Here is a 144,179-nt window from a genome sequence, read left to right on the forward strand (position 1 = left end):
CCGATGCCCATAGCTTACTATTGGGCATGCGCCGGATCTCTATTGGGCATGCGCCGGATCTCGGAACGTCGGGGACAGCAGAAGCCGCCCAGCGAAGTCAATATTGATGAGCTGGGCGGCGCTTCAAAACGGCGGTTGGGGGGCGGCTGGCTGGGCAGAAGTTAAGCTGAGACGCCGCCCCTTGGGCAGAAAGACAAGCGATTTCTTCAGGTTATATAACATCATTTTGCAGTATTCATAAGGTGGACAGGGGTTAGACTTATATGATTTTAATACTCAATGGAAGACCTGTGCATGCATATATACAGCTAAGTATGCTTAATCGGCCTGTCAGTGTCCCTTTAAGTTTGATTTGGGTTGGCATTGCATCATAGAACAGCTGCTTAAACTCTTCAGATTCCCAATTTGGGGACCTATATGCTAACCCATAGGCATTTTTAAGGACAGAGAGGAATTCATGGGGACTCTGATTGGGCCTACATGTAAGCTTATATATCTCACGTTTTGCAGCAGTAATGGTTCAGTAAGGTCTGAATTCTAGTTTAATTTCATGCACAACATCCTGCCAATTTTGAATTCCTCTATCCCTAAAGGAAATAAAATAATGACGGTACCTATCATCAAATGCCCATGGTAGGAATCTGATCCTGTCAACATCAGAGTACAACTTTAAAGAATCCATAGTGGACTCATAGAGTTCTAAGTGGTTTGCTATTTGAGGAGAACCTTTCTTAGAGAACTTGGGCACAGTGGCATTCAGAAACTTCACGATGCTTGAGGAACTCTGATCCTTTTCTGAATATTTTCTTCCTAGAGACCACTTCAGCATACGTTGGTCGCCTGGGACCCTGATCTTTTTATGGGCAAACTCATGCCTGCGTGGTAGGGAATAAGATACACATTTTCCCGCATCACTGTCAGAATCACATGCACTTTAATCACTTCCATGAGACACATATGGAGCAGGGGATTTAACCCTTACATCTCTCTCCAGGGGAATGTGGGGAGAGACACTTCTAGGGGCTTCTGTGTTGCTGGCACCTAGTAAGGTGGTTACAGTTTGGAATGCCCGACTTAATTGGGTTAATGCCTCCTGTGTAATCATGCCATCACTTCTGGGTGGCTTGTGGTCTGGAATGGAGTCTGCTTTAAGAGCATGTGATGACATGTCTAGATGTTGGGGCGTAAGATTTGGGGGGTCTGGAAATCCCTCAGTATCAGATGGATCTTGATCAATATCAATTATAGTATGGCTTGATTTGCCTGTCTGCTGAATTTTGGAATGCCGGAGATGTAACTCCTCTAAGTCACTTTTTGTCCTTTGATATGCATCATGGCTGTGATCAAGGTTGTATTTTAAGTCCTTAATCTCGGCCTGTGCGACTCTGAGATCTGCTTCTAGCTGGGCTATATACAGTACAGACCAAAAGTTTGGACACACCTTCTCATTCAAAGAGTTTTCTTTATTTTCATGAGTATGAAAATTGTAGATTCACACTGAAGGCATCAAAACTATGAATTAACACATGTGGAATTATATACATAACAAACAAGTGTGAAACAACTGAAAATATGTCATATTCTAGGTTCTTCAAAGTAGCCACCTTTTGCTTTGATTACTGCTTTGCACACTCTTGGCATTCTCTTGATGAGCTTCAAGAGGTAGTCCCCTGAAATGGTTTTCACTTCACAGGTGTGCCCTGTCAGGTTTAATAAGTGGGATTTCTTGCCTTATAAATGGGGTTGGGACCATCAGTGGCGTTGAGGAGAAGTCAGGTGGATACACAGCTGATAGTCCTACTGAATAGACTGTTAGAATTTGTATTATGGCAAGAAAAAAGCAGCTAAGTAAAGAAAAACGAGTGGCCATCATTACTTTAAGAAATTAAGGTCAGTCAGTCAAGCGAAAAATTGGGAAAACTTTGAAAGTAAGGGCTATTTGACCATGAGGGAGAGTGATGGGGTGCTGCACCAGATGACCTGGCCTCCACAGTCACCGGACCTGAACCCAATCGAGATGGTTTGGGGTGAGCTGGACCGCAGAGTAAAGGCAAAAGGGCCAACAAGTGCTAAGCATCTCTGGGAACTCCTTCAAGACTGTTGGAAGACCATTTCAGGGGACTACCTCTTGAAGCTCATCAAGAGAATGCCAAGAGTGTGCAAAGCAGTAATCAAAGCAAAAGGTGGCTACTTTGAAGAAGCCAACTCCAACAAGTCCAGGATATAGGTAATTAAAAGTGTCAGGAAAAGACCTTCCTCAATGATGTATGTTAAAAGGTCAAGGAGGTCATGTTGAACGTATTACTAGATATTTAGTTTTAATGCTTAAAAGTTGTAATGTTCATCTGCAGTACCGCAGTGCTATCTGGAGGAAGATGGACAATATTATATTATTTCATTATTTGTTCTATACCATATTAGGAGTTAATATGACATCATGGTGTTATTAGCATGCGAATACACCCACCTTACCTGATTGGGAATCCCTAATCTAAAGGGGATGATTCTTAGATAAGGGGGGGAATAATTACTTGTGTGCAGAGCAGCAAGGGAGATCCATATAGATCCAGGGATCCATATTAAGCCATAGATCCATCCATCCATCCATCCATTCATTCAATCAAAAAGAAAACTTTACCAGAAGAAACTTGGATTATTTTTTTGGATTACTAGGAAAGTTCTTCAGAACTGGTCCCATCTGAACTTTGTCTACCTTTGACCCGGTAACGTATATTTTGTTTACTACTCGTGATATTAATAAGATATTTCTCTCGGTATATAGCCAAGAGTTTCCATACTGTGGGAATATATAGTGTTAGGCACCTCCATAATGCTGATTATTCTCTTAGCAAAGATGCATATTGTTAATGGAAGATCTGACATTATTTGAAAAGAGGACTAAACCCTTTGAAAGTTATTTTCCATAGTCTGATTGCCGAGCTGAATATTTTATCATATTAATATCATATATTTTTGATTGGTCATAGGAAAACAGAGTCAAGGGATAACAGTTATTTTCCTTTATAATCCGTGTTTTATTGCTATAGCCTGTTTGATTAACAGAAGATCCTAAGTTTCTCTTGGTCTATGAGTCTGTTTGTTAAAAGTATGACACTGGTTGTCATAAATCACTAAATCATACTGTGCTGATCAGATAGGGGTGTGTTAACACCACCGTGTGGTACATTTTGGGTATTATTATGTAACTTTATAATTTGTTTTGCAATTATATTGATTTTATATTCTTTGTTTTTAAATAAACGATTATATATTTTTGCATATACAATTGTCCCTTTGTTTCACTGCTTGCACAAATCAAACTAAGATACTTGCTAAAAAAAACTTAAAGGCGATTATGTCCGCCTGAAGGATAATATAATTTTATGTTTTTTTTTTATCCTCTCTTTTAAATGAAGATTCTTTTTATATAGAAGATATATGACAATTCAACAATATGGGAGTCCACGCGCAAAGACTCATTGACTATATCTTTGACTATATACTGACTTGTCCTTTGGTTACTGTTTAGTTCCTAAACTGCTCTCCTGGTGATGACCCTTGGCTACGTTTGTGACTACTTCCTGCTGACTTCACTCCTGTCTTGTCCTTTGGTTACCACGTTTAGCCCTTCATTCTCCACCTCCTGTGGAGTGCTACCCACTTTCAGATTGAGTCTTCACATTGATGACCATCTGACTATGCTGTGACCTCCATACTGTGTGACTGGGCACTGCTCCAGGTATTTCCTATTTCTGACCAAAGCCTATTCCTGGTTGCTGCTCCTGGTACCACCAGAAATCCGCAACTAACTGTAATTCCTGGTCTCCTGGGCAGGGCAGTTTCTAGGGAAATTTGCCAACAGGGCGAACATCAAAAAAGCCCCCCCCTCATTGTGGGCGGATCTCTGCCGTGCCCCATTGTAGTTGATGGGGGCGGCGGGCATTCAGTCTGCAGTGCCGGATCCAGAGTATTCCGTCAGGCTGTTCTCAGCTGGAACAGCCTGCCAGAATCACTAACCCAGTTGTGAAAGTAGCCTAATACAGCCCCACATACCTCTTACATCCAGTGACGTCTCCTTTGATGTAGATGTTTTCTTTCTTTATCTTCTCCATTCAGACCAGACCGCCATGATGATTTCTGGAACACAATGCTCTAAAAAATAACAGTTATTTTCAAATGGTCACTAAGACCAATAGTTGTCTCTAGGTTGACACGTGTGATAATTTCAAGCTAAAACGTAACATTTATTATTTTATATAAATAAAACACTACACTGAACTAACATTTAAAATTATCAGCTATGCCTGCATGTGAATCGTAAGTATTATTGAGACATGTGGAGCCCTTGGATAGGTATGGAGGTGCTACTGATCGCTCTGCTCCCCTATTCTGCTAGGCTGCTTTATATTTAGCAGCCAATGCAGGTTGATTCTATTGCCAACTCTGTTACTGCACAGTGCTGGGTCTCACACGGTAACTGATGAGCACTCGCTCCACACGGTCTGCCTATCTAGCTGCCGCTGTCTTAAAAGTTATAAGTTGTGAAACGGAAGCATACACTGTCTAAAAACCACATGCTCTACAGCACTCTGCCCCCGACATGTTTCGCCAACTAACTTGGCGTCTTCAGGGGTATGGGCAGTCTGCTGGCGAAACATGTCGGGGGGCAGAGTGCTGTAGAGCATGTGGTTTATAGACAGTGTATGCTTGCGTTTCACAACTTATAACTGTTAAGACAGCGGCAGCTAGATAGGCAGACCGTGTGGAGTGAGTGCTCATCAGTTACCGTGTGAGACCCAGCACTGTGCAGTAACAGAGTTGGCAATAGAATCAACCTGCATTGGCTGCTAAATATAAAGCAGCCTAGCAGAATAGGGGAGCAGATCAATCAGTAGCACCTCCATACCTATCCAAGGGCTCCACAAGTCTCAATAATACTTACGATTCACATGCAGGCATAGCTGATAATTTCAAATGTTAGTTCAGTGTAGTGTTTTATTTATATAAAATAATAAATGTTACGTTTTAGCTTGAAATTATCACACGTGTCAACCTAGAGACAACTATTGGTCTTAGTGACCATTTGAAAATAATAATTAAATTGTGTCTCAACACGTTGTGAAGGGTCACCCAAAATAGCTAAAAAATAACTGCACCCAGCAAATAGTGTCCCTGACACTAATAGTGTAACCATAATGTTCCCCAAAAATAACTGTGCTAAGCTGATACTGTGCCATGGTGCCCCCACAGTAATAGTGCTCCCAAAAATCCCAACAAAAGTGATAATTCTGTGCCAGAGTGCACTTAGTAGCTCCTACAGTGCCCCCAACAGTAATTGTGTCCCAGAAGTACGGTAATAATGCTCCCATAGTCCCCCAGTTGTAATAAAGCCCACCATAATGCCCCTGGTAGTAATAATTATATTTATAGTGTGTGCCAGTGCAAAAAATGCCCCGTTGTGTGTCAGTAAAAAAAAAAAAATCTCTTAGTGCCCCCAGTAGAGCCAATATCCCCAGAATGCCCTCATGTGTTCCAATGACCAGTACTGTGTGCCACTAGAAAAAAAACTTTGTGTCCCCAGTTGAGCTTAGGTGCCCATAGTGCCCCCATAATTTGTGACAGTATAAAATACTCCTATATAGTGCCCCCAGAAGATGCCCTATAGTGCTCCTCCCCCGTCCCCATAGTGTCCTCCATAATGTGCCAGTATAAAATGCCCCTATAGACTGCCCCACATAGATGCCCCCATAATGCTCCTCTCCCCCTTCCCCATAGTGGCACCAAAATGGTTGCCAGTATTAAATGCCCCTATATAATGCCCCCATAGTGCTATTCTCCCCCACTTCTCCATAGTGCCCCCCATAATGCGTGCCAGTAAATAGGGCCCCCAGTAAATGCCCCCATAGTGCTCCTTTACCCCCCACTTATCCATAGAGCCCCCCATGAGTGCCAGTATATAGGGTCCCCATAGTGCCCCCCATATTGTGCCAGTATATAGTGCCCCCATAGTGCTTCCCCTCTTCTCCATAGTGGCCCCCCATATTGTGCCAGTATATAGGGCCCCCCCATAGTGCCCCCCCTTATTTGTGCCAGTATATAGAACCCCCATAGTGCTTCCCCCTCTTCTCCATAGTGCCCCCATATTTTGGCAGTATATAGGGCCCCCATAGTGCCCCCTCCATATTGTGCCAGTATATAGAGCCCCCATAGTGCTTCCCCTCTCCTCCGTAGTGCCCCTCCATATTGTGCCAGTATATAGGGCCCCCTCCCCCCTTCTTGTCACATTATACTATAAAAAATAAAAACAATAAACACATATGTGGCAAAACCAACCTCGCCACTGGGTTTTGGAGGGGCCTGTTTACCAGCCTCTTGCCCCAGGATTATGGGCCCTCTCATCAGCCAGGCCTCATTTGTTCACAAAGGAATTGGACTAACTTGAAACCCTGGTCTAATTCGTGCCATTTTGGGATGTTAAATGTCTGTGTGTATTGAAAAGGGTGGGACATTGTATACGTTGAGTAGGGAGGTCTGTTCCATTGTCTCTCTGTGTGTATTGGCGATGCCCTTTGTCCTGAGAGATAATTGAATTATGTCTCGGTTGTCTCCAGGACAGAGGATTTTGTGTATTCGCCTGCCTGTGATGATTGCATCAACCCAGTGTGAGGTAATTCTATCACGGGCAGAGGGGAGGATTTTGGGTGGGAGTGTCTGAGTGTATTGTACGTGGTTATTGGCTGTTTTTACAAAACCCTGTGGGTGGTAACCTTGTTGGAAGATGTGTATAAAATGCTTGTTTGTTAAAAATAAAGAGTTCCTGTTTTTATACCTTCATGAAGTTTTGGCTCATGTTTGGGGAATGGGATAACTACACTCTTGGGGATTGCTATATCATAATACTCCCCTGAGTATAAGCTCTTGTAAGAGCTTGTTCCTGTCTCTGCATTTAGGAGAGGTTCACCCACTGGAGCCTGGAGCCTTGTCGTAGGTCCAGGGTGGGTAGGAGACGGCGAGACCTCCACCAAGCTTCGGCGGTTCGTGGGGTCTGCAGTGCTGACGGTGTCAAGTGGAGTGCTTGGAGTCCTCTGGAAGCACTAGGAGCATCTATCTATCGACGGAGGTACCCGGTCGGGGTGCTAGGTGTTCCGTTACAACATATACTTACCTTATGCTGCTGTAAGCGATGCAATGCAGGCCTCTTCCGGCCTGTGTCCCACTCTGTACGGCTCAGGCGGCGCGATGATGTCATCGCGCCACCTGCACCGGCCTCTGATAGGCTACAGGCACTGTAGCCTATCAGAGGAAGGGGCAAAGGAGATGCCTCTTCCTTGCTCCTCCGCACTGTTCATCTGTATCGCTGTCCTGAGGACGGCGATACAGATGAATTTGGAGATGAGCACTTCCAAAATGCGCTCATCTCCACTCCTGCTGCCTCCGGACAGAAAGGGCCCCCCTCCGGCGCTGGGCCCTGCTGACGGTGCCCCCCCCCCCCCCGCTTCTGTCCTGAGGGATGCGCCCCGTGCGGTCGCACCCCTCGCCTGCCTCTAGAAACGGCCCTGCTCCTGGGCGTTGTGTCCCTATATTCTGGACTCCGCTCCCCACTTCACCATTCAGCTCAGCTGCCAGTACTCCCCAGCAGCAGCACAATATGCTGTCACACATCGCACTGCTGGAGTGTATAGGAGGAGCATGCCGGCCGGGAATCAGCCTCTGCTGCTCTCATACAACAGCACGATGTGTAATAGTATCCTGATGCTGCTGTGGGGAGCTGTGAGCATTGGAGGAACCAATTACCATAATTACTGTGAGGGGCACAATGTGGGAATTACTAATGTAAAGGGGGGCACATATAGGCATTACTACTGTAAAGGGGGAACAGTGTGGGGAAGCAGTGTGAAGCGAGGAACCCCCCCTCCCCCCGAACCTGTCCCAGTGACATTCTAGGATGAGTTGCTGGAGTGAGGTACAGTAGATAATCATTTTTTACTTACTTGCTTTATCAATGTGGCTAAAATATGATGCACCAAATTTTGGTGCAAATCCTGCTAGAATTTAGATGTAGCCACAGTAATAAATGTGGGCCATTGTGTTTATGAAATAAAACAAATTACAGCTAAGGCTACTTTCACATTGGCGTTTCTGGGTCCGCTTCTGAGATCCGTTTCAAGGCTCTCACAAGTGGCCCAAAACGGATCAGTTCAGCCCCAATGCATTCTGAATGGATAAGGATCTGTTCAGAATGCATCAGTTTGGCTGCGTTTGGTCTCTGCAGCTTGCAGCGTCTTGGGTGACCGTCTGACTATGCGGAGCCAAACGGATCCGCCCTGACTTACAATGTAAGTCAATGGGGATGGATCAGTTTTTCACTGACACAATATGGTGCAATTGAAAACGGATCCGTCCCCCATTGACTTTCAATGTAAGTCAGGACGGATCTTTTTTTTAAAAATGAATAATGCAAACGGATCTGTTATGAACGGATATAAGCGTTTGCATTATCGGTGCGGATACGTCTGTGCAGATACAAGACGGATCCGCACTGAACGCCAGTGTGAAAGTAGCCTGAGGGCTGGGGATTGCTTAGATAAAAGGGTTTTTCCAGTAATAATGATTTTCTTTAGCAAGTGCCCACAGCCTGCTCCCTGCTGCTCCGGTTCTCCTCTGTCTCCATCTTCTGGCAGTGCATGGGCTGAAGCCAGTAGCTATGACAATGCCTATGAACCATTGTGTGGGGACCGGAAGATGGAGGCAGCACAAAGGACTGGAGCAGCAGGTAAGTATCAATCTTCTGTTTCAGGGGGCAAGCTGCGGGCACTTAAAAATCATTACCAGAAAACCCCAGTACCTGGACCACTTTACCTCCCCACATTGCAATAGCCATAACCTTTTTGATTTTCCATTCATATAGCTAATGAGGGCTTTTGTATTTTTTAAGGGCATCATTTAATTTACCATGTCTGTGGTTAAATGGAAAAAACAGACACAATTCCGCCAAGGTTTTTGGAGTCTGACATCAGTTTTCACTATTCTGTGGATCAATGCATTAAATGATGGGGTTCGGCGGGATGGCCGCTCCCCACCATTGCGGCTGGGTACCCGCTGTGTATGGAGTGGGCTCACTGCAGCAGCCCTCTCATACATTCCCTCAACCACAGTGAGGTACGAGTACACCACGATGGTCTAAGGGGTTTGCCAGTTTACACTACTAGCGGCATATTTGCTGGGAACAGCATATGCACCCAGCTACTGACAAGTATTATTACTCAATTGGCGCTGATGTCCTATGGTTTAATAAGACTCATTTGTATTTACATGCAGGTCCGCTTACCTTCTTTGCTCTGACCATGGCTGCTGATGGAGGGTCCTGCCCATCAGCACATTCCATTCACTTACACTGGGGACTGACTGCCCATTCACATGGGAAAATTGGCAGTCTGTCTTCCTTAGGCCTCTTTCACACTACCGTTTTTTTTTTCCGTTTTGCGGGCCGTTTTTTGCGTTCCGTATACGGAACCATTCATTTCAATGGTTCCGCAAAAAAAAGTAATGTACTCCGTATGCATTCCGTTTCCGTATTTCCGTTCCGTTGAAAGATAGAACATGTCCTATATTTGGCCGCAAATCACATTCCGTGGCTCCATTAAAGTCAATGGGTCCGCAAAAAAAACGGAATGCATACGGAAATGCATCCGTATGTCTTCCGTATCCATTCCGTTTTTTGCGGAACCATCTATTGAAAATGTTATGCCCAGCCCAATTTTCTCTATGTAATTACTGTATACTGTATATGCCATACGGAAAAACGGAACCGAAACGGAAACACAAAACGGAACAACGGATCCGTGAAAAACAGAACGCAAAACACTGAAATCGACATACTGTAGTGTGAAAGAGGCCTTAGGGTACGTGCAACACAGTGCAGATTTACTTGCAGAAAATCTGATTGTAATCTGCACCAAAACTGCACATAAATCCACACTACATGTTGCGGTTTTTGGTGCAGATTTTCCGCAGCTCTCACCCTTCCATTGAAAAGGGTGAAATCCACACAAGAAAAATGCAACAATTGAGATTTTGACAGATTTCAAAATCTACACAGGTCAATTTACTAAGAAAACATTTTGTCTAATCTCGTACACTTTGCTGGTGCTGTATTAAACTGCGGTTTTTCCACATGAAATTTGCACTGAAAGTTTTTTTACAAAGTTGCAGATTTTTTTTGGGGTGAATTAACGTGCACATTTCCTGTATCAGAATCTCTTCATTCAATTCAACAGGAAACTGATTATGCAGTGGAAAACTCTGCATAAAAAGTCTGTAACAAAATCCAGACCTAGTAATTAGTTGGATCTCCCTCTGGTGTTTTTTTTTGTACTAAGACTGACGTGTGAAACACTGGTTTTAGTAACTTGCCCCCAATGTGGTTGTTCTCTTCTGTCAAATCCCAGCATTATAGCTTATGTCATTGTGAAACCCTCTGCTGTTCTGTAACTCTCACTTGTTTTTCTGGAAGCTGTTGAACATTTTGTTTGCAAGCCAAAGAAGGAAACAAACTGCTTCCGGTCTTGCATCAGATGTAGTGTGATCTTTCCTATTGGTGATGTTAAATTCATAGCTGATGCAGCACTGACAGCTTCTAAGGCAAAAAAGACATAAAGCAGATTTTTCTTATTTAACATTACATGATTAGAATTTCACATGCTTCAGCCGCTTTCACATGGTCATTTTCACCAGTATTTGTAAGGGTACCTTCACACTAGCGGCAGGGGACTCCGGCGGGTGAACAGCCGGTCGGCTCCGTCCTGCAGCTAGTTCACGTGTGCCCCCGGACTGCCGCTCCGTCCCCATTGACTATAATGGGGGTGGGGACAGAGTTCCGACAGCAGCGCACGCCAAGAGGCGGCCGGACTAAAAGTACAGCATGCGACACAGGAAAATGTACAGGGGCTCATGCACATGGCCGTAACTGTTTTTATGGTCTGCAAAACACGGATACCGGCCGAGAGCCTGCAGCCATTTTCTTTTCACTCCTTCACAAATGTCCTATCCTTATCCGCAAAACAGACAATAGGACATGTTCTATTTTTTTGTGGGGCCGCAGAACGGACTTACAGATGAGCGAATTTCATATTTTGAAATTCGTTTGTGCTTTGTTTGGTGGTAAAAGCAAAATTGCATTATGGATTCCGTTACCACGGACCATAACGGAATGCATAACAGAATGCCTTTAGAGGCATTCAGTCATAATAGAAATCTATGGCCTGCATAACGGATCCGTCCAGTTAACGTTATGCTGGAGTCCTCTGCTGCATAACGTAAACCGGACGGATCTGTTATGCAGGCCATAGACTTCTATTATGACGGAATGCCAATAAAAGCTTTCCGTTATAGAATTGCATTATGGTCCATGGTAACGGAATCCATAACGCAATTCTGCTTTTACCACCAAACGAAGTGCAAACGAATTTCATAACATGAAATTCGCTCATCCCTAGTGCACATCTTTTGCGGCCCCACTGAAGTGAATGGGTCAACAAAATGTGGATCAGATACGGACAAAAAATATGTTCGTGTGCATGAGCCCTAAGGAAAAGATTTGAGCCCCTTCTCCATTTTGGGCGCTCTCTTCTTTTTGGCATACAAATACTGATGCAAAATGATAAGGGGGTCACTTATTAAGACCAGCGTTTTAGACGGCGGTCTTAATATCCCCTATAGCTGGCGGTGGATCTGCCGGAGATATGTTGAGGCGCCGCCCCCCCTACATAACTTTGGCAGATCCACCGCCACTTCTAAATGTAAGACAGCAAGGAAGCTGTCTTACATTTAGACTATTTTTTTTATGCCTAAACCAGGCATAGAAAATGGTGAGACAGGCCCGCAAGCCCGTCCCCTTCCCCCACCATGCCCACTTTTTCAGACCTGGCTTAAGCGGAGAAAAGTCGCAGATTGCAATCTGCGCCAGAAATACTCCTACTGTAGGTGTATTTCTGATTAGAAATGACCCCCTAAGTTAGTGGTCTAAGGATGGGTTCAAAAGAAGGTTTTTGCAGAAATTTGTCTGCACCTTTGCATTTTAGTAGTTTTTTTTTTTTTTGCACATGGTTTTTCGTGCTTTTTGCACCAAAGACACCAGCTCCAGATGTTAGCTGAAGATCTATAATCCTGGATTCAAATCTAAACAGCAACACAGAGTTATGTGCACCCTTACACTGGGTTCAGACCTGAGCGTATTTGATATGCGCGTATAACGCGCGTTTTTGTCCATAGTCAACGCGCGTATGTGTGATTGACAGCAGTGTCCTATGGCCGCAAACGCGCGACAAAACGCCCCAAAGAAGCTCAAGAACTTGTTTATGCGTCGGGCGTTTTTCAGCGCGTTCGAACGCGCTGTAAAACGCGAAAATGTGAACCAGTCCCATAGGGAAGCATTGGTTTGCATCGGTTATGCGTTTTACAGCGCGTTTGAACGCGCTGTAAAACTCGCAAGTGTGAACTTAGGGTTATGCTTGTGTGGGTCACACAAACACAATAAGAGGTCAGTTGACCTTGTATACAGTTGTATTCTATCTACAGAGTAAGCAAAATTAGACAGTGAGCTCTTGCGGGCACAGAGTTGATCTGTTGTATGTACAGTGCTGGAGAGGATGATACAGAAATATCAGGAAACAGTAACAAGACAGTACTTTTATTGTGTACATATAGAATACATTTCCTCCTGGATATCCTAGATCTACAAGCAGTGGAACAAAACTTGTGACTGATTGATCCCAGTTAGTGTATGCGAAGTACATTCATTGAAGAAAAAAAAACATACAGGTTCTGTATGGTATTCTGCCGCTTACTCACCCACAGATGTTGCACCTGGACCTGTAGATCCTGCACACCTGTAGGTTGCTGAAGCTGGTGTCCCTGCTGGTCTCCTTTTTGCTTGATTGGTGATAAATCTGGTGACCTGGTAGGCCAAGGAAGTGTAGTATGGCAGAGTCAATCCTGGGAAACCCTTGCTATGTGTGGGCAAGCATTATCCTGCTGAAAAATGCAAGCTGGAAGCCTTGCCAGGATAGGCAACATTTGGCTGCAGGACATCCCTCATATCACATGCATTTTCTTTTTACTCACTTACAGTCAGGTCCATAAATATTGGGACATCAACACAATTCTAACATTTTGGGCTCTATACACCACCACAATGGATTTAATGAAAGTAACAAGATGTGCTTTAACTGCAGACTGTCAGCTTTAATTTGAGGGTATTTACATCCAAATCAGGTGAACGGTGTAGGAATTACTACAGTTTGCATATGTGCCTCCCACTTGTTAAGGGACCAAAAGTAATGGGACAATTGGCTTCTCAGCTGTGTGTTATTCCCTCATTATCCCAATTACAATGAGCAGATAAAAGGTCCAGAGTTCATTTCAAGTGTGCTATTTGCATTTGGAATCTGTTGCTGTCAACTCTCAAGATGAGCTCCAAAGAGCTGTTACTATCAGTGAAGCAAGCCATCATTAGGCTGTAAAAACAAAACAAACCCATCAGAGAGATAGCAAAAACAACTGTTTGGAACATTCTTAAAAAGAAGGAACGCACCAGTGAGCTCAGCAACACCAAAAGACCCGGAAGATCACGGAAAACAACTGTGGTGGATGACCAAAGAATTCTTTCCCTGGTGAAGAAAACACCCTTCACAACAGTTGGCCAGATCAAGAACACTCTCCAGGAGGTAGGTGTATGTGTGTCAAAGTCAACAATCAAGAGAAGACTTCACCAGAGTGAATACAGAGGGTTCACCACAAGATGTAAACCATTGGTGAGCCTCAAAAATGCCAAATGACATCTAAAAAAGCCTTCACAGTTCTGGAACAACATCCTATGGACAGATGAGACCAAGATCAACTTGTACCAGAGTGATGGGAAGAGAAGAGTATGGAGAAGGAAAGGATCTGCTCATGATCCTAAGCATACCACCTCATCAGTGAAGCATGGTGGTGGTAGTGTCAAGGCGTGGGCATGTATGGCTGCCAATGGAACTGGTTCTCTTGTATTTATTGATGATGTGACTGCTGACAAAAGCAGCAGGATGAATTCTGAAGTGTTTCGGGCAATATTATCTGCTCATATTCAGCCAAATGCTTCAGAACTCATTGGACAGCACTTCACAGTGCAGATGGACAATGACCCAAAGCATACTGCAAAAGCAACCAAAGAGTTTTTTTAAGGGAAAGAAGTGGAATGTTATGCAATGGCCAAGTCAATCACCTGACCTGAATCCAATTGAGCATGCATTTCACTTGCCGAGAATAAAACTGAAGGGAAAATGCCCCAAGAACAAGCAGGAACTGAAGACAGTTGCAGTAGAGGCCTCGCAGAGCATCACCAGGGATGAAACCCAGTGTCTGGTGAGGTCTATGCATTCCAGACTTCAGGCTGTAATTGACTGCAAAGGATTTGCAACCAAGTATCAAAAAGTGAACGTTTGATTTATGATTATTCTTCTGTCCCATTACTTTTGGTCTCGTAACAAGTGGGAGGCACATATGCAAACTGTAGTAATTCCTACACCGTTCACCTGATTTGGATGTAAATATCCTGAAATTAAAGCCGACAGTCTGCAGTTAAAGCACATCTTGTTTGTTTCATTTCTAATCCATTGTGGTGGTGTATAGAGCCAAAAATGTTAGAATTGTGTCAATGTCCCAATATTTATGGACCTGACTGTATATAGCAGATATATTCAACAGCACCTTACAGATGTTATCACTTGCTGTCCCCCAGTGGCGCTTACAATCTAGGTTCCCTATCAGTATGTCTTTGTGGGTGGTATGTGGGAGGAAACTGGAGTACTTGGAGGACACACACACAAACATGGGGAGAACCTACAAACTCCATGCAGATGTTGTCCTCAGATGGCTTCTCAGATCATCACACTAGCAGATGGGCAGTGTGTCGCTACACAGCAAAGGCAGGATTGAAGCGCTCACTACAAGGCCTCCATACTCGAACCTGACCATCGTGGGATCCCAAACAGAACTTTGATTTGTTGCTAGAGACTACATAGCAGGCCAAGTTTCTCATTCACTGCAAACAAAGTGGCTGGCTGTCAATGGCAGGACACAAAGGGTGCCATGGCACCAAATTTTCTCTGCCACACGCCTAATAGTCTGAACAGAAACAGGGGTGGGTAATGAAAGTGGCACCTGTGTCTGGAAGGAGGAGAACAAAACCATGGGAGGTGCTTGTCAGCGGATCAACTGATCCTTTCTACTGGTGGCCTGTCTGCTCCTTCTAGAGCCTGCTTGCCATCTGTGTGTGCCCACACATAACCACTGCTCCCAACACCTAGCTCAGAATGGCCTAGATGGCAGGCAGTTTGTTGAAATTATCATCCAGATTCTCTCAGTCCAATGATGTCTTCGAGTGCGTCATAGAAGCATGTCTAGCAGTCAATGATCTCTCACCAAGAGGTACACTACCCAAAAGTAGCCTCTGAGAACCTTTTTACAGGGCAGCGTAGTAAGCATTTTCACACCCTCTTATAGCAAGACTAAGTGTCTAATCACTTACATATCTGCCGGAGACATACTGTAACTGCATGCCGAATTTTGCAGCAATCCAACATGTCCGAGTGCTTTTTTTTGGTCAGTGAGTGTATAATCCAATTTACTACTTATAGTGAATGGATGTAGTTATTCCTCCAGATCAGTCTGTTGCACATTGTTCCCGTATGTTAGTTCTCTCTAGAAACAGCAGTACTTGGCTTGTCTATGGTCTGACAGGTGGAACAATGTATTTTTTTTTTTTTCAGCGGCAGTAGTGAACATGAGACCCGGAGCACCTGCTGTGTACTTGTATATAATAAAATAAAAAAAATAAAAAAAGGACTTTGCTTGCACCCCCCTCTCAGAGCCTCTGTTACCAGCCCCAGATACCAGAGCTAGATTTGCATTTAAAAGAGAACGGTGGAGAGCGCTTACAGTAAAGCAGCTGGCTGTACCACTACAATAGGACTTCAATACTGTATGAACAATGAGGACAATAATAGTGCACCGTCATATGTATATTAGGGAATCTGAATAACCAGGACAGTTTTTAGATTTTGCTCACAGTAACGTTAGACACCCTCTTTTTGAAAGCAGCGGAGAATGACAGGTTTTTCACCGCTTATTTTTTTTATTAGTTTAAAAAAAAAAAACACAAACACAACCATGAACAGATTGAATAATGTAGTAAAAACAACAAACACAGACAAGCATTAGTGTACACAGAAACTGATGAAAAAAATAATATGAATCGCATTTAGTCACCTGCTTTTTATATGTGTACCAGATTCTTCAGGATGATAAACCCAAGAACACACACACAATGTCAATACAGACCGGTAATTCTAGCACCAAGCAGACATTCACGTCAGCCCCAAGGCTGGAAGGAACTCTCAGAAATACCCACAGAACATAAGCAAAGGCAATCGTATTTGAAGCATACACCCAGTTTTAAAATAAACATTTTATTAAAGAAAGTTGACACAGTAATTGTACATAATACGAGGTGGAGACATCATCAGGATATAAAAAGTCCATAAATGTACAATTTCATCAATAAACATAGTTCCAAATGTTTAGTCCTTAAACTGCACACAGAAAGCATTCTGGGAAATCAGAAAAGGAGCGGTTAGGGCAGCCCGAATGGGAGGCACTTGATGTATAATCTATCCATCTTAAGTAATTAAAATAAACATTTTATATGTAATATGTATTTTTGAAAGGAATGCTAGTTAGGCCTCATGCACACAACCGTTCCTATTTTGCGGTCCGCAAAAAAGACGGAAGCCGCCCGTGTGCTTTCCGCAATTTGCGGAACGGGCGGCCCATTGTAGAAATGCCTATTCTTGTCCGTAAAACAGACAAGAATAGGACATGTTCTATTTTTTTTGCAGGGGCCACGGAACGGAGCAACGGATGCAAACAGCACACGGAGTGTTGTCCGCATCTTTTGCGGCCCAATTATAGTGAATGGGTCCGCACCGGATGCGCAAAAACTGCGGCTCTGATGCGGACCACAACAACGGTCGTGTGCATGAGGCCTAACACTAGTGAAGGACCATGATACATATCATATATTAATGTGTCCGTTTACTTTACGCTGCAAATCATGGCAATATCAGCAGTTAACTGTGTTATCTGGGCCTGTGGTTGATGAATTGAAAAAAAAATAAAAAATCTCCTTTAGGGTGCATTCACACAACCATAAGCGTATTGCCGATCCGCAAAACACGGATACCGGCCGTGTGCGTTCTGAATTTTGCAGACCACACATGGCCAGCGCTATATAGAGAATGCCCATTCTTGTCCATATTTTTTGCAGGGCCGCAGAACGGAACAGCGGCTGCGGACAGCACACTGTGTGCTGTCCGTATCTTTTGCGGCCCCATTGAAATGAATGGGTCCGCACCCGTTCCGCAAAAATTGCGGAACAGATGCAAATTCATTTATACTGTCGTGTGAATGCACAGTTACATCTAGAGTCTGAAAGCCACATGGACCAAACCCTTCTCACAGATGAGACTTTCCTACAACGCAGTCAAGTCATTGGTCTGTTAGCTAAGGCTAGTTTCACATCTGCAGAGGAACAGCCTGCACATCTGCAGACGAATTTCACCGTATCCAGGATACTGCCAAGCACTGCTGGATCCCCATTGAGCATAACTGGATCTGGCGGGCGGTTCCTCTGCCGGATGTGAAAGTAGCCCAAACTAACTGGACTCCAGGCTGATAACTTGCCCTCGGAAATATGCTGATCCATTACAAACCCTGAGGGTTTACGGGGAATTAGGTTAGTGATACAACGATACAACCTGTGTGCAACACTGCAGAATTTATATGGTACAAACACATGGCACAATCATGTTATAGTTGCGATGCGGGTACGCTGTGGTCAAGTACTGCGCAGCCATACGAACCATAGCAGGCTCTAGTTAAATTAACTGGGATTCAACTGTTTAGTTGATCTGCAGTGTTAATGGCTGAACATCTCCCCCCCCCCCCCCCCCCCCCCGCAAGAGACCATGTCTTGTAGAAATATCCTAGCCTTGCCTGCAAAACAGACAAGGATAGGGTCCACACAACGGACAGCACACTTTTGCACCCCCTTTGAGATGAATGGTTCTGCATCCGACCTGCAAAAAAATGCCTTATGATGCAGTGAGTAGGGAATTTCAAGCTATTATTGCAATATGCATGCAATTAAAATAAACACGAAAAAGCATTTTCCTCAGTGGGGTCATCCCCTGCAGTTTATGTGCTCAAATTCTGGTCCACCTTAGTGTTCCATACATGCTCTCTTCCTCCCCTCAGTGCCTGTACAGTGATCTCACGATGAAGCAGCCAGACACCTTTGTTTCACCTTTACTTCTTAACTCAAATATATAGCAAGCTCTTCCTCTCTCTAGACAGTAGAGCAGGAAACTGCATATCATCGTGCCATTTATTCCTGAGATCTCTGGTGTTGTGTTTGAGGGACTATTTTTTAAGCAGGGGAAGAAGGGGTTAACAAGAACTGATTGTAATGCACTTCTGGGGTTGCAGATGTTTGATGAACTACTAACCACCCACAGAAAAGGAAGCGAGAAAGGCCACCAGATAATGCCAAGTTCACATCTGCATAGGAACCTACGTTAAACATCCCATCAAAAAGACCGGTAAAAAAAAATAAACAGGATTCCAAATGGAAAATGAGCGGACTTCATTTTAGTCAATGGAGTCTGCTGAACTCTGGGTCAGTTATATGACCGTCTGGCCCTTGCGTTATTTATGTTCTGGAAATATAAAACTGTGGTGCAGAAGGCGGCGTAACGTAGAATGAAAAAAAATAAAAAAATAAAACAGAAGCCGAAAATTAAAGGAAATGTGTCACCATAAATGTTATCTGCCAGTAACACTCTGACATCCCTGCCGATCAGCAGTTTGAAACAAGTGAATGGAGCGAGTGCTTGTAATTAGTGATGAGCGAACTTGTATTTCAAGTTCGGTGTACAAGGTTTGGGTTATCTAAGAATTCGGTTATGGATTCCGCTACCCCGAACCATAACTTATGATCCATGGTGGCGGAATCCCTAACAGAATTCTTAGTACACCGAACTTGAAATAAAAGTTTGCTCATCCCTACTTGTAATTGTACTACACCACTGCTCCACTGAAGACGAGGCCTAGTGTCAAGACCTCGTCTCACAGCTGATCGGTGGGGTTACTGGACCCCCACCGATCAGATAGTAAAGACCTATCCTGAGGACAGGTGTTTAATATTAACGGCTGGACAACCCCTTTAGTATCTGTATACTTTTTAATAGGGATCGACCGATTATCGGTTTGGCCGATATTATCGGCCGATATTGAGGATTTTGAACGTTATCGGTATCGGCATCTATTTTGCCGATATACCGATAACGTATGGGGAACACTGATCGCGCTGCTCTCAGCGCTCTCTGTGTTCCCTCCGCAGCACAGGGGAGAAGGAAGCAGTGTCTCCTCCCCCTGTGCTGCTGCTGCCGCTGCCGCCAATGAGGGGATAGAACATAAGAGGAGGGGAGGGGCTGTGGCCGCTGCGCCACCAATGAAGATAAGCCTTTCATTCATTCATATACAGGAGGCGGGAGCTGGCTGCAGAATCACATAGCCGGCTCCCGACCTCTATGAGCAATAGCTGCGGTCCGCGGTAGTTAACTCCTCAGGTGCCGCGGATCGCAGCTACTGCTGATAGAGGTCGGGAGCCGGCTATGTGATTCTGCAGCCAGCTCCCGCCTCCTGTATATGAATGATCGAGAGACTTATCTTCATTGGTGGCGCAGTGCGCCCCCCCAAGTCCCCCAGTATTAATCATTGGTGGCGCAGTGCGCCCCCCACCCCCATCCCAATCCCGGCCAATAGTAAAAACATTGGTGGCGCAGTGCGCCCCCCCCCCACCCAGTATTAATCATTGGTGGCAGTGGCCACAGGATCCCCTCTCCCCTGCTCCTCCGATCGGAGCCCTAGCTGTGTAAGCCTGGGGCTCCGATCGGTTACCATGGCAGCCAGGACGCTATTGAAGCCCTGGCTGCCATAGTCAGTAACCTTGCTGCTGTGTGCACAAAGCACAGAGCAGCAGGGACAGTGTGAGATCCTATTCACCCTGATAGAGATCTATCAGGGGGAATAGGACAAGGGTTCTAGTCCCTAAGGGGGCTAAAAGTTAGTAAAAAAAAAAAAACACAAAAATATTAAGTATAAATGAAAAAGATTTATAAAAAAAAAAAAAATACACATTAACAATAAACAAAAAAAATACACATTAACAATAAACATATTAATTTTCAGCAGATTTGTGTAGGAATTTTTTTTCTTCTCAAAAATGAAAATTCCCAGAATATCGGTATAAATTATCGGCTATCGGCCTGAAAGTTCACAAATTATCGGTATCGGCCCTAAAAAATCAATATCGGTCGATCCCTACTTTTTAAGTCTTACTAACACACAGCATGTTCCATCTGTGTCCATACTTGCTTTCATAGCCATTAACATACATAATTGTTACTGCAATACTAAATATGGTGAAATGCTGGAGGCAGAATACAACGCAGACAGATCTGGATACAAATATCTATCCATCTTGTGTTTCTGGATTGGTATACAAGTTTTAGCTTTATTGCTTAACCCCTTAAGTACCTGCGCATACATGTACGGCGCTGGTGGACATGACCTAAGGACCAACGCCGTACATGTATGCCCGCCCAATCAGCGGCACTAACCCAGCAGTCACTGACAGCCGGCCCCTGCTGCATAAGTTAACCCCCTTGTATGCTGCGGTCAAACCTGAGGGTTTGTGGAGGTACGGGTACCCTCCGCTTCACCGTGCTGCAGTGGCGGGGACCCGATGGCAGAGAAGGCAAGCCCGATGCCTTCCATAGGCACCGGAACTTGCCTTCTACGGAAGCCTGTGAGATCCAGCCCTTAGGCTAGGTCTCGCGAGCAGGCTGTCAGCATAAAAGCTGACATGCAATGCATTACAATACAGGTTGTATTGTAATGCACTGCAGAGGGGATCAGACCCCAGAAGTTGAAGTCCCAGAGTGGGACAAAAATATAAAGTAGAAAAGAAAAAAAAAAAAAAAAAAAAAAAAAAAAAAAAAAAAAAAAAGAGAAAACCAGACATTAGGTATTGCCGCGTCCCTAACAAAAATATCACATTATCCACCCCCTCACCTGAATGCTGTAGAAAAAAATTAAATAAAAACTGTGCTAAAACAATCATTGTTTTGTCACCTTACATCACAAAAGTTGTCATACCAAGCGATCAAAAAAAGTCGTACACACCCCAAAATTGTACCAGTCATCTCCTCACGCAAAAAATGAGACCTTACCTAAGACAATTGCCCAAAAAAATAAAAATAAACTATGGCTCTCAGAATATGGATCACTGAATATGAATGGACGACTTAAAATGAAAACAAAACTTTATTAGCTTACCAAACTTATCCCCTTATAAATGTAAAAAAAGGCTACTTGGCGTAAGTAACGTGGGGGTGAATCTGACATCGTCACTCCCCACCTGTGCTGCGGACCTATATTTCAATAGTGTCAGTGGTATACAATGAACACCATGTGGTCCACAGAACAGTAGTACCACCCCAGTTGTGATGCAAATGAAAGGACTGGGATTCTGGTATTGTATAATCCAAGTACCTTCACCACAACCAGATTAGTGTGGGGTCCCTATCCACAAATGGGCTAATCTATGGTGTCTAGATCTCCCAAGACCCCCCTTCTGCTAGACTGCGATCTCATATAGTACAACTGGCCCTGCTCGACGCGTTTCTAAACTATCTGTAGCAAGTTTGTCATCAGGAGCATATACGGGCATAGATACAGAGGCGCCTAACATGCAGAGAGCATTGGCGTTTACTGCACGTGGATCGCAAAGCAGCACCGGCACTAGTATGGCCGTCTCCACGGCAAATATTTGGTAAATTTAGTATTTTTTTTTATAAATAAAAATGAAATATTTTGACTCAAATGAAGTACAATATGTGATGAGAAAACAATCTCAGAAAGGCTTGGATAAGTGTAAGGCTCCATTCACACGTCCGTGGTGTGTTGTGGACCCGCAAATTGCGGATCTGCCACACACCCGCCCGGCACCCCTATAGAAATGCCTATTCTTATCCGCAAGTTGCGGACAAGAATAGGACATGTTCTATCTTTTGCGGAGCTGCGGACTTGAAGATCGGGGCTGCGCTTCGCAATTGCGGCTGCAGAGAGCACACTGTGTGCTGTCCGCATCCATTCCGTCCCCATAGAGAATGAATGGGTCCGCACCCGTTCCGCAAAATTGCGGAACGGATGCGGCCCCATTTTGCGGACGTGTGAATGGAGCCTAAAAGCGTTTTAAAGTTATCACCACATAAAGTGACATGTCAGATTAGCAAAAAATGGCCTGGTCCTTAAGGTGAAAAATGTTAAGGTCCTGAAGGAGTTAAAGGGGTTTTCCAGTTTCACACTTCATGCTCCTTACTAATTCCTCTGTTTACCTGCAGACATGCAGAGGCTAAAACCCTGTACCTGGCCAGTCCTGCTCCGAGCCGAGAGGTGGACACAGTTGTCCCCAGTCAAGGGAACGTTCTGTCAGCTAAACACAGCAGCAGCTCCACAAATCTCATTGATGACAGCGTTTCCTTCTGCAGTCAAATCGTGACGATGTCAACTATCAAAGGTTTAGTATAAACCATAAGACAAACACCAACAAATAGGAATTAAAGTACCTTTCAGTGCAAATCACCATAAAACCAGGAGGGTTTACACCAAATGCCTTATAAAAAACAGAATGTGTCCAGGCACAGAAGAATCAAAGGTGTACTAGCAAAAATATTACGAGGGTCGTGAGCAGTACATGAAAGTATATAGTGACAATACCTAAATGACCATCACAAGGCAAACTGGCACAACTCCCGCCCTCCTTTTTATGGTGGTTTGTCTTCTGCTTTATATTAAAGATTGATATTTGTTGACCTACAGGAAAGTACTTGACCACACCATGTAAGTATTGTACTTTGTTGGGGCATTTAGGACATTAAAGGGGTTGTTCCATCACAACAATGTATCGCCTACTCACAGGATAGGAGATAAGTGTGTGTGGGGCCCTACCCCAATCACTAGAACAGGGGCCTGGCAGACATGTCCAACCCCCCAATCAGCACTATGGGACTGTCAGAGAGCGCTCCAGTCAAACAAGGGAACTCCGCTCTAGTAATCGGTGGGGGCCCCAGCTGTCGGACCCCCTGCCAATCAGGCACATATACCCTATCCCTGTGGACATCCCCTTTAAAGGGTTCCATGGAGGACTATTTTCAGGTCATATTGGAAAGATGTATAACATTTGTCATTTAAAGTGTAACAGTTTCAGATAACTTTCAGGATAAACTACAGTGTAAAAGAGGAATAACCATGTCTGCCATTAATTAAAAGCTGTCTAAAATAATAAAAGAAATCTCAGACAAGCCAGCTTTAAAAAACAAAACAAAACTCTTTTCACCCATTTCCCGAGACACCACAAACTGCAGCGGTGCAACCCTATTCAGTTCAGTGACTGCGCCGCTACAGCGATCGGCGGTCAGGAATTGGGCCAAGATTGGCAGCATCAGCCTAATACCTTATTCACACGTCAGTGATTTCCATCAGTAGTTTTGAGCCAAAACCAGGTGCAGTCTGTGGAGGATCCACTCCTGGTTTTGGCTCACAATCACGGATGGAAATCACTGACCAAACACTGACGTGTGAATGAGGCATAAGGGTGGGGTCACACACAGCTTTTTGTGTCAGTTTTTGAGCCAAATCCAGAAGTGGGTCAGGAAGGAATGAGAAATATGAAGAAATTCTTCCTGCTGGATTCACCCAAAAAAACAAAAAACAGTATCAAAAACTGACAAAGTGCTGTCTGAACCAACCCTAGGGCTAGTGTCACACATGCAGTTTTTGATGCAGTTTTCTGAGCCAAAGCCAGAAGTGAATCCACAAAGAAAAAAAAAAAAAAAAAAAAAAAAAAATTTTATATATATATATATATATATATATATATATATATATATATATATATATATATATATATATATATATATATATATATATATATATATATATCTCTATATCTATCATCAAGGGCTCATGCACACGGCTGTTCCGTGCATTGGAGACCACAGTTTGCGATCCTAAATGCACGGGCAACATTCGTGTGGATTCCACAGACGTAGCCAGACCTCGTTCAAGTTGTGATCCGTCTGCACCGCAAAACATGTTCTATTTTTTGCGGTGTGGAGGCACGGACAGAAACTACACTAAAGCACTCAGTAGTGCTTCCGTGCCTCCATTCTGCACGACCTTCCAGATAGCGGACCCATTCAAGTGAATAGGTCCGCATCTGTGATGCGGAGTGAACATGGCCGATGCATGAGCCCTAAGACTAAGGCCCCTTTCACATGCAAGAGTTTTCCGCGCGGGTGCAATGCGCGAGGTGAACGCATTGCACCCGCACTGAATCCGCACCCATTCATTTCTATGGGGCTGTGCACATGAGCGGTGATTTTCACGCATCACTTGTGCGTTGCGTGAAAATCACAGCATGCTCTATGTTGTGCGTTTTTCTCGCAACGCAGGCCCCATAGAAGTGAATGGGGCTGCGTGAAAAATCGCAAGTGCGGATGCGGTGCGAATTTCACTCATGGTTGCTATGTGACAATCGGGATGGGGACCCGATCTTTATTATTTTCTCTTATAACATGGTTATAAGGGAAAATAATAGCATTCTTAATACAGAATGCTAAGTAAATTAGGGATGAAGGGATTAAAAAAATAATAATAATTAAACTCACCTGATCAACTTGTTCGCGCAGCCTGGCTTCTCGTCTTTGAGGACCTGGTAGAAAAGGACCTTTGGTGACGTCACTGCGCTCATCACATGATCCATCACCATGGGGATGGACCATGTGATTAGCGCAGTGACGTCAAAGGTCCTTTTCTCCCAGGTCCTCAAAGAAGAAGAAAGAAGAGAAGTCGGGCGGCGCGAACAAGTGGATGAGGTGAGTTTAAATTTTATTTTTTTAACCCCTTTACCCCTATTATTACTTCGCATTCTGTATTAAGAATGCCATTTTCTCTTATAACCAGGTCATAAGGGAAAATAATAAAATTTACACAACAATGATCCCAAACTTCTGTGAAGAAGTTCGGGTCTGGGTACCAAACATGCCGATTTTTTACTCGCACGGAAAAATCGTGCATTTTCCCACGACACACCCACATCCTATCCGGCCCTCACACACGACGCCCGTGTGAAAGAGGCCTAAGACTTCTCTGCTCTGATATATACTCCTATATATGGCTCAAAAAACAGCATGTGCTATTCCAGCCCTATAAAAGTTTATGAAGTGAAGATGAAAGTTATTGTTTTACTTGTACGTTGTATCACATGCTCAATCTTAACAGTAAGCTAGGTCTAACTGCACTACATTACAGTAATATGATAGCCCATGCATTCTGAACTCTTCAGACAACTATAAAAGCATATTCTAATAAAGTCCAACTATGCCTGATTAACTGTCAGAATTCTTGTAACAGGGTATTAATGGGGCGGCCGAATGGATCTTTCCATGGTTGCATAGAAGAGAATGAAGATAGCTGGCATACGTGTGGTCACCTCTCTATTCATTCCCCACATCAGCTGTCTCACCAGCAGGACAAGGGTCAGGAGACATTCTGGAGATCTTTTAGATAAGCCAGGAACATCTCTCTCAGATTGGAATACCCCTAACAGCAGGAAGGACTGTATTTAACATGTATAGGAGGGGGAAGGGGGGGGGGAATTTATCAAAACCAGTACAAGGATGATGTAAAAAGAGTTGCCCATAGCAAACCATAAGTTTCCAGATTTGATTTTTTACAAGTCCTTACAAAAATGAAAAAAATAAAAAAAATTTAAAAAAGTGATTGTTGTGGGCAATTCATCCAGTTTACCTTTACACCAGTAATCATAAATGTTCCCCACGGCACTTTAATAGAAGTACATTTTACAATATAAGTCCATCTAAGTTTCTAAAATATGCAATGACTATTCTGTAATTATCATCCATATTATATATTCATATAGGTTACTGTTAATACTAAGTTGTTACCTTGCCACCTTAGCCGCCATAGTAGGCCAGTCTGGCTCTGCCGCTGTGGGCATCAGCCTGAGGTTATGGACTTGTCCATTCATGGTGGTACACTGCTGAAGAACCATGGAGTAAGAGCAGGGAAGAAGAAACACAGCTTTCCGGTTCTACCAGTCTGTCGTTTTCTGTCACCTGCAGTGACCCCCCCCCCCCCCCCCCCCCCCCCCCCCCCCCCGATCCTTCTCCAGCTATGCTGTGACACACGCTCCGCCTGCACCGCCGGATAGTAAATGACTCATTGCTCTGGTTTCATAACATCACAAATCCAGAGCAGGAAGGACAAAACAGAAAAATACACAGCGGCCGTGCTCTTATCCCAAAACAGCTCAAGCTTCAGCCCCAAACTAAGACAGGGTTCCCAGATCCCAGCAAGACACCAAGAAATCATACCACAGCAGTATTTTGTCCGGCAGAAACCGTAATGGAAACCTAAAGGCCTATTATAGTCAACGCCGGGGTCTGTCGGTTGCAGCTTCTGTGGTATATGCCAGATCCAGCCCTTCAGTTTTTACACTGGAACAGAATGACCCCACCTCACCCACAGATCATTTAATAATGGCAGCCGAACGTAATAACTTCTTGCCACAAGAGGTAAGTAGCGCTGTCACCAACAGCCACAGGCTCCAGTGTGCAGGATATTTCCAATGATGCCCTAAAAAAAAAAAACAACCTTGGTGACATCACAACCAGGGTTTCCTCCAAGACGACACAATCTCCTTCCTACTGAAAACAGCAACAATGCAAACAACTTAGCTAAACACATGGCATGTGGCCATACGATGTGAGCCCGACTTATACTATTTATTGTAACATACAACCACGTTAAAGCAAACCTTGGTCTGGAGCAGAGAATGTAAAGTCACAGTATGGTTCTTGTGTGGCCTACAGAAAAACTAAAAATACCCAAGAAAGAAAAGACTTGGTGCAGTCATACAGGACAAACCGGCAGAGGCCTTTAAGGGTTAACATCCACTGCTGTCATGTCAGCCGCCTGATAACTACTATCATTATAAAATGCAGGCAGATAAAGCCTAGGACTGCCATGTCACAAGGATTTCTAGGATGGTTAGGTCAGCGAAGAATTACCTTAACGTAAAGGGGTTGCCCGGACTTCCATATTTAGCACCACAAGAACTGAGCTGTACAATGCTCTTATGGCCATATCTGTTAGCCCACATTCACACAAGTATTTTGTTACACCAAAAGCAGGAACGGGTCCACAAAACAGAAAAGATGCAGATCTGGTCTTGTCAAGATCTTGGATTAAAGCAAAATACTAACCAAAATAAGCAAATGTTAACGTGGCCCTAAAACGTATTCAAACACAGATCCATCTGCTGCACCCAGGTATCGAGAAGAATCCTTCATTGGGCACACACTAAACTAGTAATTCCGTTCTAGCCAGAATCTTTCTACTGCTTTGTTGGCTTTACTCCCCTTTATGACAAGACTCATACGCAGCCCGTGCAGTACTGTCCTTGAGGCAGTAAACGGCTTAATCTGGGCAGGCACAGCTGGTGAACTAATCTTCTAGTGCCTTCCACGCCCTGGCATAACATGCGGGCTAATGCCATTAACTCTGCTACATGTAAAGCCATTCACAACTAATGACGCAGGCGAAGAGCGAGGTGTATAGGACTGTACGTGTGCTGGAAAGAACCATATGGGTTAACGAGCCGTGTCCAGCATACGATCTGTCTAGCAAGCACAATACTCGCCTCCCTTTGTCAGCAGCATGGCCTAGCTCTGACTCAGCAAGCCAGGCGCTCACAACCTACAGTATCAGTACACAATGCTGCCCACAACATGGCCTGCTACATTGTAACGCTGCAAACCGTTCTCACCCACAAGTCGCCGCTGCCAGGGGTGGGATGCCACGGCAGAGGGAAACTGGATACAGGCAAGAATCTAGACCACTACACCACGGATGAAACTCAACACGAATGCATCGGGGACCGTGGAGTGGATCTATTCTAGGCACAGAGAGTGTCGATAGGGACTGTGAACACTGCCAGTGCTTACTCCATGGGGCCACTCCCTTCTCCTACTGAAGGACAAAAGCATGTACTTACCCGAAAACCCAAGCCTGGTGTCCTTATGTCTTACACCAGTTCTAGCTCTTACAAGAACCTCACGACCCCCCAAAAATAGAAAGACAACCAGGAAAAAAGGGGAATTTTCCAAGTGTAATGAATTGCCTCCTGAAAGCAGTATCTAGAAGTCACTGCCGACCAAGAAAGCATTACATTCTCTGGTCCCATCATTAAAATCAAACGTAACCACTGGATAAGGCACACATATCAGGTTTGGATAGAGATGAGATATGGAAGTATTGCACAATACAATCAAATGTAACCTGATTGTAAGGCGAGCTATAGATACACGTATATGGAAGTATAGCACAATACAATCAAATGTAACGATTGTAAGGCGAGCTATAGATACATATATATATGGAAGTATAGCACAATACAATCAAATGTAACCACCGATTGTAAGGCGAGCTATAGATACATATATATGGAAGTATAGCACAATACAATCAAATGTAACCTGATTGTAAGGCGAGCTATAGATACATATATATGGAAGTATAGCACAATACAATCAAATGTAACCGATTGTAAGGCGAGCTATAGATACACGTATATGGAAGTATAGCACAATACAATCAAATGTAACCACCGATTGTAAGGCGAGCTATAGATACATATATATGGAAGTATAGCACAATACAATCAAATGTAACCACCGATTGTAGGGCGAGCTATAGATACATATATATGGAAGTATAGCACAATACAATCAAATGTAACTACCGATTGTAAGGCGAGCTATAGATACATATATATGGAAGTATAGCACAATACAATCAAATGTAACTACCGATTGTAAGGCGAGCTATAGATACATATATATGGAAGTATAGCACAATACAAATGTAACCACCGATTGTAAGGCGAGCTATAGATACATATATATGGAAGTATAGCACAATACAATCAAATGTAACGATTGTAAGGCGAGCTATAGATACACGTATATGGAAGTATAGCACAATACAATCAAATATAACCACCGATTGTAAGGCGAGCTATAGATACATATATATGGAAGTATAGCACAATACAATCAAATGTAACTACCGATTGTAAGGCGAGCTATAGATACATATATATGGAAGTATAGCACAATACAATCAAATGTAACCACCGATTGTAGGGCGAGCTATAGATACATATATATGGAAGTATAGCACAATACAATCAAATGTAACCACCGATTGTAGGGCGAGCTATAGATACATATATATGGAAGTATAGCACAATACAATCAAATGTAACCACCGATTGTAGGGCGAGCTATAGATACATATATATGGAAGTATAGCACAATACAATCAAATGTAACCTGATTGTAAGGCGAGCTATAGATACACGTATATCAGCTGTGGATAGAGATGACATATATGTAAGTATAGCATAAAAGCAAACTACACATAGCAACTGGAATGCTTTTACACTGGCAAAAACAAGGATGGTTGCAGATTACCTTACCAGTTGGCACCTAGAGATGAATATAAAGCTACTGTTCACAAATCATCTGAAAATTAGAAAAAAATTAAAAAGTAAATTGCTAATTTATTGTTCATCAGCAGAGACAGCAGGCAGTCTCCAAATCTAAAAAAAAAGGAAGGCATTGCTTTACTGAATTCAGACTTAGGGTGTGCCATGACCTAGATGTGACCAAGATGGATTCCATGTCACAGGGAGATAATCCAGACATGCTGTGCTATTTCTACATTTAGTCCTCCTTCTTCATACAGAATCCTGTACAGTGGGGAACATAGAGAAACACACACACACAGCTGAGTCCAGAGCCTGCACACACAAGCTGGCCATGTCACTCCCTGGCAGGATAATGGCCGCCGCTCTGTTGGCCTCTCCTCGCTTGTCTGAGGGAGGATGGCGTGTGGGGCGCTGTAATCACTCACAGGCAGCCGCGCGCTGATTGGCTGCCGCCTCAGGAGAGTCTCTCCGCCAGCCCGTGACGTCACTGTGGCCCGGCTCCAAGCGGGGGACACCCTGCTCTCCCCCCTCCTCCTCCTCCTCCTCGTCGTCTTCTAATGGACGAAGCGTTTACCTATACGATAATGAAGCGCTGTGCTGCTGGCGCACAGGAACGTGACTGTGGTGTAGCGGGAGACCCATTTACCTCACACACGGCGACATTGTGTGAATGAGCGGCCAGTGAGGGACGCGTGCCGGCCGCCTTTCGTTAACGTACAAAATGGAAGCCGCTTTGTGACTGGCGGAAAAAAAGCGAAAACCTCAGTAACAACATGGGAGGGACATGGATATCGCCATATCTCCGTCACAAGAGCCATTAGCACGGTACACACCAGCGTCCCCGTGTTGTCACCCTTCCCCCCACAAGAGCAGAGCCCCAACCAGGTCCATCTTGTCTGGCGACTGTTTAGAACCGCCATGTAAATCTAGCGCGCAGATTCCACACACATTTATCTCCTCCTCCCTAACACACAACCATTAGCCTCTTATAACGAGACTCGACGACGTCCCGAACGGTTTACCCTTTGTAGTCTGACGAATAAAATCCTGGCTAACTAAGCGAGAGAACGGTGGCCGGTTATAGAGCTAGAATTAATATAGGCATTTCTACAATGCACGGGCCGCGTTCCCCATGCCCGTGTTTATGAATAATAGGAAATTTAACCCTTGGGGTCGGCCTTGTGGCGAAAGTGCGGGCGGGAAGAGGCAGGCGGCTGCGAGCACTACTGGCTGGCTGGGGACAGAGAAGGGAGGCGGAGGATAGGGAGGCCGCGGTGCATTGTGGGCTGCCCCAGAGCGAGCTGAAGCTGCTCACACACACAATATGTGTTGGCTCGCCAAAAAGGAGCAGGCAGGGTGCCCTCCACAGCATGTCATGTAACCGAGGAAGGGGCCTGTGAAGCGGCTTGGCCTTTGCTGCGGGGCGAGGAGACGACCCTGTGTGCAGGGGAGCAGGGCTTTTGGGGGGGTGGGGGTGGGAAAGGCGGGCAGGCATGTCTTTCAAGGAGGCCAAGCCTGGGGAGAGAAGCAGAAATCCCGAAGACCATGTCAGAAAGCAGACTGCAAGTGAGACGGGAGCCTTTGATTGTTTGGATCGGGCATGCTGGCTCGGAGGGGCTGTGGATGCCTCGTCTGCGCCGCTTCCCCCCACACCACTCCACTCATGTCTTCTTCTTGTTTCTGGCTTACAGGCTGCATCAACGGCATGGAGGCGGGCAACCCAGCCGGCCCCTCTGGCGAGAAGAAGAGTCACCACTGGAAGAGTTACAAGCTGATCATCGACCCTGCCCTGAGGAAGGGGCAACACAAGCTGTACCGCTACGATGGACTGCACTTCAGCATGCCTGTATGTGCCCGCTGTCATGTGTGGTCCTCAGTGCATGCCATCCCTGGCTCCATCATCATCATCCTCCTAAACTTCTTGCCTTTTGTGTTTGCAGAACCCAGGTGTCCCCCCAGTGGACTGCGTCCGAGACCCCCGGATCGGCAGGATATGGACCAAAAACAAGGAGGTCGATCTGCCTGTGCCCAAGCTGAAGGTACTGCGGCTATAGATAGATGTGTGTGGTGTAGTGGGCAGTAAAGTTGCCGGTCGCTGCTGCATGTATTGATTGCGACTTCTGCCTGATCTGACGATCTCTCGCCTGCAGATCGACGAGTTCTACGTCGGCCCCGTGCCTCCCAAGCAAGTGACTTTTGCGAAACTGAACGACAATATTCGGGAGAACTTTCTTGGCGACATGTGCAAGAAGTACGGGGAGGTGGAGGAAGTGGAGATCCTGTACAACCCCAAGAACAAGAAGCACCTGGGCATTGCCAAAGTTATATTTGCCACTGTGACAGGCGCCAGGGATGCGGTGAAGCATCTGCACAACACCACCGTCATGGGCAACCTGATCCACGTGGAGCTGGACACTAAAGGTAAGTGCTTCCCTGCCGGGGGATCGTCCTATCCCACTGACAGTTGTGTCCCCTGCGAGTCACGTGTGCCAGTGTTGTCTGTTGCTAGGAGACTGCAGTGCCGGCTGTCTGTCAGCACGCTCTGCTCTCTTACTGAAGTTTTACTGTACAGCCCGGCATGGTGTGTGTGCTGCAGGGAGATCTCACCCCTTGGTGCTTGTGGCTTTGCATACAGACATTTATAAATTAGTGACAGGCTAGAAAATGCAAATACAGGCTGGATGTTGTTACAGTGCAGAATCATGGCCATAGTAATACCGCCTGACAGCTATCATACATCTGCTACACCAGATCACCAGCCAAGTAGCATACTGCTGACTTATTTAAAAAAATAAATGTATTTAATGTTTTTCTTTTGATTTCCGTTATTACATTTCCATATAGCAGCCGTCCCATACATGATCATCATGCCTCTGGGACAGGGGTCAGCCCCCCCCCCTAGCTGTTGTGAAACTACAACCCCTAGCGTGCACATTTGCTTGGCTCTTTTCAGAACTCCCACAGAAGTGAATGGAGCATGCTGAGAGCTGTAGTTTCACAACCGCTGAGGAGGCTGACCCCTGATCTCTGCAGCGGATTAGGATTCATGTTTTATGTTTTCCATAGGATGACTATGAAATTCTTCTAAGTGTTCCGATTGTGTTTTCACTGCAGAGACGTGTATTTTAGGCTAGGCCCCGGCGTGGATGTAGTTGTGCAGTCCTTTCTGCATTGCTTGTCACACCGCAGTGTTATGTCTTACTGTTGTCAGAGGTAATATATAGTCCATGATGTTAGGCCTGTTTCACACTTCTGTTGTTTTTTTCCGTTATTGAGATCCGGCAGCGAATCTCAATACTGGAAAAATGTTTAGTCCTCATGCATTCTGAATGGAAAGAGATCCGTTCAGGATGTCTTCCGTTCCGTCAGCATTCCGTTTTGTGTCCGGTCATAAAAACGGGAAAAAAAACCTGCATCTGGCACTGAAAACAATGTAAGGCAATGGTGACAGATCCGTCACCTGTTGACTTTGTGTATTTAGTGACAGATCCGTATTTTTTTCCGCCTTGATTTCACACAACAACATCCTAACGGAACAGATGCATCCTGATGTGCAAAATCAAAACGGATCCTTTTAATTCCGATATTGAGATCCTCTGCCGGATCTCAAAACCCGAATTAACAACGCAAGTGTGAAACAGGCCTTACACGGGTACAAAACTCCATTAGGCTTAAAGGGAACCTGTCTGCCCCAAAATGGATCATAAACCGCCAGCAGTACCTTAAAGCTGTTAACATCCGGCTTCTAATGATGTTCTTGTGTAAGATGTCTGAGACGCATGATCGCTGTAAAACAACTTTTATTCCCCCACAGGTCGTATGCAAATGAGGCTTCCTTACTTCGAGTCTAGTTAAGCATGCCCCCTAACCGTCCCCTCTTTTGTTAGATTGACAGCCTGCAGCGCGCCCCCGGGATGGCACAAGTCTCGCGCATGCGCAGTGCGCTGCTGAAACCCAGCTAACAGCGGCAGCCAGAGACAGGATCGCGCCTTACCAAGGAGCGCACCGCGCATGCGCGAAACCTATGCGATCCCGGCCACACTGCAGGCTGTCAATCTAACAAAAGAGGGGACGGTTAGGGGGCGTGCTTACCTAGACTCGAAGTAAGGAAGCCTCATTTGCATACGACCTGTGGGGGAATAAAAGTTGTTTTGCAGCGATCATGGGGGTGTGCTTACCTTAACTCGAAGCAAGGAAGCTCACGCTTCTCTGGTCAAGCATGTAAGATATGACTCTTTTCTGTTAATTAGCATAAAAGGTGGGAAAGCGTTATAGGGCGATAAAATAGGACAAGTTAGTCCTGAGAAGATTATGGATCGATCGCTGGGAACTATCAGGGTAAACAAGCATTAGGCCTCTTTCACACGGGCGTCCCGGATTTGCTCCGGATGCGTCGCGTGTGCATTGCGGGAAAACCGTGTGAGTAAGCACGCAATTGCAATCAGTTTTGACTGCGATTGCGTTCCGATGTTAAGTTTTTTTCTGCGCAAGTGCAATGCGTTTTGCACACGCGTGAAAAAAAACTGAATGTGTTACCCAGACCCGAATCCAGACTTCTTCACTGAAGTTCAGGTTTGGGTTAGGTGTTCTATTCATTTTATTATTTTCCCTTATAACATGGTTATAAGGGAAAATAATAGCATTCTTTAATACAGAATGTTTACTAAAATGTGGCTTGAGGGGTTAAAAAATAAAAAAAATTAACTCGCCTCATCCAATTGATTGCGCAGCCGGCATCGTCTTCTTGCTTCTTCTTTCAGGACCTGCAAAAGGACCTTTGATGACGTAATCGCGCTCACCACGTGGTGAGCACAGTGACGTCAGCGCAGGTCCTGCTGAATGAAGATAGAAGATTACGTCAATCTTCATTCAGCAGGACCTGCGCTGACGTCACTGTGCTCACCACGTGGTGAGCGCGATTACGTCATCAAAGGTCCTTTTGCAGGTTTTGAAAGAAGAAGAAAGAAGACTATGCCGGCTGCACGTACAAGTGGATAAGGTGAGTTAATTTATTTTTTAACCCCTCAATCCACATTTTACTTAGCATTCTGTATTAAGAATGCTATTATTTTCCCTTATAACCATGTTATAAGGGAAAATAATACAGTGAATAAACTTTAATGGGGTCCGGGGTCGCTCATCCCTATCATCTCCTAGCAACCATGCGTGAAAATCGCACTGCATCCGCACTTGCTTGCGGATGCTTGCGATTTTCACGCAGCCCCATTCATTTCTATGGGGCCTGCGTTGCGTGAAAAACGCAGAATATAGAACATGCTGCGATTTTCACGCAAAGCACAAGTGATGCATGAATATCACTGCTCATCTGCACAGCTCCATTGAAGTGAATGGGTCTGGATTCAGTGCGGTTGCAATGTGTTCACCTCACGCATTGCACCCACGTGGAATTCTCGCCTTAAGGTACATTTGGTTTTATATGTCAGAACATGGTGACAGGTTCCCTTTATTCTGTCAAAATGATCGAGCAATCACATTGAGGCGAGTGCTAGCTAATTTTCTAAGGGAAATCGTGTGACCTTATTTTTAGAGGATTCCTGAAGGTTTTTGAGTAAAAACTAGAAAATCTAGGTCTGAGCCCATTTTTGCAGAGTAAGGGCTCATGCACCGGCCATTTGTGCACTGCATCACGGATGCGGACCCATTCACTTGAATGGGTCCGCAATCTGGACGGTGCGGAACGGAGGCACTACTTTTTTGCAGTGTGGACCATCTGATGCGGATCGCGGACCCCTTTCAAGTGAATGGGTCCAGCCTCCACATCCGACGGCCCTACGGTCAGTGCCTGTGCATTGCATTCGTATGCATGAGCCCTAAGGCTGCATTTGCATGTAGTTTTTTTTTTTTGGGTGTTTCGCACTTTTACATTTCTTGCGGTTAGAACACCAGCTCCAGATGTTAGATGACGGTCTATGGCACTGATCATCAACCCAGGTGTTCTTCATTCACTTCCATGGGAGCTAGAAGAACAGCCAAGCATGTTTGCACGCTGGGTGTTGTAGTTTCACAGCAGCTGGAGGGCCGAAGGTTGCTGACCCCTGGTCTATGGGAAATCTGAAACACAGGACACATAAGGTTTTTTGTTTTTTTCCTACTGGTGTTTTTCTTCTTTTTAAAAGCTCAGCAAGCTCTTGCCATTTTTCTAGGCGTTTTAGCATCTCTCTATAGGGGAAAAATGCTTTTAAGAAATCTAACTGTAAGACACATTGGGGGTCATTTACAAAGACCACCTTTTATGCTGGTCTTAGATTCCCCCCTATGCTGCTGTAAGCTTAGGCTAATTTATGATGAGGTGTGCACTTCATGATAAATTAGGCACATCTATAGAAGTCTGTGCGCCTAGCGTAAAAATTACTACAACCCCTGGCTGGCATAGTTTTTAGCCAACATTTACGCCTGTTAAATTTTAGTAAATTTCCCGGGGGCCCCGATTACACCTCCGTTCAACTGTCAAACAAGGCATAAATACCAGTGCTAAAATCTGAACCACATATTCCACATTGGCTGTAACTACCAATCCCTTGTAACATATAGGCCCTGATTTATCAAGAGTGGCCTCTACTACACCAATCTTGATGGGCCCTGTGCTGCCGGGGCAGGCATTTCATTTTATAATGAGGCATAGGCCTCGTCATAAGGGCTCATGCACACGAACGTATTTTCTTTCCGTGTCCGTTCCATATTTTTTTTGCGCACCGTATACAGAACCATTCATTTCAATGGGTCCGCTTTGTGTGCATTCCGTTCCACAAAAAATTGAACATGTCCCATTATTGTCCGCATTACGGACAAGGATAGTACTGTTCTGTTAGGGGCCAGCTGTTCCCTAAAACACGGAATGCACACAGACGTCATCCGTATTTTTTGCGGCCCGCAAAATACATATGGTTGTGTGCATGAGTCCTAAGTTAAATGCCTCCTCCGGCAGTCCGTGCTCCAGACTGAAACCTACTCCAGCTACCAGTGGTGGCAGCTGCCACATATTTGTCTCTGCCTCTCCTACCAGATATGACTTGAGGAGTTATATACCAAAACATCGTCTTATGTTATGTTAATGTCCAGGCTGGAAGGACTATACTTTTTCTACAGCTATATTCCCATTGCCTTCTCTTTGCAATTTGATTAAAAATCCACTGCCTACGACAGTGCGCCCTGGAATTTCTATGTGACTACTTTGGGTTGAAGAACTATTGTGGGTGGCACCTCCAGAATATATCAAGGAGTGTCATTCCACTAATCTCTACAGTGGCGTGGTTTTCAGTCATCATTTATGCTGTCCAGTCCACACCCCCTTTTCGGAAACTGGCCAGGGTGGCGTAAAACTTGTGGTGCGTTTTTCATTCGTTGTGCTGTATCTTTACATGCACTGGTTCAAGGGTACTTACACACAAGTGCAGATTTCAAAGCAGAAAATCTGCACAGATTTCTTTGCCTTTCCGCCCCCAAAACTGCATGGATTACTTGCTTTTTTTTTGGTGCATATTTGATGTGGTTTGGCCGCAGATCTCACCCTTCCATTGAAAAGGGTAAAATCCACATGTCGGCTCAATTTCCGTATGGAAGAAAGAAGCAAAGTTTGCTGGCACTGTATTAGGGTCTATTCACACGTCCGCAAAATGGGTCCGCATCCGTTCTGCAATTTTGCAGAACGGGTGCAGACCCATTCATTTTCAATGGGGCTGGAATGTGCTGTCCGCATCCGCATTTGCGGATCTGCACTCCCGCATCCGTGCTTCCGTTTCCGCAAAAAAATAGAACATGTCCTATTCTTGTCCGCAATTGCCGACAAGATTAGGCATTTTCTATTATAGTGCCGGCCATGTGCGGTCTGCAAATTGCAGAATGCACATTGCCAGTGTCTGTGTGTTTTGCGGATCCGCAGAACACTTACGGACGCGTGAATGGACCCTTACACTGCACGTAAATGCGCAAAGAAAAACCATGCGTAATCTGCATCGTGTGCAGGTACCTCAAATGCTGCACGTTATTTTGTGAGCAGAATGAACGTCGATTTTCATTCTGGCTTACAGCCAGTGATTCCCAGCAATAGTTAGGACTGTCCATAGAAGCTTTAGATGGCCTGGTATCTTAGTGCATTGTTTATTATGCTCGGTGTACCATATCTAGATACCAGTGCTCCTTTGATACTCAGCCACAGCTTTTCCAGACGTACAGCAGCTAATAGCAGTCAGTTTGAGTTAGAGCTACATGCAGGCTTTTGCACGTGTTATTTGGCAGGGCAGTATTTTGCCAACAATGAGCTCGCATTTATGCTCCGTTCACACAGGCATCAAGACTTTATTTTTTAAAGAATGGTCATGATCTGTCGCTTACCTCAAGTATCATGGATCTGCTAAATTCCAGTGCTTTTTTTATTTTATTTTATTTCATGGATAGTCTAGTGCAGACGTGCAGCAAATTGCACCATTTTAGCCAGCAAGAGGCAATGGAACCCTAATGTTTGTCAGTACTGTATATAATGCTACAAACTAGTGTTTTTATCGTAAGCGTATACCCCTTACGGTGCATTCACACAGCCGCGTCCATTTCGCGGAGCGCAAACTGTCGATCTACCGAACACGGACACCGGCCATGTGCACCCAGCATCTGTGTGGACCCATTGACTTCAATGGGGCTGCAATCCGCATTTTGTGGCCAAAGATAGAAACATGCAGATTGTGGACCCATTGATGTCAATGGGTCTACAAAAAATGCAAATTCAAAAACGGACTATATTTGCAATTTGTGGATCGCAAAATACGTACGGCTGTGTGCTTGATGCCTTTGCAAGTACTTTTATACCCCTCAGGGTACTTTCACACTAGCGTTTTTCTTTTCCGGCATTGAGTTCCGTCCTAGGGGCTCAATACCGGAAAATAACTAATCAGTTTTATCCTAATGCATTCTGAATGGAGAGCAATACGTTCAGGATGTCTTCAGTTCAGTCTTTTAGATTTTTCAGGACCGAGATAATACCGCAGCATGCTGCGGTTTTATCTCCGTCCAAAATTCCGGAAATTTCCCATTGAAATGCAATAATGCCGGATCCGGCCCCGAGTGTTCCCGGCAAAACGGATCCGGCATTGTGGTCTGTGCATGCTCAGACCGCAAAAAATGTGAAAAAAATAAATGCCGGATCCGTTTTTCCGGATGACACCGGAGAGAGACGGATCCGGCATTTCAATGCATTTGTTGTACGGATCAGGATCCTGATCCGTCTGACAAATGCCATCAGTTTGCATATGTTTTGACGCATCTGGCAGGCAGTACCGGGGACGTAACTGCCTGCCGGAATCCTCTGACGCAAGTGTAAAAGTACCCTTAGAGCAGGGGTAGGCAACCTCCGGCACTCCAAATGTTGTAAAACTACAACTCCCAGCATGCATACTTCCTCTGCTCTTCTCAGAACTCTCACAGAAATGAATGGAGCATGCTGGGAATTGTAGTTTTGCAACAGCTGGAGCGCCGGAGGTTGCTGACCCCTGCCTTAGAGTAACAATTCTGTAGCATCTTTTCTTAGAAGGCTGTGTTGTACCATTCCTCTATTATATTATTATTATTTTCCTCACATTTTAAAAGACTTGTTTGACTTAAATAAAAACTTAGACAGCCTCTGTACATGGGCTAAGCTAGCAAAAGATTCGGAAGTTGCCCCTGCCACTACCAGTGATGTGCTCCAGTCCTCCCGCCACTGACTTGCTCTTCCTGGCTGCAGCGGTGATCTTCTGTGCACACAGTGTTCAGAAGTTTCTTTTGCGCGACAGTTGCATATTTCTCCAATTATAAGGAATGAGATGTGTTTATAATTTTTTTTAAGATTCTCTAGGTACTGGTACAGTGCCAAGTGATTGGCACAAAGCAAATGTGGTGCCCATATTCAAAAAAGGATCTAGGGATTATATACAGGAGTATGTGACTGTAAATAATATAAGTGATAACCAGCATGGGTTTACCAAGGACAGAAGTTATCAGACACAGGCCTCATTCACACTTGCGTTGTCCGGATCCGTCGTGTACTCCATTTGCCGGAAGTGCCCGCCGGATCCGTAACACCACAAGTGAACTGAAAGCATTTGAAGACTGATCCGTCTTCAAAATGCGTTCAGTGTTACTATGGCAGCCAGGACGCTATTAAAGTCCTGGTTGCCATAGTAGTAGTGGGGAGCGGGGGAGCAGTATACTTACCGTCCGTGCGGCTCCCGGGGCGCTCCAGAGTGACGTCAGAGCTCCCCATGCGCATGGATGACGTGATCCATGCGATCACGTCATCCATGCGCGTGGGGCGCCCTGACGTCACTCAGAAGCGCCCCGGGAGCCGCACGGACGGTAAGTATACTGCTCCCCGGCTCCCCACTACACTTTACCATGGCAAACAGGACTTTAGCGTCCTGGCAGCCATGGTAACCATTCAGAAAAAGCTAAACGTCGGATCCGGTAATGCGCCGAAATGACGTTTCGCTTAAGCCCGGATCCGGATTAATGTCTTTCAATGGGCATTAATTCCGGATCCGGCCTTGCGGCAAGTGTTCAGGATTTTTGACCGGAGCAAAAAGCGCAGCATGCTGCGGTATTTTCTCCGGCCAAAAAACGTTCCGGTCCGGAACTGAAGACATCCTGATGCATCCTGAACGGATTTCTCTCCATTCAGAATGCATGGGGATAATCCTGATCAGGATTCTTCCGGCATAGAGCCCCGACGACGGAACTCTATGCCGGAAGAAAAGAACGCAGGTGTGAAAGAGCCCTAACCTGATTTGTTTTTATGAGGCGGTGAGTAGTAGCCTGGACAGAGGGGCGGCTGTGGACGTAGTGTTTCTGGATTTTGCAAAGGCTTTTGATACTGTCCCTCATAGATGTTTAATAGGTAAAGTAAGGTCTATAGGCTTGGAAAGTATAGTTTGTAATTGGATTGAAAACTGGCTGAAGGACCGTGTCCAGAGTTGTGGTCAATGATTCCTATTCAGAATGGTTCCGGGTTAGAAGTGGTGTACCCCAAGATTCAGTGCTGGGCCCTCTATTTATTTAATGTATTTATTAATGATATCGAGGAGGGGATTAATAGCACAATTTCTATTTTTGCAGATGACACTAAGGCTACTTTCACACTAGCGTTTTTACTGGATCCGGCAGGGCTCAGCAAAAACGCTTCAGTTACTGATAATACAACCATCTGCATCCGTTATGAACAGATCCGGTTGAATTATCTTTAACATAGCCAAGATAGATCAGTCATGAACTCCATTGAAAGTCAATGGGGGACGGATCCGTTTTCTATTGGGCCAGAGAAAACTGATCCGTCCCCATTGACTTGCATTGGGGGTCCTTTAAAAAAGGATTTTATAGATATGTAAATTAGTCTTGAATGTGTCCAAGGGGCTGTACTAACCTTACTTGTGCCCAGCCGTGCCCACCTGTGAAGGAGCCCAGCACCGCCTATGTCCTCCGAATCTCCTCCTTTCATCAACTATAGATTGCCGTAATCTCGCGATGCGCAGTGCCGGTATAGTGTTCTCTCCCTGTGCTGGCATCAGCATCGGGGAAAGAACTGCGCATGCAGGCAATCTATAGTTGATGAAAGGAGGAGATTCGGAGGACATAGGCGGTGCTGGGCTCCTTCACAGGCGGGCACGGCTGGGCACAAGTAAGGCTAGTACAGCCCCTTGGACACATTCAAGACTAATTTACATATCTATAAAATCCTTTTTTAAAGAAATTAAAACCACACAGCCCTATAGGACAGATATATTGCGGACATGCTAGCGGCGATCTAGCCGTGCATGTCTGCAGCTCTATAGCCCAAAACCTTGTGACAGAATCCCTTTAACCTATACATATATATAAATGGGCCATACAAAAAATACGCTGAAAAACTGTTTCATGTCAAATGCCCTCAAAAGACAAGGGGGCACTGTCTCCGACTGGAGAAGAAAAAGTTCAGTCTCCAGAAGCGTCAAAGCTCCTTTACTGTAAGAACTGTGAATCTGTGGAATAGACTTCCTCAGGACGTTGTCACAGCAGGAACAGTTTTAAAAAGGGTTTAGATGAATTCTTAAAAGTAAATGACATTAATGCTTCTGAAAACGTGTAGAAATCGTGTAGAGTCTCACTTCCTTCTGGGATTCGCATCCCCACCTATCCCTTGGTTGAACTTGATAGACTTATGTCTTTTCTGTCTTTGTTTTTTTTGGGGGTTTTTTCAACCGTATTAACTATGTGACTGTTGCACAACTGAGTCTTTCCTATGATCAAAAGTTTGAGACAAGAGATAACACGAATGGGGTTTTGCGTGGTCCAATCACAGCGGAGAGCGTCACAGACAGGGAGAAGGTGAGTGTTTGTTTTTGTGACGCTCTCCTCTGTGGTTGGATTGCGGCACATCCAGGGAGAAGGAGACGCCCATTGAGAAACAGAGCAGTCTCCTCCTCCCTGTACTGATGCTATCATTAGCATATCAGGCGGGAAAAGTAAAAGGGGGGCACAGCGGGAGAACGGAGCCCCGGACAGATAAGCTAGTAAGTGATCTTGCATGCCTGTACTATGCCCTACACAACCCCCTACTTATTTCATAGTGTCTGGACCAATGAAAGGTCCTCTTTAAATCTGACTAGGCTTCACTACTGGTTTTGGTTCACTATAACTGATGGAAATCACTGACCACTGACTTAACTGTAGTGTGAATTTGGCCTCATCTGGTCATTTGTTCTACCAAAAGCTTCAGAGTATAGGTCTTAGACGCCATTACAGGCAAAGTCTTGTGTGTATTTTGTGTGTGACTTTCTCTGATCCGGAGTGCTGTGTTTGTTCAGGCTGTACAGTGTGCCGCCTGCACCATTACTCCTGGCACGGAGGGAAGGAACTGAATGGAGTTCCCAGGCTGTGAAAATGCAGCGCCCCGGATCATCACAGAAGCCAGGCTCCTGCTGTAAGGAGATGCCATTTCTCCTACTGTGGGCTTCTTCTCCCCGGGCTCTGGGCTCCTGGTCTGTAATGTCCTCCATCATTCCTCCGTGACAGCAGCCTGGTCTTCTAGTAACAGGAGGCAGCGGCTCAGGTAGTCGCTGGGTGTGCAGTCTTGGCTGAAGGATGCGGCCCCTGTGTCGGTTGCACCGCGTGGGGCCCCAGTAGCATCCTGCCTATTGGTAGCCAGTGAGAAACGTCAGAGGAGAGCACTCTGGTGTCACTGTTTGGGGGTGGGGGGGACTGGTTGTCACTGTTTTTGGGGGCCTTGCTGTCTGTTGGCAGCAGTCTTGCTGTCACTGTTGGAGGGAAACTGGCTGTCACTGTTGAGCATACTAGTTGTCACTATTTGGGGGCGCTGCTGTCTGTTGGGCGGCACTCTTGCTGTCACTGTTAAGCATACTAGTTGTCACTATTTGGGGGCACTGCTGTCTGTTGGGCAGCAGTCTTGCTGTCACTGTTAAGCATACTAGTTGTCACTATTTGGGGGCACTGCTGTCTGTTGGGCGGCACTCTTGCTGTCACGGTTGGGGAGACGCTGGTGGGAGGCACTCAACCCTTTGGTTGTCAATGTTTGTGGTGTTTTGTAATTGTTGGGGTGCTCTGCGATCACTGTTGGAGGGCACCCTGACTGTCACTGTTGGGGGTCACTGACTGAAGCCGGGCTCCCACTGTAATTCTGATGCCGGACATTTAACTCCCTAGATGATGTTAACAATAGCGACCGCAGCATCTAGGCAGTCAAAAGGAGAGGGCTTCCGCTGCCACAATCAGCCATTGTAGCTGGGGACCTAACAAAGGCCCCCAGGACTTCCATGACTGTATGTCTATTAGACTGTGCAGCAGAAAGATATACCACTGCTTTCTGAAAGCAATGCTTCCTAGTGAAAATGTAACGTTTATAAAAAAAATAAAAAATAAATAATAATTTTATTTTGTAAATGTGGTAAAAAAGACACCTGTTGCACAGTGTTTGCTAAAACCCATATAATAAAGATAACATGATATTTACACTGCTCCGAGAACAACATAATAAATGCAAAAAATGTCAACTTTTTATTTTTTTTTACTAATCACCCTCAGCCCTTTAAATTAATGTTGCTCAATAATTCTGATGTACCCAAAAAATTGATAACAAAAAACATCATTGTAGTTACAACAGTGCAAAAATGAATGGCTCTTGGAATGCAGCGACATAACAAGACACGCTATTATGCAAAAGTAAAAAAAAAACACGTAAAACCAATATGCTAGTTTGCTGCACAATGAACGTCATAAAGTGCAAGAAAAAAAACAATGGCGGAACTGGTTATTCCCCCCCCCCCAAATGTTTATAACTAAAAATACAATTCGCCCTACAAAAAAACAAGCCCTTATGTGGATACATCAACAGAAAAATAAAATGGGGCAAAAAATAAAAAGAGTCCACCCATTTCTCCTTTGCTAAGGTTTCTATCACCCCAAAGAGTTTGAAAGCTTCTCAGTGCGGTCATGTGGGTGGGGAGAGACAGAGGATCCATTCTAGCAATCGGTGAGGGATCAGTCAGTGGAGCCCCAGTGATCAAAAATGTACGGTATTCCTTATTTTGTAAATGGGTGATAAATGTATTTGGAGGTAAAAACCCTTTAAGGCTGGTTTCACATGCATTTTTTGGGGGTGGTTCCCCCCCCCCCTACCTTTTTCTTACTGCTTTTTTAATTTTTACTGGAGTTTTTTTAGTTAAATAAAAGCTGGTGACCTTACTGCTACAGAATTATACTGTTTTATAATGCTGTGTGTCTTTGCATGACCTTACTGCTACAGAACTATACTGTTTTATAATGCTGTGTGTCTCTGCATGACCTTGCATCTACTGAATTACACAGGTATAATGCTGTGTGTCTCTGCATGACCTTACTGCTACAGAATTATACTGTTTTATAATGCTGTGTGTCTCTGCATGACCTTGCATCTACTGAATTGCACAGGCATAATGCTGTCAGTATGATCCTGTAGAAATAAGGTCACGCAGAGACAGATTGAATTATAGATCAGTATAATGCCGTGCGCTCCTGCAAAACGAGTAGTGTCCACAACGGGAAATAGTGCTTACACATGGAGCGTGATTTCCACACAAGACATGCTCGTCTGAAAGAGCCCTCATAGTGGCAGTGAACATGCTCGTCTTAGACTTCTGAAGAACTGCCTGAGAGCCACTCGAGGTACTTGGTCTGCATTTTTTATTTTATTTTTTTTTTTGCACTTTTCAGTTCACGTTACACATTTATGGACATTCTCCATCCTATAAAACTGTAGTGGTGGTCTCTGGCATTGATCTCAGGTTGTTAGTGCATCCTGACCTCTCACCAGTGAACGTTAATTATAACCTCCAGGTTGATGTGGCTACATCAAAATGTAGCTTAAAAATACATAAGATGTTTTATTTCTCTATAGTAGGAATGGCTCTGTGTTCTTCTCAAATTGATTGAAAGACGATCTGACTTCTGGAGATGTGTTCTGTAATGTAAATAATGTGATTTACCTCTGTGCAGGAGAGACACGTATGCGGTTCTATGAACTGTTAGTAAATGGTCTCTACACACCTCAGACTCTTCCCGTTGGATCTGACTTGGATGCTTCACCAAACGTGAATGAAACGCCGCAGGTAAGCAGCATATTGACACAGCCTTATAAATTGCTGTGAAAATAGTATGTTCCTCCCTTTCATATTTGTTCTAGTATTGCATATTTTCATAACTGAATTGTTTCTAGTCTTTGAAACAAAGTGTAATACTGGACAGTAAGGACCAGATTATGGTGTTAGAATCACTGCAGGTTCCCTAATCAGGTTTGTCGGAGACCCTAACTGAGAAATATTGTATTTGTATACCATGCCTGACTTTCAGATGAATAGCTGACAATATTATGCACAGCACTGCGTGGGCAGCTGCACCAGCTCTGTAGTCTGGCTCAAAGAAGGGCTCATAAGTGGGGGATTCCCTTCTGTAGAATTATGATTTAACCACCTTTAGGGAACAGAGTTATCCAACACCCGCATCACCCTTGTGAAATATGGATAACTGCCTTCTTAGGGTACTTTCACACTAGCGTTAAAGTTTTCCGGTATTGAGTTCCGTCCTAGGGGCTTAATACCGGAAATAAAACTCTTCAGTTTTATCCCAATGCTTTCTGAAAGGAAAGCAATCCGTTCAGTATGCATCAGGATGTCTTCCGTTCTGTCCCTTTTTTACGGTATTTCGCCGGAGAAAATTCCGGAACACTTGTCGGAATAACGGATTCGGCATTAATTTCCACTGAAATGTATTAATGCCGGATCCGGTAACAGGTGTTCAGGAAATTGCCGCATTGACGGATCCGGTTTTCCGGTTTGTGCATGTGCAGACCTTTAAAAATGTGAAAAAAATAAATACCGGATCCATTTTCCGGATGACTCTGGAGAGACGGATCCGGTATTTCAATGCATTTGTCAGACTGATCCGGAAACAAATGATTTCCGCTTGCACACGGATTTCCGGATCCGGCAGGCAGTTCCAGCAACGGAACTGCCTGCCGGAATCCAACAACGCTAGTGTGAAAGTACCCTTAAAGGAGTATGTCATCAGGAAAATCACTTGTAAACCAGGCAATGCTTGGTAGGGCTTACTCACTATAATCTAATCTTATCTTATATTCTCTGTTCTGATGCTGAATTGATCTGAAGCAACTGTGTGCACCGTAGCTTCACTGCTTTACTCTGCCAGCCTTTACCTCTCATGGTTGACAGGGACACACAAGATGACAGAGCAGAGGAAAGTGGTGGAGCTAGGGTGCACCTAGTGGCTCGGACCTGCCCTAAGTGCACTTAACAGCTCAGCATATGGATGAAAAGTAGTTTTCTCGTACTTTTTTCCATAGGGGGACACAGACCATGGGTATAGCTTAGAGGTATTAGTAGGAGGGACACTATGCAAATATAAGAGCTCTTCCTCCTCGGGCTATACCCCCAGGCTCCACCAGGAGGAACTCAGTCTTTGCTTAGTGTCTGGTGAAGGAGGTTGACACTTACTGATTCTACTCCTTTTTGTTATTTTCATTCTAGATGGGGACACAGGTCGGCATGGCGCCTTCCTGGTCCCCCGTGGAGTGCCCGCCGCTGTCTTTTGGACGCTGCCTGGCTGCCTCCATTTTTTCCCCCCAAGAAGATAAGTGGATCCGGGCTCGACCTGTTACCTCCGGCATCCCACCAGCCTCTGGGTCACCTGCTGCTGCCCTCCATCCAGAGCACTGTACTCAGGGAGTCAGATGTCTGAAGAGGTGGGCCCTGCTGGTACTGAACAGAGGGAGAAGACTTCAGGAGCAGATAAGTATACTGCAATCGCTCTCTGCTCCCTCTCCTCCCCCCCCCCCCCGCCTTATATCTAGGGCCGCCTGGGTGAACTAGGGAGTGGGTGTTATCTCTGTCCGGGGGTTCTAGGGTATGGAGGCACTATACTGGGTATTATCTCCTTGCTGGCACTCTCAGGCTCCCGATTCTGCTATCCCGCAGCAGCACCCACCAGCGGCGGGTCAGATGGGACCGCACGCTTAATCGGAGGCCTCAGACAGCAACTGTAGGGATGTCGTACCTTTATTAACCCCCGCTACGCCGCGTTCTGCACCGGGGGACATTTTTTTCATGTAGCACAGGTGGAGCGCGCAATTTTTTTCGCGCTTCTATGACGCGTCCGGGGGGCGGAGCCTAGCACTTCGCTCCGGCATTTTCCTCCACCTGCTAAAAAGATTCTCACGCTCTTGACTGCTCCCCTGCTTCTCTCTGATACAGCTGTCATAGCTGTGTGGGCAAATGCCTTGCTTCTGATGTGAACGATCGTGCGTTCGAATCCCAGGAGTCACTTTTAAGGTTTTCTTTCTCTAACTGCAACTGTAGATTTTTGTATAGTTGTTATCATGCCTAAGTCTAAGTCTGCCAAGACACCTTCTCAGGCCCCAATGGGGCCCTGTATGGAGTGTTTCCTACCATTTTAGACCACTGGTGTTTGTGCCTCCTACCCTGCCCCTGGACAGGATTTCCTTCTTGCCCAACCCAGTTCCTTCTGTCCCTGCGGAGCCTGCGGTACCCGCTTGGGCATCTGCCATGTCCAGCGCGGCCGCTGATTTGGCCTGAGTCGCCAAGGCAGCCATGTCCTTTATGGACCGTATGGCAGTTGCCAAGCCAGTGGCCCCAACCACTCTGTCTCCTCGCAGTGGTTCACGCAAGAGGTCGCCTGACTAATAAGAGGCAGCGTGAGCGGTAGCATCCATCCTTGGATGACTCAGTTTTTCTCCCTCGTCTAGAGGTGCGTTCAGACGACTCCCCCCCCCCCCAGGGAGCGCAGGTCTGAACGGCGATTGTCCGACTCGGACGAGGTCATGAAGCGGGACCCTCCGCCTAAGCTCTCCACATGTGGCGGACTTAGTAGCGGCTGTCCGTGACACCTGTAATCTCCAAGGTGGGAGTTCCCCCTTTTTTCCGTCCACGAAGCCGTAGGTTGCCGCGTTTCCTATCCATGAGGAATTTTCCGCGGTCATACTCAGAGCCTGGGACAGGATCATCCTTTTACGGCTGACAGTGTGGAGGGGTGGTCTTCTCCCCTAGGGTGGATCCCCCGGTGGAGAGGTTATCTGAGATCACGGCCCTCCCTGTCCTTAACGGCTCCTCTCTGCAGGACGCTGTGGACAGGCGCCTAGATTCTCTCTCCAAAGCCATTTTATCGCTGGCGGGCACGTCACTCGACTTGCCTTTGCCTCGGCATGGACGGCCTGTGCTCTCTCGCGTGGTTGCAGCGCCACCACCAGAACCTGGCAGAACATGATGCGTCTACTGACACACTGGATTTGGTTCTTCAGATGTCTCAGACTTCCAAATTCTTTTGCAAGGCTTTCATAAACATTGGTTCCCTCCTTGCCCGCATTGCAGCCCTCTCGGTCATTCAGCACAGAAAGTTCTGGTTGAAGGTGTGGGACGCCGACGCTTCTTCCAAGTGTTCCCTTACTAACCTCCCCTTGAGGGTTTCAGGTTTTTTGGGGCTCAGCTGGACGAGTTCTTCTCTGCCGCTACAGGGGGCAAGAACACTCATATTCCACACCTAGGTCCAAGCGTCTTTTTCGGACCAGGTCTTCCGTTTCCGGTACTAGTCCTTTCGCCGCTCCTCCGCTGGGGGGCTACAGGACTCCCGCAAGAAGCCCCCCTTCAAGCCCCAGCCTTCATGGTGCCCAAGGGCGCAGTCAGCCTCCCTGCTGCTTCCAAGCAGTCTTCCGCATGATGGGTCGCCCCCACCCCTCGTGATGGGGGGCCGTCTGCTCTCGTATCAGCAGGTTTGGAGGGCTCATGTTCGGAATGCCTGGGCTCTAAAAATTGTAACGGCGAGTTACAAGAGAGAATTTACATTCACCGTTCTGGGGGATCCGTTCCGCGCCTCGGATCTCTTGATGGCAGTTTCTTCCCTTCTGGACCGGGGTGTTATTACCCTAGTTACCCCAGAGGAACAGGGCACAGGTTTCTATTCAGACCTGTTCATCGTTCCAAAGAAGGAGGGGTCGGTGAGTCCGATCCTGTATCCGAAGGCGCTCAACATTTTTCTGCGGGTACGGAGGTTTCAAATGGTATCCCTCCGCTCCGTTATAGTTCCTCGCGTCCGTAGACATCCAGGATGCCTATCCGCATGTCCCGATCGCAGAATCTCACCAACGATTCCTGCGCTTTGCCATTGGTGGCCGACGCTATCAGTTCGTCTCTCTCCCTTTCGGGTTAGCGACCGCCCCTTGGGTCTTTACCAAGATCCTAGCGCCTTTCTTGGCTCTTCTTCACACCAAGGGCATTTCTTTGCGGCCTTACCTGGAACAGCGACCGGATCACTGTACAAACTCTGGAACAGCTCGGATGGCTGATCAACTTCCACAATCCTTCTACTCCCGTCCCAGAAGCTCTCCTTCTGGGCATGGTTTTGGATGCCTCGACCGCCAGAGTGTTTGTTTTCTTTCAGACTTCAAGTCCTCCTGGATCCAAGGGGCGGTGTCGCACCTGCTGCGCTCCCAGTGTCTCTCCATTCGGGAGTACATGCGGGTCCTGGGTCTTATGGTAGCCGCTTTCGAGGCTGTACCATATGCCCAGTTTTTTCACACTTGTTCGCTGCAACAGGAGTTCTTTCCCTCTGGGACAAGACCTCTCGGGGTCTGGACGCTTACATCCGCATGTTTTTTTTCTGCGGGTTCAGGCAGCTCTTTTTTTTGTGGCTGTCCCCTATGAATCTGACGGCGGGAAGATCTTTAGTCCCGTTTTTTTTCCTGGACAATCGTCTTCGCCGATGCCTGCCTCTGGGCTGGGGCAGCGTTCTCTGGTCCCACACGGTTCGGGGGGTTTAGTCGGCGACGGAATCTCGTCTCCCGATCGACATCCTTGAGCTGAGAGCGATTTTCCACTCTCTCTCCATTGGACTCCTCTACTTGCCGACCGCCCGGTGAGGATTCAGCTGGACATTGCCACGGCGGTGACTTACATCAGCCATCAAGGTGGACCGCAGCCGGACAGTGTTGCAGGACGTGAGGAAAATTCTGCTGTGGGCAGAGTTGCACGTTCCGGTGTTGTCAGCGGAATTCCTTCCAGGAATAGACATCTGGACTGCGGACTTTCTAGGTTGTAACAAGATGGATCCAGGCGAGGTTCTCTGCGTCCGGATGTATGCGAAGACGTGAGCTGCAGGTGGGGCCGTCCGGATGTTGACCTGATGGCGTCATGGGTTCAACAACAAGCTTCCAGTGTTCCTGGCTCGCGCCTGGGGTCCGAAGGCATATGGGTTGGATGCGCTGGTGTCTCCGGGGCAAGACTTCAGCCTCCTCTATGTCTTCTCTCCACTTTCTCTGCTGTCGAAAGATCTACTCAAGATCGAGGCGGAAGGGATTTCGACTGTTCTCATCGCCCCAGATTGGTCTCGCCACGCATGTTTCTCGGACGTGGCTCGGATGCTGGCGGACGCCCCATGGCCTCTTCCCGACAGAGAGGATCTACTGTCTCAGGGTCTGCTCTTCCACCGGAATTTACAGTCTCTTCGTTTAACGGCGTGGCTGTTGAAACAGCCATCCTGAAGAAGAAAGGGTTCTCGGTTTTGGTGGTTAGGACCATGATCAGAGCGAGAAAGCCAGCTTCCTCCCGAATTTACTATCGTACCTGGAAGGCCTTCCTGACTTTTTGTGAGAACTCTGGATTCTCTCCCCTTCATTTTTCCATCCCTATGGTGCTCTCGTTTCTTCAGTCCGGGCTTGAGATGGGACCTTCGCTGAGCTCCCTGAAAGGTCAGGTTTCGGCTCTGGCCGTCTTTATTCAGAAGTCCCTTGCTCTTATGGGTCTTGGGATGACTTTTCTTCAGGGGGTGGCACATTCGGTTCCCCCGTATGTTCCCGCTTTGCCTCCTTGAGGTCTCAATTTGGTCCTGCGTGCTCTGCAGGCGCCCCCTTTGAGCCGCTGAGAGAGGTCTCCCTGATTTTTCTCACCTGGAAAGTGGTCTTCCTTGTGGCCATAACTTCCATTGGGCGGGTGTCGGAGCTTGGCCGCACTTTCCTGCCAGGAGCCTTTTCTGGTTTTTCACCAGCATAAGGTGGTGCTCCGTCCGGTTCCCTCCTTTTTGCCCAAGGTAGTCTCTCCCTTCCACCTTAACGGGGATCTTGTTCTGCCTTCCTTTTGTCCTTCTCCGGCAGACCCCAAGGAACGGGCTCTCCATTCCCTGGATGTCGTCCGGGCCCTGAGAGTGTATCTGACGGCTACCGCCTCCGTCCGCCGTTCAGACTCGCTCTTTGTGATTCCCGAGGGACCTCGTAAGGGTCTGGCGGCCTCCAAGGTCACTGTGGCGCGATAAATCCGCTCGGCTATCTCCGCGGCTTATCGCGCTCGTGGTAAGGTTCCCCCGGCTCGGATTACCGCTCACTCCACTAGGGCGGTGGGAGCTTCCTGGGCAAGGCGCAATCGTGCCTCTGCGTCTCAGCTGTGTAAGGCGGCCACCTGGTTGTCCTTACATACCTTTACAAGGTTTTATCAGTTGGACGTTCCTCCTGGCGGTGCTGATATTTTTTTCCCACCCCATGGACTGCTTTAGGACGTCCCATGGTCTGTGTCCCCCAATGGAAAAAAGTACGAGAAAATGAGATTTTTTGTGAAACTCACCTGTAAAATCTTTTTCTCTTGTTTTCCATTGGGGGACACAGCTCCCACCCATTTTGCCTGTGGCAGGAGTGGTGTTCAGTTCTGTTATGGTTGGCCCTCATGGGCTTGGTCTGATGGCTTCCATTATTTTTTCTCGTCTCCTCCTACTGCTTTTGCAACGCCTAAGTTCCTCCTGGTGGAGCCTCGGGGTATAGCCCGAGGAGGAGGAGCTCTTTTATATTTGCATAGTTTCCCTCCTACTAATACCTCTAAGCTATACCCATGGTCTGTGTCCCCCAATGGAAAAGACGAGAAAAAGATTTTACAGGTGAGTTTCACAAAAAATCTCCTTTTACGCGACAGGGTACCACTGTATCAGGAAATAAAAGGTATGACAATGCTGCAGTGAGCAGCCCCTACAAGGCTTTGTGCAGGTTTTACAACTGGTTTTCTTGAGGAGACTCCCTTTTAAACCCTCATTCACACAGTCGCTGATTTGGTCAGTGATTTCCATCAATGATTGTGAGCCAAAACCAGGATTAAAGCCTCCATAGAGATAAGTTATAAGGGAAAGATCTGCACCAAAACACTGACGTGTGAATGAGGCATAAAGAGAACCTGTCTCCGCGAAATGCAATCTGCAGACACAGGTTATAGAGCTGGAATGGCTGGAAAAAAATAATTATATATTGTGTGTGTTTTTAATTAGAAGGTACGGCGACACTGGTTGTGGCCGGGATCACAGTGTGGCGCTGATCCCATAGAAATGAATAGGATCCCTGCGCTAGTTGCAAGAAATTCAGCAGTGTTGGTTTCCTTGCCACTGGTGCGGCAATCCCATTAATTTCTGAGAACACCAGTACTCTGCGATGCTGGCCGTGAGAGCTGCCGTGCGACCAGTGTCTCTGTGTAGCCATACCCTTAAAGGGGTTGTCTAACTTCAGTAAATGGCATTTATCATGTATAGAAAGTTAATACAAGCCACTTACTAATGAATTGTTATTGTCCATATTACCTCCTTTGCTGACTGGATAAATTTTCCATCACATTATACACTGCTTGTTTCCAGAGGTTACGACCACCCTGCAATCCAGCAGCTGTGGTTGTGCTTCCACACTGTACAAAAAGGTGCAGGCCTCTCTGGTGGCTGGGACCGTGGCAGTACGCATAGCCCGACACTTTTTCATTATAGTGTGGAAGCACGACTACTACTGATGGATTACAGGGTGGTCGTAATCCCTGAAAAGAAGCAGTGTACAATGAGATGGAAAAGTGAATCAAGCCAGCAAATGAGGCAATATGGACAATTACAATATATTAGTAAATGCATTATATTAACTTTCTCCACATGATAAATACCGTTTGCTTTAAGAAGGTTTGTCAGACCATATGGCGAGGTGAGCTTATGACATCTGTTCACATTGTTGGTTCTGCATGGTGGCTGTTGTAATGGCGTACCCGTGGGTTGGTGGGGCCCAGTGCCATGAGGCCTTAACATTATAACAGGGGTGTTGTTAGTTAGGTTCCTTGGTCTCGTCACCTTTTAGGTACGGTGTTGTGGCAACGAGCCAAATTAGAGTAAAGGCTTGCTCAATAGAGGTTACCTTGACGTGGTGAGTGGGCCTATGCATTTTGATCACAACGTATAAGTAGTACCTCAATAAAGATGTTTATAACTTGTCCTGAGAGAACAGTAGATCAGGATTCAGCAACGTTCGGTACTCCAGCTGCTGTGAAACTACAACTCCCAGCGTGCGTACTTACTCAGCTGTTCTTATAACTCCCATAGAAGTAAAATGAGGATTCTGGGAGTTGTAGTTTCAGAACAGCTGGCATGCCGGTGGTTGCTGAACCCTTCAATAGATCAATGCAGAGATATAGTTTTGTGGGAAAAACATTCAGGAAAACTTGTAATTTATACATTTATATCCCCATCATCCCTGTGACGGAAGGCGTTCAGAAGTGCTATGCGGCTGGAATATAAGTCCTCTCCCCTCCTAGTGTGGGCAGCAGGGGTCCAGACCATGGTCATGGTCCACCAGTTTACTGCCCATGCCTTGGAATAACAGTGATTTTCTCCTCATCTTTCTGCTGTAAATATTCATTGTTTCTATATACTTTCTGCACATGTGGTTGGGAAATCAACAGTAAGTCAACCTAAACATGCCAGGGATTAACCTATATCTATCCTAAGATTAAACTCTAAAGAAAATAGAAGGGCCGAATATATGGACTTAAGTGATCCTTTTCTGCCATCAGTCTTCTATGTTTCTAGTCTTGGCCTTTTTATTTGGCTACATTTAGGCTGTATTTAATCAGCATTAGGGTCCATTCACACGTCCACATCCGTTCCGCAATTTTGCAAAACAGGTGCGGACCCATTCATTTTCAATGGGGCCGGAATGTAATGTCTGCATCCGCATTTGCGGATCCACACTTCCGTTCCACAAAAAAATAGAACATGTCCTATTCTTGTCCGCAATTGCGGACAAGAAAAGGCATTTTCTATGAGAGTGCCGGCAATGTGCGGTCCGCAAAATGCGGAACGCACATTGCCGGTGTCCGTGTTTTGGGGATCCGCAAAACACATACGGACGTGTGAATGGACCCTTATTCCACCTTTACAGAAACGGTATGTGCTGGGTTCACTGAATCCACAGATTCTGTTGGGAAAAGGTTACGAACTGTGATTGCCTGTATTTTATCAGTGAATACTTAATATTAGATTGTTTTATGTAACAATGCTTTTGCGTTTTCTTTTACCTTTGTTAGGTTAATGAAATCGTAAAACGTACGAAAGAAACGAGTGTTAGTGCATCAGTAACCCCAAACAGCAGTACCCCATTTTCCCATGACACAGCCTATTCAAGTTGTCGACAGGATACCCCAAACTCTTACAGCCAGTATACCCCACAATCACAAGGAACACCTCACACCCCACGGCTTGGAACACCTTTTTCGCAGGACTCCAACTACTCAAGTCGACAGTCGACACCAGCATTTCATTATGGGCAGGACTACAAACCAAGAAGGCAAGAATCAAAGTTCACGGACGCTTATAATCGGAGGCCTGGGCACCACTATGTTCACAGGAGCTCTGATCACACGTTTAATGCAACGCGATCTCAGCCAGAGACTTCACAGTTTTCCCACACATCACCGCTGAGCCAGACTGGTTTGTCCTCAGCCTTTATTCCTTACCAAGCATCTTCAGCTTACTCATTACCCGATGAAAATCCATTCCCACAGACATCGAGAGAAGTAGACTTCCGGAGAGCAGCACCACCACCACCACCGCCCCCATCGGAGCCGTTTTCTGACGGTGTATGTAGTTCTGTAAATATTGACTTTGTACCAGTTAAAGAGAAACCAGAGGAACCCCCTCCTCCTGAGCCGGAGTGTGCCATGGAGCAGAAGTTGCCATCTGGTGCTCGAACACCAGAGGGAGGGGAAACGCCAGGGACACCCACTTTGGAAGCTGAAATGCAACACAATAGTTTAGACTCAAGAATTGAAATGCTTTTAAAAGAGCAAAGAACCAAATTACCTTTCCTAAATGAACCAATCTCGGACAATGAGCTGAGGATGGAAGGAAGCCCTATCTCGTCCTCTTCATCCCAGCTTTCACCAATTCCCCCTTACAGCTCCAACTCTCAGTACCAGGATGTCACCCCTTCCTCGCGACCGTCTAGCACTGGTTTAGAGGATATCAGCCCTACTCCTTTGCCAGACTCTGACGACGATGATGATGAGCCAATTTTTGGCACAGCCTCTCTGTGCCAGAGCTCAAGGTCAGGAACTCCCATTGACCAGATGAGTCAGTCTTGCAGGAAAGTGGAAAGCACAGATATGATGGAACAGGTAGCTGGTGATGAAACGCCCGTGTCTGAGAAAATGGAGGAGGTAAGTTCTTTTAGATTTCAAACTTCTCTGTGTATAGACCTTTTGTTTGTCCTGAACTGAAATCTGACATACTTCAGATATGCAATTTATTAATTTAAAATGTCACCAAGTTTTTAACATGTTTTAAAGGGTCACTTCTGTGACAAAGAGGTACTTTTTAAAATGCAAAATACCATTTTTTATTTAGACTTTTTGTCTTTTTTTTTTATTTTGGCTTTTTATTATGCCATTGAAAATTAAATATGGAATATTGTCCTTCTGTAGCAGTCAGCACAGAGGGATAAAACTCCTATGTAGATAGGTAATCCATAGACAGTTTACTGATACTTTGAGGAAAGATGTTACCTGCAATTCTGTATAGAGATATTACTGGTCTATTCCCAGGACAGGTGATCAGTATCAGATCGGTGGGTGTCTGACACCCTGCACCCCCACCCATCAGCTGTTCTGGGCAAGCAGCGGAAACCGTACAATGGACGGAGAAGGAATCACAAGGTCCCATCCACTGTGTAGTAGTCAGGCTGGCGTACCACAGCTCAGCTCCCATTCAAGTGCATGTGTGCCTGTGGCAGAAACAAAACGGACAATAAAACATCAATATCTAGGTCCCGGGAAAAACCCTTTAATCCTCATTATTTATACTAGGTGTGGAAATGGGGTGACAGTATGGTAGCTGTATTGTTCTCTTGATAGGCCTAGATAAAGATGTCCTCAGAAGAGCACTGCACTTATCAACTTAATATGTGATGCTCTAGGGCAGGGGTGCACAACGTTTCCTGGTTGGGGGCCACATTGCCAGACTGAACCAATGACAAGGGCCGAAATTAAAATTTAAAGGTGTATTAACAACTGAAATATTGTACTTATGGCATATTGAACACACATTATATACCATTAATGTCTAGTTACACTTCCAGGACTCCCATCTAATGGGAGAAATACATGAAAAATACATCTGAGCAGCCACAAGACATAGACATGCATGTCTGTTACTAGATGGTTGGGGGCCGCACAGAATGGTATCAAGGGCCGCATGTGGCCCCCGTGCCGCAGGTTGTGCACCCCTGCTCTAGGGCCTTACTCACATGTCCTCGACAAGATAGGCAGTGTTCCGTCTGTGTAGTGTCCATTTTCCTTCTGTGTCAATTTTTTGCCCTCCATGTTGCATCTATATTGCACATGCACGGCTATCATTGCATAGCCTCTCCTTCCATCCATGTTATGCCAATGGTTTTCATTGACCCATAGAGTTCAATGGACGTGTTTGGTCCTCAACATGGATCAAAGTAGTGCATGTTTCCATTGTTTTTCCACTAACCTTGGGGTGTGTGAATAAACATTCATCCACCTCTGGTCAGAGTGAGTGTTTGCCATGCTAAACAAAGGAGAAAATTAAAGGGACAGAACTGGAAGGTGAATACATGGAGCGACTTCAGAAATTATATCCAGAAAACCATGCACCTGCTGTTACCGTATTTTTCGCTTTATAAGATGCACCTAGGTTTTTGAGGAGGAAAATAAGGAAAAAAATATTTTGAACCAAAAGGTGTGCTTTTGGTGGATATTGAACGAATGGTGGTCTGTGGATGATGCACTGTTATGGGGGCATCTGTGGATGATGCACTGTTATGGGGGCATCTGTGGATGATGCACTGTTATGGGGGCATATGTGGATGATGCACTGTTATGGGGGCATATGTGGATGATGCACTGTTATGGGGGCATCTGTGGGTGATGCACTGTTATGGGGGCATCTGTGGGTGATGCACTGTTATGGGGGCATCTGTGGGTGATGCACTGTTATGGGGGCATCTGTGGGTGATGCACTGTTATGGGGGCATCTGTGGGTGATGCACTGTTATGGGGGCATCTGTGGGTGATGCACTGTTATGGGGGCATCTGTGGAGGACACATATATAGCATTTTATACTATTTATGTCATCCACAGATCCCTCCCCATAAGTGTCCCTGTGTAAATAGTGACCCCAATACACCGGGCCTGCACACAGCAGTGTTAATATGTAAAGTGTAGTCATGTAATCCTAATTAAAGTAGCGCAATCCTCTGCAGTAGTACTTACTATCAAATTACCGTAGCAGGCCGGCAGCCTAACGTCACTCACTCTGTCACGCGCCTGCTCCTCCCACTTTATTAATGAAGCAGGAGGAGCAGGCGCAAGCTGCCGGCCAGCCTGCTACTGTAGTTTGATGGTAAGTACTACTGCAGAGGATTGCAATACTTTAATTAGGATTACATGACTACACTTTACATATGAACATTGCTGTGCGGGGAGTAATAGAGTACAGTGACTGCAACGGGCCCCGCCGCGAGTTGCAGTTCTCCAGCCCTTCCTCCCTCCTCGCTGATACATCGCAGGCCGCGCTGTGCAGCATAGCGGTCAGCAATATAAAAATGGCAGCATTCGCTTTATAAGACGCACTGCCATTTTCCCCCAACTTTTGGCGGGAAAAAGTGCATCTTATAAAGCGAAAAATACGGTATTTATTTTAACCACTTCCAGACCAGGCCATTTACCCTCTTGCTGACCAGGCCTAATTTAGCAAATCTGACATGTCACTTTATGTGGTTATAACTTTGGAACGCTTTTACCTATCCAAGCCATTCAGAGACTGTTTTCTCGTGACATATTGTACTTCATGTTAATGGTAAATTTTAGTAAATATGTTTTACCTTTTATTTATAAAAAAAAAATCCCAAAGTTTACGAAAATGTGAAAAAATTCACTGTTTTCTAAATTTTAATCTCAGCTTTTAAGACAGATAGTGATGCCTCATAAAATATTCATAAATAAACATTCCCCATATGTCTACTTTGTTGGTATCATTTTAGTAATGTAATTTATTTTTATTTTTTTAAGGACGTTAGAAGGTTTAGAATTTTAGAAGCAATTTTTGAAAGTTTTAAGAAAATTTCCAAAGTCAGCTTTTTTAACGACCAGTTCAGTTTTGAAGTCACTTTGTGGGGCTTACATGTTGTTAACCCTTTAGGTATTCCACAGGAACTAAAGCAAAATAGAGGTGAAATTTCCAAATGTCATTTTTTTTTTTTTTTTCATGCAACACTTCAAGGGTTAACAACAAAACAAACCTCAATATTTATTACCCTGATTCTGCAGTTTGCAGAAACACCCCATATGTGGTCATATACAGCTGTTTGGGCACACGGCAGGGCACAGAAGGCAAGGAGCGTCATATGGTTTTTGGAGGGCAGATTTTGCTGGAATGGTCTTTGGACACCATGTTGCATTTGAAAAGACCCTGAGGTAACCCCACAGTGAAAACCCCCAAAAAGTGACCACATTCTGTAAACTACACCACCCAAGGAATTTTTAAGGGGTGTAGCGAGCACTTCACTCAACAGGTCTTTCATAGAATTTTTAATACTTGGGTGTGATAATGAAAACGTACTTTTTTTTTTTTTTACAAGAAAATGGTGATTTAGGCCCAAACTTTCTTTTTCACAAAAGATAACCGAAGAATATCCCCTCACAATTTGCTACCCACTTTCTACTGAATACAGTAACACCCCAATTGTGGTCGTAAACTGTTATCTGGGGATACGCCAGGGCTCAGAAGGGAAGGAGCCGGATCTGGATTTTCTAACATGGAATTTTCTGTCATGGTTTTTAAGAGCGATAACTTTTTTTTATTTTTTGTTCAATGAGCTGCGTGAGGGCTTATTTTGTGCGAGACGAGCTGTAGTTTTTATTGGCACCATTTTAGGGTACATTTGGCTTTCTGGTTGCTTTTTATCAAATTTTTTGGGAGGTGATAGGTGTAAGGCTACTTTCACACTAGCGTTCGGGGCTCCGCTTATGAGTTCCGTTTGAAGGCTCTCACAAGCGGCCCCGAACGGATCCGTACTGCCCCAATGCATTCTGAGTGGATGCGGATCCGCTCAGAATGCATCAGTTTGGCACCGTTTGGCCTCCGCTCAGCAGGCGGACACCCGAACGCAGCTTGCAGCGTTTTCGTGTCCGCCTGGCCGTGCGGAGCCAAACGGATCCGTCCAGACTTACAATGCAAGTCAATGGGGACGGATCCGTTTGACGTTGACACAATATGGTGCAATTTCAAACGGATCTGTCCCCCTTTGACTTTCAATGTAAAGTCAGGAGTCCCTATTAATATACCATCAGATCGGAGTTTTCTCCAATCCGATGGTATATTTTAACTTGAAGCGTCCCCATCACCATGGGAACGCCTCTATGTTAGAATATACCATCGGATTTGAGTTACATCGTGAAACTCAGTTCCGACAGTATATTCTAAACACAGAAGCGTTCCCATGGTGATGGGGACGCTTCAAGTTAGAATATACTGAGAACTGTGTACATGACTGCCCCCTGCTGCCTGGCAGATGCTGCCAGGCAGCAGGGGGCAGACCCCCCCCCCCCCCCCCCCCCCCTCCTGTATTTAACTTATTGGTGGCCAGTGCGGGCCCCCCCTCCCTCCCCAGTATTAATTAGAACCAGTGCGGCCCCCCTCACTCTATATTCATCGGTGGTCAGTGCGGATTCCCAGTATTAAATATGACCAGTGCGGCCTCCCCCTCCCTCCCCAGTATTAAATATGACCAGTGCGGCCTCCCTCTCCCTCCCTCCCCAGTATTAAATATGACCAGTACGGCCTCCCCCTCCCTCCCTCCCTCCCCAGTATTAAATATGACCAGTGCGGCCTCCCCCTCCCTCTATATTCATTGGTGGCCCGGCCAGTGCGGATTCCAAGTATTGTGACCAGTGCAGCCTCCCCTCTCCCCCCCCCCCCCCTAATTAAAATCACTCCCCCCCCATCATTGGTGGCAGCGGAGAGTACCGATCGGAGTCCCAGTTTAAATCGCTGGGGCTCCGATCGGTTACCATGGCAGCCAAGACGCTATTGCAGTCTTGGCTGCCATGGTTACTTAGCAACAAATAGAAGCATTATACTTACCTGAAGAGCTGCGATGTCTGTGTCCGGCCGGGAGCTCCTCCTACTGGTAAGTGAAAGGTCTGTGCGGCGCATTGCACTGCAGATGCTGCCAGGCAGCAGGGGGCAGTCAAGTCATGTACACAGTTCTCAGTATATTCTAACTTGAAGCGTCCCCATCACCATGGGAACGCTTCTGTGTTTAGAATATACTGTCGGATCTGAGTTTTCCGAAGTGAAAAATCAGATCTGAAATAAACAGTTATGCAAACGGATCCGTTCTGAACGGACACAAGCGTTTGCATTATAGGAGCGGATCCGTCTGTGCAGACACCAGACGGATCCGCTCCTAACGCAAGTGTGAAAGTAGCCTAAGCTGTTTTGGTGTAAATATTATATTTTTTTTTTTAAACACCGTTCACTTGATAGGGTAGATCGTTAAATTACAGACGCAACGATACCAAATATATATATATATATATATATATATATATATTTATTACACTAAGAAAAAACAGCAGCACTTGTTAGTAAAATCAGGTGCAAAAATCCTCAGACCATGGGCACGACGGTCATCAGGAGGTGCTGTTCCGTTTACCTTGTCGTCTGGTAGGTGGGCCCGACATATTTTTTGATCAATAATATGCGCTAAGAGCTTCTTCACTGCTTATCAGTAAGTATTCGAGTCATGTATTTGACCCTGTTCACACATTCACCTGTTCACTCAGTCTTAGTGCATTTAGTGGTGTGTTGCTACTTTGTTTGCTATATATATATATATATATATATATATATATATATATATATATATATATATATATATATATATAATGTGTATATATATTTTTTTTTACTTTACGTTTTACACAATAAAAACATTTTTAGAAAAAATCATGTTTTTGTGTTGCCATTTTCTTACAGCCATATTTTTTTATTTTTCTGGCTATAGTTTTGTGTGAGGGCTTGTTTTTTGCTAGAGGAGGTGATGTTTTTATTGCTACTATTGCGGGGTACATACGACTTTTTGATTGATATTATGTTTTTTGGGAGGTAAGCTCACAAAAAAAATGTGCTTTGGCGCAATGTTTATTTATTTTTATACAGCATTCACCTGATGGGGTAGATCATATGATATTATTTTAGAGCCGGTCGTTGCAAACGCGGTGATACCAAATATGTCTATTTTATTTCTTCTTTTTTTAACACATAACGGATTTGGGGGAGGAATTTTTTTTAAAATGTGAAACCTTTTTATTTTTTTATTTTTAACTATTGATTTCTCCTGTAACTGAGGCTGACATAGTAGCCCCAGTTACAGGGGGAATACGCCACCCAGAGAGGCTGTACAGCCTCAGTGCAGGGCTGATCAAGGTCTGTGGAATACCTGACAGCTCCTGCACTCCCCCGGCCCCGGCGGTCACACGACCACCGGGCCGGGACAGGAAGCGGCAGATCGCTTCCTGATCTATATACATTGCGCTCCTTCAGCGCTGTGTATACCGCGATCTAGAAGGCAGGGGCACCCAGGAACGGTCCCTGCCTTCTCTCTGGGGTGGCCTGCTGTCATTGACAGCGGGCCCCCCCGCTCAGCAGCTGCACGATAAGTGTGCAGCTGCCATCTCTGAAAGGACGTTCCAGAACATCCATTCAGAGATAATCCCGACCGCCCAGGAAATTTATAGTCAATGGGTGGTCAGGAAGTGGTTAACTAAAAAGTACATAGATTATCCAGGTATAAGTTAAGAAGTGATTAAAAAATGTTGATAGAAGGGTCGGAATTTAACTTTGCTGAAGTCAGGTTTCCTGATGTATATTGTTTTTCATAGAGTTGGGATTTAAAGAAGTACTCTACATTAATATATACAGGTGAAACTCGAAAAATTAGAATATCGTGCATTTCAGTAATGCAACTTAAAAGGTGAAACTAACATATGAGAGACTCATTACATGCAAAGTGAGATATTTCAAGCCTTTATTTGTTATAATTTGGATGATTATGGCTTATAGCTTATGAAACCCCAAAGTCACAATTTTGAGGTACCCTTGGCTCAGGGGGTATGGATTAATTAGCTGACTAGAGTGTGACACTTTGAGACTAAAATATTGAACCTTTTCACAAAATTCTAATTTTAAGGCTACTTTCACACTAGCGTTCGGGGCTCCGCTTGTGAGCTCCGTTTGAAGAGTCTCACAAGCGGCCCCGAACGCATCCGTACTGCCCTAATGCATTCTGAGTGGATGCGGATCCGCTCAGAATGCATCAGTCTGGCAGCGTTCAGCCTCCGCTCAGCAAGCGGACACCCGAACGCTGCTTGCATTTTTGCATATATATGTGTATATATCTAATATATAAAACTGAGTTTATGCTTGTGTGTGTATGTCCGCCGAAGGAATCTGCACCGTCACATTTACAATCACGAAATTTGGCACACGGGTACATCAGGTGTCCGGGAAGGTTTTAGGGTACATCAGGTCTCCGCTCTCTAGGACGTACCGTTCCTGAGATATTCCCAAAAAATGCATTAGCCAATAGAAGCTTGGTCACATGACCCCTATCAGCCTATAGAAGCTCGCAGGTCCTCCAGCCTTCACATACAGTTTTACTCCAGGTTTCCATAACAACTGAGCCATTTATTTTCACTGCTCTAGGTGAGCTTTAAGAAAATCTGTCACCAGGATAATTGCTATTGAAGTAAAGCCATGGCCTAATAGCACTTAGTACCTTATTTCAAGATGTGCCTTTGTTCCAGCAATAGATGTTTTTATGCTCTGAAAATCCAGTTTATTTGGTATGCAAATGAGCCAGTAAGGTGCCCAGAGGGGCGTCACTCTTGCAGGAAGGAGCCCAGACATTCCCCCTGCCACAATGTGTCCACCTTCAAAAGACTTAAAACCCCGCCCCCAGGTCCAGCTAAGCCACGCCCCTTCCTACTCCTGAGCCGACGGGGATTGAAAAAATGAAGGTAAAAATCAACTTCTGTCAGCTGCAGGGGTGGGAGGGAGGGTGACGTTCTCCCTGCAGCTTACACTCAGTGAGCTGTTGAAAAGGATACGCCCCTGAACCTGTTAGGCCACGCCCCCTCCACTCCTCAGCTGACTGAAATTGAAAAAATAAAGTTAGAAATTCACTTTTAGGTCCCACTAAGCCACGCCCCTGATCAGACTAGACCACGCCCCCTCCACTCCTCAGCTGACAGGGATTGAAAAAATGAAGGTAAAATTCAACTTCTGTCAGCTGCAGGGGTGGGATGGAGGGTGACTTTCTCCCTGCAGATCACACTCAGACAATACAGTGCTGCTGTCTTAGGCCTCTTTCACACGGGCGTTGCGGGAAAATGTGCGGGTGCGTTGCGGGAACACCCTAGATTTTTCCGCGCGAGTGCAAAACATTGTACATTGAACATTGTTCATCATTAACCTCTTAAGGACATAGGGCGTACAGGTACGCCCTTGTGCCCTGGTACTTAAGGACACAGGGCGTACATGTACGCCCTGTGTATTTTCGATCACTGCCGTGCGGCTGGCAGTGATCAGAACCCGGTGCCTGCTCAAATCATTGAGCAGGCACCTAGGCTAAATGCGCGGGGGGGTCCCGTGACCCCCCCATGTCGGCGATCGCGGCAAACCGCAGGTCAATTCAGACCTGCGGTTTGCTGCGATTTCTGAAGTTTCTGGTCCCCGCAGTCCCTGACCGCGGGGATCAGAAACTTTATATGCCTAAAAAAAAAGTTTTATTCACCCCCCCCCCCCTGCACCCCCGAATGATTTTTATGGTGGCGGGAGGTGCAGGGGGAGGGTTGCGGGCGGTGTGGGCGGTGCGGGAGGCGGGCGGTGCGGCAGGCGGGATCGCGATCCCCCGCCCGCCTCCCCTTGTATAATCGTTGGTGTCTAGTGGGGATACCAGGGCGCCAGCTCATTGCTGGCACCCTGGTATAAACGGCTGACATCTGCGATGCGATGTCAGCCGTTTAACCCTTTCCATACAGCGGTCCGTACGGACCGCTGTATGGAAAAGGTTAACAGCGCAGGGAGCTCCCTCCCTCTCCCATCGGGGGGCTGCTGTGCCTTTGCAGCCCCCCGATGGGGAGGGAGAGAGCCCCCCGAGAGATCCCCTCCTTACCCTTCCCCGTCTGCGAAGTTCTGAGCAGACGGGGAAGGTTCCCATGGCAACAGGACGCCTCTCAGGCGTCCTGCTGTCCATGGTGCTGAACAGATCTGTGCTGAAAGGCATAGATCTGTTCAGTGTAAGTAAAATACAGTACAGAACAATATATATTGTACTGTACTGTATTATTCAGACATCAGACCCACTGGATCTTCAAGAACCAAGTGGGTCTGGGTCAAAAAAAAGTGAATAAAAGTGAAAAAAAAGTAAAAATCAAAAAACACATTTATCACTGATAAAAAATTAAAAAAATAAAATTCCCTACACATGTTTGGTATCGCCGCGTCCGTAACGACCTGATCTATAAAACGGTCATGTTACTTTACCCGAACGGTGAACACCATAAAAATAAAAAACTATGATGAAATTGAAATTTTGCCCACCTTACTTCCCAAAAAAGGTAATAAAAGTGATCAAAAAAGTCGCATGTACGCCAAAATTGTAACAATCAAACCGTCATCGCATCCCGCAAAAATCATACCCTACCCAAGATAATCGCCCAAAAACTGAAAAAACTATGGCTCTTAGACTATGGAGACACTAAAACATGATTTTTTTTGTTTCAAAAATGAAATCATTGTGTAAAACTTACATAAATAAAAAAAAAGTATACATATTAGGTATCGCCGCGTCCGTATCGCCCGGCTCTATAAAAATATCACATGATCTAACCCCTCAGATGACCACCGTAAAAAAATAAAAATAAAAACTGTGTAAAAAAAGCCATTTTTTGTCATCTTACGTCACAAAAAGTGTAATAGCAAGCAATCAAAAAGTCATATGCACCCCAAAATAGATGCCAATCAAACCGTCATCTCATCCCGCAAAAAATGAGACCCTACTTAAGATAATCGCCCAAAAACTGAAAAAACTATGGCTCTTAGACTATGGAGACACTAAAACATTTTTTTGGTTTTAAAAATGAAATCATTGTGTAAAACTTACATAAATAAAAAAAATTGTATACATATTAGGTATCGCCGCGTCCGTGACAACCTGCTCTATAAAATTACCACATGATCTAACCTGTCAGATGAATGTTGTAAATAACAAAAAAAAAACTGTGCCAAAAAAGCTATTTCTTGTTACCTTGCCGCACAAAAAGTGTAATATAGAGCAACCAAAAATCATATGTACCCTAAACTAGTACCAACAAAACTGCCACCCTATCCCGTAGTTTCTAAAATGGGGTCACTTTTTTGGAGTTTCTACTCTAGGGGTGCATCAGGGGGGCTTCAAATGGGACATGGTGTCAAAAAAACCAGTCCAGCAAAATATGCCTTCCAAAAACCATATGGTGTTCCTTTCCTTCTGCGCCCTGCCGTGTGCCCGTACAGCTGTTTACGACCACATATGGGGTGTTTCTGTAAACTACAGAATTAGGGCTATAAATAATGAGTTTTGTTTGGCTGTTAACCCTTGCTTTGTAACTGGAAAAAAAATATTAAAATGGAAAATCTGCCAAAAAAGTGAAATTTTGAAATTGTATCTCTATTTTCCATTAAATCTTGTGCAACACCTAAAGGGTTAACAAAGTTTGTAAAATCAGTTTTGAATACCTTGAGGGGTGTAGTTTCTTAGATGGGGTCACTTTTATGGAGTTTATAATCTAGGGGTGCATCAGGGGGGCTTCAAATGGGACATGGTGCCAAAAAAACAGTCCAGCAAAATCAGCCCTCCAAAAACCAAACGGCGCACCTTTCACTCTACGCCCCGCTGTGTGCCCGTACAGTAGTTTACGGCCACATATGGGGTGTTTCTGTAAACAGCAGAGTCAGGGCAATAAAGATACAGTCTTGTTTGGCTGTTAACCCTTGGTTTGTTAGTGGAAAAAATGGGTTAAAATGAAAAATTAGACAAAAAAATGAAATTCTCAAATTTCCTCCCTATTTGCCAATAACTCTTGTGCAACACCTAAAGGGTTAACAACGTATGCAAAATCAGTTTTGAATACCTTGAGGGGTGTAGTTTCTTAGATGGGGTCATTTTTGGGTGGTTTCTATAATGTAAGCCTCGCAAAGTGACTTGAGACCTGAACTGGTCCCTAGAAATTGAGTTTTTGTAAATTTCTGAAAAATTTCAAGATTTGCTTCTAAACTTCTAAGCCTTATAACATCCCCAAAAAATAAAATATCATTCCCAAAACAATTCAAACATGAAGTAGACATATGGGGAATGTAAAGTCATCACAATTTTTGGGGGTATTACTATGTATTACAGAAGTAGAGAAACTGAAACTTTGAAATTTGCAAATTTTTTTCAAATTTTTGTTAAATTAGGTATTTTTTGGTGCAAAAAAATTTTTTTTTTTGACTCCATTTTACCAGTGTCATGAAGTACAATATGTGACGAAAAAACAATCTCAGAACGGCCTGGATAAGTCAAACCGTTTTAAAGTTATCAGCACTTAAAGGGACTCTGGTCAGATTTTCAAAAAATGGCCTGGTCCTAAGGTGTAAAAAGGCTGTGTCCTTAAGGGGTTAAAGAAGAGACCGGGAACTACGCGAACAAGAGGAGAAGGTGAGTTAATTTTTTTTATTTTTTTTTAACCCTCAATTGATCACCTACTAAGCATTCTGTATTCAGAATGCTATTATTTTCCCTTATAACCATGTTATAAGGGAAAATAATACAGTGAATAGACTGTCACCTAGCAACCATGCGTGAAAATCGCACCGCATCCGCACTTTCTTGCGGATCCTTGCGATTTTCACGCAAACCCATTCACTTCTATGGGGCTTGCGTTGCGTGAAAAATGCAGAATATAGAGCATGCTGCGATTTTCACGCAACGCACAAGTGATGCGTGAAAATCACCGCTCATGTGAACAGCCCCATAGAAATGAATGGGTCGTTATTCAGTGCGGGTGCAATGCGTTCACCTCACGCATCGCATCCGCGCGGAATACTCGCCTGTGTGAAAGGGGCCTTAGAGTGAGCTGTTCAACCGGACACGCCCCCGATCCAGTAAAGGCCACTGTTAAGGGGGTGGGCCCCTGTGGAGGTCACTTTCAATTTATTTTATTTTTTTATTACAAAAAAAAATTCAATACCTTAGTCCATTTTTCCCCAATATTGCTTTGCTTGTATAGAATATTTTCATATCTTTTCACCTTGTTAACAAAGTTTAGCCACGCATTAAACTTTGGGGTATTTTGTGAAAACCAGACTCGTGTGATCAGGAGTCTAGCCAAAAACATATTCTAATCAGGAGTATCTTTTTATATTTATGGCACTTAACCTTGGAAAGATAACTCAATATCCAACACTCTACTGTAAACGGGATCACTACCCTCAGTTTTTAGGTGATAAAGTCATGGATTAAACCCCAATATTCTTTTAATTGTAAACAGGACCAGAACATGTGCAAATAATCCACCCCAGGTGAATGACACCGTGGACAATTAGAAGTCTCTCTTAGGCTGGGTTCAGACCTGAGCGTCTTTGATATGCGCGTTTAACGCGCGTTTTTGACGCGCGTTTTTTATGCGCGTTTTTTGCAATAGTAAACGCGCGTTTGACGCGCGTTTGTGTGATTGACTGCAATGTCCTATGGCCACAAACGCGCTGTAAAACGCCCCAAAGTAGCTCAAGTACTTGTTTGAGCGTAGGGCGTTTTACAGCGCGTTTTTCAGCGCTGTAAAACGCTCAAGTGAGAACCAGGGCCATAGGGAAGCATTGGTTTTCATGTGTTGAGCGTTTTACAGCGCGTTTGAACGCGCTGTAAAACGCTCAAGTGTGAACCCAGCCTTAGACCACATTTATTCAACCATACCGGTGTGATATACATTCTATGTACAATATTAAACTGTACCAGTATGTGATTGAAATTGTGAGATACAAATCTTAAATTCCCAAATATATTTTCCCATTCATCTAACAAAATCGTTGGGCAATCAGCTCCCCAAGCCCTTCGGCCTGGGGAGCCTTATTAAACAGTGTCTTAACTAATAATTTATATAGTTGGGATTCCTCATCACATCATTTAAAAGTGTAAAAGTATCTATCTCCAACAGTGATTTTGTCTTTTACACTAGAAAGTGCTGAATGTAACTGAAAATACCTAAACCAACTTAGGCTACTTTCACATTAGCGGTTTCAGTTCCGTCATAGGATCTCAATAGCGGAATAAAACGCTTCAGTTTTGTCCCCATTCATTGTCAATGGTACAAAACTGAACTGAACAACACGGAATGCACCAAAATGCATTCCGTTCCGTTTGGTTGCGTCCCCATGGCGGACAGAAAAACGCTGCGAACAGCGTTTTACTGTCCGCGATGTGGTGCGGAGGAAGACTGATCCGTCCCGACACACAATGTAAGTCAATGGGAACGGATCCGTTTTCTATGACACAATAGAAAACAGATCTGTCCCCCATTGACTTTCAATGGAGTTCAAGACTGATCCGTCATGGCTATAGAAGACATAATACAACCGGATGTGTTCATGACTGATGCATGCGGTTGTATTGTAACGGAAGCGGTTTTGCAGATACATGACGGATCTGCAAAAAACACTAATGTGAAAGTAGCCTTAAATTACCTAAGTTCCCCCTTTGTGCTAGCGAGGAGAGAGGAAGTACCTCGCCATTCCTCGCCACCTGGGAAACATACAAATTGTTACTTTTTTTTTACCAAAACTGATACCTGGATAATTTATTAAGATCCTGCAGATGATAATTATACCAAAGGGGTGTGCGCAAAAGTGATTCCTTTATCCCCTACCATTTTCTAATGGTAGCCCACGAGCTGTTTATTTTTAATTTTCCAATATCTAGATTTAAACAAAAACCATAACATAACTTCTTGGTAATGTATAGATCATGTTGCTGCAGTTATTTGCTTATCAGTACTGACAGGATTAGAGTTATAGATATCACTTCTGCGTAAAGATAACACGGGGTCCACTATTCACAGCAGGTGATATCACAGCTCATCTACTCCCTCCTGACCTCTGCACAGGTCACAGAGCAGGCCTAGAAAACTTTTCCCATAGATGTCAGTGAGGTCCTCCCCTATCCATTGTGTCTGCTGTAAGGCAATTCTCTAAATGCTGATAAGAACAGCTCAGGCAAAATAATAATCATATGCAAGAAATAGAAGAAAAAATCTGCAATGAGAAAATAAAAACAGATTAGAAAAAAGGATGTTTAACGCGTTCCCTTTAAATTACAAATGGCATATACAGAAAGTAATGCCACCTGGTGGACCATCATGCAAGTATAAAAATAAATCCTCACGTGCCTAGATAAAAATTCTCATGATGACTCAGACATAGCGGTGCATGACCATTTGTATCTCGTGCACGCTCCCTGAAAATCCACAGCATAATGCAGGCTGAGGTTTACTTTGGCTTGTATTATGCCGGGGATTTGCAGGGAAAAATGGAAACTTCCCTGCTGTGGTTTGCTTTGTTATTGGATGGCAGTCGCTTGTCATCCCATTAATAAAAGTAAATGAAGGTTTACACTGAATGCCGGTTACATCCATATGTCCAGTCAGTGGTTAGCGCTGTAGACTACGAGGAAGAGAAAACCACCTTACCCTAGCTGAAATATATTGTGCACGTATCCATCTCATTTCGGAATGGCCTTTTTCACCCGCTTTCAGACTTTTCCACTGCATTGCATCCGTATTTTTAAGCAGTCAGACCTAAAAGAAAGTGCAAGAGAGTGTTCACACTTTGTGGTTGAAATGTACAGGGTGGGCCATTTATATGGATACACCTTAATACAATGGGAATGGTTGGTGATATTAACTTCCTGTTTGTGGCACATTAGTATATGTGAGGGGGGAACTTTTCAAGATGGGTGGTGACCATGGCGGCCATTTTGAAGTCGGCCATTTTGAATCCAACTTTTGTTTTTTCAATAGGAAGAGGGTCATTTGACACATCAAACTTATTGGGAATTTCACAAGAAAAACAATGGTGTGCTTGGTTTTAACGTAACTTTATTCTTTCATGAGTTATTTACAAGTTTCTGACCACTTACAAAATGTGTTCAATGTGCTGCCCATTGTGTTGGATTGTCAATGCAACCCTCTTCTCCCACTCTTCACACACTGATAGCAACACCGCAGGAGAAATGCTAGCACAGGCTTCCAGTATCCGTAGTTTCAGGTGCTGCACATCTCGTATCTTCACAGCATAGACGATTGCCTTCAGATGATACGAGATGTGCAGCACCTGAAACTACGGATACTGGAAGCCTGTGCTAGTTTTCTCCTGCGGTGTTGCTATCAGTGTGTGAAGAGTGGGAGAAGAGGGTTGCATTGACAATCCAACACAATGGGCAGCACATTGAACACATTTTATAAGTGGTCAGAAACTTGTAAATAACTCATGAAATAATAAAGTTACGTTAAAACCAAGCACACCATTGTTTTTCTTGTGAAATTCCCAATAAGTTTGATGTGTCAAATGACCCTCTTCCTATTGAAAAAACAAAAGTTGGATTCAAAATGTCTGACTTCAAAATGGCCGCCACGGTCACCACCCATCTTGAAAAGTTTCCCCCCTCACATATACTAATGTGCCACAAACAGGAAGTTAATATCACCAACCATTCCCATTTTATTAAGGTGTATCCATATAAATGGCCCACCCTGTAGATAAAACCTCATCAGAAAAACCACAATGCCTTTTGGATCAGGTTGTGGGTTTTACAGGTGAAACGTGCTTAATAAATGTGTTCTCCCTGTAAAAATTGCAACTGTCTCAAAACCACATCATGACTTTTCTGATGCAGTTTCTTAACCTCTACGTGTGAACATATCCTTATGGAAAGACTTATCTATTTGGGGGGGTTGTATATATTGTGGTGTTAATATAAATGAAGAAATAAAAAATCTGATTTAGGCTACGTTCACAGTTGCAGTCCGCCAGACAAAACGCTGTGGTATTTGTCCGTATGAAACCTGACCTGAAGAATCTGGCAGTGCCAAAACCGGTGAACTCCGGCAGCCTGTACTCTGCTGGATTCATTGACCGGAGATTACAAAATGCCTGATACGTGGCCATACACTTTAGGCTACTTTCACACTGGCGCTTCTGGGTCCGCCTGTGAGATCCGTTTCAGCGCTCTCACAGGCGGCCCAAATCGGATCGGTTTAGCCCCAATGCATTCTGAATGGATAAGGATCCGTTCAGAATGCATCAGTTTGCCTCCGTTCAGCCTCCATTCCGCTCTGGAGGCGGACACCAAAACGCTGCTTGCAGTGTTTTGGTGTCCGCCTGACGATGCGGAGCCAAACGGATCCGTCTTGACTTACAATGTAAGTCAATGGGGACGGATCCGTTTTCACTGACACAATATGGTGCAATTGAAAACGGATCCGTCCCCCATTGACTTTCAATGTAAGTCAAAACGGATCCGTTTGCATTATCATGAACAAAAAAGAGGTTTTTTTTTTGTTTTGTTTTTCCCCATTGTAATGCGAACGGATACAAGCGTTTGCATTATAGGTGCGGATCCGTCTGTGCAGATACCAGACGGATCCGCACCTAACGCAGGTGTGAAAGTAGCCTTAGATTGCTGCCAGCCAAGTGTGCATGTTTTTAATGGGATGGGGGAGTAAGCCTGCCGCCACCCATTCATTCTCTATGGGGACGGAATGGATGCGAAGAGCACACTATGTGCTTTCCGCATCCGCATTTCCGGTGCGCCACCCCGATCTTCTGCGGCTCCGGAAAAAAATAGAACATGTGCTATTCTTGTCCGCAATTGCGGACAAGAATAGGCAGTTCTATGGGGGTGCTGGCCGGGTGTATTGCAGATCTCCCAAACTGAAAGCCAAAATGCGAGTGAGAAAGTAGACTTAGGGTCCTACTTTCACACTTGCGTTTTGGCTTTCAGTTTAATGAGATCCGTTCAGGGCTCTCACAAGCGGTCCAAAGCGGATCAGTTTTGCCCTAATGCATTCTGAATGGAAAAGGATCCGCTCAGAATGCATCCGTTTGCATTAGTTCAGTCTCTATTCTGCATTGGAGACTGACCCCAAAACGCTACTTGCAGCGTTTTGGTGTCCGTCTGATGAAACTGAGCCAAATGGTTCCGTCCTGGCACACAATGTAAGTCAATGGGGACGGATCCGTTTTCACTGGCACAATAGAAAACGGATCCGTCCTCCATTGACTTTCAATGGTGTTCATGACGGATCCGTCTTGGCGATGTTAAAGATAATACAAACGGATCCGTTCTGAACAGATGCAGACGGTTATATTATTTGAACGGATCAGTACATGACGGATCTGCACAAAACGCGAGTGTGAAAGTAGCCTAATGTGTATGGCCAACGGTACTGTCTTGCTTTATCTGTGCCTCCAGTACAGCTGCCATTACTTCTTACCTACACTGTCTATTGGTTATGAAATTATTTTGCTTATTCTGTTCCAGTCTATACAGCAAAGTTGCCCAATGAGCTACAGAAAGCAGGACTTGTCTGCCTCTAGTGACTGCTCTAGTGGGCAGTCAGAAACCTGGAATATGTAGATAATAAAATTAAAAAGTCAAAATTTGTTCTTTTTAATATAGCAATATTAAAATCTTAACTGCTGTATTTGTCCAGTGTGTATTAGTTTTACCTATCAAGGTGGCAGTCTATATTGACATTGCATCAGTCATTAAATGGATTTCATGCCGTCGGGCTGCAAGTCATTGAAGATGACTTCGACATACTGTAACATTATCGCTATAATAAACTAAAGCAGTGAGTGGGTTTTCTGCCACTGTGCCAGGATAGCGTGAGGTCTGTACGGCTGTGCTGCTACATTGTTCCAGCATCAAAATGATATTCAAGGCGGTAATTACAGTACTGTGTGAAGTTTTAAGCAGGCGTGAAAAAAATGCTGTACAGTAATAATGCTTTCAAAAATGGAAGTGCTAATAGTTTATTTGTATCAACTAACAAAAGAGAAATGTAAATCCAATCAATATTCGGTGTGAATGCCTCAGTTCTTCTAGGTACACTTGCACATAGTTTTTAAAGGATCTCGGCAGGGAGGGTGTTTCAGACATCTTGGAGCGCTAACCTGGTCAGATTTTCTCTGTCTCTTCATGTAATCCCAGACAGACTCGATGATGTTGAGATCAAGGCTTGGTGAGGTCCTTATCACATCCGGAACTCCTTGTTCTCCTTTAAAGGGTTTGTCCAGGAATTTGATGGTGATCCTCAGGATAGCTCGCCAATATCAAATTGGTGGGGGTCTGACTCGGTACCCCCACCGATTAGCTGTTTGAAGAGGTCACCACGCTCACTGGTCTCTTCACAGCTTACCAAGCACAGCGCTGCACATTGGGTAGTGGCTGTGCTTGGTATTGCAATTTAGCCTCATTCATTGTCCCGCAGAAGAATAGGTTTAAAGGGATTCTGTCACCTGCATTTTGCCTGTAGAGCTGCAGACATGCGCTGCTAGATCGCCGCTAGCACGTCCGCAATATACATTCCTCATAGCTCTCGGTGCTTTTTATTGTGTCAAAAAAAACAACGATTTTATATATATGTAAATCAGGCAAGTAAGGTGCCCAAGGGGCTGTTACTAACTTTTCCGGAGCCCAGCACCTCCCGCATCCTCCGAATCTCCGTCTTGCTCCCCGACGTCACAAAGTTAGAGCGTCTTAATCTCGCGCATGTGCGAGTGCGCCGCATGTCAGTGCTGGCATCAGCCTCAGGGAAGGAACTGCGCATGCGCTAGCTGCGAGATTATGGCGCTCTAAATTTGTGACGTCGGGGAGCAAGGAGGAGATTCGGAGGATGCGAGCGGTGCTGGACTCCTTAACCCCTTAAGGACCGGGCTCATTTTCACCTTAAGGACCAGGCCATTTTTTGCAAATCTGACCAGTGTCACTTTAAGTGCTCATAACTTTAAAACGCTTTGACTTATCCAGGCCATTCTGAGATTGTTTTTTCGTCACATATTGTACTTCATGACACTGGTAAAATGAAGTCAAAAAAATTATTTTTTTTGCACAAAAAAATACCTAATTTACCAAAAATTTGAAAAAAATTAGCAAATTTCAAAGTTTCAGTTTCTCTACTTCTGTAATACATAGTAATACCCCAAAAAATTGTGATGACTTTACATTCCCCATATGTCTACTTCATGTTTGAATTGTTTTGGGAATGATATTTTATTTTTTGGGGATGTTATAAGGCTTAGAAGTTTAGAAGCAAATCTTGAAATTTTTCAGAAATTTACAAAAACTCAATTTTTAGCGACCAGTTCAGGTCTGAAGTCACTTTGCGAGGCTTACATAATAGAAACCACCCAAAAATGACCCCATCTAAGAAACTACACCCCTCAAGGTATTCAAAACTGATTTTGCATACATTGTTAACCCTTTAGGTGTTGCACAAGAGTTATTGGCAAATGGGGAGGAAATTTGAGAATTTCATATTTTTGTCAAATTTTTCATTTTAACCCATTTTTTCCACTAACAAAGCAAGGGTTAACAGCCAAACAAGATTGTATCTTTATTGCCCTGACTCTGCCGTTTACAGAAACACCCAATATGTGGCCGTAAACTACTGTACGGCCACACAGCGGGGCGTAGAGTGAAAGGTGCACCATATGGTTTTTGGAAGGCTGATTTTTATGGACTGGTTTTTTGACACCATGTCCCATTTGAAGCCCCCTGATGCACCCCAAGAGGAGAAACTCCCTAAAAGTGACCCCATCTAAGAAACTACACCCCTCAAGGTATTCAAAACTGATTTTACATACGTCGTTAACCCTTTAGGTGTTGCACAAGAGTTATTGGCAAATGGGGATGAAATTTGAGAATTTCATTTTTTTGCCTAATTTTCAATTTTAACCCATTTTTTCCACTAACAAAGCAAGGGTTAACAGCCAAACAAGATTGTATCTTTATTGCCCTGACTCTGCCGTTTACAGAAACACCCCATATGTGGCCGTAAACTACTGTACGGGCACACAGTAGGGCGTAGAGTGAAAGGTGCGCGGTTTGGTTTTTGGAAGCCAGATTTTGCTGGACTGGTTTTTTGACACCATGTCCCATTTGAAGCCCCCCTGATGCACCCCTAGAGTAGAAACTCCATAAAAGTGACCCCATCTAAGAAACTACACCCCTCAAGCTATTCAAAACTGATTTTACAAACTTTGTTAACCCTTTAGGTGTTGCACAAGATTTAATGGAAAATAGAGACACAATTTCAAAATTTCACATTTTTGGCAGATTTTCCATTTTAATATTTTTTTTCCAGTTACAAAGCAAGGGTTAACAGCCAAACACAACTCATTATTTATGGCCCTAATTCTGTAGTTTACAGAAACACCCCATATGTGGTCGTAAACCGCTGTACGGGCACACGGCAGGGCGCAGAAGGAAAGGAATTCCATACGGTTTTTGGAAGGCAGGTTTTGCTGGACTGTTTTTTTTGACACCATGTCCCATTTGAAGCCCCCCTGATGCACCCCTAGAGTAGAAACTCCAAAAAAGTGACCCCATTTTAGAAACTACGGGATAGGGTGGCAGTTTTGTTGGTACTAGTTTAGGGTACATATGATTTTTGGTTGCTCTATATTACACTTTTTGTGCAGCAAGGTAACAAGAAATAGCTTTTTTGGCACGTTTTTTTTTTTTGTTATTTACAACATTCATCTGACAGGTTAGATCATGTGGTCATTTTATAGAGCAGGTTGTCGCGGACGCGGCGATACCTAATATGTATACATTTTTTTTTATTTATGTAAGTTTTATACAATAACTTCATTTTTAAAACCAAAAAAATGTTTTAGTGTCTCCATATTCTAAGAGCCATAGTTTTTTCAGTTTTTGGGCGATTATCTTGAGTAGGGTCTCATTTTTTGCGGGATGAGATGACTGTTTGATTGGCACTATTTTGGGGTGCATATGATTTTTTGATCGCTTGCTATTACACTTTTTGTGACGTAAGATGGCAAAAAATGGCTTTTTTTACACTGTTTTTATTTTTATTTTTTTACGGTGGTCATCTGAGGGGTTAGGTCATGTGATATTTTTATAGAGCCGGTCGATACGGACGCGGCGATACCTAATATGTATACTTTTTTTTTATTTATGTAAGTTTTACAGAATGAGTTCATTTTTGAAAAAAAAAAAATCATGTTTTAGTGTCTCCATAGTCTAAGAGCCATAGTTTTTTCAGCTTTTGGGCGATTATCTTGAGTAGGGTCTCATTTTTTGCGGGATGAGATGACGGTTTGATTGGTACTATTTTGGCGTACATGCGACTTTTTTGATCACTTTTATTACCTTTTTTGGGAAGTAAGGTGGGCAAAATTTCAATTTTCTCATAGTTTTTATTTTTTTATTTTTATGGCGTTCACCGTGCGGGGAAAGTAACATGACCATTTTATAGATCAGGTCGTTACGGACGCGGCGATACCTAATATGTGTAGTTTATTTTATTTTTTTAATTTTTATTCAGTGATAAATGTTTTTTTTTTTATCTTAACTTTTTTCACTTTTTTTTACATTTTTGTGACCCAGACCCACTTGGTTCTTGAAGATCCAGTGGGTCTGGTGTCTGTATAATACAGTACAGAACAATATATATTGTTCTGTACTGTATTTTACTTACACTGAACAGATCTGTGCTTTTAGCACAGATCTGTTCAGCACCATGGACAGCAGGACGCCTGAGCAGGCGTCCTGTTGCCATGGGAACCCTCCCCGTCTGCTCAGAACTTCGCAGACGGGGAAGGGTAAGGACGGGGCTGAGGGGGGCTCTCTGGGGGCTCTCTCCCTCTCCATCGGGGGGCTGCAAAGGCACAGCAGCCCCCCGATGGAGAGGGAGGGAGCTCCCTGACCAATGACAGTTAACTTTTTCCATACAGCGGTCCGTACGGACCGCGGTATGGAAAGGGTTAAACGGCTGACATCTTCACAGATGTCAGCCGTTTATACCAGGGTGCCAGCAATGTGCTGGCACCCTGGTATACCCACTAGAAGCCAACGATCGTTCATGGGGAGGCGGGCGGGGGATCGCGATCCCGCCTGCCGCACCGCCCGCCTCCCGCAACGCCCCCACCGCCTGCGACACCCCCCCCGCACCACCCTCCGGCATAAAATCGTGCAGGGGTGCAGGGGGGGGTGAAAAATAATGATTTTAGCCACTCTAAAGTTTCTGATCCCCGCGGTCAGGGACCGCGGCGATCAGAAACTGCAAAAAGCGCAGCAAACCGCAGGTCTGAATTGACCTGCGGTTTGCTGCGATCGCCGATACGGGGGGGTCAAATGACCCCCCCCTGCGTTGTTACGGGATGCCGGCTGAATGATTTCAGCCGGCGTCCCGTTCCGATTAACCCCTGCGGCGCCGGAATTCCGAATTTAAGTCAGGACGTACCTGTACGCCCTTGGTCCTTAAGGACTCGGGAAATAGGGCGTACCGGTACGCCCTGCGTCCTTAAGGGGTTAACAGTGGGCGTGGCTGGGCTCCAGAAACGTTAGTAACAGCCCTTTGGGCACCTTACTTGCCTCATTTACATACATACATTATATATATATATATATATATATATATATATATTGTATCAAATTTTTTTTGACACAATAAAAGCACAGAGAGCTATGGAGAATGTATATTGCGGACGTGCTAGTGGCGATCTAGCAGCGCATATCCGCAGTTCTATAGGCAAAATCCAGGTGACAGAATCCCTTTAAATTTAAACTATTAACGCTTCTGTTTTTAAAAGCATTCTTACTCTGCAGCATTTTTTCACACCTACCTAAGACTTTTGCACAGCACTGTACATGACAGTATTGCAAGAAGTTCATGTAGCTGCATACCCTGGAATAGTTGGCGCGGCCAGTTTGTATTCAGGTTGTGGTCCAGTCTCTGTGCTTTGTGCGCCTACAACAAAAGCAGCCAGCTGCTCTCGGCTTACACCAGTGAGATTCCCAACATGTACAGCAGGTGATGTCACTCATTACTGTTCCTCAGTTCTTGCTGGGGAATTGCAGTGTAAAGTTGTTTGACGGTAAGGCCAGTTTCATACGAGCGTATTCGGTCTGCTCAGTGCGGAAGCGGTATTTTACAGACTGAACACTGCTCCTCTGAAGTGAACTGGCAGCATCGTAATGATTTATGATGCTGTGAATTCCCGACTGAACTCTGGTCTGCTGAACTGTACTCGTATAAGGCCTCATGTACACGACCGTATGCGTTTCGCGGTCCACAAATTGCGGATCTGCAAAAAAAAACAAAAAAAAAACGGATGACGTAATAATGCCATTGTAATAATGCCTATCCTTGTCCGCAAACTAGAAAAAAAATAGGACATTCTTGTTTCCCGTGTGAGAGCCTAAAGCTTAGGCTACACATCATTGTTTTGTAAAAAGAACATTATGGGACAAACTTACTAAAGATGTGGCCTCTTCATAAGTTTGTCATATCTTGTGCTGCCGTGCACCACAAACTGAAATCCATGCCAGCTGTGGGCTAGCTTAGATTTCAGTTCGAATTTACACCTGTTTTCTGGCATAATTTATGTTAAAGGGGTTATGCAGTGTGAGGATATTGATGGCCTATCCTCAGGGGGGTCATCAATATCAGCTCTACGGCCGTCCAACTCCCGGTACACCCACCGATCAGCTTTTTGAAGAGGCTGTGGCGCTCCTGCGAGCGCAGCGTGCTTTGTAGGTTATAACGGTGGTGCAGTATCGCTAAAGCTTCTTGTCCCAGTTGCACTGCCTCTATACAGTGATGAGGACGCAGCGCTCACACAGGCACTGTGACCTCTTCAAACAGCTGATCGGTGGGTGTGCAGGGAGTCGGACCCCTGCGGATCTAATATTGATGACCTACCCTGACAATAGGTCATCAGTATCCTCACATTGAACAACCCCTTTAATGCTCCAGACTGAGGACATCTACACCGTTTGTAAATGTGCTCCACTGTGTTGCATGCAACTAAGGCTACTTTCACACTGGCGTTTTGGCTTTCCGTTTGTGAGATCCGTTCAGGGCTCTCACAAGCGGTCCAAAACGGATCAGTTTTTGAATGTAAAAGGATCCGCTCAGAATGCATCCGTTTGCCTCCGTTCCGCTCTGGAGGCTGACACCAAAACGCTGCTTGCAGCGTTTTGGTGTTTGTCTGACGATGCAGAGGCAAACGGATCCGTCCTGACACAGAATGTAAGTCAATGGGGACAGATCCGTTTTCACTGACGCAATAGAAAACGGATCCGCCTCTCATTGACTTTCAGTGGTGTTCAAGACTATGGCTATGTTAAAGATAATACAAACGGATCCGTTCTGAACGGATACATGCGGTTGTATTATCGGTACGGATCCGTCTGTGCAGATCCATGACGGATCCATACCAAACGTGAGTGTGAAAGTAGCCTTAGTTCACTCTGTCGACTGAGATTGTAATGTAGTAGTTACTTTTGTAGCAAGATTTTACAATTTTATGTGTGCATCCCTAGCCTTAGGCTGGCCATGCACTTTAGATAGCAGTCACCCAACACCCCATCCACATGCATATTCGGCCTAGCCAAGTGAGCCTGTGTTCTGATTAGGGAGAGGGGAGAAAGCCACTGCCGGAAACCTTTCATGGTGGCTTAAAGGGGTTTTCCGACAGATAGATCATCAGTATCTGGTGGGGGTCCGACACCCGGGACCCCCGCCGATCAGCTGTTTGAGAAGGCAGCGGCTCCTGTGAGCGCTGCAGCTTTCTTACAGCTTTTCCCAGGCCAGTGACATCACGGTCATCGATCACGTGTCCTAGGAGCAGCTCAGCCTCATTCAAGTGAATGGGACTGAGCTGCAATACAAAGCACCGCCGCTATACAGTGTACGGCACCGTACTTGGTAAGCTGCAAGAAGAACCCCCACCGATCAGATACTGATGACCTCTATCCAGAGAACAGGTCATCAGAAAAAAATCTTGGAAAACCCTTTTAACTCTTCTAAGACGGGGTATATTAATGTAGGACACCCCCATGCATGTTAGCCAGCGGCCATACACATTTAAGGCTACTTTCACACTAGCGTTTATACTGGATCCGGCAGGGTTCAGCAGAAACTCTTCCATTACTGATAATACAACCGTCTGCATCCGTTATGAATGGATCCGGTTGTATTATCTTTAACATTGCCAAAACTGATCTGTCATGAACTCCATTGAAAGTCAATGGGAGACGGATCCGTTTTCCATTTTGTCAGAGAAAATGGATCTGTCCCCATTGACTTGCATTGGTGGTCATGCCGGATCCGTCTTGCTCTGCATCCCAGGACGGAAAGCAAACTACAACATGTTTGCTCTCCGGTATGGGGGATGCAACTAAACGGAACGGAATGCATTTTGGTGCATTCCGTTTCGTTCAGTATAGTTTTGTCCCCATTGACAATGAATGGGGACGAAACTGAAGCGTTTTCTCCAGTGACCTCATCCGGTGGGGGAGTGTTGGGAGCTCCCCACTCAGCGGGTTCTGCTGACAGTGCCCTAATGTGTGGAGGTCTTTAGAGTCTCATTTATACTTCATCAGTAATTCTACAATCCTAACTAGTGTCTGAGAATATGGCTATTGTGTGTTTTAGAAATGTGCGGTTTTATAACTGTTTCCTGTCTGTTTTCACAGGATCTTCATCATTCTTCTGGAGAGGACATGGAAATTTCAGATGACGAAATGAACATTTCTCCCAACAGTGCCAAATCCATTGTCATAAATTCAGCAGTGACAAGTTCTGCAGTCATAACTCCGGTCATGCCTATTATGCCTCCTGGATTTCCCCCTCTACCGCCACCTCCACCGCCACCACCACAGCCTGGGTTTCCTATGCCACCTCCTCTGCCTCCACCACCTCCACCAACACACCCTTCAGTCACAGTACCCCCTCCTCCACTACCAGCCCCACCAGGGGTTCCTCCACCCCATATTTTGCCTCCCCCACCACCATTCCATCAAGGTATGTTTCCCATGATTCAAGGCGACATGATGAGTGCTCTTGGTACACAATGGGGCGGAATGCCAATGTCCTTTCAAATGCAGACTCAAATGCTCAGTCGTATGATGCAGGGACAAAATTCATACCATTACCCTCATTTCTTGGGAAATTCCATGCAGTTTGGCCAGCATCCTTACCGTCCCTATGCCATGTCCGCACATCTTTCACGAGGACAGCCTTGGCCACCTTTTCCAAAGTTTGACCCATCTGTGCCACCCCCAGGCTATGAGCACAAGAAAGAGGATCCACATAAGGCCACAGTGGACGGGGTGCTATTGGTCATTGTTAAGGAACTTAAAGCCATAATGAAAAGAGATCTAAACCGCAAAATGGTCGAAGTTGTGGCATTCAGGGCATTTGATGAGTGGTGGGATAAAAAGGAGCGTTTAGCAAAGGTAAGTGTTTTTATGTGTCTATGTACTGTAAAAAGTCGTGCAGAATGAGACAATTTTAACTTCTTTCCAGTATAAAATGTATTGCGGTGGCAGAACAATTTGAGAATTTTTTATTACCTTCATTCCTGCCACAAAATCCATGCCACATATGTCTCCGGTTATTATTGGGGATGAGTGGATCAACTTCGGATGAAACATCCAAAGTCGATTCGCATAAAATTTGTTTAAATACTATACGGAGCGAGCGCTCTGTACAGTATTAGGCTACATGCACACGAACGTAAGGGCTCCATGCTGTGGACCGCAAATTGCAGCCCTCAATGCATGGGCACAGACTGTGGGGCAGCCGCATGCGGATCGTGGACCCATTCACTTAAATGGTGTCCGCGATCCATATCCGACGGTCCGCACCAAGAAAAAAGTAGTGCATACGCTACTTTTTTGCAGTGCGGAGGCACGGCCACAAACACCACGGAAGCACTCCGTAGTGTTTCCGTGTGGTTCCGATCCGTGCCTCCGTTCCGTATCTCCGTTATTGTAGACCCATTCAAGTAAATGGGTTCGCGATCTGTGATGAGGAATGCACACGGCCGGTGCCCGTGTATTGCGGACCCGCTGTATGTGGGCCGCAATACGGCCACGGGGGGGGGACACAGTGCATGTAGCCTTAGATTGTGTTGGCTCCGATGAGCCGAAGTTATTACTTGATTTATACTGTAAAAAACCATTTCCCAAACTCTGGTTCGGCCATCTGAACTAGCCCTAAGGGCTCATGCGCTCAACCGTTGGATGTTTTGCACTCTGTAAATATGCGGATCTGCAAAACACGGATACCGACCGCGTGCATTCTGTATTTTGCAGAACGGAACAGCTGACCCCTAATGGAGCAGTACTATCCTTGTCCACAATTCGGACAATAATAGGACATGTTCTATTTTTTCTGACAAACAGACATACGGAAACGGAATGCACATGGAGTCATTTCTGGGGGGGTTTTCAGCCCCATTAAAGTGAATGGTTCCGCATATGTGCCGCAAAGAAAAAAAAAACAAACATAACTGACACGGAAAAAATACATTAGCATGAGTCCTAAGGCTAATTTTACGCGAGCGAGTTTTCCGTTTAGATGTGATGCGTGTAGCGAACACATAGCATCCGTTTTTCATGCATCATTTTTGCAAAATCGCAGAATGTTCTATATTATGTGTTTTTCACGCAGCTCTGGCTCCATAGAAGTGAATGGGGCTTGCATGAAAAAGGGAATGCATCCATTGTGTTTTTCACTGATAGTTGCAAGGAGAACCTGAAAAACGTATGCGCGTGAAAAACGTATAAAAAACTGATTGCTTCCATGCAGAAAACACTGAACGCAATCGCAGACAAAACTGATTGAACTTGCGTGCAAAACCATCATTTTCTGAGCGGGTGCGATGCGCTAAGGGAACACATAGCACCCGCACTAACCCTGAACCATTCAATTCAATGGGTCTGTGTACATGAACCGCAGCATGTTCTTAAGGATCCATTCACATGTCTGTATGTGTTTTGCGGATCTGCAAAACACGGACACCGGCATTTTGCGGACTGCACATCACCGGCACTCTCATAGAAAATGAGAGTGCTGACATGTTCTATTTTTTTGCGGAACGGAAGTGTGGATCCGCAAATGCAGATGCGGACAGCACATTCCGGCCCCATTAAAAATGAATGGGTCCGCACCTTCTGCAAAATTGCGGAATGGTTGCGGACCCATTTTGCGGACGTGTGAATGGCCCTTTTCTGCGTTTTTCATGCAGCCCATGTCCCATAGAAGTGAATGGGGCATCAGTGAAAAAACGCATTGCATCCGGATGTAACCTGGATGCAGTCCGGGTGCAATTCGTGTTTCACTGATGGTTGCTATTCTAGGTGATGTTTGTAAACCTTCAGTTTTTTTTCATGCACGTGAAAAACGCGCCAAAACTGATTGCACCTGCACGGAAAAAACTAAATCGCAGACAAAACTGACTGAACTTGCTTGCAAAATGGTGCAAGTTTCACCGAAGGCATCCTAAACCAATCCGTATCGTTTGTGTAAAAGAGGCCTAAGATCGTCCTCCACAGAAGTTTTCAACCCATGCCACCCAAACAGTCCTCCATGTGTGCTTCATTCACCAGAAATAAGGACGATCTCTGCACATTCTGCTTCGGCTAACGCGGTTATTCGCATTGCCTGCACGAAATAAAATCACTGTTTTAACATGAAAAAGAATCAAGTTACATGAAAGAGGTTATTGGATGAAAAGTCTTAGGCCCCTTTCACACGGGCGTCACGTGAGGTGAACGCATTGCACCCGCACTGAATCCGGACCCATTTATTTCAATGGGGCTGCGTACAAGAGCGATGTTTTTCACGCATCACTTGTGCGTTTCGTGAAAATCGCAGCATATTCTATATTCTGCGTTTTTCACGCAACGCAGGCCCCATAGAAATTAATGGGGCTGCGTGAAAATCGCATAGCATCCGCAAGCAAGATTTTCACGGATGGTTGCTATGGAGGCGAGGGATGAGCAACCCGGGACCCCATTTACTTTATTATTTTCCATTAAAACATGGTTATAATGGAAAATAATAGCATTATTTTATACAGAATGCAAGTCAAATGTCAATTGAGGGTTAAAAAATAATAAAAACATAACTCACTTCATCCACTTGATCGCGCAGCCGGGATCCTTTTCTTTGTACTTCTTGAAGGACCTGCAAAAGGACCTTCGCTGACATCATCGCTTTTACCACGCGGTGAGCGCGGTGACGTGAGCGCAGGTCCTGCTGAATGAAGATAGAAGGTCCATCGCTCATGTACACAGCCCCATTTTATATATTATTATATTTCATTTTTCTCTTTGGTAGCGCCCCCTGCTGTTAATCCTTCTGGTCAACCTTCTCCTGCATTCAGAGATGGACTTCCCTGCTCCATTCCTCTTCTCAGTGCTGGCGTGGCGAGAGACTATTTTCCATGCAGGGGAAGAAGGGGTTAACAATGGTGAATCGAGTGCGATCGCCGCGCCAGTTTACTTGACCATCTGCCCTCTAAACACCAGGATTAGTATTCAGCACTTTGTATTTCGGCTGGACTACAGCCATCCATATGAAATGGGCGCATTCATAGAACCTGGTTGATGATATCTAGCATTGTACATACCCTGACCCGAAGGAATAATGAAAGTTAGGTTTTATTTTAGTTGGGACCCCAGGACAAGTATCCTTTCCCTGCTGGGGCTATGGGTTATTGTGACCTCCTAGCCACACACATACGGCTAGTCATACTCCTAATCTCCCATAGCCTCAAATCAAATGCATGCTCCGATTGTAGAAGTGTGCCTGTTTATTTCTAGAAGACTTCTCGGGAAACACTTATCTTCTATGGTAACAAGGCCATATTAAAAACTGACGTTTTCTTTAAAAAAAAAAAACCTAAACATAAAAACAATTCACACTATGTCCCATTCTTTCATAATAGCAATCTCTAACACCAGTAAAATCGGGGGATGGCAAAGATGAAGAGAAACCAAAGCCGAGGGACCAAATAACATCAAGCTTGCTGGAGAGCTGGAACAAGGGAGAAGGACTGGGCTTTGAAGGCATAGGTCTGGGCATTGGCCTGCGCGGTGCAATTCGTCTTCCCTCATTCAAGGTAACTAAATACTTTAAAATTGTGTTTGTGGCCACCTGTAGCCCAGTATTGCTGCTTGTGGCCACCTGTAGCCCAGTATTGCTGTTTGTGGCCACCTGTAGCCCCATAGGGTTTGTTTAATGGCTGCTACGTACAGAGTTGGTTGTAAAGCTGTACCTTTCACCTTCATTGTGTAAATTATTTGGATTAAAAGGCGATGATATCACTTTCCCATTGGATAAAGGAGTGGCTGAGAGAGGTTTTTTTAGATTTACAAATCGTTTATTCATTGATTTTAGTGGCAGTTTTCTGGGTTGGGATTTAGTTTCTTTTCTCACATGTACAATTCTCCGCTCCCTACAGCGGCCACTAGCCGCTCGATCCATACACCTCGTCTTCACCTATGCCTCTCTAATTCTAGACATAAATTCTGGATATGATTGGTTTTGCTGTGTGACATTGCTGCATAAGCTTTAATAATAACTCCAACATTATGAAGGTTTTGCTTGATTCTTGTGTTTTATCACTAAGGTGAAAAGGAAAGAACCTCCTGAGTCCGGACTGGAGGGAGAACAGAAAAGGATTCGTGTGACAAAACCTATCGATGAGGAGGATGAAGGTTTGAAATCCCAATTCATCAATGTTTCAGTACTTTCTTTTTACAGAACTTTATGTATTAACTATGTACTTCACACTGTTAAGGCAAATAAGCAGTAAGGCCTAAAAAACACCTATGATAGTTACTATTAAAGGACATCTGTCTGCAGATTTGTACCTATGACACTGGCTGACCTGTTACATGTGCGCCTGGCAGCTGAAAGCATCTGTGTTGTTCCTATGTTCATATGTGTCCACATTGCTGAGAAGAAAAATGTTTAATATATGCAAATGAGCCTCTAGGAGCAACAGGGGCGTTGCTCTTACACCTAGAGGCTCTGCTGTTTCTCCAACTGCCGTACACTTTGATTGACAAGGCCAGGCGTGCGGTCGTTTTCACTGCTGGCCCTGTCTAATCAAAGGGCCCGGCAGTTGCAGAGAAAGCAGAGCCTTTAGGAGTAATGACAACGCCCCCGTTGCTCCTAGAGGCTCATTTGCATATATTAAAACATAATTTTCCTCAGCAATGCGGGTACAAATGTACATGGGACCAACACAGATGTCTTCAGCTGCCAAGCGCCCATGTAACAGGTCAGCCAGTCTCATAGTTACAAATCTGCTGACAGATGTCCTTTTAAGAACACTTTTTGCTATTTCATTACATTTATTCTTAAGGAGTCCTTCCTGATTGAAGTTACTGCTAAGTACATATTACTGATTGATTATCACTTCTCTGGGAAGATGCACAAACCCTCGCAGTCCATCTGTAATAGATCAGTAGACCTCAAGCTGCACATAGCCTGTAATCCACACCACACTGTACATGTATTTATGCTTGTGGACACTGGAAAGTTTACGGAACAATAAGAATGTTAACCTGCTTTCCTCATTTCAGAGTGTGAACAAGAGAAAGATGTTACTTTAGATCCAACCAAGAATGACACCGAATCTGTTACTGCCCGGAAAAGGCCAGCGATGCCCTTAGACAGTGAGGGGGAAGATGAGGTGGAAAGTGAAGCAGAAGAGCCCTCAGATAAGGAAGACACGTCGTCTGAGAAGGATGAGGAGCAGGATGAGGTCTCAGTTGGTGTCCTCTCCAGTAAGGTATGTGTTGTCTTTTTATCCCATTAAAAACTTTGCTGAAAAATCTTTCCAGTTAGGCCTCATGCACACAACCGTTGTTTTGGTCCGCATCTGAGCTGCAGTTTTTGCGGCTTGGATGCGGACCCATTTACTTCAATGGGGCCGCAAAAGATGCGGAGAGCACTCCGTGTGCTGTCTGCATCCTTTGCTCTGTTCCGTGGCCCCGCACAAAAAATATAACCTGGTTATTCTTGGCCGTTTTGCGGACAAGAATAGGCAGTGATATTAATGGCTGTCCGTGCCGTTCTGCAAATTGCCGACCGCACATGGACTCCATCCGTGTTTTGCAGATCCTGAATTTGCTGACCGCAAAACACACAACGGTCGTGTGCATGTAGCCTTAGTCTGTAATGTAAAATACAACATCTGTTGTGTTCCAGTCCTTTAGGCACTAGTGTGTAGTATTCCTTCTCAAGTGTCCTTCTTTGCGTATTGTGATGTGTTCTTTTGGATTAAGCATTTAAAATGTAGGAATTTAATTAGGGGCTAATTATATTCCTGATTTATGCACTTAAGAGCATACTGCCTTGTTTGATTTGGTCACACGAATTAGCCAATGCCAATCATTAAAGGGGTTGTTCCACCAATAATATTCAAACCAGCACCTGGATCTCAATACTTTTCTAATTGCATGTAACTAAACATTTAATATAGCGCCTATAGAGTTATTCAATGAAATCTATCTGTATAGCACCACCTGTTGTTCGCACCTTTTCTAATTTCTCTGTCCTGCTCACTACAGGGAGTGCAGAATTATTAGGCAAGTTGTATTTTTGAGGATTAATTTTATTATTGAACAACAACCATGTTCTCAATGAACCCAAAAAACTCATTAATATCAAAGCTGAATATTTTTGGAAGTAGTTTTTAGTTTGTTTTTAGTTTTAGCTATTTTAGGGGGATATCTTTGTGTGCAGGTGACTTACTTTGCATAATTATTAGGCAACTTAACAAAAAACAAATATATACCCATTTCAATTATTTATTTTTACCAGTGAAACCAATATAACATCTCCACATTCACAAATATACATTTCTGACATTCAAAAACAAATCAGTGACCAATATAGCCACCTTTCTTTGCAAGGACACTCAAAAGCCTGCCATCCATGGATTCTGTCAGTGTTTTGATCTGTTCACCATCAACATTGCGTGCAGCAGCAACCACAGCCTCCCAGACACTGTTCAGAGAGGTGTACTGTTTTCCCTCCTTGTAAATCTCACATTTGATGATGGACCACAGGTTTTCAATGGGGTTCAGATCAGGTGAACAAGGAGGCCATGTCATTAGATTTTCTTCTTTTATACCCTTTCTTGCCAGCCACGCTGTGGAGTACTTGGACGCGTGTGATGGAGCATTGTCCTGCATGAAAATCATGTTTTTCTTGAAGGATGCAGACTTTTTCCTGTACCACTGCTTGAAGAAGGTGTCTTCCAGAAACTGGCAGTAGGACTGGGAGTTGAGCTTGACTCCATCCTCAACCCGAAAAAGGCCCCACAAGCTCATCTTTGATGATACCAGCCCAAACCAGTACTCCACCTCCACCTTGCTGGCGTCTGAGTCGGACTGGAGCTTTCTGCCCTTTACCAATCCAGCCACGGGCCCATCCATCTGGCCCATCAAGACTCTCTCTCATTTCATCAGTCCATAAAACCTTAGAAAAATCAGTCTTGAGATATTTCTTGGCCCAGTCTTGACGTTTCACTTTGTGTGTCTTGTTCAGTGGTGGTCGTCTTTCAGCCTTTCTTACCTTGGCCATGTCTCTGAGTATTGCACACCTTGTGCTTTTGGGCACTCCAGTGATGTTGCAGCCAAACTGGTGGCAAGTGGCATCTTGGCAGCTGCACGCTTGACTTTTCTCAGTTCATGGGCAGTTATTTTGCGCCTTGGTTTTTCCACACGCTTCTTGCGACCCTGTTGACTATTTTGAATGAAACGCTTGATTGTTCGATGATCACGCTTCAGAAGCTTTGCAATTTTAAGAGTGCTGCATCCCTCTGCAAGATATCTCACTATTTTTGACTTTTCTGAGCCTGTCAAGTCCTTCTTTTGACCCATTTTGCCAAAGGAATTATGCACATCTAATATAGGGTGTTGATGTCATTAGACCACACCCCTTCTCATTACAGAGATGCACATCACCTAATATGCTTAATTGGTAGTAGGCTTTCGAGCCTATACAGCTTGGAGTAAGACAACATGCATAAAGAGGATGATGTGGTCAAAATACTCATTTGCCTAATAATTCTGCACTCCCTGTAAGATAAAAGCAGATTAGGGTTGTTTCGGGTATCGAACTTTCGGTACCCAGTCGATACTTTTGTCCCGGGAACGATACGATACCAGAATTTGCCCTTTATCGATACTAGGCTGTGCAACTCATTGGTGGCAGTGGCAGTTGTGATCGGAGCCCCAGCAGTGTAATTCTTGGGCTCCGATCGCTTACCATGGCAGCCAGGACGTTACTCAAGCCCCCTGGTCAGCTCCCTGCTGCTGTGTGCACAGGGCAGCAGGGACAGTGTAAGATCCTATTCACCCTAATAGAGATCTATTAGGGTGACTAGGACAAGGGATTAAAAGATCCCATGTTCTACCCCTAAGGGGGGAAAGGGTTATTAAATAAACTGTAAAAAAAAAAGTAACAAAAAATACACCAAAATAGTATAAATCACTCCCTTTCCTAATTTTACGTATAAAATATATAAACAATAAATAAAAAAAATTACATATCGCCATGTCTGAAAAGACCCAAATATTAAAACATCTCTTATGCGGTGAACACTGTCACCTTGTCCCCTCCAAAAAAATAGAATCAGACTGTTCTATTATGGGCCGGACGTTCCATAAAATGCGGAATGCGTGCGGCTTTGTTTGGCGTTTTAATTTTTTCGCGTGGTATCGAGTATTGCTAAACTTTTTTATGGTATCGAAAACTAATTAAAATTTCAGTATCGAAACGACCCTAAAGCAGATGCTCAATTCCATCCTTCAACTGCCACTAGCTGCAGCAGAAAGGACACTGCTAGCCTGAAATAATTGTAGCATGTAGAATGAAGGGAGGGGAGATCTCTGGATGAATGTAATGAACAGGGCTGGTTCTAGCTTTGTTTGAAGGAGCTTCTCGTGTACTGGATTATGTATGATTTTCATTTTTTATATTAATCATGGGATTACCCCTTTAATATTGCATAATTGTGATATGTATAAATGCATTTATACTGAAAGATTATCATTATTTCATCAGAAATCTGCCAGTCGTTAGCACTGTAAATGCTCTACGGGGTGAATGAGCAATGATAAGCAAACAGCAAAAATATATGGGGCAATAACATAATGTCACTGTGTTTTGTGTAAGTTAACGAATTGCTAAATTGTTGCTTGACACTCGTTAATGGAATAATAGGGTTTTAAACATGAAAATTCTGCAGGAAAAGCTGCTGCAGTGTAAAATCCAAATTAAACCCTGCAACATGACAGAGCAAAGAAGAATGAAGAATCTCTGATGGAGACAGAGAAGAAGGTGTGAACACTTGGACAAATTACAGACGAGCGAGTTAAGTGCGAGAAACTCGCTGCGTGTGGCAGTGTAATTTCCCGCTTTGACCTCTGCTTCTCTGACAGGATTGCACGGTATTATCATGATTTGTAATGCCGTATGTCCCTGCTAGACCTGGAATCTACCAAATTGTGTAATTCAGTAGATACAGGTCTGGTAGGGACACATAGCATTATAAATAGAGATGAGCGAATTTCCGGTTATGAAATTCGTTCACGCTTCGTTTACTGGTAAAAGGTGAATTGCCTTATGGATTCTGTTACCACGGACCATAACGCCTTTAGAGGCATTCCGTTATTCATTCCGTCATAATAGAAGTCTATTCAATCAAACTTAGACAGCTCACCCCTCTTTAGTGAAAAACTGTTGAGGAAGGCTGGACGGGCCGAAACGCGTCCTGTTATATGGAATATACGATGAAATAAAGCATACCTTGAATACAGAAACAAGTACGCCTGCTGGGATTTATCTGATAATAGAAGTCTATAGCCTGCATTCCGTCATAGATTTGCGTTATGGTCCGTGGTAACGGAATCCATAACGCAATTCACCTTTTACCAGTAAACGAAGCGTGAACGAATTTCAAAATATGAAATTCGCTCATCTCTAATTAGAAATCATTGTAATACCGTGCAATTCTGTCAGAGAAGCAGAGGTCAGAACAGGAAATGGCACTGCCACAAGCAGCATGTTTCCCGCGTTGAACTCGCCCGTCTGTAACTAGCCTTATGTTCCTCTATTTTGCATTAATAATTGGAATGAGATTTTTTTTTTCACAGTGTGAAACGATGTAATTTATACAGTAATGATTAAATATATCAGAAGTATTTGATATGTACTTGTTTACATTCTTGTCTGTTTCTACCAGCATTATGTTGAAGATGAGGAGGATGACCTAGAAACAAGCGGAAAGGAGGAACAAGACTCAGATGATGGTAATACTGTACAATGTAACTGTCTTTTTTTGTAATGAGAGAACGCTTTTTCACCTCTATTCACTCTGGAGATCTTATTAATCAACAGTGTTGAGACTCTTCTAAGATGCAGTCTGTATCTTCTCTGTATGTTCTTGTATGTAGGTATAGATGTGTATACTGAAAATGGTGAATGGGCCATTCTCTTAGTATCACTGTGATCAGCAATTTATGTGCAAACCTGCAGACAACATACAGAGAGGTATTCGGTGTTCAGATGAGCAAGCTGCAGGGTCACTACACACACAGTACAAGGCTAATACTACATCCTAAACATGTTTGATTAGCTTTTTGCCACGCTACTCCTTTTGTGCTCCTCCTCAGTGTCTTCAGCAGCAGCTTGTGTTGGTAGCAGATGACATTTCCCGTCATGTATTGCGGACCTTAAGTTAAAGGAGTTGTCTCACTTCAGTAAGTGTCATTTATCATGTAGAGAAAGTTAATACAAGGCATTTACTAATGTATTATGACTCCATATTGCTTCCTTTGCTGGCTGGATTCATTTTTCCATCACATTATACACTGCTCGTTTCCATGGTTACAGACCACCCTGCAATCCATCAGTGGTGGTCGTGCTTGCACAATATAGGAAAAAAAGACAAGCCTATATGTGCTCCCATGGTCCCGGCCACAAGAGAGGCTGTTGCTTTTTCCTATGGTGTGCAAGCACGTCCACCACTGACGGTTTGGAAGGTGGTCTGTAACCATGAAAACGAGAAGTGTATAATGTGATGGAAAAATGAATCCAGCCAGCAAAGGAGGTAATATGGGCAATAGCAATACATTAGTAAGTGGCTTGTATTAACTTTCTGTACATGATAAATGCCTTTAAGGCTTTCACCCATATATTCCCTTGACTGCTGAAGAGCAAGTATCTCCTCTCTTGTGTTTCTCATATTGTGCTCCCCTGCTCCTGAGGCTCTCACATTAGTTCCTATTTACAGCCTCCAATAATTCTTAGTGCTGGCACTGAGCATGCTCGACCAGCAAGCTGAAGCTAAACTACAGGTCCTAGCCCTAGGCAGCGGCTACAGACATCCTGTTTTGGTGTAAGTGGTTGGTGATTATGCAGTAAACTGCAGAGAAGATTGAATTCCTATATATTGTGTTTTTATTTTGTACCCTATACTTTCAATAGAAGTTAAGTTTGGTGTAACAGGATACTTCTTTAATTTAACCACGTGACTACATTTTATAAAAAATGTTTAAGTACTAAGTAAGTGTGTGTGTGAAGAATGGGGCGCAGAACCCCTTGAATGGGTTGTGCAAGAATGGGAGGATCCTGTAAAGGGAAGCTTACATACCTGTTTCTCCTTTTTTTTTCTCAGCCTGTGATGCTCTGCTGGGTTCCCTTGCTGAAAACATCCGTTTTGACATCACTTGCAGCCAATCACTGGCCAATGCAGTGACCGGATCCTTTGTGTCCTGTGAAAATTTGTGCCAAACCAGATGTTTACAGTGAGGGAGCCCAGCAGAGCATCGCAGGCCGGAAGAAGGGAATTAAGATTCCTTAATTGCCAACCAACCCCCCCGAATTCTTGCACAACCCCTTTAAGTACCAGCATTAGACATCCTGCATGACAAAAACACATTTTACATGGGCGTCAAGTGCTTATGCATTTCATACGTTCATATCATGTGAAACGTATGTTACCTTGAACAAACACGAATTATCTCACCACCCATTTTTGACTCTTCTACCAAGGGCCTAGATGCTCTTATGCTTTCACTAACATTTTCCTTTATCTAGATGATTATCACACATGCAAGGAAGCTAGCTATATTAAAAGAAAAGTTTGGAAGATGCATGTAAAACTAAAACGCAGTCATACTTTAGACACAGTGTATAGTAAGAGTTGTGGAAGGAGACTAATAATAACGCAGCTATATACAATAATTAGCATATACTAAAGGAGCCTGGGATCATGTTGGATTGCTTACCAGCAATAATGATTAAATTTTTTTCCTTTTTGTAGAAGATGTGACCAGCGTGGCCTCCTCTAAAGCTGAAGCAGATTCATCTGACGAAAGTGAAGAGTCTTCAGAATATGAGTCTAGTTCAGAGTCTGACGAAGATGATGAGGAGGAAGATGAAGAGGATGAATCTGAGTATGAGGACGATCAAGAAGAGGAAATCGATATAGAACTGGACGATGATATGGATGGTGAAGATGATGTTTTCAAAGGTCTTTCTGGGCAGAGTAGTCCAACCAAAGTTTCTGTGGTGGAAGAGTTAATGGATGACAGTGAAGGTGTGGAATATCCTGCACCATCAACTGCAGAGGATGTTTCACCTGTGAAAAACAGTGATTTGGACATCCCTGCAGTTCATTCCAAAGATTTGTTAGAACCAGAAACTACCAGCAAGGAACTGCCTGACAGGACTATTGAAGTGGATGATGGAAAGGATATGGAAAAAGCTCCATCACCATCAAATCTAGGTAATGCACAAGAGACCTTAACATTTCATTTAGGACCGCTTTTACACATCAGTGTCTGTGATGACATCTGTGATAAGATGAACAGTGTTTCATCCGTGAAGTTGTCCATCAAGAATCTGTTTGGTTCATGTGTGTTTTTTTTTGTTTTGTTTTGTTTTTTTGACCTCCATGTTTCATCCATATTCCACATGCACTGGTGGGCTGAAAATACATTTCCAGAGGATCTCCTACAAAAGTCCTGACAGAACACTGATGCCATCTCTGTTGTGTTAGGCCTCTGTCACACGGGCGTCGCGTGTGAGGGCCGGATAGGATGCGGGTGCGTTGCGGGAAAATGTGTGATTTTTTTCCGCGCGAGTGCAAAGCGTTTTAATGCACTTTGCACACGCGTGAGAAAAATCGGCATGTTTGGTACCCAGACCTGAACCCGGACTTCTTCACAGAAGACGTCACGACTTGTATCAACTTGCCTGGGCGCGGCTAAGCTCTGTTCACTTGAATGGAACTTAGCCCCGCCCAGGCCAGTGATACTAGTCGTGATGTCACTGGGCCTGCGGTAAACAGTGAGAAGGCCGCGGCGCGGCTGCCTTCTCAAACAGCTGATCGGCGGGGGTCCCGGGTGTCGGACCCTGCCGATCAGATGCTGATGATCTATCCAGAGGAAAAAATACTATCAGGATCTGTCTCGAACTTTAAACTGATAGTTAATGGTATTTCACAGTAATCTAAATAAAAATCAGGAAAACATCAGATTACCATGATGATTTCACAGTTAGTCATGATTTTTACTGGGATTCTTTCCATTTGCTACTTAAAGGGAGTCTGTCACGTATATTGCACTAATATAACTTCCAGCAGTGGCCATTATAACATTGTAAAATTATTATAACCATATCTTTATATCTTCTGGGTGTATTCCTGTGAAAAACAGCTCCTAAGTGCCCAACTGGATGGGCTTTTTAATTCAAGGTGCCCAAGCCCACCACCCTTACCCGCTGCCTGTTCCTCCTTAAACCTCCCATCTCTGTGGTGTCAGGGGAAGGAGGCTTCGGGAGGTTAGAGGAGGAGAAGACAGCAGGAAAGGGCGGCTTCGGCACTTTGAAATGAAAGCCCATCAAGCTGGGCACTTGGGAGCTGTTTTTCATAGGAATAAAAGTGGTTTTCCTGGACATTGAATATACACCCAGATGACATAAAGGTATAGTTATAATGCTTTTACAACATTCTGGTGGCCATTGCTGGTAGTTATATTAGTGTAATAATTTATGTGACAGGCTCCCTTTTAAACCAGAGATACTGTATACATTTTCAGTCACCTTCATGAACCTTCTCAAGTGATTCAAGTAAATGATACTACTCAATGCGTAGATAAAAACAAGTGTAAGCATTTAATATTGTTTTCCACTTCTTCTCTAGCATGTAGTTTACTGCAGTTCACTATTGATGTACTTCATTTTGTACAATCCATTTGTAAAATTATAAAAGCTTTAAATGTAATTTTTTTTGATATATTGTGATCATTCAAACTGTCAGAATGTTCAGCTTAACAAATAACTTTCTTTTCAATGCAGAAGACCAATCTGAAGTGTATGTGGAGCTGCACTTGGAGCCTGTTCTGGAGAGTCCAAGTATAGAGGCCCAGGAGAATGTAATACGACCTGTGACACCTACTGGAGCCTTTGGGGAAGTAAGCGTCCTCCTGAAACCTGAAGAAGTTTCTTCTGATACTCGACAACCGCTTACAAAATCTGGACCTTTTATTGCAGAGGATGAAGTGCTCTGCCCTCGGACGCCTGGTCGAGACACAGCAGCTCATTCTGATTCAGAGGTTCCTCTTCCACCTCTGCCCCAAGTAGCTCTTACTGCACTCCCTTTGACTCAGGTTCACAATAAGGAAGAGGACCTACCAGTACATCATGAAAAGAACTGTAGCCACTTGGCAGTCACAAAAATGCTATCTGAGGAGGAACTTCCAAGGACGCCAGGCAGGGAATTTTCTGCCAAATCTTCTCATTTTGAGAAGTCCCAGAGCACCGATACCGTACCAGCTACACCAGGTAGTGATGCTCCCCTCACTGGCAGTAGTTTAAATCTTACTTCTCCTCACATTCCTGGAAGCCCATTCTCCTACCTTTCTCAGTCACCTGGCATAATAAACAGTGGTATTCCAAGGACTCCAGGAAGAGACTTTAACTTCACTCCAATCTTTCCTGAATCCAATGCTACCTTCCCATGTCACCCATCAAATAAGAAACCCTCAGTTGATGAACCAGATGACAAATCATTTAAAGAACCAGCCAGTGCTTCCTTAATCATGAATAATGTTCCTTCTCCCATCCCATTTGCAAGCCCTCCAAGAGGGGATCATCAAAAAGACATTGGGTTAACGGGTGATGATCTGGAATCATCTGAAACTCCAACCCATTTTTCTGATAAATTATTAAGTGAAGAGAGCGAGACAGTACTCCAAAAAGGACAGTTGCCTACCACAGAAGAATCTGCACCTTCACCTACTCTTCCTCCTGCTGGTAGGAGGAAGCCTGGGAGACCGAAGAGGCCCCCTTCTTCCACCTTACTAACAGATGATAACACTGAGAAGAACTCAGAAGCTCTCCCTCCTGCGACTGCATTGGTAGATGCTTCCCTGGGGAAATCTGTAACTGTTGATCAGGAGAGTGATGCCTGTGGAATAAAAGATCCTGCAGCGGAAAACTGTCATATGCCCAACTATGAAGCCATAAACCAGAAAGTCCCTTTAAAAGAATTGGAGAACCAGTGGCCAGAGGAAATAAAAGAAGAGGAGGACATTACTAAGCTCAAGAAACCAAGAAATTGGAGGCTCAAAAAGAAGTATGAGGAAATTTCAGCTTTTGACTTTTCTCCTCATCGGTCTCTCTTCAAGCCTCGATCAGAGTTTGAGGAGATGAGCATTCTGTATGATATATGGAATAGGGGGATTGATGAAGAAGATGTCAAATACATGTGTGTTACTTATGATCGGCTACTACAACAAGATAATGGCATGGATTGGCTCAATGACACCCTGTGGGTTTACCATCCTCATATCCTTTTTAGAAACAGGCACTCTGTTGCCTCGGTTTTTGGTCAAGTAGACTTACTAACAAACATGAATGAATATATCCTAGCAAGCCATTGGCAGCTATTCAGGAGCTCTATCCTCTAACCATTGATGTATTATTTCAATATTATCTTGCTCCATTCTAGTACTGCAGAATAATACATAGTGTCTGGATTACTTCCTACTGTCAGGACTGCACAGCGAGACTCCTGTATTGCTAAGTTGAGGCTCCCTCTGTGCGTGTAATGTAGCTTCCATGTGTCATGTGCACATGGAAGCTACATTACACATACAGATGAGCTATTTGGACCATTCCAGAAGCCATTTCCTAATGGCCCAGCAATATAGTTTCCCATATAAACTGCTAGAAAGCAACCTGAAGAGTAAAACTGGCCATTGAAGTAAAAGGGGTATTCCCATTTTAGACATTGATGGCATATCGCTAGGTCTCAGACAGGTGCAGGTCTGTTTCCAGCATGCGGCTGTTATTCTGGACATAGGATTGAGTCCCAGATCTGACACTGATGGCATATCCTAGTAATATGCAGACAGTGTCTGAGATGGATGTCGTAAGGTAACCGGGCACACTCAGTATATTGGGATCATATAGAATTTAATGTATACGTAAAATTATGACACCATACATATGTTCCTAAAATGGTTGGAATGAATAGCCTAAAAATATTACAAAATAGACACAAAATGAATAAATAATAATAAATATGGGTAATTAATAGTCTATGATAAAATAGAAGAGAACAGTGCAATAGATAGATAAGATGATACAATAGTCCTGTATTGTACAAGTGCGCTATGGACGCAATGTGTAGTTTTGAACTAAAAAATGATTGGTTCCGTCGGCTCCACTTTGAAACACGTATAGCTTATTCAAAACTCACTTGTGTTCTGTTCACGAAAAACACAATTTCTCGCCCATTTTCCTTGGGGGACACAGAAGACCTTGGTATAGCTCAGCTCCCTAGGAGGCGTGACACTAAGTGAAAACTGTTAAGCCCCTCCTCCATCAGCTATACCCTTAGCCTGGAGAGAGAGACTGACAGTTTTTGCTTGGTGTCCAAGGAGGCAAGACACTCCCTGCTCTACAGGGCTGTTTTCTCCTTGTTTAAATTTAGATTTTTACGACCCCCTTCCATGGCGGGGTGCTTGCACTCTCACTGGATCCGCTGCCGGCCATGTGCATGACCCCCCTTCCATGGGCGGTGTGCTGCACTCTCACTGAATTCGCTGCCGGCCATGGGCATGCCTCCTTTCCTCAGGCGGCCTACATACACTGTCACTGACTGTGGTTGTTCTCTCGCCAGTATGTTGCTGGCCATGTGCATGACCCCCCTTTCTGGGCGGAATACTGCACTCTCACGGGATACGTTGCTGGCCATGAGCATGGCCCTCTTCCATGGGTGGAATGCTTGCACTCCCATTGGATACGGTGCTGACCTTGTGCATGACCACCCCTCATTCCATGGGCGGAATTTTGCACACTCACGAGACTCACGGCTGTCCTTGTATATGCTGTGCTGGACTCGTACATGTCCCCTTCATTGGCGGAGTAGTTGCACTCTCATGAAATTCGGTGTTGGGTGGATTATTGCACAATCACTTAATGCTAGGATAACCCTGTGCATGTCCCCCTTTCACTAGACTGACCTCCTGCGTTCCTGCTGGATACTGTGCGGCCATATGCATGGACCCCTTCTGGGAGGAATATGATATGTCCTGGCCTTGGGCATCACCCCCTTTTGGGGCGGGCCTTTGCACTCTTGCCGACTGCAGTGTTTGCCAGGTATATTTCCCCCCTTTCTGGGCGGACTGCTTGCGTTCCATCGCATGCCGTACTAGTCTTGTGCATAACTCCCTTTCAGGCTGCACTTTGCACTTCCGTAGATACTGTGGGACTCTGTGGCTGGCCCCCTTCGCTGAGTGACTATTTTGCGGTGAGCGGACGTTCTTGTGCTCTCTGCGCATTGTTTGGGCCGTGTATGCTTTCTCCTCCCGTAGGTGGGTTGGCCTTCTCACTGCTTACAGGGCTGCTCGTACGTATGCCTCCCTTCCTCCTGCGACATATTTGTTTCCCATGGGATACGATGCTTGCCGCAAGCCTTGCACTCTTCTCTGAAGAGATCATTCTGCTTCCACCTGACCCGGACGGGCTCTACTTGCTCTCTACTGCACCGAGCTAGGCGGTACTCATTCTCGGGTTTGGATTGTATATTGCGGTTCCGTTGTGACGGTATCCACCATGTTCGTTGGCCCTTCCACCTGTGCAGTGTTCGTGGTTCCTAGATGCGTACCCATTCGTCCTCCCGCGGCATTTCTTCCCTGCGCAAGCGGTCACATGGACGAGAGTGCTGTCTGCAGCGCCACTCGAATTCTACGTTGGCTCTGGAAGGACTACGGTTCCCTCGCCTACTACCATTTCCTCCTCTTCGGATGCAGTGTGGTATGAGTCCTTCCTATTGGTGCCCTCTGCGCTTCAGTTCTGCTCTGCTACCAGGTTCGGGCCGCTCTTCTCGGAAAGGTCACCCAACTTCTCTTGCATGCTCGAATAATCCAGGTCCGGGGAACCTCCACTTTGGGTTCTTCAGGGTATTCGCCTTCTGCGAGGCAGTGAGCCGGGTGTTCTGCTTTTGAGCTGTCCTACTATGACTTCCCTGTTACCCACTCCTCCTTTCGGTTGGAGGGTGTTATGCCGGCCTCTGTCTCGACTGCTTTTTCTTGCCGGCTCTGTTTTAGCTCCCACTCGGGGCATATCACTCCGATGTGGCTTCTGCCCCGGCCAGGCTTCAGAGGCTGTTCCTTCACTGCCCTCCGCTCTGGGGAAAGCATGGTTGTTCACTTGGATGGTACCGGTGTTCCTTGTGGCCTCATACCGTCTCCCTCGCTCACACTGGCTGTACTAGCTGTGTGCCTATTTACCGGGTCTACCGCGTTCTGTCCTCCCGCTGGGTGCAGATTGCGTTTTCCATTCTAGGCGATGGTCCTGCTGTGGACTTACCTTCTCGGTAACGTGGGAGGACTACCCTTCGGTCAAGATTGTCCTTAGATCTCCCACACCGGGACTGTAGAACCCCTTCCTCTGGTGGCAACATCAACATGGACTTTAGCCTGTCTTGTCCTGGCATCTGTCGGGAGCTGGGCGGACCCTTTCAGTTCCTTCCGTCTGTCCTTCTGCTCCCCCAATCCGGGTGGATACGGGACGACGTTGTTCGGGGGCCGACGGGACCAGTTTTGCCGGACTCTTCTGCTCGTGTTACTGGTCTGCGCCTGATCACATTGGGTTTTTTTCCCGCTTGCCCACGCGATTCCAGCGGGCACGCTAGTGTTCGATCCCGACCATGCTTCGTCCAGGATCTATTGTCGGACTTAGTGTTCTTACCTGGGGTTCTGTGGGAAGCTGGGCATTCCCCCACTCTGCCTTTCTCTCCCCATGGTTCTGTCCTTCTCCAGTCCGGCCTGGACCTGGGACTGGGACTCTGTTCCTTGAAGTGTCAAGTGTCGGCGCTGTCCATCCTCTTCCAGCGTTCCCTGGCCCCTCTTGTTCCTGTCAAGACCTTCTTCCACAGAGTGGCTCTTTGGTTCCTCTGTACCGTCCCCCGGTACCGCCCTGGGAACTACATACTGAGCTCTCGGCGCTCCAAGCTTTCCCTTGGAGCCGTTACAGAAGTTCTCTCTACTCCTTCTGTCCTGTACGGTTGTGTTTCTGTAGCCATCGTGTCTCTCAGACGGGTGTCTGAATGGCGGCCCTTCTTGTTCCGAGCCTTCTGTCCTTCCCCAGGACAGGGCTGTTCTCCATCCCGTCCCTTCCTTCTGTAGGTGGTATCTGCCTTTCATCTCAACGAGGCTATCGTCCTGCCCTTCCCACCCCCGGGAACGGACACTTCACCGATTGGACGTTGTTTGGGCCTTGCAGTTTTACTTGGAGATCACCGGCTCTTGTCGACGCTCGGACTCTTGTGGTTCCAGGAGGTCCGCGCAAAGGTTTGACGGCCTCCAGGGTGGCTTTCCTCCACTTCATCAGAATGGCTTTTGCTGAGGTTACCGCACCAAGGGCAGGGTTCCGCCTTTGGTGTCACCGTTCATTTCACCAGAGCGGTCAGTGCCTCCTGGGCCGGAGGCATTGAGCTTCGGCCGTGCAATTGTGCAAGGTGGCCACCGATCTTTTTTGCACGCCTTACCAAGTTCTACAGGGTGCATACTCGGGCTTCGGCGGATGCTGCCTTGGGCCGCCTGGGTTTGCAGGCGGCGGTTCCTTGATGCCTTCGGGTGCTTCACCTTGGAGCTGTGGTCCCCCCCCCCCCCTCTTGGACTGCTCTCGGACGTCCCAAGGTCTTCTGTGTCCCCCAAGGAAAATGGGCGAGAAAACGAGATTTTTGTATAACTTACCAGTAAAATCTCTTTCTCGCTCTTCCTTGGGGGACACAGCACCCACCCATTCATTGTTTTTTTTCTACACGGTTTCCGGACTTGGTTTACCCCGTTGGGTAGTTGGCTTGTTGGTTCCACTTGTTGGACATTGCCTTTTCTCACTACTTGGACACGCAACTGTCAGTCTCTCTCTCCAGGCTGAGGGTATAGCTGTTGAAGGAGGGGCTTAACAGTTTTCACTTAGTGTCATGCCTCCTAGGGAGCTGAGCTATACCAAGGTCTTCTGTGTCCCCCAAGGAAGAGCGAGAAAGAGATTTTACTGGTAAGTTATACAAAAATCTCGTTTTTTCACCCAGTTGTCCTAGACCAGGGATGCCCAACCTGCGGCCCTCCAGCTGTTGCAAAACTACAACTCCCATCATGCCCAGACAGCCTGGCCCTACAGCTATCAGCCTACAACAGGGCATGATGGGAGTTGTAGTTTTACAACATCTGGAGGGCCGCAGGTTGAGCATCCCTGTCCTAGACGGTGTTCTTGCCGTCTTTTTTTTTTTCCTGTCCATATTCCATCGGTATGTCATCTGTTTTTTGTTACCCATGAAAAACTAAAAACTGCTTTTCGTTCTCTTAAAAGGGAATCTGTAACCAGTTTGATGGTGTGCTAACTAAGGTCAACATAAACTAGTGACAGGTCTCCTCAGCAAAGTGCTTGGTCACTTTCTTTAATTGACCCAGTCATTTTGCCAAAATCTTGTACTGAACAGCTCCAGCACATGCCAATGAGTCTCCATATTCATGAGCTCCTGGCTCTCCCCGCCCACCTGCTGCAGATTCATATGGAAATAAACTGTCAATCTGAGGCAGGGGGTGGGGAGAGCCGTGAGCTCATGAATATGAGGACTCATTGGCATGTGCTGGAGCTGTTAGGAATTATAAGTGAGAGCAGCAGAAAACTGGTGACAGATTCTCTTTAAATGGCATCTGTCAGCAGATTTGTACATCTGAAACTGGCTGACCTTTTACACGTGCACTTGGCAGCTGAAGGCATCTGTGTTGGTCCCATGTACATATGTGCCCTCATTGCTGAGAAAAATTATATTTTAATATATGCAAATAAGCCTCGAAAAAGGAACAGGGGCATAAATGTCATCATGCCTGAGAATGTCAATCAAAGTGTAGAGGGTGCAGCAGTTGCAGAGAGAGCCGAGCCTCTAGGTGTAATAGCGACAACCCTGTTGCTCCTAGAGACTCATTTGCATATATTAAAACTTCATATTTCTCAGCAATGCGGGCACATATGAACATGGGTCCAACACAGATGCCTTCAGCTGCCAAGCGCACATGCAACAGGTCAGTCAGTTTCATAGGTACAAATCTGCTGACAGATGCCCTTTAAGCATCTCCTAGCAACCATTTGTGATTAAATGGACTGCATATGGATGGCATCTGTGTGCGGTCCGTTTTTTTTTTGCAGTCCCATTGACTTGAATGGCTAGTATAGCGTGAGAACTGGACCAAAATACCATTCTACACAATGATCGGACATGTGAATTGGTCCTTTGACTTTTATCTCTGCTGGTCATACAATAGAGATTTTGGACTGTCAGAAAATGCCTGTTTAGACCAATTTCTCCCGACACAGCCTTTTTACAGCAGAAACAAGCATGAAAGATCGCATATTTGACGTTTTAATCTATGAAATTGTGGTTCAAAATGATCTTCATAGACCAACGGTGAACAGCAAGCCTTTCAGTAAACTGCTGCCTGGAACCCCTAATGTATGGCCTAGTTTAGTTACTGGTAAAAGTTACTATTTTACCACTCAGAATAATGCATGTGGGAGATTAGTTAACGCACTATGGGGGAGATTTATTAAAGATGGTTTAATGGAAAACTGACTGACCACTCAGATTCCACCTTTCATTTACCAAAGGAGCTGTGAAAAATGAAAGGTGGAATCTGATTAGTTGCCATGGGCAACTAAGCCAGTTCTACTTCACACAAGTTTTGATAAATCTCCCCCTATATTTCTCACAGTAAGAACAATTCTCTTTAGGAAAAATAGTTCCTATTATGGGAATTATTTCTGTGTATGGTGCCTTTCCTTTCTTGTATGCTTTTAGCTTTTGTGCCAGCCCTTGGCACTGTAAAGTCCTGTTCACATGTGGCAGCTAGATTACGGTCTAGTGAGTTTGGCTCCAGAAAACTTTGTATAAGTGCTGTGGAAATTGAGGGCTGTGAATCCTCTGCATGCCCTATCTGTCAAACTTTACTTGGAGATTTTGATGGGGACATGTTGCTCCCAGAAATGTTTAGACGCTGCGATTTCTGCCAAATCACTAAATTACATCTAAGATAATTTTTTTTCTAATATATCACAATATAATATCTATAATATATTCGAGTTTCCTCATTGCAAATAAACAGTAATCACTCATTCCAATTTGCTGTTTTTATAGCTGGATATATAGTGTATAGGCAGAATATGTTTCAGGCTATGAACTCTTTCATCTACAAGAAGACATTTGTGTGTATTTTCCTTGACTTTTTCCCCACCAACCAGTGTTTCTTCCCCCAAGAAAAAGAAACGAGATGATGGGTTACGGGATCATCTTACTGGATGCGCTCGTAGTGAGGGATATTATAAAATTGATCGTAAGGACAAGGCAAAATACCTCATCAACAATCGTTCTATGACTGAAGAACCTTTAAATGATACCCAGGTAAGAAATTGCTGTACCTTGCATGGAAAGTACAGAATAGAAGGCAAAAAGTGTAGCTATGGGGGAAGCGGCTGCTTTGGGGCCCACCCAGGAGGAGGACGAACAGATTTTATTGTCGGCGCCCCCTCAACAGTATTATACAGTGCCACAGTCATTTCTAGTTACACCTCTGATAATAGTAGCTACTACGGGTGATAGGAACACATCACAATATGACAGTTTCCATGTATGTCTGTTAGACAAGCTGGACCTCAGCCATGGTGTCTTGTACATTTACTGTTCTCTTTATATGTGTCTCACAAATACCTCTTTGTATTATGTCCAGGGGAAGAGCATCCCAGCGCAGCCTCACACCTCAACCAGAGCCGGCTCCGAGAGAAGATCAGAACAGCGTAGGTTGCTCTCCTCCTTCACTGGAAGCTGCGACAGTGATCTGCTTAAATTTAATCAACTCAAGGTATTTATGGAAGTTTTTTTTTAATCAGAGTTTTTATAGAATCCAATAAGAATTACAATAAATTTATGCAGTATACAATATATAGCATACAATAAAATAATACACAACAGCATCAAAATTGTATTGTCACCGGTTTAGTCCACAGATTCTCACCCTGTCATTTCAGTGCAGAGGTTGGTAAATATGTTTTACTTCTGTACACTGATGTTGTACTGCTTGACATAGACTGCAATATGGGTCTGTAGTGTGAAAACCATCTTGCAGCATCCATGGTAGATCTGTGAGACACTTTATTCTCCTTTTAGAAACAGTACTTTTAGAGGAAAATAGTTCTGCAAGACCTCATGAACAAAACCGTATCTGTTTTGGATACCAATGGTGTGCATCCCGCAGTTTCCCGTCCTGCACGTCCCGCTCTATTGTAAAAATGCCTATTCTTGTCTGCAAAATAGATGAGAATAATACATGTTCTATTTTTTCTGTTGTGGGACGGACATACAGATGCCATCTGTGTGCTGTACGCATTTCTTGCGGCCCTATGGAAACAAATGAATGTCCACGTGCATGAGGCCTTAAATGGCAGTGTTGTACGGCATACCACCATTTGACTTTCGCATTTAATCAGTTGCAAACAGAAAATTGATGTGTAGACATCTGCAAAAACTTGTTTTGCTCCTTCCAGTTCCGCAAGAAGAAAATCCGTTTCTGCAAGAGCCATATTCACGACTGGGGTCTTTTTGCCATGGAGCCGATTGCTGCGGATGAGATGGTCATTGAGTATGTGGGACAGAATATTCGTCAGGTGAGATAAAGTTGCACACAGGACTTTAGACCTCCTTTATTACTTTGGCTGCAGCTGAATTCTGGCTTATTGTTTTTCCAAAATATGGTGTATTTTTCGGCGCAAAATGTTGTGTCTTGTTTGACATATTTATGAGGCAAATGCACCAAAAAAAAAGTAATCCACTTTGCTTCACTCAGTGAACGAGTGTGGCTCTAAATGTGCCATTGTGCTGCAAAATTTAGCAAAAAAAATTCTGTGACCACATAAACTATCTAATAGTTAGCATAAAGTTATATTCAAGTGTCTAGCCGTGCAACATGTTCATCATCCAGCCTGAGGCACTGTGGGGGAGATTTATCATTTATTAAATCTCACCCTGGGATTTAGACTGCCTCTTTAAATTTACACTTCTTTCTATACAAGGTTAGTAAATCTGCTCCATTGTTTTTTTTTTCTACTCCAAGGCCATGAATTATTAAGTTCAATTAAATGAAATAATTGTCTTTGTTTCATGTCAGGTCATTGCCGATATGCGGGAGAAGCGATACGAGGATGAAGGGATCGGGAGCAGCTACATGTTTAGGGTGGATCATGATACCATCATTGATGCCACAAAATGTGGGAATTTCGCTCGGTTTATTAACCATAGTTGTAATGTAAGTTGTTCTCTCTCTTTTTCAGCAACCACACAGTAGATTAAGGTTTGTCTCATTGAGCTGTAAATAAATGGTTTACTTCTGTTGGCAGTGATGAAAGGGCATGAGGATTAATGATGCAGGTTTTGGCTCTGTCTGTAATGTCGTAAAGAAATAGCCCTCACAAGTAGGGGCTTATCTATGAAAACCAGAAAATGTACCGGTGCGAATTGACTAATGCAAAGGTCATCAAACAATACCTTAGTATCTGATCTCAGCTGATCAACATGATTCTTTCATTTACATGGATGCATGATGGCGAGCACAGTTTATGCTCTTGAGTTATATGTTGTTTTTAACATCATTCACATCCAGAGGTTCTCACCCTCCTGTGCATTTGTCATTGGCTTTGAGATTTTATCAGGTTTCATGACCTCACGTTTCCATTTTTTCTTTTGGTAGCTTGTGAGTGACTGATGGCACTGTATGTGCAATGTACATGTCATAAATTCAAAAGCTTTTCAAGATATAATCATCAAACGGATACCATTATAGCCTATGGGTGTCATTCGGCACCCATAGGCTATAATGGCATCCACTTAAAGTGCAGCTAAACTTCTGTTGAAAAAGCTAAGGTGCAGAAGCATCATAGAAAGCTGTTGAAAAGCCTGTCTCATATCCATTAAAGGGCACCAGCAGATTTGTACCTATGAAATTGGCTGACCTGTTACATGTGCGCTTGGCAGCTGAAGAAGTCTCTGTTGGTCCCATATTCACATGTGCCCGCAACTGCTGCACATTGAGAGGGCCAGGCAGTGTAAACGTGATCACTGCCTGGCCCTGTCAAAGTACATCGGGTGTAGCAGTGGTAGAGGGCAGAGCCTCTAGGTGTAACGACAGTGCCTCCGATGCTCCTTAGAGGCTCATTTGCATATATTAAACTTCGTTTTTCCGAGCAATGCTGGCACATTTGTACATGGGACCAACACAGATGCCTTCAGCTGCCAAGTGCATGTGTAATAGGTCAGCCAGTCTCATAGGTACAAATCTGCTGACAGATTCAAAAAAAGAAACAAACCCGAATCTCACATCCATATGCTATGCACTGATCTATAACCGCTTCTGTTATAATAAATAGTATACAGCCCCCTGCTATACGTACTGTACACGTGGCATTGGTATACGTTTTGATCAAAATATATAAGCCCACTCACCACACCAAGGTTGCCTTCTCGAGTGGGGCCTACTCTAATTTGGCATGGGACCACACGGCGACCACAGTCTCCGCAAGTCCCTTTAGCCCTTAGAATACCAGAGGTTTTTAGTTTTTTTGCGTTTTCATTTTTATTCCCTGTCTTCCTGGAGCCATAACTTTTTTATTATTTATTTCCGCTCACATATCCATATGAAGACTTGTTTTTACGGGACAAATTGTACTTTCTAATGCCACCATTTAATATGTATAGTATACAGTTTTACCTTTTTTGTACCTACCGAGAAACTGACCTCTGCCCTTCATTCTCTGGGTCAGTACGATTAAGGCTACTTTCGATGCATCCAGCGCCTCACCCACTCACATCCGTCTGAGCAGATAAAACCGCAGATGAAGGTCCTGCGCGACCGAAACGTACGGTTTCTGCCAGTATGTGCATAATCTGAAAAAGATTGGGCCTATGGATGACAGCATTATATGCTAATGAATAAATGCCCCTATTACAAATTGAAAAATTGTGTGCCTCAAATTTACTTCTATATTTACCGGCTATTCATAGCCCTTGATTGGCACCTAAACGCTGAACTAATAGAGTGCGGTTCTCAAATTCTTTAAACAATAGAAAACCGATCCGTCCTTCATTGACTTTCAATGGTGTTCAAGACGGATCCGTCTTGGCTATGTTAAAGATGATACAAACGGATCCGTTCTGAACGGATGCAGACGTTTGTATTATCTGAACGGATCCGTCTGTGCAGATCCATGACGGATCCGCACCAAACGCGAGTGTGAAAGTAGCTTAAAACGATACCACATATGTGTAGGTTTTAATGTATATGTTTAAAGAGGACCTTTCACTGGTCCTAACATTACAATATTACCTGACAATGTAGGGCTTTATTAGGAGATGTCAGGGCACTTTTTCTTTTTCACATTGGCTCCTCTGTTGCACCTCTGTGCCCCCCTTTCACTTTTGCCGCCCTGTATGCTAATTAGCAGTATCGGTACAGGGAGGAGGAGACGGCCGGGTTTCTCAGTGAGCTGCCCAATCGCAGTGGAGAGCGTCACAGCCAGAGGTAAAAAAAAAAAGCTCGCCTTCTCCCTGGCTGTGACATTCTCTGCTGCGATTGGGCAGCTCACAGCCAGGGAGAAGGAGACGCCCATTGCGAAACCCGGCCGTCCTCCTCCTCTCTGTACCGATGCTGCAAATTGGCATACAGGGCGGTAAAAGTGAACAGGGTCACAGCGGGGAACAGAGCAGCCAATGTGAAAAAGAAAAAGCGTCCCTAAACTGTCAGGTAATAATATTGTAATGTTAGGAGCAGGGAAAGGTCCTCTTTAAATACTGAAAAAATAAATTAGATCTTTGAAAAAATTATATTTCTACATAATATTCTGACCCCCCATAACATTTTTATAGTTATGTCTGGGGGCTAATTTTTTGCGGGATGATCTGTAGTTTTTATTGATACCATTTTGGAGTGTGTGTGTCTTTTTGATAACATTTTATTATTTTTTGGGGGGTAAGAGAAGCGATGAAAAAATGGTGAATCGGCCATTTCGATACCTTTTTTTCTGTGACGCCATTCACTGTATTGGAAAAATATTTTTAGATTTTAATAGTATGGGCGTTTTTGGAAGTGGTGATATATTTGTTTTTTTAATTCTGCGGAAAGGGGGGTGATTTTAACATTTTTAGCCCCTCTAGGAGGCTACAATGTCCACCACTTTTGTTTTTTAGAGAATATTACTATACACTCATAAGAAGTATAAGTAATTCTCGAATTGCTGATCTCCTATGTTGGCCTGCCACCTGCTGGTCAACATAGGAACTGCAGCTCTAATACACTTGGTTTTTTCAGCGAGACTGAGCCCATTAAAAATAATGACCGGCATCCCCGATCACCACACGGGGATGCAAGTCCTAACCCAGAAGTGTGCTCTTCCATATTTTTCACCCTTTAGATGCCGTGATCACACTTGAACAGTGCATCTAAAGGCTTTAATGTCCGCAATCTGCATTATTGCTGGTTGCGGACATTATATGCGGGCCTCTGCTGTTTGAAACAGATGTTTAAAGACCCCCACCAGCGCCGTACATGTACGGTGTTGGTAGCGAAGTAGTTTCATGCTACTAGGCTCTAACAGCTCTAGCACATGCCGTTGAGCCCCCATATTCATGAGCTTCTGGCATTCTCAGCCCCCTGCCTCTGACTGTTTTTTTTTTTTTCCCATCTGAATCGAAAACGGGAGGCGGAGAAAATCAGGAACTCATGAATATTCAGGATACATTGCATGCGCTGCAGCTGTTCAATACAAGATTTTAGCAAAATGGCTAAGTCAATTTAAGATGGGGACCCAGCATTTTGCTAAGGAGATCTGTCACAAGTTTGTTGCCCTTACTTAGGACACCATAAAACTGGTGACAGATTCTCTTTAAACAGATGCCATTATAGCCTATGGGTAAAGGCTTATTTATTAAACGGAGACCAAAAACTTGATGAGAACAGGAAGCGGAGACCAAAAACAGCATGAGAACAAGGCTTTACCCTCAGAGGCAAACATCAGCAACTAGGGTGTACTGCTGAGGGGTATTAAAGTGGTACAAAGGACCTTTCATATTTATGTCCCTGTTAAAGGGGATGTCTCACCTCAGACATTGATGGCATATCCTTAGGATCCCATCTGTAGAGCAGAGCCCCCAAAGGGAACAAGAGCTCCCAGCGCATGTGCAGCACTCCCCCATTCATTTCTATGGCAGTGCCAAGTCGATGTTTTAGTGCTTCTAACGTGTAAATGTTTGTCACTCTTTGTTTTTCAGCCTAATTGCTACGCAAAGGTCATCACTGTGGAGTCACAAAAGAAGATTGTCATATACTCCAAACAGTACATCAATGTGAATGAAGAGATCACATACGATTACAAGTTTCCCATAGAGGATGTAAAGATTCCTTGCCTTTGTGGAGCGGAGAACTGCAGAGGGACGTTGAATTAAATGTCCCTCATTTGTCATTGCACCTTTCAGCCATGGCGGACTGCAAGTAACAGGTGTAAGTTGCACTTTGCCAAAAAAAAAGAAAAAAAAATGAATGGTTTCGCACTTCTCTTTGGCTTCTGAACAAGAAGGGCACATGTACATTGGGACATTGCTTCTGATTGTAAGGACCCTGGTGCTTTTTTATTTTTATTTTCTTTGTCTTTTCATCCTGACAACTGTAAAGGTGATTACCACTTAGTGGCACAGAAAACGTGTATGGAAAACAAAGAAACCGATCTCAACCATTTTCTCCACCTTGATATTGACCTAGTGGAGGTAATTATTCGGTACTTTTTTTTTTTTTTTTTTTTTATGCCATAATGCTGCTAGTTTCCTCAACAGATGCTCATCAATATGAAGAGGTAATGCTGTAATGGTATCCATTAGAAATAGAAAGGGATTCCCCTTTTTATACGTTGAGAATCTTTAGTTGTGAGAGAAGCTTTTGCTTTGTACGATATTTCTCTTTTTATTTATTTGATTTCTACTGGTCTTTTCTTCTGATTTTCTGGCTTATTTTGAAATGTAACAAAAGTCCAAGATGGGATGGCAAGGAGCGATAAATGATGGAGCCACCATGACAGAACTAAGTTGGTAGAACATCTACTTTCTAATAATCATCAGCCTGTCCTTTTATATTCGATCATGATTCAAATGCCTGTGTACATGTTACACGGCCACATTGGTCAATCCTGCGAGAGTGTACACAAATGGATCCTGATATACAGAATACTAAGCTGTATAGGTGATTATGGGCAGAGATATTTAAAATCTTTCAGAACCACAGTTTAGGGTGTTCTGTTGCATCAGCATGAATCATGTATGGTCATTCTTTCATAAAGTTCATTTTCTGATATCGCTTAAAGCGCACTCATCACCTCTCCTGATGTCCCGTTTAGGCTGCGTTCACATCTCTGGTTGACTTTTCCGGCAGAGAACAGCCTGCTGGCGTTCACTGGATCCGGCATTGCCGGATTCAGCAGATCACCACCAGATAGATCCTAATTAACTATAATTTGGATCCGGCAGTGATCTGGCAGCTTTTCGGTATAAACACTGGTGTCGTTTTTGTCGCCAACATTTATGCTGGATCAGCCTACCGAATAATCTAACGGAGATGTGGACGCAGCCTAATAAATACTTGTGTTTCCCATAAAATAACAATTTTGGAATATCTTTTCTTACAACTGTGTTCCATAGAGCGTGCCCCTACACAGTCTGGCACTGATTGGCTAGCTCCATCTCCAAGGAGAATGGTGGCGCTCAGTTGTCAATTTAGTCATGCAATTCTAGAAGGAATCATCGAGGAACTGCACAACGCAGAGTTTGAAGAAAATATGATCCAAAATCATTACTTAATGCAGTTATTTCCTAAAACAGACATGTCAGGAGAGCTGACGGTACCTCTGTAATAATGAAAGATATCTTCCAGCTGCCTCCTCCAGATCCAGACTGTGACTTTATTCATGCTGCCATATAATGGCTCTCTGTAATGGGATGGATTTGTTGTGTCTATTTTAGGGAAGGTTTTCCCGTGACCAGATTGTATCTCGTCTGCTGGCACTATGGGCTGCCATAAGACATCGTCTTCGGTTGGAGGTAGTAGGATAGCCATTGGAGTGTTGAAACATAGAAGCAGTTTACTTTTTTAATTAAAAGTAGAGTTGGGCTTTAGCTTTCCACACTGCAGCATTGCATCCTGATAATTGTCCGTGGAGTGGACTGGAGACATCATTCGCTGTCAGTTCTGTCCCACAGGCAGATTATTTGTCCACATATTTGCCCTGCAGGAACCTACCTGTGTAAGTGCGCACATTGTTTGCTCCATGTATACCAGTCCCTTGTCACTTTAAAGCTGGGAGCGCGCTCTGTGGGATTCACATATTAAGGGCTCATTCAGACGGCCATATGCTATCCGCAAAAATGCGGATCCGTTTTTTTGCGGATTAGATTCTGACCCATTCACTTCTATGGGGCCCTTTTTTTTATTCCACGGTTCCGCAAAACAAATGAAACATGTCCTATACTTGTCCTTGAAAATCAGGACATGGCCCCATTGAAGTCTATGGGTCCGCAAAAATTCTGAATGCTATCCAGATAGCATTCAGTATTTTTGCGGACAGCATTGCGGACAGCATACGGCCATCTGAATGAGCCCTTTCTCTGTGATGGAGGGTATAATTTACCTGCAGTGTCTAGAAGGAGCCTCTGGCATAAGCATTCAATACCAGTTATTCAGTTATATATGACTTGTATTTGTGAGCCTCATATAAGAGAAGTATTGGCAAATGTTGGGTTTACATGGGCAGAAATGGCAATAGGTTTTACAAACCTGCTCTTCCCGTCTGAAGCTTGATTTTATGGCATTTATGAAGTGTTCACTAATACTTCATATGGCATTGTATTTTAGTATTCATTTGGCTTAACATGGTGCCCTTTAGCCTTCTTATGACCACTGCATTCCTGCACATGGGTATTTTTTAAAGGGAACCTGTCACCACAAACTGCAGCGTCATCCACAGGCAGCATGTTATAGAGCAGGAGGTGCGCAGCAGATTGATATAACGTGTATATCATTCATTTAAATTCCTGCTCATTCTCGGCTTTGAAGTCGAGGAGGAGGTCCTATCAGTGATTGACAGCTGTATACAGTCTTAGAGGGAAGGCTGTCAGTCACTGATAGAACCGACTCCTGGACTTCAAAGCCCAGATATGAATGAATAAATTACAGGTTAAACTAAATCTTTTCCCACAAAACTATACATCAATCTGCTCCGCTCCTCCTGCTCTATAACATGCTGCCTGTGGCTCAGACACCAACCTGACAAGTTCTCTTTAGGTAATGTAAAAAGTTTGTGGATAGCTCACCACCCTTCTCAATACGGTAAGGGTGCTCTAGTCGAGGGGCTGCTCACTCAGTCAGTCCAATGGTATAGAATAAAAGGATAGAAAAACGACTATTTATTAGTACTATCAAACGTACTATTTATTATCTGCCCACTCAGCGATGGAGTAGTAGCAGCAACACATACAATTTAAAACAACATTACAATAAAAATATGCACTAAAAAAAAACCCTAAAAGGAATAAAAATGCTTAAATGCCCTGGTTGTATGGATATGTAAATACAAAAACGCATATGTCAAAACATGGGACCTCCTGGGATATATGGATACCAACAATATTGCTTAGCGGTGTGTATCCTGATCAATCCTGTTGAAGATAATGTCTCTTAAGTGGCATAAATCGCCAAACCAATTGGTCTCCTATATAATGTCCACAGTCTGTGTATTCAATTGTTCCGGATCCAAACGGACATCCACAAGTTACAATGGCTATGATATTGATACTGCTGGGGGATATCACTCCCCTAAATGTAATGCTTACTTCAGCAGTCCTTTGGCCGGTTTGTATTACGGCCTTGACATAGAATCTGTTGGAGGTAAATATCGCTTACCCTTAGACGAGTGTTACAGACAGTCAGTCCGGTTTGGCCGCTCGCTGTACCGCTCACTTACAGCGTCCTGGGCGGGTTTACAGCAGTCAGGCTCTGGTCACTCGCTGCACCGCTCACTCTCGGCGTCCTCGCACTCTGGTATTGAACACGTGGTATCTCAGAGGTATCGCGGGACTTGGAAATTCACTTCCGGTATTCCTGTGAGAAGGTGCTTTCGGTAAGATGTAGAGATGGAACGCTCCACTTATGAAGGATGATTTAAATCTTTATCATCATATCCGGAATATTGCTGTAGACAGGGATATAACGCTAAACGCGTTTCGAGGACTGAGGAAGAGGACGGAAGTCCTCGAAACGCGTTTAGCGTTATATCCCTGTCTACAGCAATATTCCGGATATGATGATAAAGATTTAAATCATCCTTCATAAGTGGAGCGTTCCATCTCTACATCTTACCGAAAGCACCTTCTCACAGGAATACCGGAAGTGAATTTCCAAGTCCCGCGATACCTCTGAGATACCACGTGTTCAATACCAGAGTGCGAGGACGCTGAGAGTGAGCGGTGCAGCGAGTGACCAGAGCCTGACTGCTGTAAACCCGCCCAGGACGCTGTAAGTGAGCGGTACAGCGAGCGGCCAAACCAGACTGACTGTCTGTAACACTCGTCTAAGGGTAAGCGATATTTACCTCCAACAGATTCTATGTCAAGGCCGTAATACAAACCGGCCAAAGGACTGCTGAAGTAAGCATTACATTTAGGGGAGTGATATCCCCCAGCAGTATCAATATCATAGCCATTGTAACTTGTGGATGTCCGTTTGGATCCGGAACAATTGAATACACAGACTGTGGACATTATATAGGAGACCAATTGGTTTGGCGATTTATGCCACTTAAGAGACATTATCTTCAACAGGATTGATCAGGATACACACCGCTAAGCAATATTGTTGGTATCCATATATCCCAGGAGGTCCCATGTTTTGACATATGCGTTTTTGTATTTACATATCCATACAACCAGGGCATTTAAGCATTTTTATTCCTTTTAGGGTTTTTTTTTAGTGCATAAGTTCTCTTTAGGGTCCATTCACACGTCCGTAAGTGTTTTGCGGATCCGCAAAACACGGACACCTGCAATGTGCGATCCGCAATTTGCGGACCGCACATCACAGACACTATATAATAGAAAATGCCTTTTCTGGACCGCAATTGCGGACAAGAATAGGACATGTTTTATTTTTTTCAGGAACGGGATTGCATCCGTTCCAGCCCCATTGAACTGAATGGGTCCGCAAATTGCGTAACGAATGCGGACCCAAATTACGGACGTGTGAATGGACCCTTAATGGCATCTAATTTCTGACATACAGCTATTCACTAATAGAGCATTTCTCCCATTCGCTGTCCTCAGGTTTCCTAGTTTCGCGTTGCCCTTATTAGTGTTAATCTGAACCGATGGGCATCTTCAGATGCTTCCAAAAATAAGAGCTTCTAACTAGAATATTTAGGCTTTTTGAAAGCTAAGGTGTTAGTAACATTAAGAGTAATTAGGCATCAAGGTGGTGTGACAGCAATGCTGGAGGATAGGTTGTAAAACTTGTCCACAGTTTGAGCTCCCCTGATATTGTACACGCATAGTGCCAGGTATTCCACTTTGACCAACAGCCCCCTTACCCTGGACCCTGCTTTAACCTAAGGTGTTTTCTTTTGCTTGGAGCAGGAATTTGTCTTCCAAAGGTTAGCAGTTAAGCTACAACCGCACAATATATTTAAAGGTAGTACCAGTGTATTGCATTAGTCAGTATTTGCAAAGTAAGAGTTATTTGGGTATTCAGAGTAATCCTGCAGACCCAATGTTGCTCCAGAATGAAGAACACAGTCATCACCAATATTAATATAGTATGTATTCCACACGTTCTTTAAAAGGTGTTTAGCTGCACAGATTCCAAGCAGTCGCTGCCAGACATCTGTTTTTGACCCTGTACCTGACGTTTCTGCAATATACTGTTTTACAGCTAAAGACTTGAATTAACGCCTTCACATCAGAATGATTTTACAGATTGTCCATGTTTGACCTTCACAGATGGTCCTCATCCATAGATGCATGTAAATGGACCACTTTCACGCATTCAGTGCTTGGTCTGGGATTTCCATCAGTTATTGTGAGCCCAAACCAGGAGCTGGTCAGAAGCACAGAACAGCAGCAGATCTTTCTATTTATACCCATTATCTCTTTGGAAACTACATTCCTGGTTTCGGCTCACAATCACTGATTGAAAATGACGTGTGAAAGAATGGAAAGAAATGTATAAATGCACTTAATGTATAAAAGTGAGTGCAAATTAAAGAGGCTCTGTCACCTGTTTCAAGTATACTATGGTAGATATATAGTGAGGTAGAGCTCCAAACGCTGATCACAAACATACCTTTATTTCCTTTATTTCAGGTCCGATCACACTGTAAAATCCACACTGTAAAAATATGCTAATGAGCAAACGCCCTGTATGTAATAAACACCCCCATTCATTGATTGACAGCGTTGGAGTGCGCACGCGCGGGATCTCAGCGCTAGACCAGTTAGTCTAGTGCTGTCAATCAAATGAATGGGAGGTGTGTTTATTACATACAGGGCGGCACTAACTGGCAGGAGGGCGTCGGAGATGCGGTGCTCAGAAGCAATAAGCACGCCTCCGAGTGCTCCGTTTGCTCATTAGCATATATTTTTTACGTGGATTTTACAGTGTGATCGGACCTGAAATAAGGGATATAAAGGTATTTGTTTGATATAAAGGTATTGCGTTTTGAGCCCTACCTCACTATATATCTAGCATGGTATACTTGAAACAGGTGACAGATCCTCTTTAAGGATTTCCTCATAGCAAGTAGACCGATCAATTCTTTAATATTCTTACTTGTGCTACAGAAACAGCAGAACAGTTCTGTCTTTATTAAGCTTAAAGTGAATAATCTAGCTTCAGAATATTCATGACCTGTGCACAGTAAAAAACCATCATTATCAGGTCGGTGGAGTCTGATTAGCTGCTTGAAGGGGCCATGGTGCTCATGCAAGTGCTGCATCTTCTTCAATGTTTACCTGCAAGTGGCACGGCCCCCTCAAAGAGCTGATTAGCGAGGGTACAAAGAGTCTGGCACATACCGATCTCATGGATGACCTGTCCTGAGGGTAGGCCATAAATATTGTTAAACCAGAGCATTCTCATTTAATGCCCACACATTACATGGCAGCCCATTCATTTCAAGAGAAACGGAGTCATTTTTATATTTCTCCCTTAGAGGAAATGTAGCCTGTCTGTCAGATTCTCCTGTAGATTACAGCTGATCATAAATGGTCCCAGTCCACCGAGATCGGATTATTTTCAGAAGACCCTTCCAACAACAATGGATTGTCAAAAGCCAAACCATCTTTAAGTTCAAAGTCTAATTTCCCTTAATTTGGGACTGAGAAAGGGCAGCAGGCTTGGCCCAGGAGAGGCAAGCACTCTCATATTGCACCCTCTCTCATCATTTTAGTGATTGGTGGGGTTCTGAGCGCTCAGACCAAAAGTTTGGTACGTCTCTGTGACATAAAAGGTTTCACCAAAACTCAGTAACTTTTTAACCGAAGACTTTTGAAAGCTTAAACAATGCGGTAGGCAGCTATATAGCCAGCTAAAGGCACGTTTGTGGTTATATTTGGCAGTAAAGTTCCATATTCGGCCAAAACAGAAGACTACTATTCTTTCTTTTATGCAGGTTCTGAATAACTTTCAGATAAGACAGGTCCTGTGTTTCAGATGTTAAGAAAGCCATTCGACCTCTTATCTTCGATCGAGTAAATACATTTTAGGCTTTCAAAAGTAAATGTGAATGTTCAGTTTGTACCATAGAGAATTGTAAATTAAGAACAGGTTTTTTTTTTGTTTTTTTTTGTCTGTCTCCTGTACAAAATTTACCAGCTTTTCTTCCCGTTTTTTTTTTTTTGCTTGTTTGTTTTTTTAACAAAATGCACTTGGCTCAACATAAAGGTCACTTTTCCCAATATGACGTTTTATATACAACATTCAGAATTTCTTCCATTCTGCCTGTTCTACACAAGGTGGCTATTTGCAAGAAAAAGTTTTTCTTTTAATTAAAAATTCAACAAAACAGCATTACCGAAAATGTTTTTTTTGACTATCTCGCAGGGATAATATCAGTGCATTTGTGTAAAAATAAACTAAAATAAGAAAATGAAGATCTATATGTGCTTGTGTATATAGCTATATGTAAATGAAGAAAAGGTTTTCAGTGTACTTAGAAACTGCGTATCCTGTACGAAGTTTCACACAAAATCTCGAAACATTTGTTTCTTGTAGAAACAAGTTGAATTAGGTTTCTTTGCTGATTTTGCTTTGTATTTGAAACAAGCGTGTAAATAGTTAAAGTGAATATTGTAATTTGAATTCTCTTTCTGAGTTACAGCTCAATGCGTAAGGATTTCTCTTCAATATGTTGGACGTCATTGATGCTGGTAACCGTCTACCATATTGAAAAGGGATCTGGAGCAAAGCAGCTTTGTATATTGGAGTGAACAAGTAGCGGATTTTAGCTTGTGTCAAGCTTTATATAACATGTACATTCTGTATAAAAAATTATTATTATTTTTTTTTTGGGCAAGCTAGATTTAATTTAGAAGCATTAACAAATTGGAAGAAATGGTGACTCCCTCCCCTCACTAGAAGCATTGTGTATTTATTGCAATTGCAGAGATTACATAGTAACTATAAACTGTATGTATTAACACTTTTGCTGCCAGAAGCCTTGCAGAGCATAAGCTTCTTGCTGCAAAAGCGTTGGCCCGCTCAGCCGCGTTGTTAGAGCTCAAAAAGGTTTAACTCTTTTAACTGCCAGGAGTAAGGGCAAAACCTCTTCAAAGCAATTTCAGCAGTTGAGGCAACAAAAAAAAGAAAAAAAACGGCATTTTCGAAATGTCATAAATATATTTTTGTTTCATTTGTCAAAGAAATATTGCCATTCTAGTATTTGTTAAAATAAAACACTATAATGAAAATTTTAAAGGGGTTGTTAAAAAAAAAAAAAAAAATCTAATGGCACACTGCTGAAATTTTCATGGGATTATTTTGTATATAAGGATATTTTTAATTCACAAAAGTCTAATGAAAACTAAAAAAAATGAAAAGAAAAAAAACAAAAAAAAAAACAACCAGAAACCCAAGTGACAGGTTTTGCAATAAAAGAACTTATTTTTTCATTAGCTCCATTAGCTTTTGTTTTCAGATCTCTACTACAGAGATTTTGCGGGTTCAATATAATTATTTTTTAAGAATCTTCTACATTTAGGGATTTTTTGTGCATATGAAAACTGCCTTGGATATGTACTTTGTTTTTGAAGAAAGTGTTTTTTGTGGGTGTGTCTTGCCTGTATATATTTGTTCATATTTTTGTGAATTCAATACTCTGTACCATTGTATTATAGTAACTTTTATAAAGCAAACCATAAATATACTCACTTTTCTTACAGAAAACCAAAGTCTCTGCGTTTCTTTTGTACAGTTTTACTTATATAGCTGTCCTGTACCAATAACCTAAATTACGTGGAATAAAAAGGGGTTGTTCCAAGATATTATTTTAAAAGAATGTATCGCCACCACTCTATCATCAATGCCCACACCTGTCTTTGATTATTTTTCTGCAGCTGAGAAGTGCCATACATCCATGTGACCATTATCAATAAATAAGGCAGTGGTGCACGGAGGGCAGTAGTTGACTACAGTGGTGAAATGTATGTATAGCATGTAAAAGCTGCAGGAAAACAAAGACTGGCGGGGATCACAGGCAGGTGATTTACCAGGTGAGAAATGTTTTGTAAGGCAATTCCTTCTTAACACCTTAAGGACCTTGACATTTTTCATCTTAAGACCCAAGTCGTTTTTTGGAAATTTGACATGTCACTTTATACACTGCCTGTCGCCACCTGGATTTAGTAAATAGTTATGAGCCTCCTATTGGATAATTACCGCATGGGCGATTATCTTTCAGCTGCCAATAAGTTATTTAACCCTAACGGGTGCAATGAGTTGCTTCTCATTTCTTAAACAACCATGTCGAAAGACACATCTCGTGGTCGTGGAAAAGATGTTAGCCTGTTTAAGAAGTGTCAAATCATTGGCATGCATCAAGCAGAGAAAACATCTAAGGAAATTGCAGAAACTACTAAAATTGGGTTAAGAACTGTCCAACACTCTATTAAAAACTGGAAGGATAGTGGGGACCCATTGTATTCGAGGAAGAAATGTGGCGAGAAAAAAAATCCTGAATGAAAAATGTCAAGGTCCTTAAGGTGTTAAGGTGTTAAGAAGGAATTGTTACCAGTGGGGTACCTCAGGTCTTGTTACCAGTGGGGTACCTCAGGGATCTGTTCTGGGACCCATATTGTTTAATATCTTTATCAGCGAAATTGCAGAAGGCCTCGATGGTAAGGTGTGTCTTTTTGCTGATGACACAAAGATTTGTAACAGGGTTGATGTTCCTGGAGGGATACACCAAATGGAAAAGGACTTAGGAAAACTAGAGGAATGGTCAAAAATATGGCAACTAAAATTTAATGTTGATAAGTGCAAGATAATGCACCTGGGCCGTAAAAACCCAAGAGCAGAATATAAAATCAGTGATACAGTCCTAACCTCAGTATCTGAGGAAAGGGATTTAGGGGTCATTATTTCAGAAGACTTAAAGGCAGGCAGACAATGTCATAGAGCAGCAGGAAATGCTAGCAGAATGCTTGGGTGTATAGGGAGAGGCATTACTAGTAGAAAGAGGGAGGTGCTCATGCCGCTCTACAGAGCACTAGTGAGACCTCATTTGGAGTATTGTGCTCAGTACTGGAGACCATATCTCCAGAAGGATATTGATACTTTGGAGAGAGTTCAGAGAAGAGCTACTAAACTGGTACATGGATTGCAGGATAAAACTTACCAGGAAAGATTAAAGGAACTTAACATGTATAGCTTGGAAGAAAGACGAGACAGAGGGGATATGATAGAAACTTTTAAATACATAAAGGGAATCAACAAAGTAAAAGAGGAGAGAATATTTAAAAGAAGAAAAACTGCTACAAGAGGACATAGTTTTAAATTAGAGGGGCAAAGGTTTAAAAGTAATATCAGGAAGTATTACTTTACTGAGAGAGTAGTGGATGCATGGAATAGCCTTCCTGCAGAAGTGGTAGCTGCAAATACAGTGGAGGAGTTTAAGCATGCATGGGATAGGCATAAGGCCATCCTTCATATAAGATAGGGCCAGGGGCTATCCATAGTATTTAGTATATTGGGCAGACTGGATGGGCCAAATGGTTCTTATCTGCCGACACATTCTATGTTTCTATTAATGATCGTGATCGACGATCACTTAAACGTTTGGTGAAATCAAATTGAAGAAAAACAGTAGAACTCAGGGCTATGTTTAATAGTGAAAGTAAGAGCATTTCCACACGCACAATGCGTAGGGAACTCAAGGGATTAGGACTGAACAGCTGTGTAGCCGTTAGAAAACCACTAATCGGTTAGGCAAACCAGAAATAAAGGCTTCAATTTGCTAGGGATCATAAAGATTGGACTCTGGAGCAATGGAAGAAGGTCATGTGGTCTGTTGAGATAAGATTTACCCTGTTCCAGGGTGATGGGCGCATCAAGGTAAGAAGAGAGGCAGATGCAGTGCTCCAGACTAAAAAAAAATACCTAGTAGCCATTGGCTCCTGAACTGAAAAATTTAGGAGCCAAATCAAATTTTTAGTCGCCAAATCGAAACCAAATCAAAATTTTGGTATCGTGACAATGCTACGCTGATCAGATCGGTGTAGGGTTGTTTTGATACCAAAATTTTGATTCGCTTTCGTCACCATAAAAAAGTATTGCGATACCCAATACCGTGCAAAAAATAAAACACCAAAAAAAGCCGCGTGCATTTCGCATTTTATGAAACATTCGGCCCATAATAGAACAGTCCTATCCTATTTTTTGGGGTGACAAGGTGACTAAAAAATGGCGAATGCTCACCGCATAGGAGATATTTTTTAATCGTTTGGACAGCGCTATGTAATATGTTTATTTATTTATTGTTTATATATTTTATATGTAAAATTGGGAAAGGGGGGATTTAAACTTAATATTTTAGGGTACTTTCACACTAGCGGTTTTCTTTTCCGGCATAGAGTTCCGCCCTAGGGGCTCTATACTGGAAAATAACTGATCAGGCATATCCCCATGCATTCTGAATGGAGAGCAATCCGTTCAGGATGTCTTCAGTTCAGTCATTTTGACTGATCAGGCAAAAGATAAAACCGCAGCATGCTACAGTTTTATCTCCGGCGAAAAAAACTGAAGATTTGCCTGAATGCCGGATCCAGCATTTTTCCCCATAGGAACGTATTAGTGCCAGATCTGGCATTCAAAATACCGGAATGCACCCGCACTAAATCCGGACCCATTCATTTCTATGGGGCTGTGCACATGAGCGGTGATTTTCACGCATCACTTGTGCGTTGCGTGAAAATCGCAGCATGCTTTATGTTGTGCGTTTTTCACGCAACGCAGGCCCCATAGAAGTTAATGGGGCTGCGTGAAAATCGCAAGCAAGTGCGGATGCGGTGCGATTTTCACGCATGGTTGCTAGGATGAAAGTCTATTCACTGTATTATTTTCCCTTATAACATGGTTATAAGGGAAAATAGCATTCTTTAATACAGAATGCATAGTAGAAGGTCAATATAATAAACATTGGTGGCGCAGTGCACCCCCCCAACACCCCAGTATGATAAACATTGGTGGCGCAGTGCGCCCCCCCAATATAATAAACATTGGTGGCGCAGTGCGCCCCCCCAACACCCCAGTATAATAAACATTGGTGGCGCAGTGCGCCCCCCCAACACCCCAGTATAATAAACATTGGTGGCGCAGTGCACCCCCCCAATATAATAAACATTGGTGGCGCAGTGCGCCCCCCCAACACCCCAGTATAATAAACATTGGTGGCGCAGTAAGCAGTGCCAATGAGGGTTAAAAAATAATTAACTCACCTCCTCCAATTGATCGTCTCCTGTTCTTTCTTCAGGATCTGTCAAAGGACCTGTGGTCACATCACTGCTCATCACATGATACATCACATGATCCATCACCATGGTAATGGACCATGTGATGAGCTCAGTGACGTCACCACAGGTCCTGAAGAAAGAACAGGAGACCGGCAGCTACGCGATCAACTGGAGGAGGTGAGTTAATTTTTTTATTATTTTTTTAACCCTCATTGGCACTTCCCACTGTGCCACCAATGTTTCTTATACAAATACAGGAGGCGGGTGCCGGAATCAAATAGCCGGCACCCGACCTTTGTGACATGGAGCTGCGATCAGCGGCAGTTAACCCCTCAGGTACCGCACCTGAAGGGTTAACTCAACTGCAGCTGATCGCAGCTCCCTGTCACAAAGGTCGGGTGACGGCTATTTGATTCCGGCACCCGCCTCCTGTATTTGTATTACAGGTCAGTTTTCTTCATTGGTGGCGCAGTGGCCACAGCCCCTCCCCTCCTCCTCCTGTCTCTCTTCTTATTGGCAGCAGCACAGGGGGAGGGAGACTCCTTCTCCACTGCGCTGCTGAGAAGAACATCGGCGGCGGGGCAGAGAACTATCAGCTCCTGTGCCCGCCGCTGTATTCAACTGCAGAGCTGCAGTGGCGGGTCTAGTCGCAAATAGCGACAAGACTAAAAAGTCTTGTCGCCATTTGTAAATTCTAAGTCGCATTGGCAACCATTTTGGTCGCCATCTGGAGCCCTGAGATGAAGTGATGCACCCATCATGCCTACTGTACAAGCCTGTGGGGGCAGTGCTATGATCTGGGGTTGCTGCAGTTGGTCAGGTCTAGGTTCAGCAACAGTATGTGCTCCAAGAATGAGGTCAGCTGACTACCTGAACATACTGAATGACCAGGTTATTCCATCAATGGATTTTTTCTTCCCTGATGGCACGGGTATATTCCAAGATAACAATGCCAGGATTTACCGGGCTCAAATTGTGAAAGAGTGGTTATGGGAGCATGAGACGACATTTTCACACATGGATTGGCCACCACAGAGTCCAGACCTTAACCCCATTGAGAATCTTTGGGATGTGCTGGAGAAGGCTTTGCGCAGCAGTCAGACTCTACCATCATCAATGCAAGATCTTGGTGAAAAATGAATGCAACACTGGATGGAAATAAATCTTGCGACATAGCAGAAGATTATCGAAACAATGCCACAGCGAATCCGTGCCGTAATCAAAGCTAAAGACTTTTTTTTTGTGGCGACTTTTTTTTTGGGACATGCAGTGTATGTAGCTCGCATAAAACAAAAAAACCCTAAAACATAACTTTTAATCAAAAAATATATAATATAAACAGCCCCTGCATAAATGAGATGTCCACAGATTAATTTGTGTGACTGGATAATTAATAACATACAAAGGCACAGGTAGAGAAATTGTACGTAATCAGTACCATATAAATTCACAAAATGGGCCTCTTAATGAGGTTACTTACAGTTCCCGTGATTATTGGATATCACCAGTTGATGAAGTACACAGATGAATTCACGGTTCTTGCAATCTGAGAAAAGTTGCTCAGCAGGGTATGATGTCACCGCAATGTGTTGTCGGGAGATGACCTGTCCCTGGGTGTCCCTTTTGGCTATCCCTGACTAAAAGCGGAGCACCTGCCCTGTAAGGGACGACCCCACTTCTCGGTGGCTAAACCCTGTACAATAGCCCTAGAAGGCCCTGGAAGAGTTGTCAAGCTGAAGTCCCGGCGCATTTCCCCATTAAAGATAATAATGGTTCACCAGGGGACAGAGAGACATAGTCCAATATAGACGGATGATGCTGAAGACATATGATAGTGGCTACCCTGATGCTGTAGGCGCAAATGTATATCAGAGAAGGTCCCCTATTTATACCTCATATGGGCTGCGTTTGAAAGTGGTCCTCCCGTACTCAAGGACGCAAAAAAACGGAATAGGAAATTGCGCACAACTTCCGGTGCGTGGAACGCATGATGCGTTCCACAGTAATACAAAGTTAATACAGGGTTATTAGATGTTGAAAAACACTAACCAGGCCAGAGAAAAATGCCCAGCCAAGGGACAACAATTAGATAATAATTGCTATATAGCCTACTCAACGGCAAGAAGATCAGAAAGGGTCTATCGAGGGTGGTCAATTTCCGGTGGATGGAACACATATGAGGTCCTTGAAGTACATGTGGGAGCGCTGTGGAACGCAAATAGGAAAGAGAGAAATACATACTATAATCTGCGTTCCATACCGCTATTGAAACTTAAGAAATGTGCTGGTAACCCATCGTTGTTAATTATAATAAGGGGGACGGATGTACATGGGATTATTGCACAATATACAGTAAGGGTAGCCTAGTTAAACTGAGGCTAAACAAGGCGATTAATTAAACCTGGGATACAGGGATAAATAACCTAACCCCTAGGACCCCAATAGATATTTTGACGTACACAAGAGACCAATCACGGTCAGATAAAAAGCAGGTTAACACATGTACGAAAAATACAATATAAGGAACAAGGATTATTGACAGAGAGGAGACACAGTTTTAAGATGGCGTATCCATTCGGCCTCTTTGCAGAGAATCCTCTTATTCCAGTCGCCCCCCTAGGAGACCTACGGATTACCTCAACAACCTGAAATTTTAAAGTCATGTGGTCACCATTGTGGAATTCCAAAATATGGCGTGCTATGGGTTTATCACAATGGTGATTAATATCCCCTAGGTTGCCGCCTACTCTACGTCGTAACGCCCGCATTGTTTTCCCCAAATAATTCAGGGGACAATCGCATGTACATAAATAAATTACTCCTTGTGTCTTGCAGTTTGCGAAATCTCGCATTTTGTTGGTGATACCAGAGACACTAGTAAAACTGGTTGACTTAAAGGGAACCTGTCACCGGGATTTGGGGTATAGAGCTGAGGACATGGTTTGCTAGATGGGCACTAGCACATCCGCAATATCCAGTCCCCATAACTATGTGTGCTTTTATTGTGTAAAAATCAGATTTGATACATATGCAAATTAAGATAAAAGAGTCATATCTTACTTGTGTGACCAGAGAAGAGTCATATTTTCAAGTTCTGACTCATCTCAAGTTAATTTGCATATGTATCAAATCGGTTTTTATACACAATAAAAGCACACAGAGCTATGGGGACTGGGTATTGCGGATGTGCTAGCGGCCCTCTAGCAACCCATGTCCTCAGCTCTATACCCAAAATCCAGGTGACAGGTTCTCTTTAAGGATCATAGGGCAACAAATACAGTCATTTCCGCATCTAAATGTACCAAGCAGTTTTTGGTCTAACCAGGTACCCCTTCCATATGGTTTAGTGTAATGACTATGTACCAATCTATCCTTGATTGATCTGCCTCTTCTATAGGTGACTATTGGTTGTGGAAGAATGAGATCACCTATAGTGGGGTCGGACAGAAGAATCCCCCAGTATCTCCTTAGCACCCCTAACTCCCGTGAGTTCTGTTTGTCGAATGTTGTTGTGCATTTTCATACGTATACAATATTATCTAATGACATTATAATCAAAATGAATGCTCATATCATTGCCTTTAAGAATAAAATCAGCCTGAACCAAAGTTCTATTATGTGGCTGAGGAAGCCAAGATGAGTTCATGGCAAGTTCAGTTTATATAAAAATAATTGTGAACATAAACGGACATTGTATTTAAAAGTTATTACTAAAGATATGGGACTATCTAGGGGGAGTATGCCAACTCTCTAAGACATGTCTGTCTGGTGGGAACAAGGTTACTTGATAAGGACTCATATCCTTGAGGCACACCTGCTGTATGAGGTTCAATTTATATATTCATAATTATATTATATATATATCTCTGTATGGTATATTTCGTTTACAACATATGTTAATTAATAATTCATTTAATGTAGTGGTAGGTTGTGGTGGCTCACTAGCAAGTAGTTAAGGTATGTTGCTGCAAGCTCAGATAGAGGGAATCACCCCACCCTCTCTTAAAAGGCAAATGTAGTAATAGGAAAATAGCGAGCACTCATGCACTTGGCAACCAAATTGACATGTGCAGAAAATATTTATTAAATCCCCATAAAATACAACTAATAAAATTTATAAGAACAATGTAGCAATAATATACAACATTACAGTCACATATATTGTGGTAGATATGATCGATACTATATTCGATAAAAATATATTCGATAGAAATATTCGATAAATTGAATGGTAGAAAATTCAATGTTGAAATATTCGATAGAATATTCGATACCACTCAATAGTGTCGATAAATTCAATAATATATATCACACCAAAAAACTTCAAGTATATGCTGTTATTTGGGAAAGAGGGGGTATTATCTTCTAGCGCTCTATCCCAATTTGGGAAACTGAATGTCACTGAAAATGTTGTAGGTGTATTCACTGGGAGCGCAATATGTTCATAAAGTGTCCACAGGAATCCTGATAATGTGAAAAGTCTCTTATAGCATATCCTTTTATGGTCGATATGAGCTTTGGATTGAAGAAAACTTTAAATCGATATTTGGCTTACCGTCTAGCGTCTGCTGTCTCCCTATTGCTTCAATGGAGCTTTAAATATTTGCCGGCTTATTCAGTCGCTCCATACAGCAAGCTGGTTTAAATTTCGCGAGAGTTCCAAAGATCGCAGGAGTTACCACTCTGTTCCGCAATTTCCTTTGGTGCAGCTTTCGACGATAAGAATAGTTAATCCTTTACTGTAGAAATTTTCTTCTGTATGGCCATACAGTATTATCGGAGGTTTTTCAATGCAGGTACATCACTTGTTTCACCATGGTGATGTACCATCATGATATTATATTTCATGTAATAAGCGGATTCTCAATACTATATGATATCAATTGTTCTACAGCACTCTGGTTCAAATACCATCAATCAGACTATAGCATACTGTGGAAAAATCATCCTTTCAACTTTATAATCCGTGGTATTATTTAAGTGTATTATTTTAAGTATATTATTTAGGTTTTATGGTATTTTAATTGATTGACTTGATTTTATTTATGTACAAGTGTTCACGTATATTGGATTTAATTAAATTTTATGTACTTTATGATGCAAATGAAGTGTGCTTGCCCATCATTTTAGTTTTACAAATTTATTATCTAATTGTTGTCCCTTGGCTGGGCATTTTTCTCTGGCCTGGCTAGTGTTGTTCAACATCTAATAACCCTGTATTAACTTTGTATTGCTGTGGAACGCATCATGCGTTCCACGCATTAGAAGTTGTGCGCAATTTATTCTTCCGTTTTTTTGCGTCCTTGAGTACGGGAGGACCACTTTCAAACGCAGCCAATATGAGGTATAAATAGGGGACCTTCTCTGATATACATTTGCGCCTACAGCATCAGGGTAGCCACTATCATATGTCTTCAGCATCATCCGTCTATATTGGACTTTGTCCCCTGATGAACCATTATTATCTTTAATGGGGAAACGCGTCGGGACTTCAGCTTGACAACTCTTTCAGGGTCTTCTAGGGCTATTGTACAGGGTTTAGCCACCGAGAAGTGGGGTCGCCCCTTTCAGGGCGGGTGCTCCGCTTTTAGGCAGGGATAGCCAAAAGGGACACCCAGGGACAGGTCATCTCCCGACAACACATCGCGGTGACATCATACCCTGCTGAGCAACTTTTCTCAGATTGCAAGAACCGTGAATTCATCTGTGTACTTCATCAACTAGTGATATCCAATAATCACGGGAACCGTGAGTAACCTCATTAAGAGGCCCATTTTGTGAATTTATATGCTCTACCTGTGCCTTTGTATCTGTTATAAATTATCCAGTCACACAAATTAATCTGTGGACAATTTTATATAAAATTATCTCATTTATGTAGGGGCTGTTTATATTATATAATTTTTGATTAAAAGTTATGTTTTAGTTTTTTTTTGTTTCATGTGAGCTACATATATACAGGGTGGGCCATTTATATGGATACACCTTAATAAAATGGGAATGGTTGGTGATATTAACTTCCTGTTTGTGGCACATTAGTATATGTGAGGGGGGAAACTTTTCAAGATGTGTGGTGACCATGGCGGCCATTTTGAAGTTCGCCATTTTGAATCCAACTTTTGTTTTTTCAATAGGAAGAGGGTCATTTGACACATCAAACTTATTGGGAATTTCACAAGAAAAACAATGGTGTGCTTGGTTTTAACGTAACTTTATTCTTTCATGAGTTATTTACAAGTTTATGACCACTTACAAAATGTGTTCAATGTGCTGCCCATTGTGTTGGATTGTCAATGCAACCCTTTTCTCCCACTCTTCACACACTGATAGCAACACCGCAGGAGAAATGCTAGCACAGGCTTCAAGTATCCGTAGTTTCAGGTGCTGCACATCTCGTATCATCTGAAGGCAATCGTCTATGCTGTGAAGATACGAGATGTGCAGCACCTGAAACTACGGATACTGGAAGCCTGTGCTAGCATTTCTCCTGCAGTGTTGCTATCAGTGTGTGAAGAGTGGGAGAAGAGGGTTGCATTGACAATCCAACACAATGGGCAGCACATTGAACACATTTTATAAGTGGTCAGAAACTTGCAAATAACTAATGAAAGAATAAAGTTATGTTAAAACCAAGCACACCATTGTTTTTCTTGTGAAATTCCCAATAAGTTTGATGTGTCAAATGACCCTCTTCCTATTGAAAAAACAAAAGTTGGATTCAAAATGGCCAACTTCAAAATGGCCGCCATGGTCATCACCCTTCTTGAAAAGTTTCCCCACTCACATATACTAATGTGCCACAAACAGAAAGTTAATATCACCAACCATTCCCATTTTATTAAGGTGTATCCATATAAATGGCCCACCCTGTATAACTTCGGTATACTGATTTCTGTGAGCTTATGTCACTTTCTGCTTTTACTTATCCAAACCCTTCTGAGATTGATTTCTCGCCATATATTGTACGTCATGATGGTGGAAATTTTTTGTCTATATAATTCACCTTTATTTATTTCAAAAAAATCCAAAATTTACAGAAAATTTTGAAAAATTTGCAATTTTCAGAATTTGAATTTCTCTGCTTTTAAGGCATCATAAAATAGTTATTACTTTACATTTCCCATATGTCCACTTTGATTTTTGCATCATTTTGTAAATGTAATTTTATTTTTTAGGATTGTACACGGCTTAGAATTTTAGAAGCAAGTTTTTGAATTCTTATGAAAATTTCCGAAACCAACTTTAAGGACCAGTTCAGTTATGAAGTCACTTTGTGGGGCTTACATAGTGGAAACCACCCATTAATGACCCCATTGTAGAAACTACACCCCTCAAGTTATTAAATACAGATTTTACAAGCTTTGTTAACCCTTTAGGTGTTCCACAAGAATTAAAGGAAAAAGGAGATTACATTTAACTTCTTTTTTGGCAGATTTTTCATTTGAATTTATTTTTCCTGTAACACTAAATTTATAACCCTGATTCTGCAGTTTACAGTAACAGGTGTAAGTTGCACCAAAAAGTCAAGGAGTGGAAAACAAAAAAACCTTCGGGGGTGAAAAGGTTGAATCTAGAAGACCCTTAGGACCAATTCAGTAGAAATCAAAATTATGCAAAATAGTTGTTTAGTTTTGTAGGACTATATAAAAAAAAAAAGTCCCAATACACCCACACAGAGGGGGATTACCACCATAAAAAAAAAATATATATATATATATTATTTTTTGCTTTGAAAGCCCACATCATCTTATATTGTACAATTTGAGCCACTAAGATTCACATTCTTTTAAAACTGATGATTTATTAAAAATCCATTTAAAGGATTTTTTATGGACTTTTTTTTTTTTAAGTACCTTTACTTGCGGGGTACTTTCCACTGATGCTGCCATCCTTTGTCCTTTTTTTTTTTAAATACCCCATTGCATGCCCCACTGTGCCCCCTGCAGTTTTCGCGTCCAGTATGTTAATACTGAGAATTGGTACAGGGAGGAGACGCCAGGTTTTCTCAGTGGGTGTCTCCTTCTCCCTGGAGCACATCCCAGACAGAGAGAAAAAACAGCTCACCTTCTCCCTGGCGTAGAAAAAGGTCTAAATGTAAGACAGCTCGGAAGCTGTCTTACATTTAGAAGCGGCGTTGGATCCACCAAAGTTATGAAGAGGCCGGCGCCTCTTAATAAATGACCCCCTTAGTCCCAAAACACATTACCTTTATAGTTTCCCACAAGAACTCCCACTGTATCCAATCAAATATTTTGGTTGCGTCAAGGAACAGAACTGCCCTCCACCCGGCCTCATTCCTTTACATCCACCATATTAGGCCAAAGCCTCCATATATTATGCGTTGTTGACTTCCCAGGCTTAAAGGGAACCTGTCACCGCGATTTTGTGTATAGAGCTGAGGACATGGGTTCCTAGATGGCCGCTAGCACATCCGCAATACCCAGTCCCCATAGCTCTGTGTGCTTTTATTGTGTAAAAAAAAACGATTTGATACATATGCAAATTAACCTGAGATGAGTCCTGTACGTGAGATGAGTCAGGGACAGGACTCACCTCAGGTTAATTTGCATATGTATCAAATCGGTTTTTTGAGACAATAAAAGCACACAGAGCTATGGGCACTGGATATTGCTGGTGTGCTAGCGGCCATCTAGCAGCCCATGTCCTCAGCTCTATACACAAAATCCCAGTGACAGGTTCCCTTTAAGGGGGTTGTGTCTCTTCAGCAAATGGCATTTATTATGTAGAGAAAGTTAATGCAAGGCTTTTACTAATGTATTGTGATTGTCCATATTGCCTCCTTTGCTGGCTGGATTCATTTTTCCATCCCATTATACACTGTTCATTTCCATGGTTATGACCACCCTGCAATCCAGCAGCGGTGGCCGTGCTTGCACACTACAGAAAAAAGCACCAGCCTATGTGAGCTCCCACGGTCCCAGCCACCAGAGAAGCTGGCACATTTTCCGTGAGTGTACAAGCACGACCACCACTGATGGATTGCAGGGTGGTCGTAAACATGGAAACAAGCAGTGTATAATTTGATGGAAAAATGAATCCAGAAAGCAAAGGAGGCAATATGGATAATCACAATACATTAGTAAGTGGTTTGTATTAACTTTCTCTACATTCTAAATGCCACTTGCTGAAGAGACACATCCCCTTTAAGCCCACATTGATCTGTCGCCACAACCGAATCTATGGCCGATTTTAAATTTTTCTGCCAATACCTTTACCAAAATTGTAATTGCATTAAGAGCATTCCAAGAGGGATCATACATCCATCGCCCAGGTGTACTTGAATATATATGGTTAGTCTGAATGAGTGGATCACACAATATGGACTAAAATGTGTATGACTGCATCGGTGAAATGATTTTTCGCCAGACAATTATTCACTGAGCGATTGTTTAACCATTACCTGATTTCTTTCTGTTTATGGCCACTTTAAGAGTATTCTGTGCAGGAATGTCAGTTGTGTGCTATCTGTATGCTTTTACTTGGGCACCTTTACCTGAGAGATAATACACATGTCTAAACAGAGGAAGGAATACCCTAATTGTGTGCATTAGGTCCGTTTTAGACAGAGCAGTGCCCCATTGAGATAAAATGTTTGGGGAGGAGTACATACAGTTGAGGAAAAATATATGTTGCTCATTAAAAGACTTGACATGTCCTAAAGAACCCATAATTCTAAAAGTGGTATTCTCATTTTGTAAAGTGATGGTATGTTGCTAGGATATACTATCACTTTATGAACGGTGTAGGTCTGACCTCTAGGACCCCACCAATCCTGAGAATGCAGGGGCCATAGTGCTGCTATAAGTCTAGTATTACATCTGTGTTTATAAATTCAGTAGGCTGTTCTGCAGGGGAACAGCCTGCCAGAGTTCACCATATCTGGCATAGTTAGATACATCCGTTCACCGTTGGACCCCATTGTCTATAATGGGATCTGGCAGGAATCTGGACGCTTTCCGGCATGAGTGTTGGGTTTTGTGGAACAAAAAACTCTGCATGTGCCGATTTTTGTCTGGCCGAAACTGAGCACTCATGCCAGAAACTGTCTGGATCCCCGTCTGATCCCACTGTAGTCAAAGGGATCCGGCAGTGCACAGCCCTATCTGGCTTTGCCGGATACGGTGAACTCTGGCAGACTGTTTCTCTGCCAGATTTAAAAACATAGATGTGAAAGAAGCCCAACACTGTGTCCCCTTAAGTTTTTAGTGCACAGCAGCAGTTCGCTTCAATGGGACCACACTTCTGTTCCATGCACAGTAGGTAACCAGGACACCACTATCCTGAGAAAGACAGCATAGATAATGCAGTGCTACACCAGCTTTCAGGCTCTGGGGGGTGGCACCTGAACATGCTCCTCTAAGGCTTGCACTAAAGATCCCTTTACATAGGACGATATTTATCACGGCCTATGGTGAACGCTGTGACACTGTTGCCACACTTGCGGTTGCCCGCGGCAACGTGTTGCTGTTAGAGCATGCAGTGGCAGTGTCTCGGCCTTCTGGGTGCTTGCTGTGACATGGTTGCCACGCATGCTGTTGCCGGTGGTAACGTGTGGCTTAGTTTGCTTGTTTGTGCACTTCCCCTTTAAGTGGCTTCCTTCCTCTGTCTGGTGTTGGAAGGGTTAACTCCCTTCCTAGTGTTTTGTGAACACTGGGTTGTGTGTTTGTGGGTGTGGCTGCTTGGGCTATTTAGTCTCTGCTGGAAGCCTGTAGCTGAGTGTTCCTCCAGGCTTGGTGTGTGCTGGTGGTTCACGGCTCCTGGCTTTTCCATCTTTCCAGTGAGGGCCACCCTTGTGGTCATAGATGTTCTTATGGTGTCTCACGTTTATTGCAGCTATGGGTGTCCTGGGTTCCTGTGTGGTTTGTGGTGTGTGCTGTGTCCTTTTAATGTTGGTGTGGACACCAGCACTTGTGCACGGGTTCAAGTCAGTGTGTCTGTGGCAGGTAAGTGTGTTATTGGCTTCGCTTACCTGCCATCTCCTTAATCTGTATGTGTTTCCCCTTCCCTGCTTCTAGGCCTTTAGAGACTCCTGTTCCTCCGTGTTGTGGATGAACAGGTCGTTTCCAGGGCGACTCAGGATATTAGGTATCCAGGGTATGAGCCGTCCCACCATCAGGGTCCGCTCATACGGTTAGGAGTTAGGGAGAGGATTAGGGATGCAATAGGAGGTGACCTGCTCCCTGATCCCAGCGCCCTGGCCTAGTTGCTATCATTATCCTTCTTGCATTATTTGGTGGGGGGGTTTCCCCCACTCCCCGCCGTGACAATATTACAGCAGATTGTTGGGAAGAAAGTGTTCCTTCCGACAATCAGCTGTTCGCTGGTGGAGGAGACTGATGCATTTACATGCAGAGATTTCCTCCAGCGATGGTGAGGAGCGATCGCTAATTCTATCGCTCTTCCCCATAATGACTCATTTCCCAGCAGCAGATTGTGTTTACACAACAGGAAATAAGGATTTTTGTGTTCGCACAAACAATCCAATTTACACCGACAGATCATCGCTAACGAGCGCTACTATGAACGTTCGTTAGAAATAATCTATTTCAGGGGTGCCCAACCAGTGGCCCTCCAGCTGTTGCAAAACTACAACTCCCAGCATGCTCAGACAGCCTACAGCTATCAGTCAACAGGAGGGCATGATGGGAGTTGTAGTTTTACAACAGCTGGAGGGCCGCAGGTTGAGCATCCCTGATCGGTGTGATTCTCGGCCCATGTAAAGGGCCCTTAAGCCTTATGAATTCATAGCCCTGTGCTGTTACAAAGAGTCTTTACGCCAAGCTGCATAAAGGATACAAAAGCATCAGGTAAGTGCAAGGGTGAGTAAAGCTACACTACTCTGCCCAGATTTTGACGCTTGTGGGGAGGGGTCATTTATAAAACATCGGTCTTAATAAAGCCCCTGCACCAGCGGTAGATCCGCCGAAGTTATGAAGAGGTGCCAGCCTATACATAACTTCAGAGCATCCAGCGCCAGTTCTAAATGTAAGACAGCTTCCTAGTCCGTCCCCTTCTCCGCCCCAAGCCTCACCCATTTTTTTCAAGACCTGGCGTGTCTGTCAGTGTAGAAGGAGAGCTCTGTGTGCGCTGTTTGTTGTTTTACACAAAATTTTTATTAACAGAGTGAGTCCTGACTATGGCAGCGTGAAGATGCACTCGCTGTGAGCCGCCGCCACGAGACCGCAAGTAACGAGCTCCTCACTCACCAGAAGGTCTTACCCCCTCGTAAATGGTCTGGACAAGACAGGGCCGCAACCCCCACGCGACTCAATACTCCCCCATGGCGCACAAAATGAGCGCTACGTCGCCACCGCCTGACTCCCATCCTTTCCTGTCGTGCAGAGCCGCTAACAGGGGCTTAGATCTAGACCCGAACATGGAGGTGGAAGACTCACTATTGTCTGTGGGAGACCATTTACCAGCGCAAAGCGCCAGGTGTCGGCCGCCATCTTGCCCACCGGCCATGGAGCCTCTGTCTGCTGACTAGGCAGGAGATGGAACAATTCATAGTGCGCCTGGAGACTTCATATAAACAAGAACTTCACGCAATCTCCAGCAATATACAACTTATGGAAGAAAAAGTAGATGCTGTAGCTTCTCACCAAGAGAAATTATCTGCCAGAATAGATGATATAGAGCGTAAAGGGGACATCATAGATCAACATATCGGTCAGCTATATCGGCTCCAGGAAGATGCTGAAAATAGGAGCAGAAGAAACAACATAAGGATTAGAGGGCTCCTGGAGTCTATCCCTACAGTAGATTTGATTCACACGTTGCAGGACTTTTTTAAGAAAATCCTGGATAGAACCATTACTGATGACTTGGAAATCCCAACCCTTCTAAGCCCAGGGACGTTATATGCCGTTTACACTACTATACGGTTAAAGAAGAAATCATGCGGAAGACGTGGAGCCAGCCAACTATTGGTTTCAGAGATGCTGACATCTCTTTATTAGAGGATCTGTCCCGCTCTACTCTGCAACAACGTAGGGCTCTGCGTCCCTTGCTGGAGTGTCTGAGAGAAAGAGAAATCCCATACATGTGGGGATACCCCTTCCAGTTGGTGGTCCGACGCGGAGGCAAGCATTTTAAATTGAGGGACCCCTCCGAGCTACCAGACTTCCTAGCCGCTTTAGGCCTGGCAGATGTTAACCTCCTGGACTGGCATGCAATCCTGCCCCTACCGACACGCTTTTCGGTCTGGAGAGAAAAGAATCCCGGATCAAGAATGGTGGCCAATTCTCAGAAACATCCAACTTGACCTTCTTTAGCCTAGAGATGGTTATATATTCTACAATACATAGAGTCTCTAAATACCTGGGTCTCTTATCAGTTAGAGCTCCGGGGGGACCGGGGGCCCTCTGGCAGCACAAGTATTCAATATGTGCCTGCTTGTTACTATAGAGGGCAGTTGATTGTTATATTTCATGTTATTTAGCTCTAGCCTAAGGTTTGTTATATATTCTACAATACACAGAGTCTCAAAAAATCTGGTCTCCTACTAGCCAGTGCTCCGCACTAGAGCCAGAGGCCCTCTGGTAACACATTGATTCATTATATTCCTGTTTGTTACTAAGGAAGGGAGTTGAGTGTTATATTATGTTATTTAGACTTCTGACCGAAGCAATGGATAACCGTAACTTAGGATAGCTCGTTAGCTAATCCATAGCAATCCTTCTCGCATTATAGATAGGCATACTCTGACTTAATATTTGGTAAGATATGGGTGAGCACTCTGGCACTTGGACTTATTCTAAAATATTTTATTAAATCAGTAGATACATGTATAATTTTATAACAATTAAGATAAATAAAACATCAAAAATACTGTTGCCAATGAATATGTGAAGATTCAACACTTTGCATATAGTCCTCTCAATATCCCAGCAGACCACCAGGATGGTAGTAATTGAGCACAACTCTACTGGTGAAAGTATGGTAAGGATATAGCCTTATCCCATATGTCGATCCTGTGTCACAAGCAGATAGATCTCCAAAGTATAACCAAGACAACAAACGTATATCGTCCACAGAGTTCTCAAAAGAACATTCAAAGTAGTGAGTCTCCAATGTAGTTACAGGCTTAATAGCCGTAGGTATTCAACACTTTGCTCTATCGGTGCTTTTGGGAAGGATTAGCTCTTACCTTCCTTCTTATCCAAACGACAGTCGAGCGGTGCAGGTTGGTATCAGCGTCACACTTCCAGCGTCTCTCGCCGGCTATCCCGAACTATCGCGGGAATTGGAGCGGGACTTAGTTGGTCCGTGCCTGTTGCCGTTCCGGATGGAATATAGAGACAGCCTCTTTGGTCCGAGTTAATCTGTTCCAATACACTTCGCTCTGTCTTACAGCTGCAAGGGAAGGTCAATTCCCGAAACGCGTCTGGGCTGGACACCTGTAAAAAGTACCTCCGTTACTACTAGCGTGGCCACGCTACGAACATTGCAGTTGTAAGACAGAGCGAAGTGTATTGGAACAGATTAACTCTGACCAAAGAGGCTGTCTCTATATTCCATCCGGAACGGCAACAGGCACGGACCAACTAAGTCCCGCTCCAATTCCCGCGATAGTTCGGGATAGCCGGCGAGAGACGCTGGAAGTGTGACGCTGATACCAACCTGCACCGCTCGACTGTCGTTTGGATAAGAAGGAAGGTAAGAGCTAATCCTTCCCAAAAGCACCGATAGAGCAAAGTGTTGAATACCTACGGCTATTAAGCCTGTAACTACATTGGAGACTCACTACTTTGAATGTTCTTTTGAGAACTCTGTGGACGATATACGTTTGTTGTCTTGGTTATACTTTGGAGATCTATCTGCTTGTGACACAGGATCGACATATGGGATAAGGCTATATCCTTACCATACTTTCACCAGTAGAGTTGTGCTCAATTACTACCATCCTGGTGGTCTGCTGGGATATTGAGAGGACTATATGCAAAGTGTTGAATCTTCACATATTCATTGGCAACAGTATTTTTGATGTTTTATTTATCTTAATTGTTATAAAATTATACATGTATCTACTGATTTAATAAAATATTTTAGAATAAGTCCAAGTGCCAGAGTGCTCACCCATATCTTACCAAATATTTGCTACACCTGACTAGAGGGTGGGTGTCCCTCTAATTTGGGTTAGTAGCACCTGATTTCCATAGTCCGCCTGAAGTGAGCCACCATATTGTATAATACTCTGACTTAAATGTCTAAGTACTCTTATTAGGTGACTCAGAGTGAGGCTATTAGTTTAAGGAAGGTATGTCTAGCCTCGTGGTGGTCTCTTCACCTGTTATTGGAAGACTGGCCCCATATAGGATAACGTTTTACGTTATTTGCCTCTTTTCCGAGGTTTAATTAAGGGTATACTTGTGTATACCCCCTCCAGGAATTTCACACTATCACATCCTTGTCTGTCTTCCCTGTCTGGTGTATATTATTCCTTTCCGAACCCCTGTGTTTCTCCCCCTTGTCTTTTCCCTTACTCTTTCCCTTATATCTGGGATAGGGGGATAGGCCTGATACCCTAATATAGATACTCCAGGTAAAATCAAGCTTGTCTCTTTAAATGTTCGGGGATTTAACATTCCAGAAAAAAGAGCAAAGATACTGTCGGATTTACAGAAAGAAAAAGCTCTAATCATACTGCTACAGGAAACTCACTTTAAGACACACCATATCCCACGTTTTCGCTCGAAAACTTACAACACCTGGTACCATAGCACTAATCCTGAAGCTAAAGCTAGGGGAATCTCCATTGCCTTCCATAAATCCTTCTCTTGTTCGATTATAGATTCCAGATCCTGTGACAAGGGAAGATATGTCTTCGTCAGGTTGGCAATCCATGGGAGAACGTACACAATTGATAACATTTACCTGCCAAACTCGGGACAGGGTAAGGCCTTTGCCTCTATAATGACTAGATTGGATTCCTTCATAGAGGGTGTTCTCCTCCTTGGGGGCGACTTCAATCTGACTTTAAATCCGAAGCTTGACACATCCCTGGGCAGGTCCTTAGTGCCCTATTCATCAATATCCAGGGTACGCACGATCCTACACAGTAGAAGATTAATGGATGGATGGAGAACCCTGCATCCAAGTGACAGAGATTACACCTACTTCTCTCCGGCTCACAACACTTACAGCAGGATTGACATATTTGCCATTTCTCATCATGCTCTAATGTTTCAACCCAAAGCTGCCATCGGCACAGCTTTGTGGTCGGACCATGCACCCATATTTCTCACCCTGGAACTACCTGACTTGGTGGCCAAGGAATGGACATGGCGACTTAATGAAATCCTGCTGAGAGATGCGATGTGCAATAAGGCGATAGAGGATACGATTCGGAATTTCATGGTGAATCATGCTTCTGACATCACAGCCCCTCCTCTGCAGTGGGAAGCATTAAAATGTGTAATACGGGGCACACTCATACAGCACGGGTCTAGACTGAAAAAAGGAGAAGCGCATATCAAAAAATTAACAGATCGCTTACATGACTTAGAATCACTACACAAACAACTCCTTACCCCCTCCCTCCTGGCAGAACTGACAACAATAAGAGATAATCTTAAAATAGCTATAGATAAACTATCCACTTTTTCTAGAGAAAGATTCCACAGTTTCCTGTATGACAAGGCCAATAAATGTGGAAATGCGCTTGCCAAGCTGTTACACCCCAGGCCACCACAAACATATATCCCTGAGATCAAGGATCACAGAGGTCAGATAGTGCACCACCCCTCTCACATCGCAAATACCTTTCGGACATATTACAAATCCCTGTATAATATCAAGGGCCAGTTTGCGGACATGCCTCAACAAGACTTTGAGGGACGCATATCTGCTTACATGTCAGAGACAGCCCTGCCAGGGGTGTCGGCTGAACGGAGCACTGAATTAGATCAGCCTTTCACAGAACCAAAAAGTCCAAACAATAATCTCCTCCCTTAAGGGGAAGAAAAGCCCTTGCCCGGATGGTTTTACAGCCATCTTCTTTAAAAGATATCAAGAATTGCTGCTCCCCTTCCTCACTAAGGTATATAATAGTATATCCCCTACGTGTCCCTTTCCTCGGGGAGGGAAGCGAGAGACAACGCCATCTGCACCATTACCCTAATTTCACAGGTTCAGAAGCAAAAGGCCTCCATGTGCCTGATGTCGGTAGATGCCGAAAAGGCATTCGATAGGGTGCAGTGGCAATTTATGCTGGCATCCTTAAAGCAAATAGACTTTGGGGGAAGATATATAGAGATGGTGGCAGCACTGTATACTCACCCCTCAGCACGAGTCCGAACGAATGGTATTTTGGCCCCTTCCTTCGACATACTCAATGGAACGCTTCAGGGCTGTCCCTTGTCCCCGCTTCTATATGTCCATTTGGCAGAGGCAATAAGAAACAACCCAAACATTAAGGGAGTAGAGACCCCAAACATGCGACATAAACTCTACGCAGATGACCTCCTGCTATATGTGACCTCCCCCCCACATCTCCATTCCGTCCTTGCTTAAGGAGTTTGACAGATTTAGTCACCTTAGTAATTTTAGGGTGAACATTGATAAGACCAAAATGTTAAATATTTCTCTTTCTCAAGAGATGACAGCATCACTCAAACATAATTTCCCTTTCAAATGGACAGCCCATAGCCTGTCGTATTTAGGCATCCAGGTCCCAGCACAATTGCACCTGTTATTCCCCTTGAACTACTTAAGCACCTTTCGTGGTTCTGTCGAATGAATACTGTCAAAATGGACACCTTGCCAAGGTTTTTATACCTCTTCCAAACCATACCTATTCACGTTCCTAAAAAGTATTTCCTAGAGATCCAAAAGGCCCTCAACAGGTTCATTTGGCATACCAGTAAACCTAGATTGAATAAGAGGGTCCTGATTAAGCATAAATCCTTGGGTTGGTTTGGATTACCGGATATTCGCATATCAGCGGTACTCACTAGACTTTTAGATTGGAGACATAAAGGTTTAATGAAGCTTTGGGTCACTTTGGAACAGTCTTTGTCACCTCTCTCCCTTCAAGCCAGACCCTGTCTAACTACGACCGATAGACCCCCTAAGGAAGATTGCCCATACCTTGTGAGACATGTCCTCACAGTCTGGGAGGACTGGATTACTAAATCTCAAATTACTTTTAGACCAGGACCCATGACCCACTTCATGGGAATCCAGCGTTTACTCCGGGTATGATCCGTCCTCCTTTCTCATTAAAATCACACGCAATGAATTACTGAGAATCAGAGACGTTCTATCAGCTATCCTCATTTGAAGTTTTACGCCAGAACACAGCTTTTAGCATGACGTCCTGACTGGGATACGTTCAATTAAACTCCTTTTTTGGAGCCACATTCTCCAGAGGAACAGTAAACCTGCTGACTGATTTCAATAGGGTATATCTGCAGCCAGGCACAATTAAAGGTACCTTGTCCACACTATACCGGGTGCTCCTTGATATACATAGTGGGGAGAGGGCCCCATTTTTCGATAAATGTGAATCTGATCTGCAGGTCTGGTTCACAGATGAGGAGGTAGAGAACATGTGTACGTTCTCCTATGGAATCTCACTGGCTACGCAGGTCAAAGAAAAGAACTACAAAATTCTTTCCAGGTGGTACTATTGTCCTACTACATTATATCGGATGTTCCCTACGGTTTCAGAAAAGTGCTGGAGGTGCGAGAATGATAGAGGATCCCTGTTACATATATGGTGGAGCTGTCCGAAAATCCACTCGTTCTGGGAACGAATCTTGCAGATTTATGCCAAATACTCAGGTAGGACGATCCCTAACACCCCCCAAATTACTCTACTATCCCTAATACCTGGCTCTCTTGCCCAGGTCAAGAAAGGGGTTCTGAGACATTTCCTGTCAGCTGCGCAAATGGTTATCCCCAGACATTGGAAATCCAGTTCTCCACCCACATTGCTTGAATGTACAAGAGAGTTAAGATTTACATTGCGCATGGAAGAGTTGATGGCAGATCAGCAAGAAAGGTCTGAGTCCTTTGCACATAGTTGTAACCCCTTACTCCAGTTCTTGGACTCTCCACAGTTTAGTGATTTGGTATGAGCTTTACGATTTCACAGGATCACTCAAAATATCTTCGGGTCAGGACCCCTTTGCATTAGCATCTTTTATTGGCGACTTCTCTTTCCACTCCCTCTTCCCTTTCCCTTTTATGCCCTTCTGTTCTCCTTCCCCATACTACTGTCTTATTTGCCGGTGATGGTATTTGACTAGGCAAGTTTTACAGTTATCAGGAATATGCTGAGATTTTCAATAGACTAAATAGTTGATAATGCTTTATATGTTTATATGTTTATTGAATATCATAGTTGCACTGTTAACGAGAGAATTTACATTTTTGTATACCTTATTCGGTAAGTGTGTAAATCTTTATTATACACTCACCTAAAGAATTATTAGGAACACCTGTTCTATTTCTCATTAATGCAATTATCTAGTCAACCAATCACATGGCAGTTGCTTCAATGCATTTAGGGGTGTGGTCCTGGTCAAGACAATCTCCTGAACTCCAAACTGAATGTCAGAATGGGAAAGAAAGGTGATTTAAGCAATTTTGAGCGTGGCATGGTTGTTGGTGCCAGACGGCCGGTCTGAGTATTTCACAATCTGCTCAGTTACTGGGATTTTCACACACAACCATTTCTAGGGTTTACAAAGAATGGTGTGAAAAGGGAAAAACATCCAGTATGCGGCAGTCCTGTTGGCAAAAATGCCTTGTGGATGCTAGAGGTCAGAGGAGAATGGGCCGACTGATTCAAGCTGATAGAAGAGCAACGTTGACTGAAATAACCACTCGTTACAACCGAGGTATGCAGCAAAGCATTTGTGAAGCCACAACACGCACAACCTTGAGGCGGATGGGCTACAACAGCAGAAGACCCCACCGGGTACCACTCATCTCCACTACAAATAGGAAAAAGAGGCTACAATTTGCACAAGCTCACCAAAATTGGACTGTTGAAGACTGGAAAAATGTTGCCTGGTCTGATGAGTCTCGATTTCTGTTGAGACATTCAAATGGTAGAGTCTGAATTTGGCATAAACAGAATGAGAACATGTATCCATCCTCTGATGGCTACTTCCAGCCGGATAATGCACCATGTCACAAAGCTCGAATCATTTTAAATTGGTTTCTTGAACATGACAATGAGTTCACTGTACTAAAATGGCCCCCACAGTCAACAGATCTCAACCCAATAGAGCATCTTTGGGATGTGGTGGAACGGGAGCTTCGTGCCCTGGATGTGCATCCCTCAAATCTCCATCAACTGCAAGATGCTATCCTATCAATATGGGCCAACATTTCTAAAGAATGTTATCAGCACCTTGTTGAATCAATGCCACGTAGAATTAAGGCAGTTCTGAAGGCAAAAGGGGGTCCAACACCGTATTAGTATGGTGTTCCTAATAATTCTTTAGGTGAGTGTATGTGTTAGACTAATAATTCTCATTGGCAATTATACACATTGGATCCTGGGCGGTCCTATTGCAGATATGTTTGCATTCTAAATGTCCTTACTCATTTACTGTTATTTTTTTAATTAATAAACTCAGAGTAAACATAAATTTTTATTAACAACATGGCAACATCACTTAGAGACCGGCACACAATGATGTAGTTACTGTA

General features: G+C 44.1%; 1 protein-coding gene across 1 annotated transcript; it reads left to right on the forward strand.

Annotated features, from left to right (window-relative positions):
- The first annotated feature begins 31,233 nt into the window (after positions 1-31,233).
- SETD1B (SET domain containing 1B, histone lysine methyltransferase) lies at positions 31,234-111,019 on the forward strand. The gene is made up of 18 exons (XM_040416136.1): positions 31,234-31,363; positions 31,489-31,643; positions 31,738-31,836; positions 31,948-32,218; positions 45,305-45,417; positions 54,697-55,827; positions 81,505-82,266; positions 85,767-85,940; positions 86,451-86,538; positions 87,412-87,620; positions 92,085-92,151; positions 94,167-94,631; positions 96,203-97,693; positions 104,650-104,816; positions 105,142-105,273; positions 105,956-106,075; positions 106,576-106,713; positions 110,727-111,019. Exons 1-18 carry the CDS (start codon positions 31,291-31,293, stop codon positions 110,898-110,900), a joined length of 5,829 nt encoding a protein of 1,942 aa, XP_040272070.1. The 5' UTR covers positions 31,234-31,290; the 3' UTR covers positions 110,901-111,019.
- Positions 111,020-144,179: the final 33,160 nt, after the last annotated feature.

This window comes from Bufo bufo, chromosome 2, assembly GCF_905171765.1.
Source record: "Bufo bufo chromosome 2, aBufBuf1.1, whole genome shotgun sequence".
Lineage (NCBI taxonomy): Eukaryota > Metazoa > Chordata > Amphibia > Anura > Bufonidae > Bufo > Bufo bufo.

Bases quoted from the DNA above. Each gene is read 5' to 3' on its own strand.
- SETD1B (XM_040416136.1), top strand. From the start codon at position 31,291: ATGTCTTTCAAGGAGGCCAAGCCTGGGGAGAGAAGCAGAAATCCCGAA. The intron at 55,828-81,504 runs GTAAGTTCTTTT...CTGTTTTCACAG, and splicing joins TGTCTGAGAAAATGGAGGAG to GATCTTCATCATTCTTCTGG. The intron at 104,817-105,141 runs GTAAGAAATTGC...TATTATGTCCAG, and splicing joins AACCTTTAAATGATACCCAG to GGGAAGAGCATCCCAGCGCA.